This window comes from Myripristis murdjan, chromosome 1 (assembly GCF_902150065.1).
Source record: "Myripristis murdjan chromosome 1, fMyrMur1.1, whole genome shotgun sequence".
In the NCBI taxonomy this organism is placed as follows: Eukaryota; Metazoa; Chordata; class Actinopteri; order Holocentriformes; family Holocentridae; genus Myripristis; species Myripristis murdjan.
Genome location: NC_043980.1, coordinates 30,826,537 through 30,970,715, shown reverse-complemented (window position 1 = coordinate 30,970,715; position 144,179 = coordinate 30,826,537). Strand labels below are relative to the sequence as shown.

General features: G+C 42.0%; 6 protein-coding genes across 6 annotated transcripts; 2 read left to right on the top strand and 4 right to left on the bottom strand.

Moving 5' to 3' along the window:
• Positions 1–15,448: 15,448 nt before the first annotated feature.
• Positions 15,449–35,023, bottom strand: nomo (nodal modulator). The gene is made up of 31 exons (XM_030050838.1): positions 34,694–35,023; positions 34,078–34,167; positions 33,946–33,991; positions 33,666–33,766; positions 33,420–33,526; positions 33,217–33,289; positions 32,530–32,682; positions 31,677–31,814; positions 30,945–31,034; positions 30,716–30,821; positions 30,401–30,551; positions 29,446–29,623; positions 28,715–28,856; positions 28,416–28,547; positions 26,989–27,125; positions 26,763–26,850; positions 26,499–26,562; positions 26,292–26,387; positions 25,539–25,760; positions 24,572–24,654; positions 23,982–24,141; positions 22,500–22,626; positions 21,348–21,461; positions 21,038–21,165; positions 20,394–20,535; positions 20,054–20,137; positions 19,614–19,724; positions 18,166–18,267; positions 17,743–17,862; positions 17,402–17,494; positions 15,449–17,029 (listed from the first exon to the last, which is right to left on the bottom strand). Exons 1-31 carry the CDS (start codon positions 34,847–34,849, stop codon positions 16,898–16,900), a joined length of 3,666 nt encoding a protein of 1,221 aa, XP_029906698.1. The 5' UTR covers positions 34,850–35,023; the 3' UTR covers positions 15,449–16,897.
• A 224-nt stretch (positions 35,024–35,247) lies between these two features.
• tmc7 (transmembrane channel like 7) lies at positions 35,248–44,740 on the bottom strand. Its single transcript, XM_030050852.1, has 16 exons — positions 44,578–44,740; positions 42,627–42,885; positions 41,777–41,925; positions 41,443–41,598; positions 41,036–41,121; positions 40,802–40,947; positions 40,509–40,656; positions 39,921–40,097; positions 39,505–39,650; positions 39,025–39,139; positions 38,410–38,507; positions 37,849–38,032; positions 37,020–37,150; positions 36,711–36,866; positions 36,441–36,519; positions 35,248–36,262 (listed from the first exon to the last, which is right to left on the bottom strand). The coding sequence occupies exons 1-16, from the start codon at positions 44,591–44,593 to the stop codon at positions 36,062–36,064; spliced, it is 2,247 nt and encodes a 748-aa protein (XP_029906712.1). The 5' UTR covers positions 44,594–44,740; the 3' UTR covers positions 35,248–36,061.
• A 3,108-nt stretch (positions 44,741–47,848) lies between these two features.
• tmc5 (transmembrane channel like 5) lies at positions 47,849–59,088 on the top strand. Its single transcript, XM_030055067.1, has 20 exons — positions 47,849–47,921; positions 48,564–48,794; positions 48,936–49,013; positions 49,915–50,031; positions 50,182–50,284; positions 51,374–51,455; positions 51,624–51,884; positions 52,051–52,193; positions 52,446–52,590; positions 53,238–53,398; positions 53,875–54,036; positions 54,294–54,369; positions 54,478–54,575; positions 54,696–54,791; positions 55,067–55,142; positions 56,146–56,279; positions 56,378–56,551; positions 57,475–57,553; positions 58,264–58,356; positions 58,459–59,088. Exons 1-20 carry the CDS (start codon positions 47,849–47,851, stop codon positions 59,086–59,088), a joined length of 3,012 nt encoding a protein of 1,003 aa, XP_029910927.1.
• An 867-nt stretch (positions 59,089–59,955) lies between these two features.
• On the bottom strand, positions 59,956–67,244 carry LOC115361601 (germ cell-specific gene 1-like protein). The gene is made up of 5 exons (XM_030055080.1): positions 66,709–67,244; positions 64,393–64,440; positions 62,401–62,553; positions 61,569–61,680; positions 59,956–60,946 (listed from the first exon to the last, which is right to left on the bottom strand). Exons 1-5 carry the CDS (start codon positions 66,995–66,997, stop codon positions 60,652–60,654), a joined length of 897 nt encoding a protein of 298 aa, XP_029910940.1. The 5' UTR covers positions 66,998–67,244; the 3' UTR covers positions 59,956–60,651.
• A 6,572-nt stretch (positions 67,245–73,816) lies between these two features.
• On the bottom strand, positions 73,817–85,563 carry sec23b (SEC23 homolog B, coat complex II component). The gene is made up of 19 exons (XM_030054312.1): positions 85,407–85,563; positions 84,093–84,320; positions 83,066–83,123; positions 82,788–82,874; positions 81,928–82,164; positions 80,611–80,696; positions 80,312–80,456; positions 78,740–78,898; positions 78,449–78,564; positions 78,184–78,307; positions 77,861–77,941; positions 77,661–77,750; positions 77,259–77,365; positions 76,757–76,910; positions 76,445–76,522; positions 76,068–76,229; positions 75,743–75,829; positions 75,193–75,414; positions 73,817–74,865 (listed from the first exon to the last, which is right to left on the bottom strand). Exons 2-19 carry the CDS (start codon positions 84,311–84,313, stop codon positions 74,776–74,778), a joined length of 2,304 nt encoding a protein of 767 aa, XP_029910172.1. The 5' UTR covers positions 84,314–84,320; positions 85,407–85,563; the 3' UTR covers positions 73,817–74,775.
• A 1,576-nt stretch (positions 85,564–87,139) lies between these two features.
• On the top strand, positions 87,140–112,852 carry ccdc85al (coiled-coil domain containing 85A, like). Its single transcript, XM_030054324.1, has 4 exons — positions 87,140–87,774; positions 88,930–90,037; positions 109,656–109,713; positions 111,718–112,852. Exons 1-4 carry the CDS (start codon positions 87,490–87,492, stop codon positions 111,734–111,736), a joined length of 1,470 nt encoding a protein of 489 aa, XP_029910184.1. The 5' UTR covers positions 87,140–87,489; the 3' UTR covers positions 111,737–112,852.
• The last annotated feature ends 31,327 nt before the right edge of the window (positions 112,853–144,179 follow it).

Here is a 144,179-nt window from a genome sequence, read left to right as displayed (position 1 = left end):
TTGACTTCATTGACAAACTGTAGTTCAGTACAACAGTACAGTAAGTAAGTTATAGAACAATAGTTCAGCTACATCCCATTTAACCCTCCTATTCTGTTCATTTTGGGCTAACACTCATGAGGTTCCCGGTCACATGTGACCGGTAACATTGTATTTGATTATAAATCCACTATGATACATATTATCACCTAATGTTGTGTTAGATCTTTTTATCAACTTCTGCTCTTGTGAAAATTACAAGTTTTGAACTTCTATTTGCTATGTATGTGCTGTAGGCCTAATTTACCTGAGATCATACCATTCGTTTTTTAGGGAAAAAAACATTATATAGATATTATTTTGACTATAACAAATACTCAGATGAAACATATTGTAGTATTTATCACAGAGTACTTCATTTCAATGTTTTCCAAGGACACTGTTTTGAAAACATTTCAATTTTCTAAATAGTGGCAAAAAAATAGCATCTTTTGTGTTCCCGTCAGCATTGACCACTATGAATTAGCTAGTCATCCTCATGACATTTTCACATGGAAGCTGACCGTTCCTCTCAGGTGGGGATGAGGTCCAAGAAAAATTACCATTTTTGGACCAAAAGGTGACCACAACTTCAGCTGGGTCTTCTTCCTGACACCAGACACCTGACAGGTGTCAGGTGTCAGGTGACAGGTGTTGGCAGTTCCCGTGGTAGGTTCCCGTGAGGGTTGCCATGGAAGCCAAAAAGGGGCAAAGTTGTGTGTGTCTGTGTGTGTCTGTGTCCATGTGTGTGTGTGTGTGTGTTTGTGTGTGTGTGTGTGTGTGTGTGTGTGTGCCTGCTCAAAGACACCTACATGTTGGGGTGTGGGAAAGAAGTCTGAGAGATACTTTCCCGTGGGGTTGCCATGGAAGCCAGAAAGGGGTATAAGGTGTGTGTGTGTGTGTGTGTGTGTGCCTGCTCAAAGACACCTACATGTTGGGGTGTGGGAAAGAAGTCTGAGAGATACTTTACCGTGGGGTTGCCATGGAAGCCAGAAAGGGGTATAAGGTGTGTGTGTGTGTGTGTGTGTGTGTGTGTGTGTGTGTGTGTGCCTGCTCAAAGACACCTACATGTTGGGGTGTGGGAAAGAAGTCTGAGAGATACTTTCCCGTGGGGGTTGCCATGGAAGCCAGAAAGGGGTATAAGGTGTGTGTGTGTGTGTGTGTGTGTGTGTGTGTGCCTGCTCAAAGACACCTACATGTTGGGGTGTGGGAAAGAAGTCAGAGAGATACTTTCCCGTGGGGGTTGCCATGGAAGCCAGAAAGGGGTATAAGGTGTGTGTGTGTGTGTGTGTGTGTGTGTGTGTGTGTGTGTGTGTCTGCTCAAAGACACCTGCATGTTGGGGTGTGGGAAAGGAGTGTGGGAATGTGTTTAACTCTGTTTTATACACTAATTGTAGTCTTACCCATTCATTTATAATGACTGGTCATTTCTGACAGGGAACACGATGGGTGTATACAAGTTAAATAAAACATTCAAAAATTAATAAAAATTCTCCAAATTTATTTTATGTGTTCAGATGCCATGTGTGAACAAAGTCATGGAACCTCATGACAAACAGATGAAATTAACTGCATTTTTTGGAGAGAAAACTTGTACACCGGTCAGATTTGACCGCGAACACGACAGGAGGGTTAAGTGAAATGGAATTTAAAAAAATAAAGTTTGAGTACACAAATGCCATCCAATTACAGTAATAAGGCTAAATGTAGTTAGTTACTTCCACCCTTACTAATAATGCTCCATTTTGAATAAAAATCACAAATATCACAACCCCAAGATACACGCTGATGTCTCGACTTTTATCATCATATCATTGTTGTATTGTTGCTTGCAATACAAGCCACACAGCCTCCACTGATTAGAGAGTGTATCAGACAAAACATATTCTACCGCATCAGTGGGTTTCAGTCCAGTCTGTCAATTCTTCTCCCACTTCAACAGAAATATGACACAAGGCTACTTGAAGGGAAGCAAGGAAAACCCTTTCATTACCCCTGGTGCCTGCGGTGTGGAGGAAATCAATAAAGGTGTCCATGTTGGATTCATCTATATTCTACTGTGAGAACCTAATACTCTCGCATGGAGAAAGGAGGCAGAGTGGGTGGTTTGAAGGGAAGGAAGGAGGGAGTTTGAGAGAGACGGAGGGGTCGTGGAGGGAAGAGGAAGTGAGCGAAGGAGAAAGAGAAAGGGAGGTCAAAGAGTTATTTGTGCAGGAAGTTTTTTTGGTGCTCTCACACGAGTTGGAAGAACTTAGCCATGTTGGAGTGACTCGGAGGGAGTTGAGAGAGTTCTCTAGATTTAGACACCGCCGGGATCCAGTGGCTGCCCAGACATCACATTTGAGCTGAGCTGAACTGCAGAGGCAAACAAACCCTTTACTTATCTCCCAAGTCTAAGAGATATAAATGGAGACAGAATCGTCTGTGATTTTGGAGAAACAAATCAAGGAGGAACACAGGGCTGTCGGAGACGCGCCGGAGTGACAGACATTCCGTCTGTGGAAGCCATGCTAACGAGGCACCTGTTCAGCTGCGGTGAAAATTCACACCCACACACACACACATTCACACACACACACACACACATTCACACACACACACTATCCAACGACCACATCACCTGTCACCGGGAGCCTCATTAAGCTGACAGGCGCTGGCCTCTCAGGGCAGGCCAAGATGTCAGAGCCCTCTCCTTTCTGTCATGACATGATGGATCTCTCCACCGCTGGCTGCCAAGCTGCCACTCAAACCCACCATCGTGTGGGCGCACATCAGGAAACACTCACTAAGCATCCTGTTGATCAGCTTATTTGTATATATCCACCATCACCATTCACATCCAAATCCCCGACTGCATTTGGAGGGGATTGCGAGGTTTGGCTGCAGAGGTAAATTCTTCCCCAACTCTCTCTCTCGCTGTCAGCCCGTGGATGGATGGATGTGCCAATGGGTGTTTTAACGTCCTTGTATTATACTGCATGGCATGCATAATCTCAAAAGGCTTTAAACTATTCACGGCAAGTTAAGTGTTGCCAGTTGAGGTCAAAGCACTCGTTAGTACAGCATCCTTGATCACTAAGCTTCTTTTTGAGAAAAGGGGAAAGATACAAATACTTTAATACATTTTTTTTTAAATTAAATATACCTACACTTAACACTTTTCAGTATTTATTCATTTACATTCAGCGTGTAAGAGCTCCTAGGAGTCTGCCAGTCAACATCATGTGACTGTAGCTTTTCTCTGCACTATGATAAGATGTAACACGTCTTTGAGCAAATATTGCCTGTCAATATTTGAGCAAACATTGCCAAAGCATTGAAGTTGCGCATAAATCCTAAGAGGAGAGAAAGAGTTTGATGGGGAGAACACACAACAGCTCATCACTATTGACAGCCTTGACGTTGATTAATTCCCACAAGACTTTTTGATAGCCAAGGTCTTTGAGGAGAACCAATAAACTGTCAGCACCACCGATGATCTGGCCTGATTGGACAGCTGTCAGCAAGCTTGGCAGCAAGAATGCGGTGGAGACACGTTCTATAGTGTAGCTGGGAAGGAAATGTTTTTATAGTCCGACAGAAATACTGCAGAGGACAAAATACCAGAGGTGGCGATGCTTTTCATGAAGAACGCTGATGAGCTCGGCAAAAGCCATTATCTTTTATTGATTTATTGAATTACGCCCATACCAATCACAAAGGAAGAGCTGTTGACAGAGAGGCATGCAACTGAGAAAAAGTTTTTTCAGCGTTAAAGGACGAGTCAACACCAGATTTTAATTTCTGCTGCACTGCCCTCTAGTGGTTGAAAGTTTCATCCACTAGAGGGCAGTGCAGCGAATGCTTTCTGCCTAATGTGATTTAGTGTTGAGTTACCCTTTACGACAGCTGAGTAGCTTTCGGGAAGCTAATTTGAAAGCAGTGGCGGTTCTGCCCATGTTGCCGCCCTGGGCGAAATTGCTGCCTTGCGCTCTTCCGTTCTAGCCGCGCGCGCGCAGCGAGAACTTCCAAGCGATAACGGCCGCTACCGGTGCCCCTCTGGCGGCTAGACGCGCCCCTCCCAGAGCAGGGGTGCCAACACCTGCACAAATACCTTTTTTGGAAAAATACTTTTTATATGGACAAAATCTTGTTTGTATAAAAAAAAAGCCACCGGTCAGCATCAGGCGGGCCGGTCGCGGTACCGGCTTGATGCTTACAGGTGCCGCGCCCACCCGGTCAGGTCTGACTGATCTGACAGGTGAGCGGCGCACACATACTGCCATCCTCTCATTATAAATCAACTTTTGTTCATACGCGGCTGCAGCAGCACAACAGACAGTGACACAGACAACATGGTTGATTATTGACTGTGCAATGCGGCCATTCGCCGGTAATTGCGGCATCAGGCGAGCCTACCTACTGGTTTATATGCAAGCACAATACATGTGTATTTGCTTAGACCCCAATATTAGACGAGGGCGTTTTTTCAGGGCATTTTCAATGGAAAAAAATATTGTCTTATATTCAGATGAATACGGTAATAGAAAACTGCTTTGCAGCGAGGATGATTTTTTTTTTTTTTTTTTTTTGCACTCATGCCGCCCCCCACGTGACATGAAAATATGCCGCCCCGGGCGGCTGCCCGCTTCGCCCGTGCCTAAAACCGCTACTGTTTGAAAGCATAGTTTTGCAAACTGCCAAGCTTCCTTGACGCCAAAAGCCTCAAAGCAACTTTGTAAAAAATGATCAAATATAACAAAATATCCAAAATTAAGTCACTTGCCAGTAAAAAAAAAAAAAAAAAAATGCGCAAAGGAATTTATTGCACAAAAAGGCTCAGTTGCTCACTGAAACTTTCTGCCTGCAGGTCAAAAAAAAAAAAAAAAAAGTCCCAGCAGCAGCTTCGGCCTTGTATGAAATGTCCATCATTCAACCACAGGATTATTCATCTAGGTAAATTAAAAAATTATACGCAACACCTTCTCTGAATATTTGTTTTTAAATAGTAATTAATACCCATGACTTACACCTCATAAATACAAATTTAGTTTTTCAAATTCAGATTTAAAGAACTCAAAAACTAAAGACCTGTCCTAAACCAAGCAATCCTACCTGGGTCTTGGGTTCATCCGGATCCTTTGGTCTAAAACCATGTGCAGTCTCATTAGTCAACGACACCAAAATGACAAGAAAATGGTTTAATTTGACTCATTATGGGAATATGAATTTGGCTGATCTATTACTGTAAAATATAGTTAAACTAGTAGAGAGTTCACATGTACTAAAACTGCTCCCCAACACTGCAAGTGAGATGTGGGTTGTGCAAAAGCAGCTGCAGCTCAATACAGAGACGATATCCATAATAATTTGCATATTCAAGATAGAGGATGTCATTTCATAGACATTGCCACAGTTTGTGAGCACTAAATCAGCTTCTTCCACATTTATACTAAACTGGCCAATGCTTTGCTCTGCCTCGGATTTTCTTGCTCCAACTATAACACCGCAACACCAACTCATTTTTCTCTGAACCTTAAAAAAGTGCATCTCCATTTAGTGACTGGCAAAAACCTATTCAGACTCCATTAAGAGACGCGCCCTACGGACTAAGCCCTCATTGAAATTCAGGAAGAGCTCAAAAAGCTGAAACCACCAAACCCCCAGGTCAGGTGGTGTTATCTTACATCAATAGGCGACCTCAAGACATATGGGACATAACGTATCAATTATTGAATCTTCTTCTTCAAACACCTCTCCTGAAGCGCACATAACTATCTCACAAAGTCCAAACTACAGAGTCAGTGTCGGCTTTGGTGATAACAATCACAGACACCTGACACGTCCTTTCCTAGATCCTCCGTCCAACATTTCTGTTTGTATCATGAAAGACCAGCTGGTGGCAGACGGCGCCCCATCGAGATGTGTGTCCGTCCGGAGGAGCCATCTGACAGCAGACGGCTAGTGCAGCGTACGGAGGCTGGCCAGCTTGTATCAATTTAATGCTGGCTGCTCTCGTATGCTAATCCCGGCGGTGACCCAGTGACCTGGGCGCTACAGAGCGGGGGGCTGTTAATGGCTTGGTAGACATAGGTAATGAGGTTATCAATTAGAGGGAGACTTGGTCTCATTTGTCCCTGTTATAATGTCGTGTTTCCAAAAAGGCTCCCGGGGAAGGGAAGACGCTTAGGTGTGAATGCATAATGGCTGTTTCATAGAGGTATCCTGAGGCTGTTGTTCAATTATGTGTTTTTTTGCTTTGTTTGTTGGTTTTGGGAGCTTTGATGCATTGTTGTCTGCGGATGCTTCACATAAAGGGAGTGTATTAGGATTTGCACAATAAATTACCTAGACAAGTGATGATGGTCTATTATTCTGGGAGAGATAAGACTATATCAAACCAGACAGCCAGCACCACCTCATCCTTGTATGTGCCACTTTGAAGTGAAAATGGAGATTATGGTTCAGGAAGTTTGCATTAGGGTGAGATCAGAATACAGATTGGAGAATGCAAATTTACACAAACAAAGAGCATACATACCAAGCGCATAAAGGCATCCATTTGTGTTGTTTTTGTTTGCGTGCATGGACACAGTATGCATCCATATTTGCAAGGATGGAAAAATACCAGTGTGTCTGGGTGTGTTCCTCTCAGCCGTTGATGCTCCGCATAGTGAGGAATGGCATGAGGAAAGAGATAGAAAAAGAGGGAGAGACAGTGTGTGAGGATGAAGGCAGCACAGGGAAGTGTGTGTGTGTGTGTGTGTGTGTGTGTGTGTGTGTGTGTGTGAAGGTATGTGCAAGAGAAGTAAATGGACGGACAGACAGACATTTGTTACAGGATCAAAAGAGTGGTGGGTAACAATTGGCAGTAGAGACTAAACAGCAAGTAAACCTTTGAATGAAATAGCTTTCTGGTATCTAGCAGAGTCCATAAGACATGCACACAAAAGGCAGCATGTTCTCACACATGAACAAGCCTTGATCTCCATACACAGAAGCCCATGGTGTGTCTGTACCATTTTAACCTCTGAAACACTGCTGCGTGGCTGAGCTTTGTTCAAACCCACAGAGCTACTGCAGAGCCCGAGATTTACAAAGATAGCAAATATGTCCTGCTGACATACAGCAGGACATTATATTAATTATAATTACATCAAGATATTTGCTCTTTCTCTATTTGTAATGGTACCGCCATAAAACAATGGCATATTGGGTTTAAATATTTCTCTCAATATTAGTGTGATGTAACTTTAAGCATTGCTACTAAGAGATAGTGAATATGTGTATTTTCAAATGACTTGTGATACCTTGGTATAATTAGTGTAAACAAAAGCGGAGGTGATGGTATCTCATGCCAGTGGTGGCATTTCTCAGAATGAAGACAGTATTTCCCATACACCCCACAGCCTGCGGTCAGAGAGAGGATGCTGCCACTTGTCCTCTGTTTTTCAAACTCCCTTTGTGCCATAAAGCAATTTAAAATAGTGTAAAGGCCATTGGAGAGTGACAACCTTTTCAGTCTAATTTGTTTATGCTAATTATATTGTCTCAACGTTAATGCACTGAGGATCAGTTGATGGAGAAATTCTACAAGTAGCACGTTTAAATTCTGACGGCGTTCTGTCCACGTGCTTCCCTCTTCATCCAGAGACCGCCCACACTAGCTTACCCATTCCCACTGTGTCATCACTTCATCCTCAGGCTAACCAACAGTGGAGGTCAGTGAGGATTTCACTCACTTGCACACACACACACACACACACACACACTATCCTCTTTTCCCCCTCACTCATTCTAACAGACAATGACTCTTTCACACACCCACATCTCCCGGCCCCTTAATACCGTATGCACAGCACACCTATCAAATTAAATTTGATACAAAACCCTCTTACGCTATCACTTGGCTGAATATTCACCCACTTAATTAATCCAATTAATCAGAAAAAGGTATACCCGTCTAATCAAAACATGTGTGTCCTATCTGGCACTATCATCATTACGCTCCCAACACTGCTCAGCAAAGTGTGAAGGGTGCGATGAGGAGAAGATGACACTTAAATGCCGGTTTCCCTCCTCATTTGACTATCTTCCATCATGATGAAATATGACTTATTTCACAGCCTGATGCTACAGCTGTGGGTACTGGAGCTTGTTTTGATCAGCCAGTACTGAAGGGTGCGTGAATAACTGGCCTTCAGTCCAGAAACGACATCTTGTTTGTTTGTTTAATGTCTGGAGTAGCTGCGCCTTGAAGATAACTTATGAAAACCTCATTAGAATAGGGTTTTCGAACTCACTGGATGTGTAGAACACAGATAAATGAGGCACAGCAGAAATTCTGCGGTACATTTTATGAATCTGTGCAAGATGCACAATGGAATATAATGGATCATTTCTTTCATACATCAAGGAATGTATTTCACATGAAACTGCTCAATTTGCAGCACATTTGGTCCACATCAGCACCAGCTCACTTGTGTTTGCTAATTCAATTTGGCCTATTCCTGGCCTGAAAGATTAGTTGTGCACTAAGTTATGCAGTAGACAGGCTGAATTTTGGTACTGCGAGCTGATGTTTAATATTTAACATTCCAAACTCATCCACTCGCTGAGTACTCAATGTACTCTGCTGAGCAGAGGTCTCAGGGTGTAGACGCCTCTGTGGCCGAGGCTTCCTCCAGGGTCTCAGCAGCAAGGCCCACCTCTACTGTCCTCCTCCACTCACTGACTTTGCTCAAGGACTTCTGCAACTCCAGTCTGATCAACTTCTACCTCCACATACACACAGCAGACGTCTCTCATTCTCGTTTTCTCTCTCTCTCTCTCTCTGTACACCCTCCCTCTGCATCCCTCCTCCTCCCCTTTTGTCAGGCACCGTTGACCATACAGATGACAGTATAGACTACAGCACCAGTGTATCGGAACCAGGAGAAAGATGAGAGAGGAGGGGAGATAGGAGACACAGAGAGAGATGGATAGAGGGACAAACAGACAGAGGTGGAAAGATGGATATACAGATAGAGAGGGGGGTTGTGAGAGAGACAGAGGGAGCTCAACACAGCCACGGATGCAGTCCTTCCTTCCCAATGCATGACAGGCTTTTTATTACCATCATGTCTGTGCTTTTTATCACCGAGCCCGCCAATGAAAATCTCTTAAAGCCAACAGGGCGGCAGCCACAGAGACCTTGTTGAGCGGCAAGCTGGGCTTAAGCTCTCATCTGATCCAGCAGGATGGGCTCTAGGCGCTGAAGCATGAGCAGCTGCTGCACAGTGAGGCCTGAAGAGGACTGGGAAAGGGCAAAGCAGGGAAGAGTTCAACTAAATGGCCCGGGGCAGGGGGGAAGGAGAGGGGAATACTTGGTATCTTGAAAAGAGCTGGTGGCGGCGGTCAGGGTTGCACACATGTTCAAGGAGAGGTAATGGGGAGATCTGGGGATGGGTGGAGAGGGTCGGAAGATAGTTTGTGTGTGTTTGCAGGTGGCTCGCGTTACCCGGTGAGAGCAGAAAATGTGTTCTCATAATTGAAATAATTCAACTTAATTCAGTCAATTCATCACAGAAGCATGGCGTTTTGATTGGCCTACGCCACTAAACAGTAAACAGATGCCAAAATCTTACCAATCAGGAAAAATTTGAAAAAAAAAAAAAAAAAAAAAAAACTCCATTCGGCAGGTCCAGTATTGTGACATTGCTGTTTGTTTAGGGCTTTCGTCTTCATATTCATTCTATAAATACCTTTTAAATCATGCCACATTAAATCCCAAACCAGGGGTCATTCTTATTGATTCATTCATTGCATCAGTGCACTGATTATAAATTCTGCCAATTCAACTGCATCAATCTGCTGAATTAAATAGAGTCAATCACTTGGTCTTCAGGCTTGCTCAATATATGCTTTCAATGAAATCCTTCAAGACATTTATTCCTGAAGAGAAGAGGATTTGCAATGTCTGTGATTTAAAAGATGCATGACATGACAAAAGCATCACACTTAAATGAAATTATCAGTCAATCAATCAATCATATTTAAAAGATTTAATGTGATAATCAGACTACTATGGACTACAACTTCTTTTTCATTCTTTAAAAAAAATAATAATTAAGCAACTGTTAATTTTTTTATTTATATAGAAGAAAAAGTTTAATCTTACATGATGTTAGAATAAGCACTTCGTTTTTATAGACATGCAATTTTGGCTGAAAGCACTGAATCATATTGTTGACTCAAATTGTGGTTCCAAACACAAATTGAATTGTTAACAAAATAAATCGTGGTCAAAACAAAATCACGGACTGGTGAATCATGATTCCAGTTGAATCCGTGTTTTGCTATGTTAAGATTCACACTTGCACTCTTGTGCTGAGTCATAGTACACTTGACAAAAAATGAAAATGGAATAATATTGGACTGTTAACGTGCTTTCTAATAGCAAACTATACACACTCACACACTCGCTCTCAGGAGCAGTAGTGCAGCCATTTCAGCTAAACACTGAATTCAATATTACCACAGCTGCCATGGGTGGGCATTGGGTTTCATAAAAGGGTGACACGACACACCTATTGCACTGATACAGCCTGGCACTTAGACACTGTCTGAGACTTATCTCTACAGACACACACATAGATTCCAGCTACCACAAAAAGCAGCGAGTACAGTAGATAGCGTTACACATCAGCCCCACCATCGGCCATCTTGTCATCATCCCCTATGAATATTTAATTCCTCTCCTTCTCACTGGCCGTCTCATCAAACGTCTGGTATTAATGTGCCACAGACGGTGTGCTGCGCCCCTCTCGTCCCCCTCCCTCCCTCCCTCCCCTGCACTTGCATGACTTGTGTCCCGGCCAATCCATTATGACTGGTTGGGGTGACTCAGGCTGGGCAGCTGGTGATTGGAGTGTGGGGTGACACAACGGGAGGGGGGGTGGGGGTGATGTTAGGCGACACAGTGACGCAGATGCAGCAGAACCAGGGCAGGAGGTTTCGAGCACTTTGCATTCAAGAACCTCGACAAGAGCTAAACTTTACACCACTGATCCATGTTTGATAAAGGCTGTGTCCTGAAGACTGTCTGTGTATACTGTAGCTGTGGAAATCAGAGTGAAGCCTCAGCAGAGGTCTTATGTTATACCTTCTCTGACTGAGCAGACCTGAAGGGATTTAATAAAAGCTGAACTAATCCTCAATTTGCAAGTTGAAATTAGTCTTTGGCATAAAGACATACCTGCATGTTAGCATCTGGTATGAGATTGTGGAGGGCCAGTGGTGCAAAAAACAAACAACAAGCAGCACATTCACTTATTAACTTTTAACATGGTATAAATACTTTTAAAAGGCATAACAGGTGGGATCTTCCTAAAGAACAATGTATAGACTCATACAAAAATAATCCCTATACCAACTAGAAGTGTGTGTTGGTGTGTGTATCTGCAGAGACCCTGCCCTCTACCTGGATTTTCTTGTTTTGCTGAGCCTGGGACTCTTCCGGGCATCAGCATTTGGGCAGTGTGTGGCTCCCAGCTAATAACTGTGTGTGGTGCCAGATCAATAGCACAACATCCAATAGGAAGCTACGAAAATCAGAGGTGCACACCATGGATACAAGGAAATATAGTGAGAAATGCCAAACGGTCAACGAGTGAATCTGGGTTTGGCTTTCACCCGCTGGTAAGCAGTGAAGAGGAGGATGAGGATGAAGAATGATGCAGTGCTGGCCTGTTTTCTGTTGGTCAGGTAGGAGCTGATAGGCCAAATTGTTGAGACTCCTTATGAAAACTAGTTACCAGCAGTTAGTCATGGAGGAGGGACCAACTTTGAATATTGTGTCTACAAACCACAATTGACAAATCCAACTCACTCTGTCTGTAAAATAAGAAAATCTTTATTGTCCACAGATGTGGAAATTTGCCTTCGGCTTCACGGCTTCAAGTAAATCACAATACATACCATAATACAAACACAGCATGCACAGTACAGACCACAACAACCGCCGTGGTTCCAGTGTGAATGGTGTTTACGAGTTTAGCAGAGTTATTGCATTTGGTATGAAAGACTTTTTGTAAATGTTCTTGGTTGCATAAGTGGCTCTTTTGTTTCACCTGCATTATATCTACATCCTAGTTGTCTCTGTTCTTTTCCAATAATATTACTAACCATGTTTATAATTTTGGATAATCTATTTTTGTCTGTACATCCCAGGTGCCCATACAGTCCTGGTCACCATTATTGGCACCCATGAAATTTACGTACATAATGTAAAATATCTCCTGAAAAAAAAAAAAAAAAAAAAAATCTAGTGAAATAGCTTTGGTATATAGACAACTCATGTTTGATACAGAGAAGTAAATGATAAAACCACACAAACAACAACAGGAGGAAAAAAATAGAAAAACTGTAAGATTGCTATGACACTGGTGTTGGCACCTTTTAAATCAGTATAGGGAAAAAACATTTGGAGTCACCTGTGATAAATGAGAAATTAGAATCACCTGTGATGAACTGTCAGTGCCCACATGACATGAATTAGCCAATGAATGATGACTTCAGTGCTATAAGCAAACACAAGAACTCTGAAGGGTATAAGGCCATATCCAAAGACCTTAGTATGCCTGTTTCAACCGAGCGCAACGTTATTAAGAAGGCTGATAAGCATGGAACTGTCAAGAACCTCCCTGGATGTTGGGGAAAGAGGAAAATCGATGAGAAGTCCTTTGAAAAAACACCACGTAAAACCTCCAAAGACCTGAAGGCCGACCTTGAACAATCCGGGGTAATGGTTTCAACATGTACCATATGCCACACACTAATCAGTGCAGGGCTTTATGGACAAAGGCCAAAGAAGACCCCATTGCTGAAGAGAAGACAAAAAAGGAACGACTGATCTTTCGTTGTTTCTGTTGTGGGGCTGTGTTGCTGCATCTGGTACCGGAGGCCTTGATCGCACCACAGGAATCATGAAATCAGAGGATTACCGAGAGATTTTAGAGCAAAATGTGCTAACCAGTGTATGAAGACCAGGTTTGAGTCGAAGATCATCTCCAGCAAGACAAAGACCCAAAGTACACATCCAAAAGCACACAGGAATTGTTGAAAAAGAAAAAAATGGAGTGTTTTAAACTGGCCAATAATGAATTATCAATCCCATTGAAAATCTTTGGTCTGAGCTGAAATGTGCCTGCAAACCTTCAAGAGCGTGAACAAAATAGCAGCTGAGAAGTGCAAGAAGCTTATAGATGGCTACAAGAAACGTCTGAAGGCTGTCATCGCTGTAAAAGGGTGTTCAGCCAAATATTAAGGAGGGCTGCCTTTATGACTGTCCATGTCATTTTTTTCTGTTTCCTCTTTTAAATTACAACATGTAAGCTGAAAAATAATGTTTTTTGTTAAATTACTTTGGACATCCAATTTAAAAAAAAAAAAAAAAAAAAAAAAAAATCTGCTGATAAAAATTTGGTATATTCCCATTGATTTCTGAATATATTGTACAGCCAGGTTACACAAAAAATGAAAAGGTGCCAAAAATAGTGACCAGAACTGTACCATGTACACACATTAAAAGTTAAAACACTTTCAACAAAACATTCTTGCTTATATCATATGAATCCAATTGCCTGATTAATAACATGTGTTGCCTTGCTTTTTTTTTTTTTTTTTTTTTAAATGTATTCAGTGATGGCTGTGAAACTTAAAAGTGTCATCAAAAAAGGTTTGCTAAATATTTAAACTCCTACTGCTTCAACAGGCTGCTCATTAATCAGAACAAGTGGAAAATAATGGCAGGCATTTTGGTGACTCATAATAACCAGCTCCTTAGTCTTACTTTCGTTAATAAAAAGGGTGCTGTCTTCATACTACTTAGTAAGCTCACCAATATGGTGGAAATATGTAGACTGAGTAACTGTGTCCCCTGTCTGCATAAGAGCCACTAACACCATGTCAGCAGAATATTTATACAATTGACAGGCTGGATTCAGACCAGTGTTATCGCATCTTCAAGCACTTCAGTCAGTCATGGTCCATGCATTTGCATTTCATTACCAAAGAGTTGATCATACAATGCATGAGCATCTATGCATATTTTGTGTTAAAACGCTGTTATATTAATGAGCAAGATATGACTTCAGCCTTACGTCATAATCCATCCTGCTTTCATACCATGTGATCATCTCTAAATACTGTGTTAAGTGGTAATAAACCACCGTTGACATGTATTTTGGATGGCTTTTGCCCCATCGGCCTTCCATACAAAATGACTGTGACAGTAAAAGCGTTCTCGTGTCCCACATTGTTTCTCCAGAAATGTAATTAGGCTGACAAAGCTCTAATGGAGCAGCGTGACTCATGACTACAAGTGGTTGCTATGCGTTATAAACGCAAGGTTACCTGATCTCACCACTGACCCCCAGAGTGTTTGTTGACGCTCTCGCTCCCCATGTTGCTCCAGACAGACACTGAGCTGAGTGGCTCACACTAATTGGCTGCATGTCGGCGAGACAAAATGCCAGCAGATCAGCACAGTGCAGTGTCACAGTTACTGTCAAAAAGGCCGCGTGCTATGTAAAGAGTGATCAGACAACAACCGCCGTTTTTCACAGGAGCGGACGGAGAGAGGAGGTGCCCCTTCGAGTGCAGGATCCACATTACCCACAGAGGATAACTTTGTCTCAGATTTGTCTGAGTGGGAAGACGAGGCAGAAGGTAGAAGGTAGCGGTGCTGGGGAGAGAGATAAGGATGGGCAGAAAAGGACCACCAGTGCACTTTTTTAAGTCTCAAACTGGTGGCTGTGATAAGACTTGAATGATGAAAGTGAGAGGGGTAAAAAAAAAAAAAAAAAAAAAAAGACTTGGTTCCAGATGAAGAAGACCTAAAAAGGCAGTGAATTCTTGGCGCTCTCCCTTAGAAGACACCATAGGTTAAGTGATCTTAACACAGATGTTTTAAAAGGCAATTACACTAATTTTCCTCAATCAATAGCCCACTTGTAGTCAATATGATATCAATAGTTAATTACTTAGAATAGCTGTTACTCCAGTAAGCATGAATTTGTCCTACGCCCTATAATGTGTAATGTGTGATTTTATACAAGCATGTCACTACATTGTGAAGTAATTTTGACACCACTCAGTGATTTTATGGGGCTTGTCCACATCTGATAGCACCGGCATGATGTAAAGGATTTTGCACTTAAACTCTTAAAGAATGAGGTAATGCAAAATTCTTGCCATCTTCATGAAAAACTGGACAGAGCTCACTGACGACATCCATGCTTTTCTTTGCATGTCTGTTGCCATATTGCCCCCTACAGGCAAAACCACAAAACAGCAGCGTTTATTTTCATCCAGTCAGTTTTTTTATTCATCATCTCAAAAGTTAACAGATTCTGACCAATGACAGTCACAACCCCCACTCCTCACAACCCCCCCACCACCCACCCCCACCCAATTCCCCTTCATCCCACCCCCGACCAAACCAATCAAATCCCCCCAACCGTAGACTAATTGGAGTATCTTTCAACTCAGTAAATAGGCAGTGGCCTTTTCATCTTTCAATGACAGTCAGTCACAACTGAGAGCAGATGAATTAAATGTAGAAAAATAAATGGGGTCAACACTTTTCACAGCGCATTACCACTGCTCAGCGGTAACACAATGAGCTTATGAAATTACCATTCTGCTTTATTCTTCTAACTTTAATCCAACGTTGTGACATACCCTTTAGAAGATCTTTTCATGGTATGACAGAGTGTCTCTGTGGATAGGAGTCATCTTAAATTTAGTGTGGATAACCTACCATACATTTAAATCTGCCTGAACATCATTTAAAAAAAAAAACAAAAAAAAAAACAAGAACAACCACACTTATAAAACAAATTCGCTAGCACACGAACGCATTTATCATTCACATCAGATTGGACAAATGTTAATAAATTAATCAGCTATCAAAGTTATCCCATACAGCTCCCTACCAGAAATCTGCACTTCTCCTCACACAGAATTCAAACCCAAATTTCCATTATGCTATGCCATTATACCCCCCCGCCCCCCACCCCAAACACCACCTTCCTGAGCAAACAGACAAACTGACATAAAGTCAAATTTGCATCACGCTGTAAAGACCATCAGAAACGGACTGCATTATAGTAACGCATGGGTGATCTACCTTTTACCAACACGGCATGATTGACCGCAAGGTGGTGCATTTACTGACTTGTTGACCTCTTTGGCTGTCCTAATTAAACGTTACAGTGCAGTATGTCCTCTTTCTGATGGCATTACAGGGGTCAGTTCGGTTTGGGGTTGATTAATTTTGATATTCAGTCAATTCATGATAAAAATTGAAACTACAATTCACTTACTTATGGAAGAATGGCCATTTCTTTTTAGTAATTTTATATTTATAACAAAAATCAGTTTTTTTTAAATTCTGAGGAGTATTCCCTGCCTGGATTAACCAAACTGATGGTGAAATGACCCCAATGCTAATAGGCGAGATGCGTGTTTGTTGTCTATTGTGCACAAAGGCCCTGAACAGTTTGGGCAGAAATGAAAGCATCAAAGTTCTTTCAAAACATTTCAACTAACCCAGATAAGTTACAAATGTATAAAAATGTCTCATGTTCTACGAGCACAAACTTGACAATTCTTGTAGACGACGAGTGCTTTAGAGGAGGAAAAAAAGGTTCTACAAGACAGATGGAGCAACGTGTCCTGTAAAATATTGGCCATTAGTATCAGAATCCGATTGGCTGAAGTGGTGGTGGTGGTAAAGTAATGCATGTCGAGTGGTTCATGTTGGGCTCCACCTGGGTCCATGTTCAAAAATCACACCTTGGCAAACTTTGCAGTTCACCAGCACCCATCATTACCCTTGTGACCTGTGGCTGTGTTCTCATGTGCGCCTGGCCTTCTGTCTCTTGGCCTGGCGTTTGGCTTCATCCAGAGTGGCGGCGTCCCCGCTGGCCTGAGCCATGCTCCTCACGCCCTGGATACGGTTCACCAGCTGCAGGAGCAGAGGAATCACCTGGGAGGACACACAAGACGGCTCAGCCTCCACCTCATTTTACACTTCAAATTGAGATGCCCTGGATGAAAGATTATGTCTGCGAGGTGCCAAACAAATGCTTTTTTTTTCGATTATATGATCTGAACATTTCAACTAGCCATGCTAAAAAAAACCAGGGTGATTACAAAGTCTGAACGTTTAGAGTTTGGACTTGCTTCTGCCAGAACTTTCCGTTAACGTAACACTAGATTTCAGTCTTGGCAATGGCGAGGACACGCTCCGGTGGGGCAGACGCCAACTAACAAGATTTGAGAGAGGTTTAGTTGAGCAAGAAAAAGCTATTTGATCAGGATGGCAGATAGTGTGGGCGCTGGTGGTGCTGATTTGTACCTTCTCATGGTTGTATGCTGCTAACAGGAGCAGCAGTGTGAGGGGCAGCGCTATGTAAGAGCCCTGGGCAACATCCTGGTCAGGCACTTTGCGCTGGGGGAAAACAGAAAACACACACACACATAATTGAAGAGAACTCAAGAGAATCAGTCTTATCAGTACAGTTTGGACACAGTTTTCCGAATTTATACACCAAGTCAAGAATCTTCTAGTTGATCCTATCAGTGATAATCAAACGATACAATATTTTCTTATGCACAAGATTGGATGAAATATTAAAAAGTGGGCATGGTGAGATTCTACAGCTTAGAGCTTGGTATAGGCGCGTTTGTGCCTCTTACGTTGGGGTTGAAGGTGAGCGTGACGTGCTTGTGGTAGCCAGTGGAGGTGAAGGAGACCTGGGGCAGAGTGAAGTCATACTGGGATCGGGACAGCGTGGAGTAGAGCATCAGCACATAGCTCTGCAGAGGGAAGGGAACAGCGAGGGAGAGAGAGTTGACAAGAGCCGGATTCAGCCCAAGGCCCCGTATCAGCGGCAAACCTACCCCCTAACTATGATTTTAGAGCAAATTTCATGAGCATGGCAACATGAAAGAGACTTCTAATCATATCATACAAATATAATGTAGACTGTAAAATTTACCCTGCAGTTTGACTACTGCCTCTTTTTCATACAAATGTGTGAGGATAACTAGAAAAAGTACTTCAAGGTTATTTTTAAGTAGTTCGCTAATAATCACTCAGACATCCCATGAGGCCAATACCTCTCCATCTCTGTCCAGAGGGGGGAAGTGGAAGAAGAGGGACTGTCCCAGAGAAACGCTGTTGATGGGATTGTCCAGATTGTCGCTCTTATACAGCTTCACCTGGAGAGAGAAGGAGGGGACAATGTAGTAAAACCTCTGCAACACCCACTCTGCACCACTCTGGTTCTGCATGGCAACAGCACAAGGGAGGTGCAGAAATTCAATATTCAGAAATTTAAAGAACAATAAAATGGGACATGCTGAACGCTGAATCTCCACTGGTGCGGACGTTTGCAGGCGAAGAGAAGCTCCCTGTTAATTTGAGGGAGAGTGGAGGACTGTGGGGAAGTTTGCGATAATTTGCCGACGTAGTGGCAAGGAGGAGCTCATGCCAACCTTATGTGAATTTTACACATCTGGATTAAGCGTTGAGAAATGGAATGTCTGATTGACATCTGTTCCAGTGTTTCCCACAGGTCTGAAATTGGAGCAGGTCTGCATCTGCTAGATTAATATTAGAACTGCTATGATCTGAAATAATATGGCATCTTAAAAAAAAAAAAAAAAAACAACCTCTGTAACACTGAACAATTGCTCTATTTAACATACTGCCATTTCCCTGCACTGTATGCTTTGCAAAGAATAAGCTTTCAAAACTGAGTCAAACTGCATTTCTAAAGGTTGAAAGTGGAAGTTATTCACCCAAACACTGTTTATCCTGCTGCAGAACTATTTCCGTGATTGCAACCTGCGTGCTGTAGTTATGTGAGCAAGTATTTCTGCAATGATGAACAAAGCACTGCTTACTTACACTCAAAAACACATGCTTTTACTGATACCGCTCTTTAGCACTTAAGAGACTTCAGTTGGCACTGGACCAAAATGAACGTGTTCCACACATCACAGCCAAGCTAGAAACAAGGCACGATGTTTTCTTGGAACAAATAAATTAATAGTATTCCTTTATTGGAAGGATAACTATAATGCAAACAATCATTAAAATAGGCTGAAACATAATTGCACGCACCACCCAATTATAGCCTATGTGTGGGAAACACAGTCTGCTCGTAAAACAACCCTGTCCAACCTGTGCCCGCTTCCAAAACAAAAAAGTTATTATGGGAGAAAGTGATCTTCACTGTCTCCAGTTTTGTCGTTCTTTACAATGAATCTCTTTTTTTCAGCAGAGGGGCAAATTTAAACATACAGCAGTATGGAATGAAGTCTTCAAACTTGTGAATGGTGGGTGAAGAATGAACAGAATGTAGTTAATATTACCACAAATCTTGAGACGGCGACCAGTGTGACAAAAACCTAACTAACATCAGATCTGTCTATAACTATTCTGCATCCTTGAGGAGTCCAAAACTTCTGAGGTCACCATTTGCATCGGGAGCACTGTCAGTGCACATTCACCTTAAAAAACCCCAAAGGCTGAGATGAATGATTGCTACAACTGGTCCTACCGATAGTGTTGGTAGGTGTTCAGGTGAGGTGATGACGTTCCCGCTCAAGTCGAACTGATTGATCTGTCTGAAGGCGATGATGTTGATCCCCTCGATGTCACTGCTGCCAACCTGAGCAGCAGAACACAGAGCTTAGTGCGCAGGCCGAGCCTTGGATTCCTACAGTTAATCAAATTCCAATGTGACTTGTGGATAAAAGCTATGAACAAGTCACATGGTGTGATAATAACATAGAATTAAAGTGGCATTAAGTGACTTTGAGCCTTGCAAAAAAAGATTAGGGGCCTACTTTTTCAGACAACAGACAATTATGAACACCCAAGGCCAACAGAGAGAGGTTTAAGCCTGCGACTGAATTATCAGTGCTTTTGTTCCATGTATCGTCGGGCCCACATGACAAGGCTCGTGCTAAGTCATAATAAGTTGTGTTAGCTGCTCACCTCTATTGCCCTGTGCTGCGGCAGGGCTCTCTCTATGTGGTCGTTACCTTCGGCTCGCAGCTGAATCAGGTACTTGCAGCCCGGCTGTGGGGGAAATTAGAGTCAGTTTTTGTGTTAAGTATAAAGACTAAAAGGGGGGAAATGCAGCTTTTGAAAGCTCTACTATGCTTGCTGTGTACAATTATACAAAGTGCTTTATTGACACATAAAATGCTGCCCCCACTCCCTCTTTTTCCTCTCTCTTAACGGTGTTGGCTGGCTGATCGGACCAGCATGACACAGTTCACTGGGTTTCAAAACTCTACAGTCTGATTGTACCGGCTCATAGTGTCCTCCTCACCAGCAGACCCCGGAGTCTGAAGCGGCCCTCCTCATCGGTGACGGTGTCCTCGCTGTAGAGGCTGCAATCTCCCTGTCCCACCGCCTCCACTGCCACGTCCCGCTCTGCATCGCCGCTCAAGGACTGCACCGCTCCGTAGCAGCTGAGGACAAAAACAAAAGACCATGAAATTGGTAAGATGTGTGCGCCATGAACGTTTTTGAATCCTGAGCCAACTCTTGTCTAACAAGAATGCCAATATTAACAGGACAGTATGCACTGCATGGCAAAGGGATATGTTGTGTGGTGCATGTTGAGAGGGGAATTTCTAACCTTGTAGAAAAAAATCGAATATTATATCTTTGCCTGAATACCTCAATATTGATATTGTGAGGATGCTGGTGTTTTCAGAAGATATTTACACACAAGAGATTTTTGATTAACAATCAATGAGTAATGTGGATGTGATGGCAATGTAGATAGAGAAAAACAGATGTAGAATGGAGGTTCTCTCTATTCAGATATTGCATAGCTTTACTGTAATGCAGTCTTTAAAAGCAGAAACAGACAACACTTATGCTGTATTACAATATCTGTTTCATATCAACAGCTCAATATATTGCCCAGTCCTTTGAATTTGTACTATTCTGCTTGACATTCCATACCTGTATGCTGTCTTAATGCCAGTAATATCAATACTGAGGTTCTGGCCCTCTTCCACTGTGATCATCTGAGACGCTGGCTCAAAGCGGAACTCCTTCATCATGGGTTTGAAGTAGTACTGACCAGGACTCTGAGCAGAGAAAGAGATTGAAAGACAAAGACTGGGTTTGTCAAACAGGGCACAGAAAAAAAAATACACACTAGCTAGAGCTTAACAGGACTTGAAGCATTCCTACAATAAGCTCTTTTTCCACTCCAGGCTCAGGGCTTGGAGAGACAAAACCATCAGAGAAAGGGCTGCTGGTTTCTTACCAGGTTGTTGAAGGTAAGGAGGCCAGTGTCCTGGGTCAACAGGTTGGAGCGGAACTGACCGCCACTCAAGGACAAGAGGACACCTGACAGAGGCTGGCCATCTTCCGTCTTTATCTATCGGACAGAGGAGAACAGCATGAGAGGGTGAGATTGATCCCATGACGGCTCCTAACGCTGGAGACACACAACACAACTGAACACACTCAGGAAAGATCGAACATCACACACTGAACTACTGGCATAACGTTGTAGAGGCATGCTTCATCAATGAGTTTGATTGGGGAGCTGAATACACACATCGCCACTGTCACCAGATTCAGGTTTGATGCAGGACGCAGATATTTTGGCCTCAATTTTCAGACGTTTGGCCTGACAGCTTTGGGTTTAGACGGATTACATTGATACCTTGCTCTTGTTGGGATGCTTTTATTGCACTTACAATAATGTAACAAGCTGTAAACAACTCAAGTAAGGTTATCTTCACTTCACCCGCCTCTGCACTGTTCAGCTTTGTGTGTGAGGAGGGGCTGAACCCCGCCCCGGTGGAACACAGTGAACAGAGGAGAGGAGTGATACTGTAAGCAAAATGCACTAGACTCTCACAATGAGCTGCAAATTAAACAAGTGCACATACATTAGGTAATAACATAAATAAAATATGTTGTTTGTATTCAGGGGTGTGTGTGTGTGTGTGTGTGGGAGGGGGTGGGGGGTCCCATTGGGGGTGTGGGCCAATGGCTGGGAAAACACTGCACACTCGGATTAACAAGACAAGGTTACAAAAGAAGAAGCTTTCAAAGCAATTCATCGCACGGTCTGAAAAGGAGATTAAACACTGCTAATTTGTGTCAGGGTGTCATGGCAGACGTAGGTAATTGCAGACCTTTTTAACAAAGGCAACACAAAGATGACTCACTGACGGCTCGCAGCAGAGTGGAAAACAGACTCAAATCTCTGTCGCTGTTTAATGATAATGTTTCGCAAAAACACACAATAACAACCACCATGTATTTAGCACTGGGCTATTCATATTAGCTCTCAACCACTCATTAGCCAGTGTAGTAAGTGTGAGAGAAGAACTATTTTTGGAAATTAATGTGGACAGGGGGCGTCAGCTAAATGCAAATGTGAAAAGTAAAGTGTATGATCTACCTTGAAGGTGACACCAGCCAGGGCGAAAGCCTTGAAGTCTCCCTGGGATCCCTCCACAGGGCTCAGGACGAAGCCCTCCTTGCTGGCACTGATGTCGTACTGCCGGTCACTGTGGAGTGGACCCACGCTACAGGGAACAGACAGGCAAGCATTTCTTTATTACAGCAAGTGTCTGGAGTATATCCATACTCAATACTGTGTTTCCTGTATAGGCAACAATTATTAAAAGGAACACTTCACCCCAAAAAACTCCTGAATGAATAATTTTCTAGAAGTGGTTTATTTAGTCATTTTAGCCTGTAGGAACATCCACTATTCTTGTGGGGGAAAAAAAAAAAAAAAAAAAGCTTTAAGACCCACCCACCCTCCTCTCATGGATTCTCAAGTTGTCCATCTGAATTTGAACAAGAAAGCACAACTTGTTAATCGTCCCAGTAATTTGTGAAAGTCTCTTTGTGATTGAATATTGCCTCTGAGAGCTCCATATTTCACTGGCCATTCGTTTTTTGCCTTCGCTCTTTCCCTTGGGGAAGTAAGGGAGCTTTGTCAAAGCGAGGACACACTGAATATGCGAATGGAGAGTCAAGACTTGGATTGCACTTGACCAAGGGTTTGACAAAACAGATGTATTCATATCGGTTTTGCTGCTGTTTGTCCAAGTTGCTGGTCATTTTAATTCTAAGTTTTTGGAACGTTCGTCTTCTGTGAAACATGCACTTAAAACCTTCAGACCTTTAACACCCACTTGGGCTGCTGGGACTCAGTGTTTGCCTTTAGCCTTTTTAACAAAACTACTGCTTTATCCTTAATAGTCAGGAATACGGTTGAAATGGATTTTTTTTTTAAAAAAGTGAAATATATTTTTAAATCACTTCAGAGTGAAGATAATGTGTTACTATTCACCTACTGTGTGGTGATCGGATGTTGGAGTATATTAACAGCCTGCTCACACTGATATGTTCCTGATAGATCTTCCAACTCCTAATCAGAATCTAAATCTTCGGGGGAGGCTGCCTTTAGGCCCTGTGACCCCCGGCTTGGGAACAGCTTCCGTCGAGATCTCAGCTCACCTGAAGCCCTTCACATCTTTTAATGCCAGCTCAGGTTCTGTCTCTGGATTTCTTTTATGTTCCCTTTCTGTTTCACTGTGCCTCTCAGGTTTTGTTAAACTAATGCTCGCCCTTACGTCCTTTATTGTTGTCTTTAATGTAAAGCTCACTGCGCTGCATTATATTGGGCAAATTGTGCTTTCTAAATGTTGACTGAATTTTACAAAATGTGCTATCTAAAGACTGTTCAAGTGTACCATATAATCTAGTATTAGATATTTTTGAAGAGGCTGTATTAAACTTGTAGGGTCAACAGGGCAATGCAGATATATAATGCAAAGTGTGTGTGGAGAAATTATTTTGTGAATTGTCTCCCTGGAGCCAGCTGGAGAAAAATGTCGTCTCTGGTCCAGAGGGTGCAGGCCTGTGATACCTGTATGCTCCCATCTCATTGGTGGCCACAGTGATGAGCGGTGCAGCAGCTCCTCTCTCAGTGATGGAGATCTCCACACCTTGGAGCTCTGGCGACACCTTGCCCTCCAGGAAGAGACCGGCACGCCCAGTGATGTCCACCAGCCGGCCTGGACAGGACTCTGACAACGGGCAGGAGGAGCTTGTTACACACACAGCAATAACACACACTCATTGTACAAATACACACAAGCACAAAGTGCCCTGTGAAAGGATTTGAATCATTTGGCTGCTATAGCACTGCATGGCGTACCAGTACCACAGCATCTAATTTGTATTATATTTCAAGTCTCATGTACTATTATAGATTTACTACTGTCATTTCTTTAGTTTAAATGCAAACTAGAAAGTTCATGTTTCTTTTTTTTTTTTTTCAAATTATTTACATGATTTTATAAGTTCCTTTTTTCTGTCCCTCTGTATTCATCTCATGATGGAGATCATGATACCTGGGTTGTTTTCAAAGTTGAAAATTTGGGTTCAAATACCTGGACAATAATAGTCTACACTTAAGTCAAAAAAGGAGATTGCACAGTATGTGAGAGGACTTGCCTCCAGTGATGGTGGCCTCGACTTCAGGGGGGTAGAACAGCAGCTCCTTGGACGACGGTGTCACTGTGATCTTCTCTCCAGCCCTGCACAGTTACAAATACAGCAAGTCTCTCAGACCTGTGGCTGTGACGTCACTGTAAACTCTGCAGTTTGTTGGAGACTCAGCACCGACAGACAAAAGTTTGCGCTGGATCCATGCTCCAAAGTGTGTGGATCCTTTGATGTTTATTATGTAGCAAAGAGCAAACCAAGTGAAAAGTGCAGTGCAAATGTTTTAGCCTGCTATCACATTTTCAACAACTCCCACCCCAAAATCAAACCAAATTATGATGTCCAGAAAGGGATGAGAATACTGTAGATTTAAAATTTCAGATACAGTGGTCCCTCATTTATCGCGGGAGTTACGTTCTAAAAATAACCCGCAATAGGCGAAATTCGCGAAGTAGTCAGCTTTATTTTTTAAACAATTATTATAGATGTTTTAAGGCTGTAAAACCCCTCACTACACTCTTTATACACTTTTCTCAGACAGACATTAACATTTTCTCACTTTTCTCTCTTGTTTAAACTCTCAAAGTTCAAACCTTCGTAGAAAAATAAGTCCAGTATTATAGAATGAACGCGTTCTGTACTGTACAGGAGACACGGCACGGAGGAGATTGATTGACAACGGTCTACAGTCCCTCAGCCAATCAGGACACAGAACACAATGCACTGTAAAAAAAAAAAAAAAAAAAAAAGAAAAAAAAAAAAAAAGCATGCAAAATTGCACTAAAAAAATCCACGAAACTGTGAGGCCGCACAAGGTGAACCGTGTTATCGCGAGGGATAACTGTACTTCCACCCAAAAACAGCAGATGAAACTGTGCATATTCACAGTTAATTTTTTTGTAAGTGTGTGTCACTGTAAACTGAGGGTTTACCAAAAAACTGAGGAAGATCCTGTGTGTGCAATTTGCTAACCAACCTGGCCCAGTAGGAAAACTCATAGTGGAAAGGGCCTGTCAGTTCGTCAGCCTTCTCCTGGACAGGGGGGCTATCATCCCTGGCGCCTCCTTCCTCCTCTGCGGCACGGCGCTCCCTTTCCTGGCGCCGCAGCTGAATCTCCTGCAGCTGTTGCTCCTGCCTCTGCTCCTCCTGGCTTCGCAAAGGGCCCAGTACTAGCGCCGGCTCGCTCTCGATGGATGATCTGACAGATGCGGAAAACGGGAGTCGGACACTCAAAGTTGATGCACAGTCACTAATATTAACACACTGAGTCTTAAAGGAACAATTTACCCACAAATGAAAATATTTGTCATTAGTAAGTCACCCCTGCACCAGATTAAACACAAATGGTGTCTTTCACCATGCAGCAAACAGAAGTAGCAAGTGCCTTCTCCAAAAAAACAACTTAAGTCAATAGGAACTGCTTTTTTTTTTTAAAAAAAAAAAAGGTGAAAGGGTTTTTAAAGGTCTTTTCCAGTCAGGATGAGATCATTTGGCTTCACAACATTTGGATCATGATGCACAAGCTGTAGGGAGTAATTTTGTCGCAGCAGTCCTCCACTTGCTGCTGTTGAGCTGCGCTAGCTGCATCCCAGCATGTTTTATGAGCAAAGACGCTTCACCTGTGCTTCAGCTGGCACAGGGGTGAGTAGATAATGGCACATTTTCATGAGTGAACTGATCCTTTAAAGGCTCGTTGAATGCGAGTCTAGTCACGGTGAGTCCTTATTACTTGATGGTGACGGTGACATCGAGGATCTTGTCTGTGGTGATGAGCCCGGTCATGTGATGTCTGACTGCGGTCAGGGTCAGGATACTGGGGGCCGACCTGGTGGATTCAAGTTAACAACCGTCACATCGCTGAACGCACACAGAGGGGAACATTCTTTTAAGGGAAAGACATTAATAGATATACAGCATCTAATTAGTTCATACTTACGTATCATAGGTGTAGAAGTCCTGCTCAAACTGGTGGCAGGAGCGAGGGGTGACTTTGTAAACACCTGCAAAGCCATTTTTAGTTGATTAATTACTCTGCTCCACTTTTATATTTAGATTAAGTCTGACACAGACCTTTTGGCTCCAAACACCGCACTCCAACTATGCACAAGGGGAAACTCTGTTATATGGGTATTACTCTTTTTTGTAATAGGGTAATTCGTGCTATGTTTAGCTAATGAGAGTTCAGGAGAGTGGACCTCACCAGGCTTGGAGAGGCAGAAGCGGTTGACTCCCTTGGAGAGGTTGTACACGCCGACGTTCTCAGGTTTGCTGCCATCTTGGAAGAACTCCTGTCCGGAAACACACATTCAGTTAGAAATGTGCACTAATGCATGTTTTATAATTGCCGACCGACATGCAGTTAACACCATCTGCTGCCATACACACACACACACACGAGCATGATGTCGCTGCTGTTAGTTACTGACCAGCGTGATGGCGTGAGAGAGGGAGCAGCGCAGGATGTAGCCGATCTGTCTGAACTCCACCCCCAAGACGTCCGAGTCCACAACCTCCACTTCCACAGACTTATGCTTCCAGCACCACTCTTCATGGGAGATGCTCGCTGATGGGTGGAGAGATTGGAGGGAGCAAAGAGTGATTTTACAAAGGGGACTTCATCAACAGCTAATACACTGTTTTAGACTTTTACAAACGTGTCATGATAAAAGTAGAGGTGCAATTTCTTAAACCCTGGCATGCATTACATGTATTTCTGTATCCGCCCCCACACTTTTAAACAAACATGCATGTTATGTTTGTTTAAAAGTGTGGGGGCCAATACAGAAATAAAATGTGGTGAAGCAAGGTGTGTGTGTGGGCAAAGCTGCTAACAAAGCCTGCTTTGAAAACGACATTGCCGGTTTCCGAGGGTCATACCGTAAAAGGTAGAGGTCAGACGGCTTGAACCCTGGCGTCAATTGATTCGGCAGAAAACCGTGAATATTTTTGATACATAACATGGATGTTTGTTGGATCAAACACAGAAATAAAGAGCCTTTTCAAGCAAATTTCTGATATTGACATGGCGCAGGTGTCCTTATGAAGCGGGTCATGGCAAAAGTAGAGGTGCAATTGCTTTGACTCTGGTATCACTACATCCAACAGAAGACGATGAAAAAGTTTTTTTTTTTTTTTTCCAACACGGATTTTGAGGAGAGGAAAGAAGCTGGTGATACCATTTTGCACCATTTTTCTTTTTAATATAATCACCAGCTTACAACATTGATTTGCTTAAAAATTTTATGAAAATATTACAATTTAGCCTCAGACAACCTGTATCCTGACCCCACTTAAATACTTTAAAATGATGTACATAGTCATTGGACTATTCAAAAGGCAAGAAGGTGATGTGAATGTTTGATAAATTTGGTGAAAAGGCCCAGAACTATCAGGTCGACCTGGGTGTGTCATCCCTGAGACCGTGACTTTAAAGTCAAAGACAACAAAAGAGGAAAAAAGTCAACTCAAAGGAGATCAATTAAGATTTAGGCTTTCAAATAGAGGGTTCAAGGATCAGAAAGGCTGTAATTACCAATGGGTTTCTCAACAACCATTACTGAATAGGTTTCGTGTGACTTTTTAATGGATTATGGAAGTATGCAGCATAAAATGATGGATTCAATTAGCACTTATTTAATGGCTGCCTGAACCTCCCTCGGTCAAAGCAGCAATGCTCACCCTTATGCCCCACGCAAATGTTTAGACAGTTCCTGTGAGTGTAATTGGCAAAACCGCTGCTCACATCCACCATTACTGATCTGTAATGGCTCTAATAGAGCCTCGCTGACTACTTCTATTAGTGGTATTATGAACACTGTAAAGACAGGAAAGTGCTGATGGTAGCCTTGCTAACCTTTGTATTTCCCAGGCAGAACGTTATCAAAGGAGAAACTGAGGATGTCGCTGCTGCCAGACAGAGCCACCGTCCTCCTCTCCCCCTGCCGGCTCACCGGCTGCAGGGTCACTGACAGGTCATCGCAGGACGCTGGAGGTCAACCACAGGCCACAAGGTCAGGTTAAACAGGAACAAAGTTGATGTGATTGGTGGTTTATGGACCATCTTTGTCATCCTCGTGTTTAATTAAACCTGATTTCATCTAAAAGACAATCGGCATTATATTAGAGATCTAGGCTGTGAGGAGAAACCCTTACCGAGGCAGTAGACTTTGCCAGAGACAGAGGCCATGAACTGGGTGAAGAGCAGGTCAGAGAGGGGTCTGTCCACCAGAGACACCTCCAGGGCCTGAGGCTGCAGGGCCAGGCCCGCCTTCACCTCCGCCTCCGGGAGAGACACCTGAGCACATGCAAGGCAATCTCAAATTAGAAAAGCATATGGCAGTAGCAGTTCCTCAACCTTCAGGCTGCATGCCCCACAAAGAGGCCTGCCGACTATCCATAAAAAATACAAATTGGTGGTCTGCAAAAAAATCATATTCAGAAACAAGGCACGACTTGATCTCAATTATATTGTATTTTTATCACGGCCATTTACAGCTAGCACATTCTAACACATGACTTTGTACACATAAAGCTCTGAGCCATGTGTTTAAATCATGTTACACTTTAGAATGGGTAGTGCTGTACAATTACAAACAATTATAATCTACATCAGTCAAAATGAATCAAAACCTATAATGATTTTAGATTATTTATCTAAAGTGTTTTGCCACTTCCACTTTAATTCTGGAAAGTCCAACCCTGAAAATTTGAGGTTAATTCTAATCAAGTTAAATATCTGGATCACCATGATTTTGTTTAGTTTTGGAAACAGTTGAGGGGAAAGGGTGGTCTTTTCAGAACTGAACGACTGAACAGTTCATGTTCACCGAGACATGCAGACGTATCATAGCTGCTGTAAGACCTAGATGTTGCTGGAGCCTTACCTGGACACTGTAGTCTCCGGGTTTGGCCTGAAAGCAGAAGGCCCCCTGGGGGTCGGAGTCGGTGGTCCGGCTGGAGCTCTTGTCCTGGCCCTGGTGTGTCAGGGTGACCTTATAGCGGCCCTGCTGCTTCATGCCCTCAGGCAGGCGGCTGATAGAGATCTGGCCACACACACTGAACCTGGTGGGGGAGCGACATCAACACTTTATCGTGCTACTTGGCAACTTGGTTATAACAAAGATGAAGGCATCAAAGCTGTAGCACAGAAATTCAGAGTAGCTTGTTTAGAATAAAAATTACAATATTCAAGTCTACGATGGTGCGTTATGTTGTTGTAAGTACACTATGTATTAGTAGGACTAGATGATATGGTCAAAATGTCTTGGACAGAATCAGAATCAGACATACTTTATTGATTCCTGAGGGGAAATTGGGTATACCTGATTAATTAATTTTGTGACGATATTATAGGTATGACTGTTGGTGCTTTTATAAGATATTTACAAATGAGATGTTTTAGATAAACAATCATTACTAATGTGGATATGATGACTGAGCAGGTAGAGGCAAATAGTCTACAGTCTACTAAATTCAGAAAATTGCATCCCCTTAATGTAATGGTGCATTCAAAACCCAGGAAAAGACAAGACTTACATCATGTCCTGATACTACAATTCCCAAAATCCTAAACAATATCCAGCCTCATATCACATATTGATATATTTTCAATATGTAACTCATTCCTATATATTAGGGTGATGGCTCATCAAGTTCCTATAGATAAACAGATTTGAATAACAATGTAAATTTGTCTCCCAAAAAGTGTTATATTTCAGTGTGGCTGCTATGTTGGCACGTAAACAAACACAAAAAACAGTTCAGTTCAAGTTAATAAAAAAAGGCAAAGCAGATGCTAGATTTTATGCCATCCAAGCAGCAAATGGGCAGCAGACCTACCCTGCTGTGATGATGTCAGGGAGCTGGGGTGTGTTGGGGGCTATCTTCACTGTGATTGGCTCAAAAAACATGAGCTCCTTGTGGGTGCGGATGGTGTAGGTTCCAGCTGTCATGTTCTCCAACCGGAACGAACCGTCCTCCTTGGTGAGGACTGTGAGGAGAAAGCGGCGAAGCAAGCCGGCGGGTGAAAACACAGATAACAGATGAGATTAAACCTGAGTCGCTTTCTAAATATCTTTCATTTCAAATGTCAAGATGAGACATCTAGAAGGCTCCATTACGGGATGAGAGGATGGAGCTTGCCGGCGCGGTTACCTTTGATCTGGTTGTTAAGGGACACTGTGGCGTCGGGCACGCCCTCCCCGCCCACACTGTTGAGGACTCGGCCTGTCACAGAGAAGCCCATGACACGGAAGATAGGCTGCAGAAGGGGAAACAAAAACAACACCATCATGTCAGGGTGCGACACAGTGCACAACATTAAACAACCTCGACAATGACAAATGCTAAAAATGAAATGTGAAAAACATGGCTGCCGCTTTACCTCCAGCTTCAAACTGTTGTGTTCCACCTTGAAATTCATTCTAGAGGGAGCCACATCAAAAGTTATTCGCTCTCCCCGGTAGAAAGGCACCTGAAGTGGGATTTCACAGAGCAGAGTTAGAGCAACGAAAACTGCCACAGCTGAATATTAAATATCACAGAGAGAGATTGTAGAAAGTAAAAGCACCTTTTTCTAATTCAATTTCTAATAAGCATCGCAGACAAGTAGAAAATTAAGTATTATATATTTGGTCCAGTCCAGACACAACTTCTATGTAGGAATATGGCTGGTTATTAATTACATAATTATATGACCTGTTATTATAATAGTCTCCCGCAGGTTAGATATAGAGGTGGTAATGTCATTAATCATGGCTTTTTTTTTCCACAGAGCTTGGGACAAATAAGTACAAGAACTTTCTTATATTTCTCTACACAGGTAGATATCACAGTTAAGTAGAAAGTTAGCTGGTTACAACAGACATTTTCCCAGCAGACACGATAAGTGAGGCAGTCATTAGCTCAGCAGTAGGTATGTCTGACATTAGAAATGTTGAAAACTAATCACTTTTCAGGCCTTGAGGACCTTTAAGGACTATAAATTTAGACTACAGTGTTAAAAACATATTGAGACACAAAGGACCTGCAGACACCATGTATTTAATGTGCAGCTGAGAGAAGCAGGGCTCTCCTTGTTGTTTGAACTGACAGATGACTTGTTCAGAAAGCTTACCACGGTGTACTCGCCGCTGGCCAGTGAGGGAAAGGAGAAGGTTCCGTCCTCCCTGGAGAGGGCGCTGCACAGGTACACCAGCGAGTTATCCCCCGAATCTGCCCCGTCCACTGGGGAGGTGTTACAGCCACTGACGGCCTGGAGATCACAGCACACACACACACAAACACATGAAACACACACATGGAGCAATGTAACTTGTTTTTGTGATTAGATTCAGTTTTACAGGTTTAACATCTGTGGATGCCAAGCCAGGTGGAAAGTGTAAAGCACAACTTTCATCATAAATTTTATCTGCTTGAAACAGGGTTCCAACAGCTGATTCCTAACTGGTTCTTGGTGTTATTTTTCAACTCACAAAATTTGTTAAGGGCCCATTACAGTCGGGGACAACACAATGTAGAAACACCTGAAGACCACAATCTAAGTTGTAAATTACGTTTTAAAATTATCCTGTAAAATTACCCATCTACAAAATAAAATTCTGACAGTCCCTGGCTTCCGGTGAAATATTTATCAACTTCAGTGACTTTCCCTTCTTGGAATACATTTCACTAAATTCCATGACGTTCCATATTTTTTTATTTTTTTTTTTGCAACCAACTACTCTGCTCTCAACTTACTTGTTAGGTCACATTTGTTTTTTTTGTTTTTTGTTTTAAAAAAAAAAAAAAAAAAACAAAAAAAAAAAACACGTTCCATAAATTCTATGTCCAGTGAGAGCCCTGTTAAAATGAAAGCTAAATCACAGGACAGGCCCAAGGAATGTAATCAAATCAAAATTCATTCAACCTTTTGAACAAAAGTTTTACGAAGCTTCCTTAGAATTGAGACAGGCCCAGTGTCTGTTTACCTCCTTCTTGACTGTGGCAGAATACAGCAGGAAGGTGACCTCTTTCATGGGCTCCCCATCACTGCGGACTTCCCCAGAGACATCGTAGCCTCCCACTACCAGATGGTCGGCAGCCGGGGCGTTGGCATTGGAAACATGCACTGATGTAGCGCTCTGTGGACAGGCGGCAGAGGACTGATGAGTTACAGTGAGGGACAGACCACAGGCCTCATCACACTTGACATCATCAGCTCCAAAGCTGCCACTCTGAAAAGGAAACTGTAGCTTCCCATATTCTAGTGGTACAGATTGACAAGACTGGCTCTTGACAACTACTGAGTGTGTGTTCGCCAGACTACTGCCAGTGATACTAGCTGGGTGTGAAACTGTGCCAGCGTGGTTATACAAGTCAGGTATAGCCTGATACATGCCATCCACATCCTACTGTCTGTGTTTGGGAGAGAATGTCATGCAAAATCAAGTCTAATCTGACTGCAGCTTGATGGCCTTATTTATAAACCTGTTGAACTGGAAATGAGCCCTGTTTTTTAGCCCATCGTCATGACAGAGTTGCACATTAGAGGAGTCAAAGTAGACGAGAAACTGACCACAACCTCCAGATCTGGCCTAATAACTTGCTCCTGAAATCCGCCTTCGTCCACCCTAAAAACACCATGGCCCATTAAAACATGAAGCACTGGCACCAACCTGTTCCAGTGTCCAGGAGGGATGGGAGGCTGTGATGTCATAATTTCCAGGGAGCACTTTGAAGAAGGTATACCTGTGTGAAGGAAGATAAAAAGAGAGAAGAGCCTTGAAATTGCAGCAAAACAGTTCTAACGACAGTGTTTACTATTGGAACGTCTTTTTTTTTTGTCACGCTACTAAATAGAAAGTTATAAGCCACTTACTTTCCTCCAGGCTGAGTGACAACAGTCTGGAGCTTCTCCTCGGTTCCTGCTCGGCTGAGTTTAACTTCCACGCCTGCTGGGCCGAGGAGATGGCCCTTACTCAGAACCTGGAAATCACAAAATACTTTAGGAAAGCAAAGCATGTACAGAATGTGCATGTGCAATATCATCCCTGAGCCTGGTATTAATGAGGAGAGTACATCAAGAGGTTTATGTAAAATGAACACAAAAAATAAACATCCTCACTGTTCCTGAGACGGAAAAGCCAGTGAAGACAAAATTGATGTCTTCTTCCTTCGTACAGATGTCATTGACCCCGTCCACATGGAGGTCGACACTGGTAGGCTCTGGGGAGAGAAACAAGTACAGTGGTAGAGGAGGAATTCAAACAGCAATGGACAGACACGCCAAGTATGTAGCCCATGAAACTCGCTGCATTCAAGAACACAGATAGGATCTGAACTTGTGAGACTTTTCACGCTGCAGGCGCCATAACTGCTAGTTGTATGGGAGCAGATGCTCTTACCAAAGCTCCAGCCAAGCGGAGGCTCAATCTTCAAGACAAAGTCTCCCTGTGAAAAGAGTCTACAGATTAGCATCACTGTCAATCAATAGCAATTTTAAGTGTAAAGTTACTCCGATTACCCAATTCACATACCTTGTCATATAGAGGGATCATAAAGTAGCCATTTATTGGAGCACAGTCTGTCTGGTATTTGAGGGAACCTTGTTTGGTGTACAGTTTAATCTGTGCATAAAAGAGCAAAGAGGGTGGACATTAAGCAAACAGCAATTATAGTTCTTAAACCAATTTTATGTCGCATGAATAGTTGCCAAATGTGTGCTACACCTTCATCAGCTGTCGTTAAGAAACAGGACAGTCTGGCTGAGTTTTAACCAATTCGACTAATTAGCCAAACAGCTAATCCCACCAAGCTTGTGAATGAATGGGAGATTAGGACTAGTGGCTAGCAGTTACCATTCTCCCCGTTAGCTCTGACTGACACACTGAAAACATCCACACAGGTTAAATCATTGGTTACAGCTACAGATAAAGTCAGACTGATACAGTGAATGTAAGTGGTAGACACGGAGCCAGCCGCAGAGGGCTTCGTTGGCTCAAACAGCATCTTTATCAGATTAGCTAGCCGGGCTAACGTTAGCTTCGGCTAGTTCAAACTGTCAGCCACTTAGACCACCAATCTCCGCCTACCACGACCCACTAGCTAGCCCGTTAGCGGCCGGCTAGCAAGCCGGGACGGTTGCCCTCTCACCTCAATCAGGGAGTAATTGATTTCAACGTCCGACTTCACAAATCCCCCGCATGCCACCACGATGTCATCTGAAGATACCGCCATAAACTGGCAGTAGATGATACAGAGCAAAACCCAGACGGCTCCCATGTCTGCCCGGATTGTAATTCTAAACATTTTGACAGCCGATTTCCGAGCGAGCAAGTGCACGCCGCCTCCACTTCCGTACCAGCTGAGCCCCGTGTGGTGCGACGAGGTAGTTTTTCCTAGGATGGCGAAGGCACAACCTTATTATCTTACATTCACTCGCCACAGCCTGTCCATTATCTTCACCATAACCTATTTATGCCAAGCCCCAACCTAAACCTAATCCTAACCCCGACCATAACTAATTAGACACAGGTGTCGCTTAAAATTTAAATAATGACTTCACTATTCTAGGGGAAAAAAGTAGCGTGGTGCTATCTCACCGACTTATCAGTCACACTGACCTCCATTGGCTGGGAGGTGGCACTACTACAGATTACCTCAGCAACAATCTTGTCAATTTGCAACAGAAAAGATTGAAGAGAATGAACATTACTCAAGACAGGTTTCTGTTTATTTTCCATGAAAATAATCCAATATTAAGGCACACCATCAGAAAATAAAATCCCCAAACCCGTCTATTAATCTTTATATTGCCAGCTACAAAGTCACACCATCCTAATAGTCCTAATATAAAATGCAGAACTGAATGGTAGTAGTGATGGGAAAAAAATTTAAATTGTTACAGCTCTGTAGTAGGAAAGCCAGTTTGTCTCACGTGCAACCTGATGGTAATTAAATGCTTGATTTAAACAGAACACTTACATAAAATAGATGTAAACAAATGAGTTATTAATACAGTTATAAAAAACAAGGCAGTTCTAGTGTTAATACATTTAAAGTGCATAAAAATATGCGCAGTGTGTAACAGAAAAGCTGAGTCCTTTTCAGAAAGGCATTTCAAACAACTCCAGTGGTTATAACAGTCCTTCTTGGAAGGAAAAGATGATAGTCCATGCAGTAGGAAAAATAACACCACAAAATGTTTGACCAACAACAGTTATTATGGTCCCAAACTTTTTCAATATCTTGTCCTCTTATTAGTTATACATTATTTGGATTGTAACAAAAACAAACAAATAATCAACAAAACAACACTGATGAAGCAAATTTTCATGTGGCTTTAACATCCAGTCAGACACTAACGTCACAGGGTCCCTCGAATCTCCAAAAACAAAGAATATCTGGGAACATTTAAAACACCATCGTTTCATTTGTCTCCAGTCCAGAAGAGCAGTAAAGTGTTAGGCAGCCTAAGCATGTTCCACTCTGCTTATTGGATTGTGACACCAGGCCCTCTGGTTAGACATGTGTGGAGGAGTCTGGAGGTGAGTGTGCCAGGAACACCCCTTCAGTGTAATTGTTGGCGAAGCTGGTGTGGTAGCTGGAGCTACCTCTGCTGGCACGTGTCGGGGATTTGGACGCAGAGCCAGGGGATCTGATGGCTGATTGCCTTTGGGCCTGGCACAGTTTCTGGATCAGGAAACGCTTGTCACGTCCCTCCTGAGACACACAGATAAGAACAGATTCCATTCACACATCGCCTTCACTGATGATTCAAATGACGGTCAAAACATGATGAATGCATAAGAAATAGATAAACTAGAAAAGGGTAAGAAAGATGTGACATCAGAAAGATGCCTCAGATGATTACTGAGAACATTTTCTCTTGTCAACTCACCATGGCTAGCTGCTCCCTGAGTTGGTTAATGACTCTCTTGTGAGCTCCAGCCAGTGCGATAACATAAAACATGGCCAAACTGTGGAGGACAACGGACAAAAAGGGTAAAACTAGTACCAGTGACTAAAAATAGCCATCTAAGGCAAGGACCAATTGTTACTAGATGTTAGATTATCAAAATGCTTCATGTCCCAATTTATTCATCATCATCATAGATGCTGAGATACCGAACAGTGATATGAGGCTGACTGTTGAATTAAAAACACATACCACGTAATGACAAAGAAGGAGACAGCAAAGGCCTCTGAGGAGAGGGCAAAGAGGAACCTGCGGACCCCAGTGGGCAGCTGGGATACCGTCCTGGGCAGCACCTCCCAGGACGTGGTGTAGTTAACAAACGGACCACAGGCCTGGGAACACTGTATCCTGAGGAAGGAGGAGGGGTGCATCAGTGTGCATGCCCATGAATATGTGCGCAGTATAAATGTGATGAGTAATAAGGCATGACATTTATCTAAGAGACTGTTAAAACCCGTTGTAGGGTGGTTACATTGCTTTACTTAACAGTGGATTACTCACTGTCCTACACTGACAGCCACAGGCAGACAGGCCAGAGTGAGGCCGATCAGCAGCACACCCAGGAAAAAGAAGTTGGAGCTGGAGGCTCGGAAGGGACGCGTGGCCGGGCGGCAGTTGTTTATCAGAGATACCTAACAAACAAGGACCAGGGAGGAAGCAGGGTTACAGAAAACATGGATTAATGAGGTGGTAACATTTAAAATATTCAAATTTATTCTAGAGTTTTGCAAAATCGCTTTCTTAAAATACTATTACTACTACAACTACTAATAATACTACTAACGTAGTAACAGTAACACTTACACCACCACCACCAATGATAATAATAATAATAATAATAATAATAATAGTTATTAATATCATACATAAGTTTCATACTGGATAAAACTGTCTATTTTATTCAAAATGGCTAAATTGTAAGATTAGCATCTCACCTCTACACATAGTTTAGTGAGGTTTTTATTTTCTTCTTGATGTATTACATTTTATAGCACTATCACAGTATTCAGAAAAGAATCACTGTTTTTTTGTTTGTTCGTTTGTTTGTTTGTTTTGTCAAAATTATACCACCCTATCTTTAATACTAACACATGGAACAATGGGATCATTACTTCCTATAAGTGTTCATGCAATATTGTAAAAATCGTAGGAAAAATATGTCTAAACCCGAAGCAAATGGTACTTGCATCAAAGCTAATGAGCAATTACGGATGACTTCCTGACCAAAACTGAATATCAGTTCATAATACGAAAACATTAAAAACCAAAGCATGGCACAAACATAAGAAAACTGTCCCACTGACGCGGAACAGTGCAAAGAAACACTCACCTTTTTGATGTAGAAGATAAAAAAGTATTTGATGGTGCAGATGGCGGGCAGCAGGGGGCAGTAGAAGGTGCCGATCCAGCAGATAGTCTGACCATAGACGATCTCCAGCACGTTCTGAGGGATGGCAAACTCCTGCTGGCCCCACCACTTGGCAAGCCCACAGTCACAGTGGTTCACAATCAGCCTGTGGAAGACAGAGAGGAACAAACGTAATGAGTTTCAAATAAATGTGTTACCTGAGTCCATGCAAGGAGGACAGAGCAGAATAAAAGGCACTTTTATTACTCAACCAAGGCTGAAAAACTACAGTACAATATGTGTCCATGGTCATGAAAAGTGAGATTACTTTGCAAGTTATCACAGTGTAACACTCAAAATGATCAGTTATGAACAGCAACCCACCGCAAACACCAAAAGCAGACAGCCAGCCAAACGTCAAGGGACCAGATGCCCAGTATGTACCTTTTGTTTTAATCTGAACACACATTGATGGCTGAGCTAGACCACTAAAAATAAGATCTGTCTGTAATGGGAGTTTGTATTGAGAACATGAGGACTTACTTTCTGGGAAACTCCACAAAGATGGTGACTGCAGCGATGATAATGAAGTCAAAGATGGTGAGTTTGTACATCTCCTGGCCCACACGGGTCTCCCAACACTGGGGGAAACAGCAAGGAGGCAGTTTAACAATGGATTTTCTAAACAATGTTAATGGATTTGCTTATTTCTTAGTTTGTACAAGCTGCATGCTTTGTACACAGCTGCATGCTTGTAATACACACACGTTTTAATATTTGAAGTTTCAGCTTCATTTACACATATGCATATTTAAGTAACTATAAGTTGCATTTGTGCCCTGCCTTTAGGTATTTAACTGGAACTGTTCTGTCATGAAAATGTCGCACTCACTGTGCATATTAAAACACTGAAAAACATTGATTCCTGCTGACTGAAAAATAATTTTGCATTTTCCAGGGTATTTTCTTCTTCTTCTTCTTCTGAAATGCTCTAAATATATAGCAATTCTAATAATAAAACCAGTGAAATAGGGCTAAAACAGGTATTGGTGGTAGCACCTGTAACTACAAGAAATCAAAGTAGGTGTCAGATTGATGCAGCCAGCAGGCCGCTAGCTGTGCATCATTATTCTGTCAGATTAGAGGAGTAAAACTTACAGAGTAAAGCACGTGGTTGTAACCACAGACGCAGGGTTCCTCTTTACACTTGGTGATCTGAGACCAGAGAGAAAAGAGCAGAACCCCGATACTGGTCAGCCTCATGAACACACACCTGTTAAGGAAGGTGGGAAAGAGTGGAGAAAATTCAGCTTCTTAAGACAGCAAGGCCATTGATTCTGAGTAGCACTATTTAAGATCAAGTGTTTCCAGTGAATGGGAAACCATGCAGTCTGAAGAAAAAGGAGAATGTTTAACAGAAATATCTCAGTTCAGTATCATGGTTATTACACTTTTTTACATGCTATGTATTAAATTCCTCTTTTACATGACATTTGCATCACAAGGCTCTATTTGAACACAGTCCTTTCTTCCTGATTGTGTGTAAATTCTGCATGTGTCCTCATGTACTGCTTTGCAAGAGCAGACTATCAAAAACAGATAGCAACACGTGTCAGTGACTGATAATCCTGTGTGTACCTCATGAGAGTGAAGCGGATCTCAAAGGCGGGAGAGTAATCCTCATAGTTGATGATAACAGAGAAGAGGAGGGGAGTGATGAAGTTGGCCAAGGTGATAACAATGGAGGGCAGATACTCATAGATGAGATCCACAATGAAATTCTCCTGCAATCCAGAGAAAAAGTTAACACAGAACATTTCCTTGTACAATTACCTTACTGACAACAAACAAAACCACACAAGATGAAACAGGAAAACATTATAAGTAGAATATTTGCCTTAATATTCTCAACTTCATTTTGATAGCATAATAGCTTTTTCATGACTCATGACTCATTTGTATTTGGTTTAAACTGTGAAATCTTGGAGAAAATGTTTTACTGCGAGTTATACTGAGAGAGGATGTTTCTCAGAGATTTAAGAATCTGTTCTTACCTTTTTCATCTGGGCTTTCTGGGAGAAGACTGTGGCTCTGTAAATGCTGTAGAAGCAGGCAGCCAGTGCAGCTATCACAAAAATGTTGAGAATAAGGCGGATGACATAAATCCGACACTTCTCCTTGCGGGTGCGACCTGCTATTTTCCGCTTGATTCTTTCTTCCTCCAGGTCTGTCTGCAGATAGAAAGATATGAAAGGTTTGGAGCGGGTTACTTCTCATACAGAGGAAAGATACAATCTAAATAGTAGGTATGGATCACAGCCATATTGTTGGCTTTTGTTGACAACAAAATGTGCCTAAAAAACAAACAGAGAAATAAAAGTGAACATGGTTAAGATGCTTACATGACACACTAACCATATCAGAGTAAACTGAGCATCATAACAAGGTTTCTTATGATTTCAGGATAAGCTTACCTGCGTTATTCTACAGTAATGACTTTTACAGAAATCCAAGCAAGATTACTTGACTATCTTGGTTAAGAACAGAATTATCTGTGCAAGTACACATTCCCACTGCTGCTTAAATGTTATCTTACTGATCCTGTCAAATATCTTGATGCTTCGACAGAATCAGCGGCTGACCTTGAGCTCATAGAGCAGGCTGCTCCTCTTCAGCCTTGCAGCATTCTCGTTGGTGATGCAGAAGTCCCAGCCAGCAAAGATCTTATTGCAAAAACTCTGAAATCGATCCTCGTCCTGCACCAGGTTACGTTTGAAACCTGTGGCGGACCTTGAGGGAAACAGCGGTCAACAGTTTAGAGGGTTTGGCTGACAAACACTTTGAGAAGCTGATCCTTCAGATAAACCTGAAAAAGAGCCTTGTCTTGGCCACTTTGCGTTCTCATTTCAAAGAAAAACAAAATATTTCCCTGTACCTTTTAACAATCCAGATGAGACTGAGGAAGAGGTATGCTACAGTGACGAGCAGGTAGGCCAGAGGCAGGTTGTACGTGACTTTTGGGAACTGAATGCTGTCCACCTTGTAGTAGCCATAGAAAAGGTAGGTCTGTTCCAGAAAGCCCTGCAGATGGAGTACAAAAGGCAAGTAAGAAATCTAGACGCAAGGCTTTTTCTGCAGCGACAATGAAAGGTAAAGTGCAAAGACTTACTCCGCCGGAGAGCAGGTCCGTAATGTGCTCGTGAAAAATGACCAGACCTCGACGAGCGCTGCTGGGGTACACACTGCACACGCTACCTGTGGACACAGATTTAGGTCATACGAAGGGTCATTCATAAAACTCACTGGGTGGTAAAACTGTCGTGGTAAACGTTATCCTTATTGATCAACAGGGATTACTGTCGGATTTTTACCGCTTGACCTATTTTGGCAGCACTGCTCCTTTCTGATTATTTTCACATCCCATAAGAGATTATTAAAAAAAAAAAAAAAAACACTGCTGCACAAAACATAGCATTTGCTCTGACAAGGTGGTATTCTATATTTCCAATTTAAGATTATCTTTCTTTAAAAAGTCTTATTAGTAAACTAAAGATCTCTAAACAAGGTTCTTCTGACCATCGTCCAGGTTGTAGGTGACATTCCCTGAAGCATACGGGGCGATGATGATGGGCAATATGACGAAGCTGAACATGAGCAGGAAGATGACCAGGTTGAGCATGACCAGGAAGCGCAGGAAAGAGAAATAAGACAAGATCCCAGTACCAAACATGCCTGTTGACCAAAACAGAGCAGGAGAACTTAACTCTGGCTGACAGAACAATACATGTAGCATTTTTTTTTTCATATATCTGTTATGACAAATATATAGTTAAAAATTTCAAGTTAAGCTCTGGCATTCATAAACAAACTTTTTTGTGAAAGCCAGGACATCTCATTCCTCATCCCTCACCCTCTATGAGGTGGATGTCTCCCCTCCAGAGCTGCAGGGAGCTCAACCATTCTTGGGCATCTTCTCTCAGCCTCCTGAGAGTCCGACGGGTGCTTTGCCTCCACTGTCTCCACTGACTGAGCTCTAGATCCTGCTCCAGACGCTGCACCCTGACAAGTCAAACAATCAAATACATTCACGGCTGAGAATTCGGGCAGCAGAATGTGTGTGCAGTCTCAGAGTGTTTCATTAAAAGAAGTCAAACGTGACAAGATTGTACACTGTCAACTGTCACGCTCAAAATGGAATAGACCAAATTATAATCCAAGGCTATCTCAAGAGGCAGGAAGGACACTATACTATAACTATAAAGTCTTTTTTTTCCAATGATTACCATCAAATGAAAACTCCACCTTAAGACAAATTTACACTTTTTATACACAGGGATTAGTGACTTACATTGTGCAATAGTGTGTAATAGAGCGTAATAGTGACTACAAAGTAAATTATTGCGGGGTAGAAGTATGTTCTCCTTCTTCAATGGCAAATCCATGAGTTTAAAAAGAAGCTACTGTTAATTTACCTTTACGGTTGACATTGAAACTTGGCAGCTAATGCGCCTGCTTCATGTTGTTGATTTTTCTTTTTTTCCCCTTATGGCTGTGCTGAGAAAATCACCAGTGGATTTACTTTTGACTCAACAGCCACAGAATAACAAAAATCCAATATCAAACACAATGGCACCAAAAGCACAATGTAAATGGCTAATTCCTACTTTTAAGCAGCGTTAAATGTGTTTTAGGCTGGGACTTTCCTTTAACATTAATTCATCGGCCAAAAATCTGGCCTTTATGACAAGAGTCTTTCCTACTTGTCTTGCCGTTTCTCTGCCATGGTTTTGGGCAGCTCTTTCACAGGTCTCTCCTGCATCTCACTCCTCTGTTTCTCCTCATGCCTGATGACTGTGTTCATGCCCCATTTCCCACTACCAGAGGAGCTAAGCCGCGTTCGAGAGCTGCTCCTTCGCTTGGTGCTGGCCGACTTCCTACGGTACAGCAGAGACTGGTAGCTGGGAAGCTGATCCAGCAGTGGGTTACTGGTAGCGCGTCCACTGCGATCAGTGTAGAACACTGAAAAGATGGAAAAGACAGGATTAGGACCTAAAGAGGTAAACAATATGTCTGAAGAATTGGTACTTTTCAGTGCCATCCTGACTTTCACAATTTTGATATGACTGAATGTGAGACTGTAATTTTTTTTAACAAAAGGATTTCAATGATTGACCAATGAAAGATTGAATCCCTCTAAGAGCATGTTTACTACGCTCTTTTGTGACAGCTGGTCCAAACTAGGCTACAATGTACAGTATGTGTTTGTGCTATATGTTGTTTAATACACTGGAGTCTGATTCTCACAGATGGAACTGTTTTGATGTGACATTCCCAGAGGTCATATTAAGGTGAGTAACAGCAAAAGCTTCAGGGAATGACAGTGAAAAATGGACAAGTGAATAGAATGAGGTCTACTTTGAAGAGAAATGTATAACTCTGAAAAACATGCTCACTTATGTAATATTGTATGTACAAGAGAAACCTGTACATGCATACAGTTATCACAAGTCATAGACAGCTGGCATGAAATTTTGACAATCCATCACTGTAAAAATAAGTTACATGTTATTCTATGGCACATATGTTGCATCACTCTTGTTAATCCATAATATTGAGGCCCAGAGGCAAGTCCAAGTATTCCATTTTCTCAAAAATATTATCCAGTAGCAAGCATATATTCAATTTTTGGCATATCAAATTTTCTCAGTTGTAACTGTGTGTCATTAGGACAAATTGTAAGAGTAGATGTTGTTCTTGTCAGATGAAAGGGTGCCAACGCCACTCCATTTCATGAATACTGAGGATTATAATACCATTTCAGCTACTGATTTTTCGAGAGGCACTTTTGGTGATGCTGAGTGTTATTAAGTATTCTGATAGTTTGACTGTCAGTTACCTCATATTACTGAAGAATGAATAATATTCTTCACAACATCAAATATCACAATAGGTGAGATAAAAGCTGGTCAACAACAACCTGGTACTGTTTAACCATAGGAGCCACAACCAACAATGTTATAGGTCGGCTATCTAACTTTATGCTTAACCGGACTTTTATTGCCTGATAACAAGACTGACCTGTCATCTCGTTACACTGTTTCCAAACTTTCATAGTGAACGTGTGATTCACGGGTCTGGAGGCAGGCTAAGACTTCGGTTCAATGCACAAACTTGTCGATGATACAGTTAGCACAAATAAAATAAAGTTTTCCTTTACTCGCTGGACTTTGCGTACACACCGCAGTCAAAACCCTGGGATTAGGCATGCTTTGAACTGATTTACCCCCCCAAAAATATCTTCACTACACACTACTTAAATGTGTAAATTCAGTGTAGAAGTATTACTGAAAGCAAGCTTCTTGTGTGAACAACAAACAACAAACACAAACAGCTGCTGTCTCCTCCTTCTTTTGGCCCCTACTCCTTAAAATCCTTGGCACTTGACACCAGCCATCCAGAACAAAGACTGGTAAAGGTAAACTGTGTCTGTGCAGGTTAAGGAACATGTTAATATTCACTTCAGGGCGGCTCTCAAATCGTTGACTGACTGAGTTTCAGAGTAAAGTTACAGCAGTGATGTCTGACACCGCCGCTGGCTTACATGTTAACAGTGGCGGCTAGCTAACCCAGCTAGCTAACGTTACCGCTGGATAACTAATCCAGTCAGCCGCGCACAGTACTAAACTTGTACTGTACTAACTTCAACTTTACCTGAGTCCACCTCCATTTTCCTCTCTCCTCATCAAAGAAACGCCGTTCTTCGATAATGGATAAAATTTCGCTGTTAACAATTAGCCAACTCCCTCAGTTCGTGGATGAGTCCCGGTCCGTCTGTCAGGAAGGAAAACTGTGGCCGCAGACAACTTCCTGGATGTGGAGAGCAGGAGAGCTCCTTCCCAAATCACACAGTATGAACTCTAATCACTGTAAACATACACGACATATCTTATATGAAAGAAGGAAAAGTACTCCCGGAGAAAGATAGTTTTGGAACAACCTTAACAGGTATGCAAGACATTCACATCAAAATTTTAAACAATATCTATCCAACAAATCTATATTTCTCAAAAATTTCAGATATTGAAAGCAAATGTAATTTTTGCAGTGATAAACCTGTATTTTGAAGCTTTTATTTTACCATTGTGTATATTAAATTACATTTGGGACTCGTATGAAAGAATATATATTGTGCTAAACTTGTCACAATGTTTATATTGAATGTAATCTATATCTATATCTATATCTCTATATATATCTATATATCTAGATATATATCTATATCTATATATATATATATGTGTGTGTGTGTGTGTGTGTGTGTGTATATATATATATATATATATATATATATATATATATATATATATATATATATATATATATATACTTATTGATAATTAATGTTGATTATAAATCTAATATTGAATTCATGGTAATAACTTCTTATAACTTCTTAAATCTATATGGTAATAAATGCAGAATAAAAAAGCTTGCCCCCCAATTTCACTGTTTTTTATGTGAATTTAAAGAATATATAAAGACAAATGTATAAACACTAAAAAAAAGTAATAAAACTGTCAGTCTGTAATGTGAATTCTTTAAAGAGGAATAACTTATGTGTTGTATTTTTATTCTTGAATAATTGTACGGAGTCTCTTTCCCAATTAGTTTTTTGTTTGTTTTTTAGTTTTAATCATAATCATCTTTGTACACCATTATACTGAACACATGTCTGAAATGTTTGTACATTTGAATGTGTTTTCAATATATATCATAAAAAGGAGAGGAGCTTCCCTAAGTTGCTGTTTAATTTTTCTTTCATTTCATTTCATTTACAGTTGTAATTAGTTTTCAAATGCTGGCCAGCATTGTAATAATCCAAGAATTATTGACCCACCATTTCAACAAACTGAATGCAGTTGGCGCAGTAAAATTAAGCAGAAGAATTCAAGAATTTGTAAAAACAATATGCAGAAAGTTAAGCTGGTAATAAGGAATGTTATAAGAACTCATAAAATGAACAAGATGCATTATAAATATAATAAGTACGTTATGCATGTAATTTTAGCGAGTAGTAAAAATCCAAAATGCATTCATTAACTGAATAAAATCACTCACTTTTGTCCATGTAGTCAAGGCAAAATGTGATTGCTGAGTAACTAAGTGCATAATAATGAAACTCCAGGCTGAGCTCTATAAAAAATTAATTTAGCCTGACTTATTTGGACTTTGTCCCTCATATCTGCCCGGGGCAAGGGGAATTCCCCTCAAACTGCTGGTGATTTTCTACATGGAGGAAGTTTCACAGGAGACCCTCCAGGACAAGTTTGGAACATGCATAGAAAAATGGGATTTACAAAAACCTGAGGCAGCTGAAAAACAGAGCCCCACTAACAAACTAACGTGTGTGTTTTACAGGTTTTTTCCAGGCAGGTCAGACTTTCAGCTGGTTCAGGACCAGCACAGAAAAAACCTCCACACAAAATACCCTGGAGTCTCTCCAACCCAATTCACTACAATCTCCAGTTCCCACAGTGAACTGGAAATTCTAACTTGCCTATAGGAAATTATTGATGAGCATCACAGGCAGTGTTGGCAAACTATATTAAAGATACAACTATATAAACTATAAGAATGCAAATATAGATACACATTAACACCTTTCTACAAATGCATGTCTGTGTACATACACATGTGGGCAGATATCATAGATTCACCAGTTTTCATACAGTAAAAAGTGGCAACATTGGATCTGTAGTGTGTGAGATGTAAAAACTAAATATTGGCATTGATACAATTTCATTTCAGACTACTACATGAGAAATCAGAGCTGACCACATGATTTCAAAGGTGGTGCTACAGTTTTGCAACTCAAGTGTCAAGTTTTCTAGTGGAAGAAAGCTGGCAATTCAGTCTGGAAAAAAAAACAGCTCAAAAGTTGGATGTTTTTCAGCTGTTCAGTTCAGGAGAATGCATGTTTTGGCAATGTATGTGATGCTTATTTAGAACACAGTTTGTTGAGAGCATTTTGAGAGCTGCGTAAGGGCTGTTACAAATAAATTTGGCTTGACATTATGTTAGTCATGCAAAGTGACGTGATGGGATTTGCATGGTCTAGTCAAAGTTAATGGACTTTTACCTTTGTGATTTCAGAGCACACTTCCTGGTAGCCGGACTGCTTATTTTATCTCCCTGCCAGTAGTTCTCAGGCTGTTACACAAGATTACTCTTCAAGTTTGATCTATATGGATGTCTAGAAAGACTCAGCCGCTGATCTACAACTCCACAACATCTTGACAATACTTGCTTTTGTAGATTCTTTCGCCGCGCAATAATCAGGTAAGCAAAGTTTGGGAATAGAGTCATCTATAGACCTGCTTTATCAAAATTCATTGTTTTGCCATGACCTCAGATAGCCCGTTATCAGTGATTTTCACACATACTTACATTCCTATTACTTTTTTTCTTTTTAACTTCTGTAAACTGATTTGGTAGTCACAGTGTCATTTTCTGTATCACATTTATTATTCAGATTTTCTACTCCTCTTCCCATCCTTCACTGGCTCTGAGTGGGAACCATATAACCACTCATTGGGGGTAGAAACCATACCCACTGTGTGAATTAATGATGACCAGATGAGGATGGGACCAGCAGATTGAATTACACAGGCGTCCCCACTGACAATGTAGCTGTCACTCTGTGCAGGGAAAAGCCACTGGACCTTATTAACATGTGATGCTGCCTATTAAAGGTGGCATGGTTTAGTTGGCACCTGAAGCCTGAGTACGACATGTGCTGATGGCAAAGGCTATTTTCTTCCTGTGCTAACTTTGCTCCTGTGGTTGTCATTTAATCTGAGTAAATAAAGCCAACGGAGATCTACAGCAGTTTTTATGGTGTGTGTATAGTGAGACCTGGACTTCACAGACGTCAGTATCCTGAGGAGAGACTGAAGGATCATCGAGAAGAAGGAAAGATCTCATGTCACGTTACAGCAACGGAGGAATTTTTAACCCTGCTTACCATGAAAGTCAAACCCTGGAAATGGATAAGAGGTTTGATACTTTAATGATGATATAATGACATAATGTGAGGTGTGTCCAAAAGCCTAAAATGTACAACAGCGTGATTATTCTCTAAAGATTGTTTACATTTGAGAGAACAAATGAATTACTGTAAACGAATGATCAGGAAGTCCACACGGAACAGCCAGTAATTGAGGGGTTATTTGTGTCGGTCCTGGCTTCATCCCAGGTGTTATATGTGGCTCAATTCAATTTACTTTTATTTGCGAGAGCTTTACCTCAAAGTCCCTTGGATTAAGACTCTGGGATGAGATTTCATCATCCAAATAATATCATAGATAAAAAAAAACAAAAAAAAAAACAAAACAGTGGTGTTTCTGTTTTGCAGTTGCCCAATACCCTGTGAGTTATACCTTCAAATCAAATTTGTCCTCAGTTCCTGGTATGACATCATAACCCTAAGATCATATGTGGAATCGTTAATAGTAGTAATAAGTAAGCTAATAAGATCTCTGGTTTCAATATGGATGATAATAAAAGCATGATAATTGAAAATTAAAATTAGTGAATAGACTAATATCCACAAAGCACTTAAGATTATAATCTTAAGTACCCCAGAGATGAACATGTTATCTTTTGCTGTACACATTAAGTGTTTCATGTGCTGTCATGGTCCTCCAGCAAGTCCCATCACAGCAACCCGTATGCCAGGGAAGACCCAGCCTGGCAGGGACAGAGGGCAGAGACGGGCCGCTCATCGATGGGCCAGACGAGCCAGGACGATGCCCTGGGGAGAGTGCCCTGGGGCGGCTGGCAGGAGGGGAGCTGGAGGGGCAGAGACAGCATCCCCATGGGGCTGCTCTCAACACGACCTGAGAGCCCGGCGTGGCAGCATGAACACAGTGAGTGGACCATCTCTGTGTGATCGCAATATGTCACCTGGCTCTGTGGTTGTTTACGTCCCTCGATGTGTTGCTATGTGACATTACTGTTGGCTCTCAGTCAGCCGAACACATCCTGTCCCCACTCCCTCTTTTGTTTAGGCCACAGTACATTCCAAATAGACCCAGTGGCTCAGTATGATGCATCACCGCCTGTACAACTTCCAACCGCATTTTCAGGTAATGTTCAAACCAAATGTTCCTCCTATTACGTTTTATTGTTTTCCGGAATTTTTCCCACTGGAAGTTACTGAGCAGCCATAAACTGTTTTCTATGACATCATTAAACACACACAAAATTCAAAGCCCTTCACATGGCAAGAACAAATAAAAAACAATGGTGTAAAAATAATTGTTGTGATAACCTCTTGCTATATGGAAGAAAAGATTAAATGATAAAATTCCAGTGGCACACAGACGCTACCTACAAGGAAGTTGTCAAAAAAATAATAAATTACCCTTATTAACCGGAGATTGTTTAGAGGGAAAGCTATTCCTGTTTAAAGGATATAATCTTATCTGGCAGACTGTGTAAGCGCATTTGTAAAAAGCTGACCAAGCTCTGAGTCATCATTGGTGTTCTATTAGCATGAACAAAATCACACACACATCTCAAACTACAGCTGAAACAAGTGGGATATAAGGATCAGATATGCAACATGAGTGTACCTTTAATGTTGCTAGGCATTTGTATTCTGTATTTTTTTTTCCTTTTGTGCCATAGTTACTTCCCTTTACAATCACGTTTACATTAACAGTAACTGTGATGGACATCGTGTTATAAGTCAAATGAATTTAATCTGCTGTTCTGTTAATCTGTGTATTAGTTTCAGAATTATAGGGTAATTATAGCTACAATAAATAAAAACAAATGTAAAGAGAAGAAATTAAGAAATCAAAGCACCAAGACTTGCATACCTGCATTAATAAAAGATATCAAAATTGTGTTAAAATGATATAAAATGCCAAGGAACTGTTTTGATAATGATTGTCACCCTGCCACTTGGTTTTATAATGCACAGGAAAATCTCTGATATGCTCACTGCCAAGCATGACTCTCTCTTTATGTGCGTTCATCAAGGTAACATGACGATGCGAAGGAGAGGAATGACAATGAGGAGGATGAGCATGTTTGTTGGGGCTGATCCGGCCCATCTAGCCCTCACAGAGGATGCCATCAGGAGCGAAATGGAGAATGGTGAGAGGGTGTTGGGGGTAAACCTGAGTCATCCTGTGGATATGTAAGCCTGTTTTAAAAAGAAAGTGTTCAACAGGCTGAAAATACAAGAGCTGTGAATATTCCCGCCCCCCAATGGGCAGTCATGTCTTGTCATCCCTCTTTTGACAGAGGAACAAAACCTGGTCAAAGAACTTGTTGCCCTGTCAACACGCGACCGAATCCGGGCCATTCGAGACCTTCCAATGAGCTTTGAGGAAAAGAAACACATCAGGTTGGTTTGAGCCACAAAAGGTTACAAGGTTTCTTGTCAGAGTCAGTCCGGGGACATGGTTAAACATTACACCATATTAATAGTCATAAAATGAGAGTTATGTCTGCTCAGGGGTAAGTGTGTGTGTTAAGTGGCTGAAGAGGAGTCACACACACAAATACCCACACCTATTCAGTATGTCAGCAGACCAAGGCTGTAAACACCAAATTATACTTACTTTAATAACTGTATTTCAGGGTTTTTTGTGAACTTGGTAGTTTTTCAGTAGTCTTTTTTTTTAAGTCAGTAATTTTATATTTATTTAAAGTATGTTTTTACTGAAGCACATTTTGGGTGGCTTCCATCTCAGACTGCAGATTTTTTAGGCTCTACATATCTATGATAAACTAGACCATTGTGAAAAGGCCAATACACGTTTTTGACATGAACGAGCAGGGTAAACACAGATGTTATCGACGACATTAATAAAGGTTCGCTTCCATTTAGTTGAAACAGAGCCAGGATCCTACTGTGCACACGGATTTGATGTTTGGAAAGGCTCTGCTAAGATTAAATGGAGTGGAACCTTAATTAATGTCATTAATAACACCTGTATTTACCTGCCTTTTTATGTCAGAATGGCTGCTGTGATAAAGGTCTATTGTAGTGCCAGGCATTCTAATTCATTTTATTTAAAGAATAGAGTCCGAACCCTGGCTCAATCTTCTTTTAGAAATACATGGAAAAGATCACATTCCAAAATGCATTCGGAAAAGTTTTTCCAAAATATTTAGAGTACATGTTAAATTAGCTTTTTTTTACATTTACCTTAAGATGATTATGACACAAGTAATTTTACTTCTGCTAAAGAATAATGGCAGCAAGGTGTAAAGCAAGGTGTATAAAATTCTATAGGTACTTCCTCTTGAACAGTTTTATTTGTCTTTCCACCTCTGCACCACATGCAAATGCTCTGTTCTTCTGTCAAGTTACAATGCACAAAACAGCTATTAATTTGAATCACTTTGACGGGTTATTTGTTGGGAGATGCAGGACCCTGAAGTGCTTATGTCCTTATCAATGCAATATGTTTCCTGCTTATCTTCCTAGGAGCCAAGTCCTGGCTTTTAAGTCTTCCAAGCAGTCTCACCAGTTCACATGTTTCACAGACTGCTCCGAGAACGTCTCACTGGTGAGCATCTGAGCACTCTCCCAGTCATTTACATCCCTTCATCAGTCACAGCCTGCTCCATATTTAGCCATCCGGTTCCATATTGCTAAAATAAGACCTGCCTTGAAATGTGATTTATTCCATTACGTGTCACAGCCCCCGCTGTTAACGCTCCACCTGCCCACCCAGTCTCTCCGCAGGTGCGGCTCCGGCATGACATCAGCCAGGCAGACTCTAGAGCTGTGGCAAGGCACCATGAAGGAGATTGGTGGCAAGTTTGGCACCAGTGTGCTCTCCTACTTCCTGTTCCTCAAGTGGCTGCTCATGTTCAATATCTTCTCCTTTCTGGTCAACTTTGGGTTCATCACCATCCCACTGCTTGCATCTGATCAAGCTCCAGACATACCACAAGGCGTGACCTTCAGGGGCCTGGAGATACTGACTGGGGCTGTGAGTGGAAGCTCTTTCCTAAGCATACACCACCATCTTTTTTAAAACCTAAATAATGGGTGATAGATATGATAAATATCTTTGAAAGGATTCTTTTATCATTGCTCTTAATAGCTTATTTATTCTAAACTCTTGTCTGAGTGATTTCCTGCTGTGATTTCCCCAGGGTTATTTCAACTACACTGTCATGTACTATGGTGGCTACAGTAATGAAACAATCAAAGGCCTGCTGGACTACAACATGCAGCTTTCTTATTTCTTCACCATAGCTGCCTACATGGTGCTGTGCGGATTCTCACTTATCTACAGGTGGGTCTCCTATTTAATCAGCTCACTGGCATCAGCTCCTCATGTAAGCTGTAGATAATAGATGTGATGACACAGTGTTAAAGAATTATTTTATCTGGCTATTGCTATAAGATGTATCTCACAAATTAATTTGTACCTGTGTCCAGTGCAGATCTCTCTGAGTTTACCTCTTTTGTTTTCCTTGCAGAAGTTGATAATTAATTGATTCCAAAACATAAATGCATGTTACATATTTTTCCCAATCTCATGCAGCATGGCAAGCTCATTCAAGAGAAACTATGTACTGGCAGACCCAGCTTCAGGCGGTGCATGGCAGCTTCTGTGCAGCTGGGATTTTAGCATAACCAGTGAGAGGGCTGTGAGACAGCGCAAAAACAACCTTCGTATCCAACTTAAGGTCATTGTTACTGTTTTAGAAAACTTCTCCTCACTGTTTTAGAAACCTACTCATCAACACAGCACACTGGCAGAGAGATCGAGGTCTTGTTTACTCTATTCAGTAAAGGCTTTATTTCCATGATTAAGCTTTTATATGCTAACCCCTCTGCAGCAGTGATGACAAGCAACATTTGCTCATCTAGATTCTCAGTTTCCAGATCCTCACAACAGGGCTGCCCCTAGTCCCCACAGTCATTTTCTCTTTCTCTGGAGCCTTTTGCCAGGCAATACAACAGTCAGATGTCTTTGAGCCAATCACCATACACAACACACCACATCACATTTCTTTAAATGGGGATGATATTTAGATTTTTACCAGAAATCACTTTAAATCACCCTCACATCTCTTAAAAATCTTTGAGGCTTTTGGTAATATCTCCAGGTATAAAAGCAGTGAAATCATGGTCAATATCCACTAACTGAACAAATTCTCCCCCCAAGTCACTGCAACAAGAGAAATTCTTAACTTTCGATCTTACCAACCTAGTGTAACATTCATTGGGGTAGTTGTTTGGAGTTAGACTTTGGAAGTCTTAAATGCACGGATTACCTCTCATTTAAAAGTTATTTCTCATTATCCTGTTTGTCCTCTAATCATCTTTGTAGGAGTCTTTATCAGAGAGGGCCCAAGAGGAGCTTCTCACACTCTCAGAGAGGCTGAAGCACTATGGGGTTTACCTGGGTTCCTGGTTCCTGTCCACTGCCCTGGCAGCTGGCTGTGGAGCTACTGTCTACTATCTGTGCCAATATGAGGAGGAGGTACGTAGATTCAAGTCTACACAAAATGGTATCAGAAAATTCACAATTTCTTTTGGTCATGGATTCATAGAGAAGCTGGCATAGAGAAATTATAAATAATATAAGTATAACACACAGGGTATTCAGGTAAAATATAGATTTAAAATTACTGTTAGATATGAAAAATAAGAATTGTGAATGGCCCTGACTTGTCAATGTACCTTTGCCTTACTTATGCGCACAGTGGCAAGTGTCTTTGTATGTCGGTATGCAGAGTTCACATGCATTTCCAAAATGGTATTACTTAATGGTGTGGTAAAGTACTGATAAAGCCCATCTTAAGAGCCTTCACAGATCCTTGAAATACTTGAGCTTATGACTTTCCTGGCAGTATTGCCTCATGTCATTTACCGCCAGCACAGGTTTTAATTGATATCATTGCGCATAGTGTTTGTTTTGCAGCATTATCTTGGTCTGACCTCAATCTGTTATCTTTATAGCGCACAACTGATGCTGCCAACTGGTCTCTGCTTCAAGAGGCAGAGACTCTGCTGGTTCCCTTCATGGTGTCTCTGATAAACCTGGTCATCCCGCTATTCTACTCTCTCTTCAACAAGTTTGAGCACTACTCCAACCAGCGGAGACAAATCTATGCTCTTGTGCTCAGGTTAGGAAGCTGGGTGTCATGATTGATGCAGCAACGTATACCCACCCTTGTCTTCAAATCTAAGAGGAAGAAATCAAGAAATAGGATTTTTAATAACATCAATATGCCTGCTACTTCCTACTTGAAATGCTTGATCCTACTTTAAACTACTTGAGATGCAAAAGTTCTTCAGGGATAGAGAGAGATATTAATGTAGTGCGGTAATGACACTTGAGTCCTAACAGTTGAAATCTCTTTTTCCTCTTTCCTACTCATAGAAATGTCATCCTTAAGGTGTCTGTTCTGGCTATCCTGTGTTACTACTGGATGAACACAGTGGCTAAGAAGTACTCAGTGAGTTTCACAGGAATAAACATTTCCAAATACAGCAGTTTCAGTTTAATCCGTGGACATTCACCCACAAGGTATGTCCATTCAGTCTCTTTTGTGTGTTTCTTCTAGTGTTGGGAGTCCATGGTTGGACAGGCTTTGTACCGCTTGGTCATTGTTGACTTCCTCTTCCTCATTTTGGGATCCTTCTTTGGAGAGTTTCTCAGCAAGTGAGTGGGAAGATTTCAGTTCATGGAATTAATATTATTTTCATCCTTAGGGAATATGTGGAGGGAAGTAAGCCTGATATGTGGAGTCATATCTCTGGCTCTCTCATTTCTCTGTTGCAGTGTGATTGGAACCAGGCTGATACTAAGTCTTGGGGTTCCAGAGTTTGATGTGGCCAGGAATGTCCTCGAGCTCATTTACGCACAGACTCTGGCTTGGTGAGAAGTACAGTACTTTATGAACTTCTGATTTGTGACCGCATCTACCACTGGTTCATATTCTGCAGTAGTAGCCAGAGCTGTAGGCGAAGGCAGCTTTGCAGGGAAATTTCCATAACCTCCCAAATGACACTCGATGACAACAGTCATAAATATTCTGTAATGGTCATGACAGCTGTCAGGTCATGGTTATGGCAGTGTTATGTCATTCTTATGAACACAACCTCAAATGAAGTGGAACCCCAGTTGTTTTACTCAATATTTTCTCTCCACAGGATTGGCATCTACTTCTCTCCTCTGTTGCCTGTCATCCAGATCATCAAATTTTTTATTTTGTTTTACCTGAAGAAGGTAAATAGAGGTTCACAAAGCTTGGGTCCCCAGGTGATACTAAACTGAGCTGCCATGATGATATACTCCCATAGTCAGATACAATGCCATAGCTGCCCAGGCCTCTCCATAGTCTACCAGGGTCATGTTACTCTGTTTGTGCACCTGGGTCAATAATTAATAAAGATCCATTCATGAGCCTAACCATTTGTTTCATTCTAAGTAATGGGAAAATGGTCTGGGTTTGGGAATTTGGGTAACACTTTTGCTTGCATTGTACCACCCAGAATCAATCAATTACAGAAAGGTAAATGAATTCAGTACAAACCGTAATCTGAGCCAGGTTGGATCTGGTGTTGAAGGCGGCTGAATGTTTCATGAACATGTTGAATGACCTATTCAAAGCTCTGACAATATGTCCATGTTTTCCAACACAGAGACCGTAACAGATACAATGTTGGAGGGAGCTGAGGGCTTTGCAAACTGTAACAGTCACAATAATATTCAAAATATATGTATGTAATGAAAAGAATAATGTACAATGACAGCTGGCCTTAGATAGGAAACCCAAATCATTCTATATTTATACTGTAATATGAACAAGACTAGAACAAGTAATATATAGACGTCTTTTTTTTTTTTTTTACCAAATAAAGTACTATTATGCTCTTAAACCTAAACACATTGCCGTTGCACAATATTTCCTTAATTCTTTTTTCAAATTAGCAATTAGTAATGAGTAATAAAAATATAAAAAAAATACAAGATAAAAAACACCCTCTTAGAGTACAATAGTAAGAAAGTCAAATAAAAAATAAAATCTATAATTATTAATAATAATTAATAATGAAAACTTACAATAAAACTAAAATAATTAAATAATTAAAACTACATTTAGAATATGTAAGTATATGCTCTCCAATTTTTGCTGTTGCTGACATATACTTTGAATGATTAATTGCTTGTATATGGTATCTATGATATGTATTTGCATGTGTGTCTGTTTGTGTGTGTGTGCACCCAGGTAAGCCTGATCCAGAACTGCCAGCCTCCTCGGAGATCAGGAAGGGCAGCTCAGATGCAAACTATCTTCATCGCGCTCCTCTTCATCCCTTTCTTTGTGGGCGCTCTGTCCATGGTTGCATACACCTCCTGGAGGTAGGGCGAGAAGGATTTCACTACACAGTTAGTAATGAAGCAACTAAATCACAAACTGAACCCCAAACTGGCTTTGTTCCCCCTGTCCCATTGTGCAGCCTGACCCCCTCAGAGCACTGCGGTCCATTCAGAGGCCTCAACAACACCTTCAGTGTTGTTGTTGTCTGGATGGATCACCTGGAGAACATCTCTGGTTCTGAATGGGCCATCTGGATCTACCAGAAAGTCATCCGGAGCGAAATTTTCTACTTCCTTATTACAATCATTGTCCTGTAAGTACATATTGTCTTAGTGTGTATTTTGTACTCCCTTTCTTTAGTTTATTTTTTATAAAATGGTTGCACAAATATGCTGGATGAGACTCAACTAAATGCCTAAAAAATATTGGACTACAAGATAGGTTTGCCTTGTAGGAATGTGTGTGTGTGTGTGTGTGTGTGTGTGTGTGTGTGTGTGCTTGACTGGCACAAACTTACATCTGTGTGTATATTTAACATACATTTTGGTGCAGCAATGCCAGTTTAGGATCAGTTTGGTTCAAATGAATAAGGTGCCCAGCATCACATATAACATCATAAATAATAATGACAACTCACTATAATTATATTGTTCCACAGAGTAGTGATGCACTTTTTTCGCTTGATTGACCTTGATTGTGATTCCCTTTAAAGAATAACAACAACAGACAGTGCTCATAGCCTGTTTCAACAAAGGCTACACTTTTTTGCTTGGGTGTGTATATGTGGGAACACCCAAATATACTTTTTTTTTTTTTTTAGAACAATTGTAATATTTTTGTAGTTTCTCTCAAATGTTACTATGCTTTGAGAGGGGCTTTGTGACGAAATGAAACTAATTAACTACAGCAGTGACATCAGCAACAATGAGTACATTTGTGTGTTGGAGATATAATATGGCGATAAACCTGTCAAAGCTGTAAACTGCTGGTATCATTGATTTGAAGCCAAATGACATCACTAAACCGCTCTAATGTCGGAGCGATTTTATTGGCATTTCTCTGACTTAACCGAGAAACTGACACTGGAATGCTGTGTCTGTGCATTTGTGTGAGTAGATGTGCATGTGTATGTGTGTGTATCTGTCTGTCTGTCTTTATCTATATTCCCAGTTATGCTATCAATACCAAAGTCTACTTACCTCCTCGTATGTGTACTGTCCTGTTCCTCACTCTCAGGGTCATCATCTACCTCTTCTGGCAAGTCACACAGGGGCGCAAGTTACTTATTGTGCTGCTACGACAGCAGATTGTCAACGTGAGTGTGTTTGCAAGTACTGTCCCTAAATATGTGCTTTTGCCTATGATTGTCTGTCTTTGCTTCCATTTGCGAATAAGCATCCCTATTTCCCCAATTCATTCATTCATTCATTTTTCAGTCATGTTTGAATTGAATTTGTATGTTTGCAGTGCTCAAATGTTTAAACTTGCAATGCTATAATGGAAAAATATAAAATTCAAAGTCTATTCAACATTTTACTTAGTTACAGCATGGATGTTTTAGTAAAATATACTTGAGCATGAAAAGTGAAAGTCATTATAAACAATGCTTCCTTTCAGAGAGTTAAATTATTGATGGATTAAAGTGTGACAGGTGTTTTAGTGTTGTAGGTGCAGCAGCTCTATATACTGTTGACCACACTCTCACAATGTATTATATTTTATACGCTTATTGTACTATATATTTATAATATAAAAGCTTGCTCTGTAACTAGTAACTGCAGTCTTCAGATAAATGTAGTGCAGTAAAAGTATAACATTTCCCCCTGAAATGGAGTGGAATAAATGTATTAAGTCTCACAAAACAAAGATTCTGAAGTAAATTGTACTGAAGAACTATACTTGAGTAAATGTATTTAGATACTTTCCACCTCTGTTGGTTTGGATGACACATTTATCTTGTTGCTCTTTTCTCTGATCCTCTGTGTTTCTTTTTTCCCTTTTCCCTCTTTCTTTTCTGCCCACTAGGAAGGGAAAGACAAGACCTTCTTGCTGGAGAAGCTCCAGAGCCTCCAGAAATCCCAACCTAATAAAAAGCACAAACTGAAGAATCAAAAAAAGGTTTGTCCAGGCCTGGTCAAAGTGCATTCATGTTACTTAAGTGCCTTTGTTCATGAGATTAGTTACTTATTACCCTCATGCCGTGCTTCTCTGTTTCTAAAGCACACCAAACGTCGCTCGGATGACCGTTCCTCAGGTGGTCGGTCCAACTCCAACGTCATGGTCCAGGCTTTGCTGGATCAGCAGCGGCTGGAGGCTGAGGAGGAGAGGAGGAGCTTTAGAGGAGTTCCTGTTCCCTCTGACATTTCCACCACTTACGTCACTCAGGTGCGCGGCATGTCAGTGTATCAGAGGACCGCGGACGAACAGGATGGACATTTCCACAGGATGCCCGTACCTACAGAGCACCTGTCGTCCTCCAGTGCCCTCGAACAGGCCATGCAAGCCAGACAGAGAGCCGAGGTTCAAGAAAGGGACCAGTACAGCCAGGCAGCAGATTTTACAGACAACCCCCTGTCCAGCTCCAGCTCCAGCGCTGTGCTGCAGGTGATGCAAGCCAGACAAAGTGCAGAGGGGTACTACAGGCAAGCAGACAATACAGACAACTTGGCATCCTCAATGTCGAGTGTAATGATGAAGGTTATGCAAGCAAGGCAGAGAGCAGAAGAGGAGGAGAGTGTTTACAGGGTGCCTGCTGCTCCACAGAACCCAGCTCCCCCAGTGTCCAGTGCTCTCATACAGGCCATGCTTGCTCGACAGCAGGCCCAGAATGAGTATGATGATGGCTACTGAACGAGGGAGAAAAACTTTATCATACTGTGAAGAAAGAAATAGAATATGAAAACTCCCAAATGAGCACATCCTCCTCACGTCACAATTTATGCTGTGGTCTGAGACTGATTGTATGGTAATGAAAAGTTCAGAACTGGATTGATCACCCCAGACTTTGTGATTCATTCAATCCTTCTGTACACTGAGAAATTATGTATATACACATATGTAGCTGGGCAAGAAGAGAGTGCAGGCTCACTTCTTCATGCTATTTGTTTACAACTATGCATGTATGTTTTTAAGATAACATGCAAGTCTTTGCACATAAAATACGTGACTACTTATACAAATATACACATAAGCACAGCGTCTTGTGCTACTTCTAATGTAATTTATGTACTATAAACATGATTGTGTTCAAAATTGTAGCCAATAACTAGCTTGTTAATATTGTATAATCTCTGTGAAATGTGGATGAATGCCACAATGGACAATAAAAGGCACACACCAATTCACAGAGCACTAGCATTCCCTAGTATACTACACTTACACAGGGCATTTAAAGCCTTTTTCATTTCTAAAACAGGTTTGTGACTGTAAACCAATAACTGCTGCAATGCAATGTGATCTTTAGCTATTGGACTTTGTCTGTGAAGACACAACACTGCCCTCTGTAGGGATCAAGTGTCCAGTGCCGCAGAAAAGATTTGTTTTCCTCTCACATCACCGCATTGGAAATCATGATGATAAAGTGATTTACTAGTCAGTAGTTTGATCTGTGCTCAGTGAACAGAGACACTTTGGTGGGACTGAGTATTTATTGTCCTCAAAGCAAAGAAAAAGCATCAAATGAAAATTACAAAAGATTTTTTTTTAATTTTGCACCCACTGTTTGTGTTTATATGAGGTTTCATAGCAAAAGCCTTGTATTGCAATTTTCATTGAGGAGTACCTTTATACTGGCCCACAATGGACCTGTGTTTGAGTTGCAAATGCCCATTTAGGGATTGTGTGTATAAAAGCACTGCACACCCACACGCCACAGCTTTTTTTCCAACAATAAATTGTTCAATATAAGTTGATACATGTAGCCTAGGCACAGAATTCACAACACATACTTGCGGTTTATTCTGTAATTCATGAATACCAGCTCTAACTCCGTCACTGTAAATAGACAATGATTTACATTGCATTAAATACATATATTTCATGTTTAATAAGGCTATTAGCATGCAAAAAAGACGTTCATTGTATGTTTTTAGGAGTTCACTTACAACATTTTCAACCTTTACACTGCAGTAACTTACAGAAAGAATAGCTTTTCATTCTTTGTATCTGTCCACTGCTCTACCTCTCAGTGGGTTGGGCTTCCCAGCTGTAACCTGATGGGACTCAAAGCTTCATGACTACCAACAACACACCCATAGCAAGTGGATTTCCTGCTTCAGTTAAGGCAGTGTTGAAATGTATCAGACGGAGCTGCTGATGTGGCCTGAAATCCGTTGAGATATTCATCCCAAACTCAACGCAGATCAGAGATGGGCTTCATCCATCAAGTTCTCACCATCCCCTGCTCTGTCCCGCTCAGCACTGCTCTTCCCCTAAGGATGCTGGGATGTCATTCACGTCCATGGAGGCAGCAGGTATAGGTGTACGCCTGCCGCTTTTGGGCGTCTGGCCCCCGTAAACTTCCACAGACTTGGAGATAGACTGCACAGACCGTTCCCGGAAATATCCAAAAGCCTCGCGTGCCTGCTCCTCCCGGATGTTTTGCTCAAAGGTCTTGCGTTTGTGCCTGAACTCAATGACGGTCTTCGTGTAGGAGTTGAGGGTGGTAACCGATGCGCCCATACAGCAGGTGAAGGACGCCCAGGCCATGCTGATGCAAGAGAAAGCAAAGGAAGGAGAAAATCTCTTGGTAATTCAGTCCACACAACATGTCTTTCCACTGACTGACATGAACAATATAAGCCACGCTCTGCTGTTGTAATGAATAACGGGGAGCACCCGTGTAAGGACACAGTCCAATTACCATTTTGACATTTTTCTGTCAATATTTTGCAGAGTTTGCCGAGCTTTGCTGACTTTTGTGTCAGTCCCGTCACCCCATCCGACTGAGCCGGGTCACGTGAGATTTGTCACTCAATTCATTATCTCATGCATTTTTCACGCTGGTTGGTTAAAGCTCACAAAAGGTTGAGAATTGTTTAGCCTCTAAAATGAATTTTCTGCATGCTGCACATACTGCGAAAGGGTGAAATATTATCCCCTTATGCAATTCCAATCACGCCTGCATTGGGGCTTTATACACCAAAGCCTAATCCTATCGTAACATGAGAGCTTTGGGCTTTTTTCATTAGAGACAGTCATGACGGGGAGAGGTGAGAACATAGGGTTAGAACAGACTGTTTGGGCATGTTACATGAGAAATGGAAGCCCTGTTGGTTCCCACATGTGTGTGTTAGAGTATTGCTGTATTTCTGTGGAGTTGGGAGTCTTACCAGAAGGACCAGCCGTAGTCCCAGTTGTAGGGCCTCCAGTCAGCCGGACCGAGACTGACGGTGACCTGAAAGACCTGTGTGTACATCACATGAGCCACCATGCCCAGTAGACCTGTAATTACATGCATGTGGTTAGTTAGCACCCTGGCAATATCACATAGAGAAGCTCACACACAAAATGTGGGTAAAAATTCATCAGTGTTATCAACGTGAGCCATTGCAGAAAAGAAAATTCATTTCAAATCTCAGGCCCATTCCAAAACACACAGACACATGTACACACAGATCCACTGAACTGATGTGATACCAATCTTTATGGCTTTACAAATCCCCATACCCAAATAGCTTATGCTTGTTCATTCTGAATAGATTCTGAGGTTATTTTGGACAGGATTTACAAATCTAATATCCCCTCTATTGGAACTCCGTGCATTCATCTTGTCAGCCACTAAAAGAATCTAACAACATTTCTTCAACTTATGATTTATCACTGTGAGTCACTCGGTTAATCATTGTGCTCCTACGTCACAGCTTTTAAAATTAGAATTTTCCTGACCGATACACAAAAAAACTGGGAAAGGCTCCATGCTTCGTGCTAGTGTGCAATTGACAGTAAGAGATCAGCTTTTTTTGAACTCCTCATTTTAGCCTCTAACTTTGTTTCAAAACCAAAGGGCTTTAGATTTGTTATCTCTCCCCTTTTCCCAGCAGAAAAGTTATTGGCAGAGGTTTTACTTTAGAGGCACTACTTCAAAAACAGTGTTTAAAGCAAAAAAAAAAAAAAAAAAAATCTCAAGGCATTTCATTAATAATAATAAAAAAATCTGACTACCTGAGAGCACGGTGAAGACGGCGGCAAAGGCATTGAGCTTGAGTCCGTCGATTACATTGCTGGAATGGACCAGCTCTAAACACATGAGGCTGAAGCCCACCACCAGCAGAACAATGTACAGCATCTCAGAAATCAGCGACAGCCACAGGATCCCTGCAACACACACACACACACACACACACACACACACACATTTCAGTTCAAATCTGACACCATCACATGTGGCAACAAATCAGATTCACATTTTCAATGGGATTAACCCTATAAAGCCTGAGCTATGAAAGAATTGGAAGAAAATTCAAATTTTTTGAAATTGAACCCTTTATTTGGTCTTATAACAAAATCTAAATATATATATATATATATATATATATATATATATATATATATATATATATATATGTTATTACACGACCTTTCTGGTGTATGATATATGATATGTACTTGAAGTGCCAATGGTATGGTCCAGGGTGAACAAGGGAAGTGTTCAAAGGTATATAACAGTATTTTGGTCAAGTATTGATTAAACTGAAAACGAAAAACAGAATTGAAAACGTGTATCATATATGATACAAATGGCTTTATAGGGTTAATTCATGATTTAGTATAGATACGGCATATTAAAAATTGCACTAGCATGAGTTCATAGTCAGGCTATGTGCTTGTGTGAAGAGGCCATATGTTATTTTGTCATACAAGATATACATATACAGAAGGCTACCTGGGGCGACAGTTCAACCTAATTCTGAATCATTCTCTGAACGTCAGTCTTGAAATAGGTGCCGACATGTTTTGGACAATAATTCAGATTTAATGTGACATCTCAATGGTACCTGGGTCGGCTCCTACGGGCTGATGACAACACAAACTCTGAGTGACACAACGCTGGAATCCAATTGATGTCGGCACTCTCCAGTGAGAGTCTCCTTCTCCAAATCTTATTGAGCTTGCCGTTGAGACAGGCCAAGTGTTATCTGGCTGCATGACAGGTCAGACACTGCATCTTCTCCAGCTCGCCTCTCATTCTCTCTAGCTATTAATCCACCCTGACACTTCATTGACAGGAAGGGAGCCGTTGTGGTGACCATATTTCCCCAGAGACAATGTCGGCACAGCTGAAAATCCCTAAAACCCAACGCCTAACATGTCTGGCTGCCTCCGTGTCCCTATGGTGTCATATCAGAAAGTTGGGTGTTGCACTGAAGGTTGATTACTTGTTGATCTGAAAACTAGGAAGTTACAGAGGCAGACGAGACAAAGTGGATGTTGTTTAAGTATTGCCATGATGAAAACAGTCCAGCACTGCTCACTATCAGGATGATAGTGCTCCCTGCTAGGACCATTGAAAATGCATTCACCTTTTGGCTAAAGGTATCCAGAGAATGACATGACAGAATCACTATAAAATAAAAGGGCGAATTATTCAGAAAATACATTTTTAAATTCAGTGTAGATTCCTGGTCTCATGTTGCACACACGAGTGTCACTGTGGCTCTGGAGACTGCGCCGCGCTGTATTGTAATCCTGTAACTGCTGATTTTGAAGAAGAAAACCTTTTTTTATTATTTTGAAAGGAAGGAATGTGTCAGTAGACATTACACTTCCAGTGTTTTCACTGAAATTACATCACACTTATACTGAGTGAAATATTCAAATATTCGAACCCAAGATGCCATTGTTTTATGGCTGCACCATTACACCAAAGAGAGAAGGTCTATATGAAATCTTGGATCTCCACTGGAATTTAAAATAAGATTATGTGGGTTTGAACAAGGCAGCGTGTGTTTGTAATGACAAACCCATCAATAGGACCAGCAGGGATGAAAATTGAACTTATTTATAAAAGTCTTAATTATAACCTCTGTCAGACAGCATCAACTCCACTATATAAAGAGAAGAGTACTGTGTATCCCAGACGTCAGGGTGCCTGACTGAGAGCTACTGAGCATGGTAGGGCTTTTCAATGAGCTACTATATGCAGGGGTGCCTCACCTTTTTCAGATGCAGGGGCCAAATCGATGAAGCTTCGGCATCTCTCACCTAGAGCAGTAGAAAAATATAAACTGTCATGACCTGACACAGAAAATTCATTGTTGTGTATTCAGCCCACAATTTATTTTGAAGGCTCCATCCGGCTATTTTGAAATATTAGAGCAATCTGTCTGAGGAAGAGTTTGGAAGGGGACATGCAGGAGGTTCAAAAGGTCAGGTAGAACTAGCTTTGATTTAGCAAGGAAGACGGAAGTCAAGTTCAAAGCACTGGACATAAATACGTGCTCTTGATGCTAAACCGATGTCAAAGATATGGGCTTTCGTCCAAAGCCTAATCTGTGTTCAAATTCCCTTTTGCTGCCCAGGTGTCTCATGAGGTCAAAAGAAAGAGAGTATGACCTTCAGACCAGTGAATTCACAAAATTCACAAATTAACTCAGATTGATTAAAAAAATCTACCAAACAGAGGGCTAAACGTCACATATACATCTGCAGTGGAGCTGTGTGGGGTCTGTTTTAGACTGGAGGCTTGCTGGCATATAGTTCCCATCCCGCTGAATCACATTCATGCTGCAGAGAGCCACAATAATCCTGCTACAGTGGCACTTTTCCTGAGAAAAAAAAAAAAAAAAAAACGATGCAGGGTAAGAGCAGCCGTGCTAGGCAGACTTTAAATGGATTTGACATCTTATGAGACCTTGTGTAAGTTTGGCGAGACAAGATACAAATCAAAAAAAGAGCCCAGCACACCGCACACCAGGTTCATTCACTCTGTCATCTGTCAAGCGGAGTGTGCCGCTGGATTTGTTGTAAGCGGAGTGCTTTAATCAGGTAGAAGGAGGGTGGCAACAGCTGTTTTGAGGAAAAACTCATCAAGGCCCCTGTTACATAATCCTTATTAACTCAAGCTGTCTCAGCCCACCCCAAGCCCGGCACACCCCACCGTACAGCCACTTGATGAGATAGAGATGTCCAAGAGGTTCATTGGTGAATAATCTCTGCCTGTGATTGATTTCTATTCTTGAACATCATAAAAAAACACTTAGCACTTCAATCTAGCACGTTTAGCACAATTACAGGCTGATCTTAGGGCAACATTTGAGCTGCTACTTCCGCAACCACTCAGTGAGTCAATCAGGGTGGGACTAATCTGGCCTAATCACACCTTTTGAACAGATGTCATGACCGTGGTAACCCTTCTGACCCTTCTGACCCTTCTGACGCACACTTCACCACTGCAACTCAGCTTTGCCCTTCATGGAAATCGCAAGCTCCGACGTGAGCAAATTTCCTGCTTCCTCAGAAAAATGAAGCCTGCATGTGCACAGGGACGAGTGTTTTTGTCTTCATTTTGTCACATAAGCTGTAGAGCAATCACATTCCCCCAAGTGCACTGCAGCCACCAAATTACATAATAGGGTCCTGGGCTGAGTCCAATATGAACTCAGAATGTCTTCCCACTTTATCTCCCCCATTCCCACTATCCTCTATTGCTGTGCTGATTACGCATCCTACCTCGCATACATGCCACGCATACCTCGTGGCATGTGTAACATGCCATTTTCCCACATCCCTGCTCTCTCTGACAAGCAGGCTGACATTAACAGAATGGGTGATTATCCTGAAATTGTCAGGAAATGACATGACTCAATAAAAGATCCACATTGGCATTTTGAGTGACTAATCTCCACTTCATCTGACTTTAAGTGTTCCAAGATGACAAAATGAGGGAATTAATGTAACAGTTGGAAGTGGACATTTGTTGTTGTTGTTGTTGTTGTGTGTGTGTGTGTGTGTGTGTGTGTGTGTGTGTGTGTGTTTGTGATATTGTCTATGGAGTCACAGGTTATATGGGCTCTGAGCATACTCTGAGTTAATTCATACACATGAACTGGATCAGGAAATGGAATTATGAGACAAATGAGACAGGATTTAAAAAAAGAGTCATTTTGGAATTAAAAAAGCATTTCTGTTCCAAGTGCAGTTTATTTATTTATTTGTTTGTTTGTTCACTTGCTTATCTATTTGTTTTTCTATGATTTGAATCATTTTCCATGGGCTACTGAGCCATTGTAATTTTCTAACCTTCTGTGGCTACAGTACAAATATGCATTTTCACATATTTTTTTTTAAATCTCTAGAAAGATCAAATTACACAATTCAGCCTCATCCACACAGCTAGACATGAAATGTGACAGCATTTTTGCTTCTCAGTGAAATGCCCCCTAAAGCAACAGAAAACAATCCACTGTGCGTAATTATCAAGTCTTAAAAAAAAAAAAAAACACGCACACCACACACACCTCTTGTTCTTACTTTCATCGTGGATATTTTCCTCACAGGAGAACCAGATGCCGGTGTGGAACTGGCGGAACAGAAACCTGTCGTCCCCGGTCTCCCAGCTGTACACCACTTTGTTTGGGTCGGTCTCGTTCACCCCGTAGTCTATGCACTGGTGCGTCCGCAGCTTGCTGCACTTTGGCTTGGGGACTCTCTGGGTGCCCACACACCAGTAAGTTGTGATAAACGCGGTTATTGAAAAAAAGAGGGCGAAAAAATTCAGGCCGACAGAGAGCAGTGTCCTGCATTTGCGAGTCGTCTTCATTGTCCGCGAGGAGGATAAAACAGGGCAGATGGGACCAAAAAGTTCATGGGTGCAAGATGGAAGATGCGCACTTGCGGAGGCTAATTTTCAAGTAAGGTGAAATTCTCATTTGGCACTCCCAAGTTTCCCCCTAAAATGTCCAGTGATGTGAAGGCGTCAGTCTGAGCTCAGCTGTGTGCCATCGTGCGTCCCGGTCCCTCACTAGACTTTTTCACACGCGGTGCCACAGGAGCGCAGCCTATAGGACTGTCACGTTGCCAAAGGATTTGAGGCTGCATTAAGTGATGCCTTATCATGCTCTCTCTCTCTCTCTCTCTCTCTCTCTCTCTCTCTCTCTCTCTCTCTCTCTCTCACTCTCTCTCTCTCTCTCTCTCTCTCTCTCTCTCTCTACTGATCTCACATGACATGATAAAAATAGATAGATAGCGATTATCAGATGAATACTGAATATTGTCACATAATGTCTCTGTTGTGGTTAAATGATGCCTTCTCTTTGCCTCTGTGGCCCCACCCACCTCACCAGGCAAGTCGTCCTCTCTCTTTTTCTTTTATTTCTTTCATTCCCCCCCCATTATTTTTTACATATGTCATTAGAAAAGAAAGATAGAAAGACTGACAGAAAGAAAGAAAGAGGACACTTGTCAGGCTGGGAATGAGTAGGAAAAAAAGTTACCATTCATTCAAATGTCACATGAGCTTATTTTAGCTGTCTGCACCCACATGTCACTGCAGATCTTGGAGCTTGCAAGTGGTTGTGTAAGGAAATGTAAATTTGAAAAAAAAAAAAAAAAAAAAGCAAACAAATTAATTAATGAATTAATAAACATACAAACAAATAAATAAATACATAACACTTCACTGTGAGTTCAAAGATATGCATCCAGGCACTGAATGGCTTGCTGATCGATTCTGCTCAATCCAGGTATTTCTCTCTCCTATTCTTGTTTTCCTCTTCTGCATTTATAGAAAGAAAAGGGAAAATGTTTCCAGAGAATGGTTCCCAAACAAAGCTGGATTTGTGTCTCTGCTAACTGTAATGCCATGTGGGGCAGTGTGAACTGTTGCTGGTGTGCGTAAAAAGGTGTTATACAGAGCACTGTCTGGTGAGGGATTAGGGGGAAATCCAGCAGGACACCATTTGTACTTGTAGGGTTATGATATAATACATGGTTTAACATTATCATCATGACTTTGAAAAGCTTGGCATGCACAAGCTGCTCTGTTAGCGAGAAATAGGGCAGTGACTGTGTATGCCAAAGTGTAGTTTTCATCAGCCTTAGAAACATGAATGGCCTTTTTACTACCCCGGTTTTGAGTTTGAGTTTTCGCATAAAATGTTCTGATAAGGATAGTTTCACAAACAGGAGGAGCAGGTGAATTAAAAGCCAATTAAATCAACAAAGTTCTCACAAAGTTGCCAAAAGTTCTGTTGTTAACCGGCACGGTGTAGTGTTAACATCTATCAGCCTTCATCTCTGACAGCCAGGCGTCCCTCCCCACCCCGGTTTGGAGGTAGGAGGTAGCAGTTTGGTGCAGGCCATTGATCAGGAGGACTCTGAAAGACATGATCAGCACTGCACTGTCGTCACCGTCTCCAACTTTTCTGATTGATGCACAGCGGAGTAGTGAGTCGGCTCTGGGCTACTGCGGGGAATGTTGTCAGATCTGAACTGTCCTAGAGCATAAACACAACACACCTGCTGGAATTCAAAGACATCATCCTTGAGAATTGTTGGGCTAAGACTTCAAATTGTTCCCCCTATTGCAAAAGCAGTATTTTAGCACCCGAGACAAAATGAGTCCAGATATGCCTGAGATTACTGATCACCAGCCAACACTCTCCATGCACTGAAATGCCCTAAATGCTGTTGGTGATTTAGCATTAAGGTGTAAGCTATGAAGATGATGTGTAAAACGTCACAAAGTAATAACAATATAATTTGATGTATTAGTGACCCGTTTTGTAAGGGGCGATAACGCTTCCAGAGGAAAGACCAGCTCAAATGGGTCGTCACCCGCTACTGTTGCTGACACCCCCGTCTCTGAACTTAAGTAACCTCGAAGCCTCAACAACTGCTCTTTGTCCTTAGCTCACCCAATGAGTCTTCCCAATAGCTGACGAGTCTCTGATTGAATATCAACATAATAAAATCAGCTAAACGCCGCTGATGACATCCCAACAGATGGTGATTGGCATCTCCAGAGCCGCTGGCCAAAAACAAGACGTCACTACAATCAACTGGCAGCAAACAGTTATGCCAAGGGAGAATCCAACATTCAACAAAACAAAAAAGCCTCAAGGCCTTGGAGAATAGTAATAAAAAGGGAATCGTTCTTTTTTTGGCATTTCGACTTTATTTGACAGTTACAGTAGAGAGAGACAGGAGGGGCAGGGGAGGGGGGCGACATGCAACAAAGTAGCTGAGGTTGGATTTGAACCCAGGACACTGCTTTCACAGCAAAGCCTTGGTGCGCTTGGTGCCCCCAAGAAAGGGAATCATTCTTCATATTATTTTTCATCTTGTTCCTCTAGCAAGGACACTCTGCTGCACACACGGCACACACTACATAGAGATCAATTTGGCATGAACTTCAACAATCGTATTTGGGAGAATCTGGGGAGCTATGCTTGGAAGCCATGCCTGTGTGCTGTTGCTCACAGACAAAACCAAAGCCTTGGATTTGTGGTTTCCCAGTTGTAAGGTAAGGACTCATCTAAGTCTAAATGGTAGTAGGCTGACTCTTGAAATTCAAAGACAACATGTTAGCAGTTTTTCTGGGCAGGTGATAAGAGAATGATGCTCTGGACATTAAAACACCATCATTAATTTATGAATATCTACATACTGTAACACATATAAAATTCATAAATAGAAAGTGAGTTTCATTACATTATCAAAGATCACATTGATTTAGGCCCCATTCTCCAACTTTCTGAGAAAAAAGAACAATACCATTTACAGTATGCATTTCATCTGACTACAGTATTGTGCCAGTCAGAGTTATGTAACCATAGTGTGACATATTCTATATAGAATTCTTATGTAAGTTTTCTAGGCCTGCAGCCAGAATGGATTTCCCCAGCTGATGGACCACAACTGATCCGTTAGGATTTCATAGAAGATGATAAGACAACACATTTCCTCACAGCTTTGCGTAAGCCTGGGATTCACATGGACATAAGCATCATGAATGATCTCAGCAGAAAAAAACATTACTTGTTTATGTCAGTTTGACAGGCAGGGTTTTTAATATTCTTTTGTTTGTATGAGTGTCAATCATCGCACAGCAAAGCTGCAGCCTTTGCACTGTTAGACACGTTACAACAGAAAAGATTAATGTGAAGATCACAGGGCGATTATTTTCTCCGTTTAAGATCATTTCATATCAAGGTATCTACCCTCAAAGCACATGTAATAGGCCTAATGTGCCCATGCTACTCATAACTGACAAACAGATGACTCAAAAAGGAGATTTTTGTTTTTTGAAGGAGTGCGCTGAATTCAGGGACTGACCTCCCCATTTGTACTTTTGCCCCGACCATTCCAACAAGTTTATCTGGTTTCTATGTAACATACATAACTATAATTATGAGGATTATAGTCAATATTTGGAGGAAAATCTTTTGCAGTCTATGGCCGCCTGAAGTCTAGAGCCCATGGACAAAATCACCAAATTCTGCATTTCCTCCCTTGAGATGCTCTGCCAAGCCTTTACTGCTGCTGCCCTCAGCTGCTGCTTGTTTGTGGGTCTTTCTGCCTTCAGTTTGCTCTTCAGAAAGTGAAAAGCAGCTCAGCTGGGTTGAGGTCTGGGCACTGACTTGGCCATTGAAGAATATTCCACTTCTTTGCTTTCAGTAACTCTTGGGTTGCTTTCGCAGTTTGTTTTGGATCATTGTCCATCTGCACTGTGGAGCGCAGTCCTATCAGTTTTGTGGCATTTGGCTGAATCTGAGCAGATATTATAGCCATATAAACATCAGAATTCATCCTGCTACTGCCATCAGCAGTCACATCATCAATAAACACCAGTGAGCCAGTTCCACTGGCAGCCAAACATGCCCACGCCATAACACTGCCTCCACCATGCTGGACAGATGATGAGCTCTGCTTTGGGTCCTGAGCTGTTCCTTTCATTCTCCACACTTTGCTCTTCCCATCATTCTGGTTCATCTTTGTTTCATCTGTACAAAGAACCTGGTTCCTGAATTGGCCAGGCTTTTTAGATGTTTTTTTTTTTTTTTTTTTTTTTTTTTCTTTTTTGCAAAGTCTAATCTGGCCTTCCTGTTCTTGAGTGACAGAAGTGGTTTGTACCTTGCTGTATACCCTCTATATTTATTTTCTTGAAAACTTCTCATGATTTGGACAGTGTTTTTGACTTCTCTAGACAATGTTAATGGGTTTTTCTTCACCAGGGAAAGAATTGTTCATTCATCCGCTTTAGATGTCTTCTGTGGTCTTCCAGGCCTTTTGTTGTTGCTGAGCTTAGTAGTGCATTCCTTCCTTTTCAGGATATACCAAACCATTGATCTGGCTATCTGTCTGATATATTTTTTCTGATAGATTGTCTTTTTTTTTTCAGCCTAATGATGGCCTCATTCACCTGCATAGACACCTCTTTGGATCACACATTGAGGGTTCTGATAAACAGCTACCAAATGCAAATGCAAACACTTGGAATGAACTCCAGACCTTTTATTTTCTTATTTTGTCATTGAATAATGAGGGAACAGGCCACTCCTGGCTGTAATTCCTAAAAGGTTAATGCCATGTTTTTGTTCAGCCCCTTAAATTAAAGCTGAAAGTCTGCACTTCAGTCACATGTTGATAATCCACTGTTGGTGGTGTGCAAGGGCAACATTATGAATATTATGTGACTGTCTAAATACTTACGGACCTAACTTTACCAACTGCCAGAGGAGATTTGAGATCTGTGTTACTAATTAATTGTCCAGAAATGATCATTTACAAAATATGTCTTGAGATGACGTGTAATTCATTTTTTTAGTGGTTGATGGATGTTTCTCTTGCCATGTTTGATTGTTTTGATTGTTTTTTCATTTGTGTAGTAGGTGGAAGTAAGGCCTCTCCTCTTTGTGTCCGGTGAACAGTAAATGTAAGTGTACTAATGGTATTTAAGTCTTTTTGGTCTGAGGCTTGCAGGAGGTGACATGTAGCACAATGCTGCTCTGTTCCATTGTAGTGAATGAGGTTAAAGGCAACATTCAACTGGCACATACTGTTCATATATCAAAACATGTGGAATTATGTGTAGATGTATGCAAATTCATTAAATCTGCATAAATTTGCATATTTAATCAGTTATTGCAGATTTAAAGGATTTTTAAAAATATTTTGTCACCTCTCTTCTCCTATATTTTTATGCTACAATCACTTTCCATGTCATTCTATATGTCGTGCAGAAGTTATTAATGTTATTAGAGTTATGATTAATGTTTAATCATTTATATATATTGAAATACATTTACATAGACTTCCATTGTAATTGTAAGTCAGCCAGTGTGTAAATTAGAAACTCCATTCAAATGTCCAAATGCTCAGTATGACATGAAATGTGCACATTCTCATAATGATGACATCTATAGTTAATGAGTTATGAAATACATGGAAGTCAATGAAACACCATCCACTTCCATTATATTTATAAGTCAGCCAGTGTGTACAGTAGAAACACCATTTGAATTTCTAAATGCTTGGTATAGCATGCTGATCAAACATGCACACTCTGATAAACACATAAATGCAAAACCAAACAAATCAGCTTATCAGCTGACAGCATTTTCTTCAGTGAATGCTCCTTTTCTAGTTCTTTTAGAAATGACTCAGTCACTTTTGAGACTGAAAATCATTTTGAAATCCTAAAAGCTGAATTATTGGTTTGCCTGTTCTGTGTCACTAAGGCACTCATCAAATATATCTTTTACAAGGAGTATCCATGTCTAAAGAAATTACATGTCATGCCATTGAAGTTTTTTATTTGGCCTTGAATGCCTTTGTAGCCTCCATTATGTGGCTTCAGAGTGCAGCATTGTAAGGCCTAAGCTCTTGAGAGACAGACCACATTTGTATTTTACTGGCAACTTCCGCTCAAAGCTGCTAAGAGTAGAATCTGTCTCTAAACAGATAGCCCCCAAGGATTAGTCTTCATAATCTGCCGTTCACTGATCCTCGAAATCATACTGTCTGGGTGCTCTGAAATCAGCTTACAGTGACAGTAGATGGTGTGTGAGTGGTTTTATGATTGGGATTGCGTGCAGGCTTTATGTACAGTAGTGTTGAATGAGAAAAAGACAATTGTTTGAGGAATCGTTTGGTTTCCAATCTGTGCAGTGGGTCTCTCACCTTCTAATGTAGAAACATGCCCTGCACTATCACAAGTACACTCACACATGGCAGTGTTAGAGAGCGGACACCGGAAGACCGGAGAGGCTTTTCCACTGCTGTAAAACCAACCAGATGCCTGGTGTGTGAACCTGGTCCCATTTGCAACTGAGCCTCCTTTTCCTACCCTCAACTGTCACCTTCTCCTCTAGTATGGCTACAAACAGGAGACAAAGGTTTGTTTTTGTATTTTTGGAAGATAACACCGTGACCTGTGACCTATGAGCCCAACAGGCTATCTCTCACTGCTTGACCTTTTACTTCAAAAGAATGCACCATAGGCTCAAGATAAATGCAAATCAACTGAATGTACACCTACCAAAAAGTAGCCTGGAAGGCAGGACATACAAGCTGGTTTGAAAAGAGACGGCTCGGACAAAAGTAGTAGTTTGTTTTAGCAATAAAATCCCAGTCAGGATCTAAGTCAAATAACTCCCCCTTTAATACATTAGTACAGTATATTAAAGTTTAATTACAAATAGACTTGGGCAGTCATTGGGTGCAAAATACCACATGACGAGGTGCCGTGAGCATCAGTGGACTAAACTATACAATGCACTATAGAGTCTATGTTAAACAGGGCACGTCACAATTTTGATGTTCGTCATTGAAAACAGTCAGATAATTGACAGCAATCCAGCATAGTACTGAAAAGAACTTCGATTCATCAGAACATTAATCATAATTATTCAGAGGGAATTATCTTGGAAAACACTTCAGGTAACATGGGAATATATCATTTTCAAATATATTGTGATTAAACAAGCCATTAGTGCAATGCTCCATAGCCCTTGTACCCAATCACCCACCCCCCAGCATTACAATCGGCTATCACAATACTTTTCACATCAGTTTATTTATGAGAGAATGCTAGATGTAGCATCTTTATCTACAGACACAGTAATTTATTTTGTTTTGAGCCTCCTATTAAACAGCACCTTTAGCCAAGTCTGTGCAGTAGACACACATTTAAAGAGACAGACAAACAAAGAAAATAAACAAATGAAATTATTAGTTTACTAATCCTGAATGGCAGAGGTAATACAGTGAAAATAGTCTGAGAATTTGAGAGAATGGCTGTGCAGTATTGTCCCCCATTTTGTCATAAATAACTTGAAAAAGAGAGGGAATGTCTGTAGCTTCTTTGTATCTACAGGAATGTGCTTTTTTCCTATCCCTTTCCATCTGTATTGAAGAAATGTTACAGTGACTTAAGACAGAACAGAATAAAATCAAACAAATACATAAACTCTGTGGGCTTGGGTCCATCACTGAAACTGGAAATGTTAATGGGTCCCTTCATTTGTATAGGAATGTCTCTTTATCTTTATCACTCCTCCTCCTGCATCCTTCCATTTTGTCGTAGAGCAGAGACGCTTATGCAGAGCTGGACACAGCCAGTTTCTTCAGGTGGTCCATGAAAACCTGGAGGCTGACATCGTCCGTCAGGATTGGAGCTCCAGTCTCCTATACATACACAAGAAGCAAGGTAGAAAGAAGATAATGGCTGAGTGGTAAGCCATTTAACAATCACATAACATGACTCAGTTACATTATTGTGCCAAATACATTTTCTAATGAGACTGACTTATACAAGGCCTCTGTATACGGCCAGGATGGCATCATGGGGTCTGTATTACAATATGAGAGAGGGATTTGAAGTTTCTTTCTTTCCACTTTTTTACTTTTTACTCTCTCATATTTGAAACCAGCCTTCTTTACAGCGCTGTGATGAGAGAATCTGCAAATCGACTACTATTAACCCTGAAACAGCAACACTGCAGCTCATCTTACCTGTCCCCAGGCGTAGAGGTTGTTGTGGGTCTGTGATGGATTGACCTTGGAGAGAAGGAAGCGGGCCTGAGAGCCTCCGTGCTCTGTATCGATGTAGCGCGGCATGGGGAAGCGAGTCTGCAGAATCTCCTGGGCGTCATCCAGAGGAGCCTGCAGCAGCTGCTTGAAGTTCTCATATTCTGCCATTTCCTGGTAGCCTGCCTTTCGCCATTGGGCTATGGTCTGAAAACAAATATGAGGAAATTCAATGTAAGTAATGATTTCTCACATTATGTAACAGCTCGCTTGAACTTCTGTATAACTTAGCCTCAAGACAAAAATGTTTGAAATTGAGACACTTGTGAGAAAGAAAAGTAAAATCAATTCTTACAAAAGCATAGGATAGTGGTTTTACAGACTTAATCTTTTATAGTAAATAATGAACCAAAGGGCATGTGACCGTTTTACATGGATAAATTCAACTTTACTCAATCCCCATGATAAAGTACTGTTGGACTATACAACATAACTTTAAACGGATCCACTTGAAGTCAGTGGTCAGTTATCTCACCTCTCCATGGTAGATAACCAACTGGAAGAAAGTGTCCATCAAAAGGATTCGATCTGGCAGGATGCTACTGCTGTCCAGGAGAACAGGCTGCAGAAAACAGATACACACAGTAAACACACACGCAGGTTAGCTCTTGCATTCAACTGAAACTGTCAACTGCTTTACAACAATTCAGGCAACAAATTTGGCATCACTAAACATTTGAGGCACTAGGAGAAAGACTCTTCAGAAGGTCAGAGGAGAGGCCCACTCCCATCAGTGTGCCCTGGTGGTACTCCTGCATGTGTCATTACAATGTCAGTGGCAGGGTGGGTGTGAGGCTGACCTCTGGTGGTCCGTAGAAGGAGTAGGAGTACAGGATGGGCTGGATCATGATCAGGGACTGGGTCAGGTCCTGCCGGACAAAGTGGTGCCTGTAGTAGGATGACTCATCAGGGCTGTTGTTAAACACCTGCAGGAAGGGCGACCGCCGCAGGTGGAACATAAACTGCAGCAGGAAAAAGGGGGAAAAACATAAAATTTTTAGTCTTATAATAAAAAATAATTTTTTTTGAAAAAGCATAAGGGAGATGGTTCAATATGGGGACAATATCATAATCATGCTATATTGTGTCAAACATTAATTTATGTGTGTCACTTGTTTTCTAATTTCTTTACAGATACTATGCAATTCCATAAAAGCCCACTAGATGGCAGTTTTACCTGTGGGTAGAGGGACAGTGACTCGGACAGCTTGAAGGAAGTAGGATCGTCCTTATTGAACTGGCCAAACTTCTGACACTGGAACCAAGAAAGACAAAACATCGTTGAGCACTGAACATGTCACAGCACAATCATGATTACATAACCCTGCACATTATGGGATTAAAACCGTCACAGAATGACAATTTGCACTATTCATACTGTGCATTCCAGACAGCTCCAATCATGTATTGTTCTTTTCATTACAAAGAACACCACTGTACTGCACAAAGCAAAGGGAGGGAATTATTTGTGTTTGCGAGTGTCACTCACTAGGCGGATGAGCTGTCTGTCAAGCCAACGCAGGACATCTGGTCCCTCCTCTGACTCCGCTCTGAAGACACCCAGACGAGCCATGAGCACAGCAGCCACCTCCTGGTCAAATGATCCCTCGATGTGCTGAATTTGAGACTGAGCATCTGCCCAGCTTGGTGAGGGGGGAGGAAATTAAAGAAAGAGAGGGATGTGGGGAAACAGAGGAGAAGGAAAAAGGAGTGATGTGCAGATTAATATGGGTGTGGTATGAATGACGCACATGCACACAGATTTCTGAAGTTACTGATGGTACTGATTCTGTTAAACAAAGAAAACAGACTCATACAGCTGCCACCACTAAGTGCATAAAGTAAGTACTCACTTTTTTACTCAGTCATTTAAAGATTTGTTTTGTGGTGATGTTAACGTGGCAAGGTTAAAGTCAAAGGTTTTTAACACAATCGTGTCTGCCATAAATTTCTGTCAACACAATCTCCACCAACAATAAAACCCATCTTACTTCCTGGCGATGGTAGTGACACGTATCCTCTTCTGGGTGTTGGAGTGCTGGTACTGGGTGACAAACTGGATTGCACCTCGGCCGCCCTGGGGGATTGGTGCATTGTGCTGTACCAACACACAGCAACAGAGGTTGTGAGTATGCTGCTAACAATCACCTCCTTTGCATTTATTCTATCTGAATGAGCCTAGTGAATGGGTCTACTGCTACTGCAATACCACTGAAATAGCCCTTATTTGAAGAGTTTTGGTAAACAAGCCCACATTTCCTCTATGAAATCACCTGGAACCCTGTGTTATAACTGTTAATTTGAATAAAGGGAGGAAGAGTTAGCCTTGAAAGAGCTTAATATGACTCAAAATGACTCGAAATCAAAAGGTAAAGTGTGTGTGTGTCATTTACCTGATTCACCACCTCAAAATACATGGCCAAAGTGGTGGAAGGGTTGAGACTGCACACTTTCCACTGGCTGGTACCACCAATGCCCATCTCCTACAGAAAATAGATCAAAAGACAAATCAAAATCAATGTGAGCGAGTCAAACTTGCTCAATACACTTGTTGTATGGAGGAGGAAATCTGAACGTTGCAAATTTGACTTACATTCTCTGAGACGCAGGGACTCTTGGAGTTGAGCGAGACGCACGGCCCGATGGCCCCACAAACCTTCAGCTCTCTTGATGTCTGAACACACGCACACACACACAGGACACCAAGAACTTAAACTTCACAAAAATAGTTTATTTGAGATTGTATGGTATAAACCAAACCGTGTGATCTGTAATTAATGCACTATTACAAGACAGACATTGAAAATTGATAAATGATCCTTGATCAGCTCCTCTAGCTGATGACAGCATAGCTAGCCAGCCATAGCCGTAACAGTGACTTTTTTTTATGCCCCAGTGAATAAATCAGTTCTTTACCTTGATCTCCAGTGTGCCTCCAAAGGCCATACGAAAGTCTCCATTATAGTCTTTAGTGAAGACCCTCTGGAAGGTCTGCTTGAACAGGGAAGTGTTGAAGGAGTCTCCCATCACGATGTGACCCCTGATGACACAGAGCAATAACTCATTTAAATTCAACATCATGCTTATAGACAAGTTATTATTTGGAAGTGAAACAGACATTTCCAATACAATTATAAATGACATCCCACAGAGTAAGGGCCACTCTGTGATATGTACTGACCCAGTGAGATTAGCTAAGCACTTCATTTCCAGCAGTCCAGTCTGATCTAGAGCACAGGCGTAGATATCAATACTGTGGCCATTCACTGCTGATCGGTTTGCCAGGGCTTCATAGTGCTGCATGATGCACAAAAACAAAAACAATTGTAAATGAAAGTGAAGTACTGCAGGACAAACCCACGCTCATGCCAAGAAAAGGCCAGAAAATGAAGCACAAAAAAAAACATAAGCGCTGCGAAAAAACAACATGAAAAAAGTTTTGAAGAGACAACAAAAGTGCAGCGTTTCCCACCTTGGTGGCTTTCTTCAGGTAGCGAGCGTTGTCCTTCTGGATGTCATGCCAGGAGCGGATGGGAGTCTTCAGCTCGTCTCCCACCACCATTCCTGGACCCTGGGTGGGGGGGCCTCCAGTAAACAGCATCACACGAGCTCCTGTGTTGGGGAACGTACCCTAAAGATGAGAAGAGAAGGAAGTGTACAACAGTGAGCGACTGTTCGGTACCAATTTACTGCACTTCTACTTCATTTATCATTAAGCCATATAAGCAAATTACTGGTCCTGACGACAAATGGTTACAACTGATTTCCACAATGTGAAATAAGTGCTGCTTTTTGTATCCGTATTCATTCCTGTGTGGCACATCTGTACTCTTGTGAACTGATGCTGTGACAGGTACAAATAATCCTGCATCACTTTTTCAGATAAATCCAGATGTTTAGACATAGGCACAGGCCTGGACATAGGTAATGACCACTAATGGACTGGTGGCCTAGTTCTTTTACTTTTCATTTCAAGAGAACAGGAGGTTACTGCCCCATTACAAGAAAATAAGTAGGATCAGCGATGAAAATGCAGCCTCAGTAAGTAAGTCTATATATGGGGCATATTAAAAAAAACTACAGCAAATAAGCTGATATGATTTGGAAGATACAGTAAATATACACGATAAACTCCAGCTGTGCCACATGATAAAAGCTTTTACGACTAACCAATACGGAAAGATTTGAGTTGTATGGCATTTGACTTATTGTTCCATCCAACAATGTCATTTTAATGTTCAACAGCGGGCAATCCTCTTACAACAGAACACAGAAAAACATTGCAACTGATATTAGTGCATAAAAAGTTCAACAAATCTAATATCAGAGTCAACATCAGTTATGATTTGACTTGATTCATTTGATGGGGACAAAACCTGCTCATGTAAAAGGACAGTTACATCAGACACACAAATAGGCAAACCAAAACTAGCCAGCAGTTGCTCTACAGTTTTCATTCATATTCAGAAGACCCATTCATCAGGGAAAAGTTCTTATGATGAGATTCTAATAAGGCCTTATCTATTGTCTGCTAAAGGAAAGTACAGCGAGGGAATGATCTGTTGCACTTCAGTTATGTAACCGCACAGATCAGCAGAAAGAAAAGAGGTGTATGGAAGGGGAAGAGGGGATGGTGGCAGAGAAAAGACAGACGCCAACCAACCAGTCAACCTTTGAACTGACAAAACACATGTACTATTACTGCACGTATTACTCAGAAGGTACTTATCAAATGGTGTGTGTTTCTAAAGTTACATGTGGCACAATCACCTGAAGACCGGCTAAAGTTCAGCTTCGTGTGAAACACTTCACTTCATGACTGAGGTCATTTTTATCTCTGGTACCATGTCAGTGAATGTGTCTGAGCCTGTGTGAATGCATATTGTCTAGGCATGGATCTTAGTATATATTATGTGCTTGTGTATGGTTACACATGCTTATGCATAACCTAACATTATGTGTTTGCATTTTTTTTTTTTTTTACACACTATATATGTATATGTATGTGTGTGTATGTGTGTGTGTGTGTGTGTGTGCACGGTACCTCCAGCAGACCAACAGCAACAGATAGTGCGACGCCAGTGGAGCGGAGTGGCCGTTTACCCTGAGGCACAGGCCAGGGGTCTCTCTGAAGCTCTCCTAGCAAATCAGTCAGATTCATATCGACACGGTGGACAGGCTGCAGGAACCTGGACACACACATACACACAAACACACACATTAGATAAGAAAAGCAGCCGATAACAGATTATGTAAAGACTGGCTAACTGTGTTTTTTTTCATTTTTTACTAGTTATCATCCGTTATCAAGAGAGGCATCAAAGCGTTCTTGTTCCTCTATACCTGCAGGAGGCTGCAACAGCGTCCTGAGGGGCCAGTGGACGACCTTGCTGCCCTGACGCTGTCGGCTTCATTAAACCCAGCATCTCCTGGAACACATAAAAAAAACAAGTTCACTTGCTTACCTTTCATGCTACGTGCTACAAATTTCCTAGGATAAAATGTGACACTGACTGCAAACATAATTTCTGTTGTCATGGTAAGGGTCATTCAAAGCCATCGAAACAAAGCAGCATCAGTGCTGTGTGTAAGGAGTAACCTGAATCGCTGTCTTTGAGCTAATTATTTTAATCCAGCATTAATGAGTTATTTGCCCTTAATATGATTCCTGCTGTATACGGTCTTCTCTTTGTGCCACCCAAAGTGGTATAAATACAGAACCATTCTATTGTATGTATATGCTCATGTTACATGCAAGCAACCTTGATAGAGAAATTTGACAGCTTTGATATAGATGGCATGTTGCTGCACCCCATGACATCTCTTTGCCATGACCCATGTTTTCTTGTCTGTCTGATTACTTCTAGCTCACTCATCTGTTGTTTGAGTTTTGAAATTCCATTTTTCTTTCCATACTGTCCTAGAATTGTTTACTCTGGATCAGCAGCAAGTAAGAGATACCTGTATGGTTTTAAAATAAAAAATTTGTTCTAGCTGCACATTCTAAATCGCGAAATCAAGCACGTAGCATCTAAATACACAAGCAGAAACATAAAAACATCACCAACAGCCTTGTTTGTACATTTTTCCCATCAAGTGCTGATATATTATCAACCTTAAAGTTGATAATTTATCAGAATGACCTAGTTAAACTCTGAAGACAAGGTCTGAAAGCTTACAGTATCATTCCATGCACTGACAGAGTGTGAAACAAAACAGTGCCCAATATGCAACAAATCCACAATGCTCTCACATAGAGTTGTGTAGCCTACAATTCATAAGTGAATAACCCCTTTTAATTAAAACTTAAATAAGATAAAATATACAATAAGAATCTCCACTCATTGGGCCCACTTTGATTAGTCTTTTTTTTTCAGAACAGTAAAAACATAAGATGTGTGAGTGGGAAGGGGAAAAAAAACAGACTTTAACCATAAAAGAAAGGCATGTCTGTATGGAGCCACTGTAGACAGTTCTGCTGAATTTCTCGTCCAAGAGATGGATAACTACATTAAAAAAACACATATCTGAATTGCTTGTAGTGCAAATTGGCTGTTACGGATTATCATAGATGGCATACTCTGAAAGGCGTACATTTCTAAAGGCGCCAGCGTATCAATGCCATTATCATCATGTTAACCATCTCTTCCCCCCGCCCACCTGGATCTGTTTGGAGGACAGCTCCTTGGTGCCCCGGAACACGTAGCTCTTGGCGATGCCCTCACAGCTGAGCTCATGAACCTGGACCATGCGCCCAAATGTGATGAGGCCCACCAGGGCGTTGGGTGGAAGCAGGCTGAGGGACATCTGGAGAGACTCCCTGAGGGCCTGTAGGTCCTCCTCCTCCAGACATGTGTCTACCACATACAGGAAGATCAGAGGGGCTGGGGGTCCACGCTGCAAACAGGTGGGGGAGGCAAATTATTGTGGTGAAATTATGAGCCTTCTTTCCAAACCCATCATCATCCACTGAGGTATTAGTTTCATGTGCTTTAAGACTTCCACTTGTCTATAACAAGAAAAATTCTTGTATCAGGAAGAAGATGAGGCTGCCTTCATGTTTAATTACTGTTTTTTGTATGCTGAATAAGTGTATTTAGAAAACCTGCACAATAAGACACCGTTTAATGTGACTTAAGCACCTGGCATTGCAATAATAATCATCTACATTATCTATGAAAGAAAACACTTGTCATCCACAGTAACAGCCACTGCCTCAAGAGTTGCAAAGTCAGGGATATCACAATTTCAGTTGATAGCTAATGTTTCAGATAATGAAGACCAAACATAATGCATCCAGTTACAAAAGCTACCCCAAAATTTACAGTCCCTTCTTTCTTCAGCATTGAGTACTGGGCCTGTTTCCATTCTGTCTCTACATAGTAAGAATACAACAATGTTATACAAAAGTAAGTCAGTGAAGAACTCTTCCATTATCTGAGACAGATTCACCTATGCACAGCAAACACTGTCTGTGTACACAGCAGAGGTCAGAGAGCACTCATGTAGGTAGTATTTACCTGCACTATGTACTCAATGGTGGAAAACTGTGGCATGAGCTCGGCCGGCTGATTCACATCTGATATACCTGCGTAAGAGGGTGGGAACTGTAGAGTGACAGAGAGACAAAGAAACTGATCAGCCAAACCTTATAAAGGAATGTAGCAAGACCACATGAAGTTATGCAGGCAATATTTCATATTATGACGACCACAAATACCACATGAAAGCTGCATGTCTAACAAGGGACTAAAGCTTGCTTTGCCGGAATGATATTTTTGCATTATCTAGTACTTACTGGGTTTCTTTGAAAGCAGAAGTTGCATGCCCATATTTTTGCTCTGAAGTCAACTTGACTGTAAAAGACAGCAAAGTCATTTAAGGACCACAGGTGGTTTAAATTTAGCATTTTAATTAGTGATTCTTTTATTTGTGCAAACCATGACACGAAAGCAGCAACTTGCCAGCAGCATAACTGAGTGATGTTGTGTTCAGGACAACTGGGAGAGGTCCCACTTGGAATTGTATACTTCCCACTTGAAAGCATTCAAGCGGTTGAAGTGGGAACAATGTGGATGTGCAAAACAAAGTGGTGTTTGTTTGGCTGCTTTCTGAGCAGACATTACATGGATAGATGACAATACAAACACAATACCAGGGAGAAAGGACCTCTGTGCAGTTTTTACAATACAACTACAAAAATTGACGTTCCAATTTCATCAAGCTATATTAGCTGATTTTGAAGTATTCCATGCACAGAGATTTTACGTTTGTTTAAAAAGCTTCAAACACATTTTTATTTCTTGTTTGTACCATTCAGTATAAATGCTGTCCTACGGATTTAATTCTACATGACCTCACAGATCAGAGTATCTGTCTAGGAATTACAAGTTTAAGGGTTGCTCAAATGGATCTTTACAATGTAGTATGTCGGACATTTCCCAGTAGTCTTGAATGCAACATAAAAGTACACTGCAAATATAATCTGTGGGTGTGTTAGCAGTGTTGTACCACACCTAATGTTGGCTACACTTTTCAGCATTTCAATCACAGTCACAATTCTTTGGGTAGGTGACCAAATTAATATAACAACAGCCATTTCCCATCTCTACATCTTACATATTGGTATTTTCTACCACTCAAAATATATTAAATCCAAGAACTATTTGTCACTAGGTGATTAAATTCTATTCCCATGTCAAAATGAAGTTACATCGATAGTGAGGATGAGGGATGAGCACAGAAATACTTCTTGCCTGGTAGTATGTGTTTTAAAAGTATTGGAAAATCTGTAAGAGTGGGAAGTGTTTCTCTATTCATCTCACCATAGAGGGTTGAGCACAGCCTTGCAGTTGGCTCGGCTGCACAAGACTGGTTCATACTGGACCGGTGGCAGGTCAGGCCTCTCCTTGAGCGGGGTGAAGAGGCAGGAGACCGGGACCACAAGCCTGGTGGCTTCCAGGCGGCTGGAGGGCCAGAGGTTCCAGCTGAACCTCACCCCATCTCTGTCCTCGTTCTGTTGGATGAACTCCTGGTAGGTGGTCATTGCTGAGCTACAGTAGAGAAAGAGTCCAATGGACAAGAGCAAGGAAGTTAGTCCAACGCAGCCGAAGAAACCTTTTTCAGGCTTAACTAGATATAGTCCAAGGTGAAACTTGCAGTCTGTTTTCACGTGAGGCTCAACTCTGATTCCATTAGCACTAGTTTTTCTCCTCCTCTCCTCTCAGTCCAACTATGCTTTTCTTCACACCGGCTGCAGTGCATATAAAGGCATTCCTGTCCCACCTGTGTATACCTAAAATAAACCAGATTCATGAATGGATGACGCACAAAGGTGTCATCAGAAACCTGAGCAGTGTGTTATGATGCAAAGAGAGTACAGAGGAATCCCAGATATTTTTAGGCTCCACCTTTGTCGCTGTGACATGAGGTAACACTCACATCCTGATAAATGTTTGCTTGTGCAAAGTAAGCAGAGGGCAAACAACAAGATTTTAGATACTTGACTCCCTCCCCACTCCACCCCCGCTGTTACGTGAGTGTGTGACAGAGCTCACAGATAACACTATAGTGAACACAAAAATAGCCAATCTGTCTGTGTAGACTGTATCTCAGACAAACCTAAATGTCTTACAGTCTTAACGAAGCAGGTGGAAACGCAGCCATCTATCAATTTATACAGCCATTAACTATTTATACGGTTTATTATTCATATTCAAAATATTATTCAAATATTCAAAATGGAATATTTAATGGAATAAGACCAGGAATGAGACAGGACTGGGTGTCCAAACACCGATAATGCCAGGTAGGCACTTTAAGCGTTGGCACTTTCAAGACTGGTAACATTAGCGGCAGCCCCGGATGTAAGCAGCCAGGATCCGCTATCTGTTGGGCAGTGGGCACTAGTGGGAAACAACCTGAATATAGCTACGGTATGTCGGTAAGCATCATCAGCTAAAGGCCACAGCGAGCTACAGCAGCTAACGATAAACTGTGTCGAACCGGACTGATGTTATAACGATAATCCACTTGTGAGAGCAAATCGTCTTTCCACCTCCCAAGCGAAAAGAAAGACGCGAAAATGCGGGCGGCCTACTTTGGAAAATTATTTCGGCGGATAAGAGTCGACTTCTTACCTTTTATATCAGGCTGTCCTCGGGCCTAGTCGAAGGCTGTAATTAATATACGCTTTAGAACCACTCACAACATTTAGAGGTGAAAGAAAAAAAAACGGTAGCCGTACAGGACAGAGACGGGACAGCGGCGACCAGCCTCGCTCCACCGGTTCCTGTACTTTACTAGAATGACGTGTTACTCCAAGTTAAATTGTTTCCTATTGGCTCGTCTTTCCGTGACGTACACGTACGCTCAGCGCACGCACATGGGCAGGGTGCCTCTGGGAAATTGAGTTTACAACTGTAAGCACGGCGAACTGAGCTGTATTACCCAGATACAGGAGTGTCGTTTCCCAAACTGAAATCATGGGACCTCTAGTGGTCATAGGAGCGACTTGCAATATACAATAGTCAACCACTCTTTTATACTGATTTTACAACTCCAAACTGGGCGAATGTGGCTATTATATGGTTAATATGTGAGTTAATGTTCCCACGCTTACGGTTTTTGTCATAAAATGCAAATTCTTTACTAATCCATGTTCAAGCGCTAAATGAAGGAATGAATGAATGAATGAGTTTCTAGGTTTGGGATGAATTCAGAACCTACATACGCTACAGTGCTATAGAATATAAAACAGATATGCGACCTTATTCTGTTCGGCCCACTTATATTTCGTGTTTTACTGTGCTTTTGCTCTGCTTTTCACAACCATCCGTTGTGTCATCATCCTCAAAGTCCACATTTCTATCTGGCAGAAAGAAGAGTCTCTCAGTGGATGCATCCCCGCGTCTTTGCCACCTTTCCCACCTCTTATCAGAGGAAGACTCTAGGTTAATCAGCGCTTGGCCTGCCCTGACCATGCACACGGAGGCGAACAGGTGAGGCATGCAGTAGAAAACTGGTCTAGTGAACGAGACTACTGAACTAGTGTAATGAATCACAGTGAATCACAGTTTTCTGAAAAACGAACCAGCACTGGTCAGACGACATGCTGTATAAAGGGGCTTTACGCCGCTCATCATTTGCCACTGTCCGTGGTGCTGGAGTGTAAAACTGTGGCCAGCCGCTGCCTACGGTGTGTGCTATGTTCAAGTCACCTAGGAAAAAAAGTGGTAGACTACAATGGTACACGTCGTGGCCATAGTTAAAGCGTTCAAACATCAAACATCATTTTAATTTGCTAATTTAAATCAATCAGAAAGGAAACGCGGGAGGTGTATCGCTCGCTTTTATAACACAGAGTTTACCGGATTTTTGTGAATACTGCCTACTTTTGATTTTGGGATGCCGGCATCGGTGGATTCGCTGCCATGTTTGCTACTTTAATTAACACAATTCGTGACGGAGAGTGGGAGGTATGGGTGTCTTACTTATACCTAAGAGTCCACTAGGAAACTGGCGTTAACGTTTTCTTTCCTTCAACATTACGTGCTTTCAAATAATCTGATATGATTTGAACGCAGCATTTTCAGCCAACAACTCAAACAAGTTCAGGCTTACCTGTCGTTAGATGGCGCTGCACGCAAAGCAATCCTTTGGTCAGGCAAAAGCCCCTGGGGTGAGACAGAAAGAGAGGGAGGGGGTATACAGTAGCCTAGGATATCTGCAGTCTCTCTCTCTCTCTCTCTCTCTCTCTCTCTCTCTCTCTCTCTCTCTCTCTCTCTCTCTCTCTCTCTCTCTCTCTCTGCTGGCTGGCGATGCGCCCGCACGGCGGATCCTCCCCTCTGCCTCGGAGTGTGCCGGACCTACAGGCGGGAGGTGTGAGCACCAACTGCCGCTGCCCGCCGAAGCTGCTCCTACTTTGCCTGCACTGAGGACTGAATTTGGATACTAAAGCGAGACGATAACTCACACAAACTAGACTGCATAGAGTCCACCCCGGTGTGCAATGATGTTGCAGTGATAGATAACCGCCTTTCCAGCGCTATCTCGCACCCTACCGGCATCGTCAGCTGTTGCTTTAGGGGACAGGGAAGTGTCGGGGGCAGCAGAAAAAAGGCCAAACTATGCGCTTGATTCTCAAACGGTAACCATTTTCGACCCTAACTCGACTGGGGAGCGGATGCGAACAGAGGTTGTCAACGAGCCTCTGAGTGTTTTATGCCCGTTATCGGTGCCGGAGGAGCTGTACCAATGGAGAAAGCGACTCCACCGCCCCAGCCCCAGCCCCAGCTCCAGTTGTCGATAACAAAGACTGAAAGTCCAGCGGAGGACATCTCCAGTCTGACAGACGAGGAGCTGCTGAAGTGGACCAAGGAGGATCTGGTGCGGCGGCTGAGGCGGTCTGAGGCCGACAAGATGAGTGTGATTCTGGACCACGGGAATCTCATCCGAGAGGTCAATCGCAGCCTCCAGCTGCACTTGAACGAGATCAGGGGGCTGAAGGTGAGGGGCGCGCATTGGTAAAGGATGAGATCATAGGTTTTGAGCGCACCTGAGAGCGCGCACATTAGAAGGGGGGTGCTTTGCTGTTTGGAGAGCGCCTGTCAGCATGATGTAGAAATAAATGTTTCATTATTGATTTGTAATGTACTATGATGTATACAAGGGTGCATATGCATGTGAATATTTATAAATATAAATATTTAGGCTATGTGCTCATGCATTTGTCCATATGCCACTCACACATACACGCACACACAAGCCTTGCATTCCTGGAAATTCCCTGCACATAAATCTGAACAATTTACCCTTAGAATGGCATGGCATTGTCTTTGAAAATATGCAAACTCTCTGCTTTGCAGTAGCCTGGAGCCATGCTCTGCTGAGAGGGGGCATATGGCAAGATGCTTAGAAATGCTCAGTTTACAGTTAAAGCCTAGAACAAGATTGAGGTGGCCTCAGATAAAACACACTGGGTTCACTGGCTATTGTTGGAGACCTCGCCACCTCTCCACCCATCCATACTGCCTAATTAGACGGGAAAGAGCCAGAGGGTGAGAAAGAGACTGTGGGATGGAGAGGGAGGCTGAGGAAGAGTTGAATAATTACAGAACATAGTGCAATTTTTTGGGTGGTGAAGAAGGGATGTCAGAGTGAAGTTGCTTCGTAGAAAATGGAAGCAAGTTCAGGGCGTGTGATTTTGCTGCCCTTTTTAACCACTGTTATTTCTGCGTGTGGCCTCTTGATCTCCTACAGACAATTCTAATCTACATTATGTACAGCACATTGAATGGTACGACTCAATGCTTTTATGGAAAAGACTGAGGATTAGGATTTCATTTCATTATGACTGCATACAGCATTTGATATCTAAAAGAGCAGGGACATGGATTGAAATCAGACAGTGGTTGCAACAAAAAAATCCTGAAATTAAAATGAACAGAAGACAAAATATTGAGTGTGATGCTCTGTATGAAACTAAAAGCCCTTTTTCTTCTCCCTGCACTGATCCGCATAGTCAACATTTATTACTGCTCTTAATGCTTTGGTCTGATGCTCATTAGTAACCCTCTTACTTCCGCTTTCATTCTCCCTTTTCTCCACTCTCTCTTTCTGTGTCTCACCCTCACCCTCTCCCTCCCGCTTCTTCATCCTCAGGACATTAACCAGAAGCTGCAGGAGGACAACCGTGAGCTGCGGGACCTGTGCTGCTTTCTAGACGATGACCGTCAGAAGGGTAAGCGTGTGTCCAGAGAGTGGCAGAGGCTTGGCCGTTACAGTGCCAGCATCATGCGCAAAGAGGTGACCCTCTACCTCCAGAAGCTCAAGGAACTGGAGATGCGGCAGGAAGAGGTGGTCCGGGAGAACCTGGAGCTTAAGGAGCTCTGCCTGCTCCTGGATGAGGAGAAGGGGGTTGTAGGAGGAGGTGGTGTGGGAGGAGGTGGAGTCGGAGGTGGCGTAGGGGTGGGAGGTTGCCGTAACTCCATAGACAGCCAGAATAGTTTGCTGCTGGTGCCTGGCACAGGGCTCCTGATGAGGGACATGGGGGATGGGAGCAGCACCTCCAGTGCAGGGAGCGCCGACAGCTCCGATCATCCTCACCATAAGCAGCCTCATCTGGCTGGGGGAGTGGGTGGAGTTGGTAGTGTTGTCAGTATTGGTGGCGAAAAGGGGAGCCCTGAGCTCCTCCACAAACCCAGGTGTAGCAGCATCAGTGGAATAGGAGGAGGAGGCCCAGGAGAGCGGGAAGTGTCCAGCCCTGAGCACCCGGCTGGGCGTCACCGCAGCACTAGCTTGGAGTACCCGTACGCCCTGCCCCAGCCCTGCCGGCCCCGCTGTGGCTCCATCTCTGTGCCTGACCACAGTCGCGTCATGCGGGGCCTGAGTCCAGAAAAATACGGGAAGAACGTGGGCCGACGGAGTCCGGAGCAACACCCGAAGCACCACAGCTCCGACCTCCTGCTGGGTCAGAAGCAGCACTTCCTAGGGCAGGGAGGCAGCGGGGAGCTCTACCAGAGACACCACCGGAGCAGCATCAGCAGTCTCGGCGGCGGGAGCCCAGAGCCCCGACAGGCACATTTAGGGAGCATTGACCACCATGAGAAAGGATGTGTGATCCAGGGGGGCAGCCCGGAGACTCACAGGCACCAGTACAGCATGAGCCCGGACCAACTGAAGTTTGGCAGCCCTGTGAGAGACGGGCAGAGGAGGCCGACTGGAGAGGAGCTTTCCCCACATCATCGAAGCATCTACAATGGGATGAATGGTAGGTTTGTGTGTCGTTGTGGGTGTGTGTGTTTGCTGTTACCGTCCCGTTTTGACCCTCCAATTAACCTCAGAGAATCCCACCACAGATAATGAGATCATCTAGCTTCTCACCCATGCAGCTAACCTCTCATACACAGTAGATGACCCTATGAAGCACCTTTTGCACACAACACACACACAAAGACAAAGACAAACCTGAACTAAATTTTCTATCTCATTTTCTCTCTCACGAAAAGACATGATGAGATGAGATGAAGATGGATGGAAAAGCTCAAGAGACTTAGACTTTACTAAGATTTTAATGCTGACTATGTAGAATCAACCATGAAACAATTACACTGAATATGTTGTAATTTAGTGGCGAGCCTGCATGGTTCTCATTTCATGAACCAGCAAATTACGCCCTTATATGACATATTGCCTAATTGGTGCATGATTGGAATCTAGTTATTTGATTAAGGAAATGGGGAAAAAATGTTATGAAGATTATGAAAGTTGCACAGCAGTATTGATTTTTTTTTTAATACTCCTGTGTCAAGAGAGATATGGGAGGCTTGATGGAGAGGGAGAGAAAAGGGAGCTCAGAAAGATTCATTTTACGTGCCCTCTAGGCTGAATAGGTTCGGCTCAAATCAACCATGCTTAAAAATGCACGTAGTAGTGTAACGCTGTCGCTGTCTACACAAAAGCTCAAGCTTGCAAGTGCATGCACGCACATACACACACACACACACACACATACACACAACCACACTGCAATTCCTGAATACAGAATTGCCCCCAAATCTTTGCTCCGGTCACACCCATCTGAGTGAGATCAGTGGGGGTTAAGGGTGTGAGAGAGAAGGTGGAATATCAAAGTAGTAACTTGGCTGCTGCTTAAATACCCCACAGTGGCTGATAATGATTTCTGGAGCCCAGGTAAAAAGTGCTGAGTGGCACAGAGCTGGCAGAAGCTAAAGGACATATTCCTCAAGGTGAAATATCTGCCTGACTTTGCAATATGGAGCTTAAAATACAGCAGAAACACAAACAATCCACACTGAATGAGGTTGCGCCAACACTTCACAGAAAGGATTCCATGAAGCAATGCCGACTGTGATGTGAAAATATATGTTACTGTGTCATTAAATGACGAGTCATTTATTGATAATTGGGTCAATGGGTTCTGGTGAGAATATGTCATTACAAAGCCGTGACATAAATTATTGGGTTACAAGAGAGGATACTGTGATTGTTGACATTGTTTGGTATTACGAATGACCTTAGTATTTCTGTAGCCCCAGACAGAACAATCTAGTAGTACTGAACATGCTCTCTTTAGCCCTTTTTAAATCTCTATGGATTGAACCGGATTATCGTAAAAGCACAACTTTGATTTGGATCATCATTTTGTTTCTTTTTATAGCTCATTGTACTCTGTAGCTCTACAAGAGATTTTCTTGAAGTAACCTGAAACCCATATAATGTCTGCAAAAGGCCGTGCCACATTAGTGTCTCTCAAACTGTTAATTGGAAAACACTGTGAGTGCATAGTGCACTCGCTGGCCCGTGAGCCTGGTGGTTTTCCTACTCTGGCATAACTGTGAGGATAGATAGTTAGGGAAGCAGCCTTTAACCACATCCATAAAGACTTCAGTAAGCATCTGTGTGAGAGCGATTTGAGTGTGCATGGCCACAGGGACCAGGGAGGAGTCTTTTTGTTGGCATTGGAATATCATGGCTAGCTGTATGTCAGAGTGGCCGTTTATCACTATCAAGAGTACGTCCCCATGGGGCCACCGTGTCTCCACTGACCTGACAAGGACACTCACTTTGTGTCACAGCACTGTATTTACAGTATGGACCCACACCTGTGATAATACTTAAGCTCTGGACTGTGGGTATTGGAGATTTCTTTTTGTAATCACTGCAGGTAGCGAATTAACTGTCTCGGCTTTTCAAACATTTGGCATGGAGCAACGGTTGGAGCAAGTGAGCGTTTAATTCAGACTCTCATGCCGCTGCACATTTTAATATAACAAAAGGCTGTCTGTCTGTGGCCTGTCTTGAAATGCTAGAATAGCAACAGTCTCACCAAAAGGCCACTTTAACTCCCCACAGTCTTATGGGATAAGGAAAAGATAGAGAGTGGGTGCAGAGGAAGGCCTGTGTGAGACAGAGGAGGAGAAGATAGCAGGTTTGTGGCACTGGTATGCTGAGACTGCGTGTGTCAGCCACCATCCGATCCCTGCTGCCACAAAAACCCAGGAACAAGCCCTGTCCCTTTTTTGGACTAGGAGGGAATTTAATTCCTGTGACGATGTAGTACACTCCAGTCTGTTGGATTATCCTATAAGCCCTTTGCACAGTTTTATTTCATTTTTTTTTTGGACGTGTGTGCGTGTGTGTGTCTGAATGTGTGTGTGTGAGTGTGTGTGTTTGTGTGGTTATGTCCCATCCGGGGTCATTGTAGCACTGTAGGTTTTCGTAAACACAATTCAGATAAAGTCTCAGGTTACACCTGCCACTCAACAGCACGGAAACTCAATCCATTTAAATTCCAGGCGAAATCCAAAGTGAAAACAAACAGGGCTCTGACCTCTTCACTCTTTTAATGCGTTCATCTGTTGCTTCTTTTAGGAAGGTCAGATCACAGCCACTGTTATTTTGACGCTCAAGAGAAAAGAATACCTCAAGACTAACAAGAGCACCCCCGATTTCCCCTCGTAAACATGCGACTGATGTTGAGTTGCAGAAGAAAAGGCACCCACTTGTGAAACGTTTCCTCTTGCTCTCTCATCCAGAAAATTTACTTGCCTCAAAAAATCAGTAAGAGCTACTAAAAGGTGTTGAAAGAAAGTGCATAGAATATGGAAAAAAGTGCCCCATGAAGTGGAATTAGAACAACTGCATGCCACTGCTGGTACTGTTTGAGCTATTTTATGGCCTTTACAAGCAATGGCACCTTGATTTTCAGTGGTGGCCCTGAGCCAGCACATCTGACTTGATCATGTGATAGATTACTCATTTGTGACAGATAATCAGCCATGCAGCACAGTAGTCTCCTGACCCAGACTGCACGGGTGAGTGTTTACTAAGCCTATAAGGTTGCTGCACTGCAGAGGGTCTTTTTCAGAAAGAGGAGAGCCTTAATCATGTTTTCTGCTTTAGCAATCACATGTTCTGCATATTAGCTTAAGCTGCTCAGATGATCAAGTGAAGAAAAAAAAAAAAAAAGGCCACAGTGGAAAAAGACACAGTTACATGAGAGCCTCTGCCCTTGTGGTGCCAGTGAATGCCACACAAACAAACACACACACATATGAATGCACATACATACACACAAACCTCGAACCACATGCCGCAATATCTTGATATATACACAGAGAGACACACACACACACAGACACTGGCTCTCTAGCAGTTCTTAAACTCACATTGCTCTCAAAGTGGGAATTCAAGTGTCCCGAGAATACGAGAAGTTAAAATGTGCACGTTTTATATTTTGACACTTTCAATTTGTCCTCTCACTTTTTCTGCAGAAAATTCCCTCTCATCTTTTGTCTTTCTCTCTGTTTTTCATCATTATTCTCACTTCCTCAGTCTTTTATGTTTTGTCCGATTGTCTTGTATTCTTATTCCAGTCTTTATCTGGTAACGTACGTGTGTGACCTTGGGAAATAGTCCCCTTTGACCCTGTTTGCTTCTAAATTTACCAACAACACCAGTAGACTCAGGTCTTTCCCATGATACTCATGCTAGAAACACACACACACACATGCACACACACATGCATGTGGACTGTCACACACACTCAGACACAAACACACACATTGTAAATCTCTCTGAAATATAACAAGTCCGTTGCTGTTTTCCGCCCTCACTCGACTTTTGTTGAGTGGTGAAATTCATTCACGTCTGTTTTCATTTCCTGCGATTAGTTTTGATTCCTTAATGAGAACTGACAGCATCATTGAACCTGGAAGTTTCTCTTGTGCATAATGATACCAGATGTCTATGTCCATCATCCTGTAACCTGTCATTGATTCTGTTGGTGTATGTGTGTGTGTGTGTGTGTGTGTGTGTGTGTGTGTGTGTGATTGCAGCCTCAACAGAGACAGTCCAACTCCTCTGGCCGCTGTTGTTTAGAAGTGCTGCTGCAGTGACAGTGCAACAGGAAATGATCACTGTAGGTTTAGCCGCAGATTATGCTTTCCCTTTCCGCTGCCAGTTAGAAATGCCAGGCTCTCTCTCTCTCTCTCTCTCTTTGCTCTCTTTTTCCTAATTGGCTGCCAGTGTGAACAACCAGCTGTCGGACAGAGAGAAAACTGATTACAAAGCCTTGTTTCTGGAGGAGACGGGATGTACTGTTTGCCAGACTGAGTTGAGGAAAGCGGGGTGAGGAAGTCTTTGAGTGGATTACTGGGCAAATTTCTCTCTCTCTCTCTCTCTCTCTCTCTCTCTGTCTCTCTCACATACACATACGCACATGCTTCTCTTCCTCTCTCTTCACTCTGTCCTCCTCTTCCTCACTCATCTGCCAAGGCGATGGATGGCAAGCCTCCCCAGCTCCAGACAAAATGTCAAGTCTTACAGCCTAAGCTGCATGAAGAAACTCAAATGTTTGTCACAGCTGCTTGGCATGAAAGGATTTGGGGGAGCATTAGGCCGCTGTTACTCCTGTGGATTAGTATTATTACCAGACGGATTCAGCTGTGCCACTGGTATCCTAGCTTTACCTTACATTACTTCGTCAACTTGTTCAAACTGCATTATGTTTCATAATTTTGAATAGTTGATCGACTGACGTAGATTGACTTATTCATGCCCATAATCCTGTGTTGCTGCCGTCTAAGTCTGCCAACACAGTTTTCCAAAAGTGAGGATGGTATATAAAACATATTGAAGTTTTTGTTTGTAATTTGTCATGACAGTTGCTAGTGTTTCCTTGCTTTAAAAACAACAACAACAACAACAACAACAAAAGAAAAGTAAAATTGATATGAGGACTCCAGGGGCATGTGTGATACTGGAGGCAGAGGTTTTTATCATGACCCTGTCTCTAAGAAACTGTGATACCACTTTTACATGCTATGATGGCATTTGATTTTGTAATCACACCTGAGACCAATTAAGCATCCCAAACCCCCCTGCCCATAGGCCGCCAGAGCAGCCATTAACCAGGGAGGGCATGATTAGACCTTTTTTATCTACCTCTGGTGCATATCATTGTGATTTTTTTTTTTTTTTTTTTTTTTTTTTACCATGGCACTTTCAGCTTCATTTCTTTAATGCTTGCTCCTCTTGGAGCTTGCAGTCAGCCACATATGCTGCCTATTTTTTGGTTGCACTGGTAATTACATCTGTTAAAGGCAAACTCACAACAGCAGCATTCTCGATAGGAAATGGAGTGTGAAGTGTCTCTAACAAGAGAACAAAATTGTTTTTGGCAAGCCAAATTATAAATCAGGGAGAGGCAAGACGAATAATTACATACTGCAGATACTCTGTAGCTAAGATGAATGATATTTTTAGGCTGTGTTTGGAGCAGTTGGGCACTTTGATATGTGAATGCTGTCAAATGAACAAAGGCAACTACTGTTTTAATTGGAAAAGTCCTTCAGCATTGGTGATGTTGACCAACTACTGTAGGAGGTTGCTATGGTTCCCAAACAGTTTCTTTCACCAGCAGCTCCTAAGTAGATGAGTTATGAAGGAGACTTCTTGGCTCGGACTAGCATAGCTCCAACCCAAACCTCATGTGACAAATGTTCCAGAGTAGCCCCAGTCATCCGGTAGACATGCAAACCCAGAGGAATGGAGAACAGTCTTTGTCCTCTTACGGTGTGCCAACGGGGACCGGCCCACTGAGCTGAGAGGAAATTAGCTTGCTAGGCCAGGTAATTAACTGGAAGTTGAGTGGCTGCCATGTAAGAGGGCAGGATTGGGCCTGAGGGGACTTCTGCCTGTCCCAAAGTCACCACCAGCAGCCACATTTAGATATGTTACGTTTGCTCCAGCTGTAGAGTGCTGGCAGTGTGAGACTGCTGCTACCAGGCAGGGACGACAGAGGAGTGAGGGGTGAACCTGCACAGATGTACCTATGTGTACGTGTGCAGGCCTGCACAGATATTATTGTGGATGTTTTGCAGTTTTGGGCTGCCTTACTTTGTGACTAACAAGAATTGATGCTCATATTCTCACTCATACTGATTAATTGTCAAGTCCTGGATAAACTTCCTGATTTATTTCTAAATTAATCTTCTCTTCTATGGGTATTTCCAGTGAATATTCCTATAGTATGAAGAAACAACTTTGATATATGGAGCATTGTGATAGTTCAGGCAGGTGCAGAGTTTGTTTAGTCATATGTTCATAAACTCTTCAATCAGATATGACCACAACCCTTATTGGCTGACTAGGTGGTCATTTAAACAGATTTGGCACCCAATCTTCCCTAGCATTGCATGTCTGCGTTATTCACTGGCGTGGCTTGCTGTCTTATTATTTTCATTCAATAGCATGTATGTCCTAGGCTCTGCCGGGGGTTGTAAGCTCAATTAAGCTGTGATCTTGCTTGCAAAGATTCATTCTGAAGCTTGTTATGACCCTTATTCACTGTTGAAGGCTACACAGGGAGTAACATAACAAAGTTAACCAAACCTTTGCAAAATGGAACTGAAAACAGCAAGAAAGGGCTACTGAAACATTCAAGAGCCAGGCAGTCAACAATGACATGACCAGAAACAATACCTTCTGGCTTTGGGCTTGGAGGGGCCCCTTTAGGTTGCTGGGACTATGAGTCAGCATTTTTCTGGGAATTCTCACAGGTAGATGTTTCACGTTTATCCAAGATACTCTTGTGTGTCAAGGCAAACTCCTCTGCCAGGACTGCAGCTTCCTGTAGGGTAGTTCCTTTTTGTTCATTCAGGTACACCATAGTCTGCTGTGGAACACAGTTCTTAAATTCTTCCAGCATCATCAGTTCCCATAGTGAGCTGAAGTCAGTAGTTTTGCTGGCTAGACACCATCTATCAAAGAGTATCCCCTTTTCTCCAGCAAACTCAACACATATTTGGGAAGGAGACTTTGTCATGCTGTGAAAGTGCTGTCTGTATGCTTCGGGTACCAGGTCATATGTCCTAACTATGGCACTGTCCTCAATGGAGAGGACTGCACAAGGCTTTTGTGCCTTACCTACTAACTTGCAGAAGTAGAGGACAGACATCCTTTAGCCAATTCAAGGCAGCAGCAGTCAAGTGCGCCACATTTCCACTTCAGTTTCCTGGAATGGAGGAAACAGTGCTTTGTCGTTACTTACATCAAATGCTGCAGCAGTTGAATTGGAACCTCTTTACGTGCTTTTTCTTTTGCTTCAAGTTCAAGACGGTCTTAGTGCACCTTTAAATCGGGCATTGGCATTGGACAAGGGAAAAGAATTAACAGGGAATGTCTTAAAATGTTGCAGCAGGAGAGGTGATTTTGCGTCAACTGGGAAAACTCAAGACATTCTCAAGGACCTCAGGGTGACTTACAACCAAAGCCACCCCTGCAGCAGTAGCTTCAGGATCATCTCCTGGGGCCTGCTGCTCAGGCCCTGGTAGGAGAAGCACATCTTTATCTACCAACCCATTCAGAATGATGGACTTTAACTTTGGCAGAGACTTAGTTACAGGGATATCATAATGTGCAGCAATTACACACAGGCCATTTTCCCCCTACAACTATCAAACTATTCCAAAGTAGGATTATTCACAAAACTTTCCAAGCTTAACATAGCCATATCCCGGATGAGCCCCCATTTATGTCACAACCCTTATTCAATGTCTAGGGGTACACATTGAGTAACATAACAAAGTTAACCAAACCTTTGCAAAATGGAACTGAAAACAGCAAGAAGAGGCTGCTGAAAAACTTGTAAAGTGTAACAATGAATAACATTTATTTACAGAAAAAGGTCAACACAAAAATAAACCGACTAAAATTACATAAGAGGAAGCAGTAAGTCACCAGGGTCTCCAAGGCCAAAAAAAAAAAAAAAAAAAAAAAAAAACATAACAGCCTTCACTAACAAGAAAATAAAGCTGTACTGAACTACAGAGACAAACAAAAAAACAGTTCTAAGCTCAACACAAACAGGAGAAAAAAGGGGAGCAAAATAAAATGCAGAGAACCCATATAAAGCTTCCTTAAATGATACTAAGATTATCTTAAGGAAGGCATTTCTACAACTAGTCAGCAAAGGCAAAGGGTAAACACAAAACAGAGTTGTGGTAGATGCTATCAAATACACAGAACAATAGCAGCACCAGCCCAGCAGACAGCAAATGACAAGGAGCACTGGTTTCACATGGGACTGATATCCTGCTCCACTGATGATCAGTGAGTTTCAGGTCAGGCTGATCCAAGCAAGGGGTGCAGCAGACCAGAGAAGTCACTGGACGTAACAAACTTCACTGCAAAAAAAAATCTACATCTTCACAAGTCATTTAGTCTCAGGAGGAGACTGTTTTTCTTGTTGTTTTTCACTTGTTTCCAATTCTGACCAATTTGTTTCTCAAATGTTCATGAATTCAAGTATCATTTTTATCATGCTAGTGGGCTGATCTGCCTCATTCTGTCAACACTCTGCCAACTGTCAACATATTTGTTCTTGTCCCCAGAGAAATTCCTGAAACAAGTGAAACTGCACTGGAAGCAAGTGGTATTAACTCATCCCACTGGTAGATTTTTTCCACTTGTTTTAAGAAAAAAAGATTGAAAAGGCTGAACATGACAGTAAATGTCTTCTTAAGATGTTGAATTTTTTGCAGTCAAGCTTCAGTAAATGATTATATCTTGACGAGCGTCCTGGCTGAACGTCAGTTTACTGCACCGAAACTGTTGTGGTGCTGAATGCAAAGCTACACTGATGATCCACTCACTCCAGTTTCATCACTTTCATGACACTGATGAGCTGCTGCCTTGCTTTGATCACTGTGAGATGGTTTTACCAAGAGAAACAGTCCACTATCTGTTAAAGACAGGGGTGGGACATGAGATAACACATCAGGAAGATAACATAGCGTGTCAAAACCATTGCAAACCAGCAGCATTATTCTCTCTCTCTCCTTCAAAACGCCCATGAGAGATGTAGTTATTCATTTCCTGGGGCACACATTTACCTCCTGCCTGCATTACGCACTTCTGATGTAAGGCTTTTTCTGATGAAAATGACAGCAAGGCATGTGTGCAGCTCTCATTACTGGAGATTTATTGACACTGCCTGCAAGAAATGATTGGCACCAGTGTCATTATACTGATGTCATTGTCTCCAACTAGTTCTCTCTATTTTGGTGTCTTGTCTTCTGGGCTTCAAAATCTTCTTTCCTCTGATTAAAAACATTATAGAACAGCTTGGAGACACTGAAACTAATTTCATTGCACACACACACACACACACACACACACACACACACACACACACACACACCACTTCTTTAGACTGAGTTGCTCACTTTCTTTAGGAACATTTAATTACCTTTAATTGCTTTTTTTTTTTTTTTTTTTTGGTCTGACTTTGTTAGAGCTTTAGGTATAGGTGAACCATGATTTCAGCTGAAATAGACAGGCAATCATTTTCTCTTCTGGTAGGTTACCTTTTGAGGATTTTTTCTGTAAATGTATGTTGGTGAATTTTTGGGTTCTCTTGGCATGATTTTGAACAGAATTCCATTTTTATCGTGCCATTTCTTAACATTCTGCTCATGACTTCTTTAAATCATTTGATGCGCTCCTCTTGTCTCATGTAGCAGTGGGCATGTTACAGGAATGTTTTGGGAAATATACCCTTTTCCGACTTACCCACACTGAGAGAAAATGTTGGATATCATTTTTACTTCTGCACACTCTTTTCTATGGGTAGTATTTTGTGTAAGCTTAGCATAAAGGCTTGAAGTCTATGGGAGTCATTAGCCTAGCTCTGTCAAGTGAAAAAACAAACCTCACAGCAACTCCGAGGCTGTCTTATTTACACAATGTATGTGTATTTGAAATACACTTCTTGAAAAAAAAAAAAACAAAAAAAAAAAAAACAAAACGTTTAAGTTAATTTGTGCTGGATCTTCCTATACCTTCAGCAGTGCTCAGATCACTGATAGACAGAAGGATAAGTGTGTTCACTGCTTCTTGACAGCTTCCCCTGAGACCAATATCATTTATTTATTTTTATCTGTTTTCATTTTTTCATTTTTTTTTTTTTTTTTTTAAATCCCAAGATGTGTATTTCAAATACACATGACAGCTAGATAAGACAGCTTAGGAGTTACTAGCCTGGCTCTGTCACTTTGACAGAGCCAGGCTAATGACTCCCATAGACTTCAAGTTTTTATGCTAAGCTAACATGAAATGCTACCCATATGAACCGACCTACAGAGAAAAAAAAGGGGGGAAAAAAGGGTATTTCACCCAAAACATTGGAGTATTCCTTTAAAATATTGTTTTCACTGCTTGGTCTGAGAAGTGTTCTTGTTGACAAATGACATATGTGAGACATACATTTGAAAACAGAGGAATGCAAATTCTAGTATGGATGTAGATGTAAGCATAACGCACATATGTCAGTGTTAATGCTTTGATATCACCACATCTGTCAGGCTTAATCTGAGGAACTGTTACCCAAATTAAGTTTTTCATTGCAGTGTAGTGAAGCAGATTGCCTCAACTGCTTTTCATATCTGATGCAAGACACTGCTCCCTGCTCTTTTACATCCTCTGTTATTTCTATGTAAAGACAAAAGTTTTTTTTTTTTTTTTTAATACAATACAGCTACAAAGGGATTGCGCTCAATTTTGTGAGGGAGGGGAGAGACAAAATACTGCAAGAAATAGTAAACAAGTTGTAGCCTTAGGACTCAGGTCAGCAAAGTCCAAATGTGTGGGACGCATCAAGCAGCAACCGTTAGATACAAACTCCTGGTGCTGGGCAGGGCCACAAATAATCCAAGAATGCTTTGAGGTCCCATCACTTGTAGTTGGTGAAGTTACCGATATTGTGTCTCATCCCCCACTTAACCACACCCACACACACTCACTCACACACCACCTCACCATCCTCCACACGCTACGTCCCACTTTTTATATTATTTATTAGCACTGAGGATTGATGGGTGGTGACATGTTTGCCTCCGAAATAGGACAACAGCAGTTTATCTTGCAAATGTGTGCTTCAATATTTAATTTACCATAGAGAGTCATAGCAGAATGCATGCTACCTCAGTACAACTGCGCACAGATGGGCTCTTGTCGAACGTGGGGGATGATGTAGGCCTTGAAAACTGGAGACAAAGACAAAGCAACATAAAATAAAGAGTTAGCGCTGATGTTGTGACAGCACTTGCTTTCCTGAATTCTGTCTCTTTTTTTTTGTTTGTTTTTTTTAGAGTTTATCTCTTTGTAAATTAAATTAGTTCTCAGCACTGTAATAGAAAGATTTCATATATCTATGTCCATCCATGTCAAATATTTCAATAAAAAAAGAAGAAGAAATTTGCAAATTTGATGGTTAAATACTGTGTGTGGATGCGTGCCTTTTGATGTCTGTATGTCTGTCTGTCTGTCTGTGTCACTCCGTTAGAGGCAATGCTAAAGTCGAACTGAGATCACAAGGCCAAACGAATTGCAGAGGCAGGGACATAAAGGCTCCCCCTACACACTTATACAAACATTTGCACACACACACACACACACACACACACACGCACGCACACACACACACTCAGTCCCTAAGGCATGATCAGCCTACAGGGCACCAATTAGCCAGCTCTACTCCAGTGCGCTCTACACGCTTCTCTCCCGACAGTCTACTTTAACCCTCACAGTCAGCCAAGCTGCTGACACCAGAGTTTCAAGTTATTTGCTGTTCTCACCTGCTATCATCAAGCACTTCCATACCATACTTACACATTTGTTGCTGACATTAATTATGGCAGCATGAAGGGGCTTGCTCTCATTTTATTTTCCTACTCTTAGCAATCTAATGTGAAAACAAAAGAGGACTCAAATAAACTGTTGGTACATGATGCTTTAAAGCTGTGTAAGATAGTATTGTTTTGTTAAAATATACCTGGATCATCATCCTGAATCACAAGAGTTCCACGCCAACTAATTCAGACACTGCAGATTTCCCATATTTGCCCAAACTAAGTTCTGATGTCAGGTATGGTCATTAGTGGGCAAACTTCTCCATCCTCTCGGGTAGAAGAAGAATTATTTCTACTTCTTCGGTTTGATCCTTTTTCAGTATATATTTTGAGACCTGAAATCTGACTGGCTCAAGAAAAGCCTATCTGGTGCATCTCAGAAGATTATGCTGTCAAATTCATTCATTGTTGTCATTCGCCGATGAAATGAAGGTCCTGCTGATGTTAAATTGATGGCGTTAAGGCTTTGTAGCCCGCTCCCCCTCCCACATACACATACACACACTCCCTCCAAAAAATGCCACTTCTCCATAACATATAAAATAGTAAATACTTAAGAATGGTTGATATTCTGTTAAAGATGAAATGAGGATGGTTTAGCTCAGTAGACCAAAACAAATGTGGCGTAAGCATGTGACGTACCACTCAATTGAACCATGTAGACTCAAGCATCTGATTATATGTATATCCCATGTATTTTGTCAGTGAAGTCTAAACTGTCCTTGTTTCAATCGAAACTCAGCAATTTTGCATTGTGCGCCTATATAGCCTGAGGCACTTGGTTGCAAATTGCCACGGTGACTTTGACTTTGATAACACCTGCAGTAGACTTCCCCCTAGTGGTGAAACATGTCATGACCGTAGTTGAGGACGGATATACGACCAGTTTAAGATGGTGCCACCGTGACAACCCCACCACCAACAATTAGTGGTAAATGGAATCTGAACAGCAATGAATGAGCACTATGTTCAGAGATAGCTGCACTCACTAACATTACATCTTTAGCCTGTCATGCTCATTTCCTAAAGCAGATTTCATTCTTTAATGGGGCTCTATTGGCCTAGCCACTCATCTAGTTGCATCAGTGCACTGCGTTCGGCCAACCAGCATGAGCTGATTCAACCCTGTGAGGCTCATCTATAAGTCAGGAGCCACTTCTGATTGACTTCTCTTTTGGGATATACTAATACTACCAGTACAAACAGACTTACTTGTAGCTATTCCCTGCCCCCTTATACTTTTTTTTTTTTTTTTTTTTTTTTTAAAGTATGGGATGTCTAGCCAAACTGATTGTCATGGCCTGGTCCAGAGTGTGGGCCATACAGCGCAGAGCAGCTCACCCTGTGGTACCACCGGGGCTGCTACACGTGGGACATCTGCAGAGGTGGTTTGACGGCCATAGTTGGACCCAGATTGGCACAAATGGCATCTGGTGAGCACCCCTGGTAGCCAAGAGAAATCTGGACCCTGCTGGTGAGCAGGAGACAGGAGAGGCTGCTTTTCACGGCACCATGGTACATAGAGATGACTCAGCTCTTGGCAGTGCTGCCCTGGATGGTCCCCCAGCACTGGGGAGCGCAGTCTCAGACAAAGGAAGTGATAGGCACAATTCCCAGTCTGCAACAATCCCTCAAGGTTTGGCTCCTTGGAGTGCCAGACTGATTCATTCAGAACTGTCTGCAGACACCGTCCAGACTGTCTAGGGTGCATGGATGCACTCCACTATTTCATGCTACACAGCTAAATAGCTGCATTTCCAAAGGTGGTGTGCAGAGAAAGAGATAGTGATCCATTGATTTGCTTTATTGGATTCGTTCTCTCTTTCCTTCAGCATCTGCCGTGGAGTGGAGTGCATTCTACTACCACAATGTCAGTGCTCTCCTCTTGACATAAGAAGTCTGGAGAGAGGTTGGTTTTGATGATACACTCCATCACCTCTTGGTGGAGGTAGCCTTTGGTCCTCAAGGCTCTTTTGAAAAAGCCTTTTGAGCACATAAGGCAGGCTGGCAATAGCCTTGTTCAGTGGGACATATGTTGTACAAACACAGGCTTTCCGAGGGCATACACACACACACACACACACACACACACACACACACACCTGCATACACAAACACACCATATGGGGTCATGTGAGACAAGGACATACCAAGTCTGGCTGGCTTGTTGCATGGTGTTTCAAAGACAATAAGGCTTTGCGATATGGGATGTTGTCAACATGTCACTGCTACAGCTTTGGGAGACGTAATCAGACAATATAGTGCTGTTAGAGAACAAAGCCTATGTAAAGTAGACTGACAGTTATGCGTGATGACTCTATGATCACAGGCAGCACCCTCTAACAAGTCACCCTGCTGCTCTGTGAGTTTCTGAGGACTTAGTGGATGAGGAGTGATGTTGCTCTGTGCTACGAAACACAGGAGCAACACCACTTTAGAACTGGAGTCATCATGTGTAACTGGTAATTTCATGCTACTGAAATTCAAAGTTTTAAAAACAGTTGCCTCTCACTGGCATTTGTCGCCTGCAGTATGCAAAGTTGCTTAGCATGGCATTAACTTTGATGACAGATTGCATGGCCTTATCCAGTAATATGGCTTTAAGCATAACGTATTTTTTATAATGACTTGCCTTACAGTGTACATGATGAATGCGCGACAGAACTCTATTTGTCATTTATATTTTAGCACTCCAGAAATTTCAAGTGCATTGCTTAAATAACTTGAATTTGTGCATAGCCCTGCTGCAGGTGAAGAAAGAGAACTGTAAATAGATTAGTGTGACATTTAAAAATGCTGAATATTTGAAAAAAGGAATTAAAAGGTAAGTAGTCCATAAATTGGCAAAGGGAGGGGTCCTATCCCAGAAGGAGAGCCAAGGAGACTCCCTGCTATCTTCAAATGTTCTCACATTTTTTATCAAATGTGAGTAAAATGACCCAAGCAATTGAAACCTCCAAAAAATTATTATAATAAAAATTGTTTCCCAATTTTTTTATGTAAGGTACTTCATGTTTTTGTTGACTATCTAAATAACCTAAATATCCCTTTAACTAAAACTAAAACCACCACCGCCCATGTGGCATGTTATAGTGACCTCAATATCATCCAAAACAACCCAAACAAGTGTGTGTAAAATGTTGATCTCCTTATATGTTTTACTCAGGTAAACCAGTGTGGGGTCAAATAGACCCTAATGAAACACCTATGGGTGACAAATATTATATTACATTATATCTGACAATACACATCATCATGTTAATTTTATGTTTACCCAGTTTTCCCCATTAAATTAGGAAAAGTCATTTAAATATGAAGCCAGAAAATGATGTTAATCATGTATTTAGAGACATTAAACACTGAATGTAGTCAAATTGACTCCACAGATAAGAGGAGGGTTAGTGCCTATGACCAACTTAGAGTCTCCATGCAGCCTGACTTGCATGTCTTTGGAATGTGTGAGAAAAAAAAGAAACACATGAGCACAGAGAGAATGTGCAAAGTCCACACAAAAATGCCTGTACAACTGCATGACCTACTGAAACCCCCTGCCACCCGGAGCCCAGGCAGGGAGGGAAAAATCCAATATCTTTTACCCAGTTGCAGCACTGGCCTGCTCCCATAATGGTGTCCTTATTATTTCCAGTCTCTATACAGTAGCTACAAATTACCTCTGTGTTATGCATTCTGAACGTGTTCTCATGTTCCGCATTACACACAACAGCATTGACTGTACAGAAACTGCCTGAGGTACATTCGGCTAAGCCAGGCAGCCTCGCTGACTGACTGACCGCTAGCTAAACGGAAGGTCACTGATCTACCATGCATCTCCACAGGCTTTCCTGCCTCGCCAGCCTGAATAATTTATGTGGCAGATTTTTAGGAGATCTGAGGGACTGGCCATGTGAAATTACCTTGCATTGATCCTGTAAGCTGAGAGAAAGAGAAAGATAGAGAGAGAGAGAGAGAGAGAGAGAGAGAGAGAGAGAGAGAGGGAGAGAGAGAGAGAGAGAGAGAAACTGATAGATCAAAGAGGATCGAAAGTTGAGGGGCTCAGAGGCGGGCAGGTTGATGTGTTTACTGGCTTGATTCACACATCAATAACAAGTTGATTACTCATTTTGTCAAAGTATATAGAAACACCAATCTTTGAGGGGAAAAAAAATTCAGGGCCATTGTTGACGAGCAGAATCATTTTCATCACCTGGAGCCAGGACCTTGAATCATTTTTTCGAGCTTAGTTTTACAATTTTCTCGTCAAAAAAAAGAGATCAGGTTTTCTACGGTTTCATTATTACTGTTTGTTTAATAAGGTTACAATGCTCTTTTGGTGGAGTTTTAGATTATTCCTTATATAAAGTTAATAGTTGGTCTCGGGTTGCAGAGGGAGAAGGGTTCCTGATCCAGAGCTGTGATTTATTTAGTGTGGGAGCAGCCTTGCTCCCAAGCCAATCTCAGAGATCTCTTTGTGGGGAAATTACGCTTGAGCTCTGGTGTGCAGAGGTGGAATTTTAGGGAAGTTAAGCCCCACATTATTCCTCGCTAATCACATTATCTATATACTCTTTCTCTGACCCCCACCCAGCTCCTTCCCTCTGCACATCTCTCACATCCCTTTAAATCCAATTTTGGTTTTAACACCCAGCCCATAACTAAATCACCAAACATCCTCCAAGTGTTCCACGTGTTCTCTCACCTCACAGCTCTCCTTGAAGAGCTGGTTAGAAACGTGAAACAAGCAGGTTTCATCAGTCATTAATAATGTTCAGCCACAGTAGATAAGATGCTCTGGATGTTGACACCATGGCTGCTGTGTGCTCATCAGACTGTCCTATCACAAGGCGGCCGTTTGCGTCCCTGTGACCCGCGTGCATGATCGCTGACCTTGAGACAGCAAATCCATTTATGTGAACGGTCCCCTCTCCCCTGCGCATGATCTGCTACACTATCACACCATCAGAGCATGTTTACAGAGTCTTCTCCTCTCAAATGCCATAAATACCATCCAGACAGCTCTCAGCTACGCCTAAAGAGATGGTACACCCAGTTAAACACAGGGATTTTCTTATTTAGTATCATTCTTGAGTATTATCTTCATCATCCAGCAAGATTTGGGAGTTCCTAAAAGTCAATAACAGTAATAAAATGGAGGTTTAGGGGCTGCATTTTCTACAGTAATACATTCCATCAGAGCTGGGCGGGTGTTACCATACAAGGGGAAATTGTGGCCACAGCAAAGGTACAGCAAAGGGGAAAATGTATTGCTTGTTGGAACTGAAATAGTTACAGGTCTTAGTAGCGCTGCAATATATAAGGAAATTATTCATTGCTAACACTGCTTAAAAACATACAATCTGGAGGCTTGTAGGAGTGGAGATGATGTGAGAAAATCCAAGGTGTGGCCTGCAATTTTGTTCAGTGCTGGACTATTGTGAAAGGGCCATTAATAACAGTTTCTGAGTGTGTATGTGTATGTGTGAATTGAGATCCTCCAGCCGAGGTGTACAGTATGTGATCATGTATTTACCCCCGTCTACCCACCAGTCGATGAGCCCTCTCTAGCCGTGAAATCAATTCCATTCCATAAACCCCGGCGCCCAAATGAAAATGAGCAGTTTTCATATCTCTCCGTGCAGTCTTCCCTCAGTCGACCCCCCACCAAACCACAATAAGATAAACAGAGTGAGGGAAAAGGGTGGGGAACGTAGTGAAGATGGCTACTGGAATCTTACGCAGAACTCAGCGGTCACAAGAGCATTATGAATCTTTAATGTGGGATGGTAGCGAGCCAAGGAGAGGAAATGTGCTGAAAACGTGATTATGGACTCATGGGGAGGAAACAGTTGGAGGAGGGAGAGAGAGAGAGATGAAGCAGGGAGCTGAGGGGAGGATAAAATAATTGTTTTAAAGGACAAAGGAAGTAAAGGGATAATGTTTTTTTCTTTTTTCTCTTTTTGCATTGGAATGCTCAAGGCAAAGGCATTTTCCCACTTCTTAAGCAAACCAAGTTCTGCCAGAGAACATACTGGCCTGCACACCCATTCACTATGGAATAGTGCAACACGAACAAGATGTACTACACTGACTGGTGGGGCACGGAGCCGCCCACAGTGGACGACACTGTTTTATCTGTCACTCTGTAAGCTTTTTTTTTTTTTTTTTTTTTTTTTTTATCTCACTGGATCCTTGTCTGTCTCCCTCTCTCTCTTCTGCCTCTGCTCCCCTTCATCTTCTTATTATGTCTGCATTTTGATACACTATAAGCTGGAAGTCTGGATAAACCCGTCAGCTTTGTGTGTGTGTGTGTGTGTATGCACCTTGCCAGCTTCACATTTCCAACATTTCAGCTTGTTGTAGCTCTGCTAGCTGTCACCTGCACCGGGGAGGGGGGTGTTGAACAACGGTAAATGCTGCTCTGTACAACCAAACACAATCCTTATCGGCTGGCATGGACCTAACGTTCCGACTTAATGTTTCATCTGTCTTTCAAAGTGCTCTCGAAATACCCACCTGACCGCCCATGGATTATAATGTCACGCTGAATCGTAGCCAGTGCGACATTATAATCCATGGTCAGATGCTCTAACTAGGACTATGTGAAAGGAAATGTTACATTTATGTTTTATATGGGCCAGCCTCTCAGTAGATACCTGGTGGATATTCTGTATCAAACCTATTCCCAGCCTCTGCCTTAAATATTTCCTCTACTTGGGAGCCTTCTCAGAATAACAAAAAGGGATTTTCCTGAGCAGAGTTTAAATGGTGCTGTGGGTGCCATGTCACCCACAGCTGACAGCTTGGACCCTCCCCTCCCTTGGGATTAGGTAACATCAATAAAATTTCCAGATAAGACAATTTAGTAATGACCGTTGCTAATTCACTGTCATATAATTTCATACATCTCTATTATTCCCATTTCCACCCCTCAGCTGGAATGATTCGTTGCCATGGAATCACATAATACATTCTCCTCTGCCAATCAAAGTATGGCTAAATCCGGCAGTTCTGATGTTCAACATTTACAAAACCTTACATTTGGGATGATAAACTGTCCACTGGACAATTTTGACTTTCTTATTCGACACACCTTTCCCTTGTTTGTTTTCCTTTTCACTGAGAATGAAATAACCGAGAGAAGTGACCCGAATGTCACTGATGAATTTGTAAAGATTAAATTAAGAATTTTTAAGTTGTTTGGTTGCTGTGACTTTGATGCACGTTCGTGACCAAATGTAAATTGGTGCCTGTGCCTTTGTTTCTTACATGTCGCTGAGAATTAGCACTGCATTTTCTATAACCTCATAGTTGTAAATTTAAATAAACAGCGTCCTCAGTGTGTTTATTAATTACTGCTATTTTGTAACTGGAAGATGGGTAGACAGAGGTCTCACTGTATGAAAGGCAAGCTACACCCTTGGTGGCAGTACTATCCAGCACTATGTTTTATTTATGAGTCATTTGTATGCGTTTAGACAGCCTAAACAGAACAGTCTAAACAGCTCTAAATCATCAAATTAATGAGGCAGTCCTCATTCTTCAAAACAAAAAGTTTGAGACTCATCTCTTCCTCTCTCTCCCTCTCTCTCTCTGTCTTTCTCTCTCTCTCTCTCTCTCTCTCTCTCTCTCTCTCCCTCTCTCTCTCTGTCTCTCTCTATCTCTCTGTCTCTGTCTCAGCTTTGATATCAGCTGGCTGCTGCACCAACAACTGTAGAAATGTCAAGCTATGGGACAGGTAAGAATACCTCTCCACCTTCTCTCCCTTTATAAACCTCTTCTGTGTTAATTAGACTCTGAAAGAATGAGAATAACCTATGGAGGGTCACTATCTTTTCTTTAACAATGGCTCCTAATCCTCTAATTAGCTCCCATTATTGCATCTTACCATACTGTGTGCCACTTTAAGCTAGAGCCACATCCACTGCAGCTACAAAAACCTTTTTTCTGTGTAACAATGGTAACTAAGCATTGTATGGTGTATTGGCATAGGGTATTTGTTTTTGTTCCGTTTATTTAGCAGGGACAATGCATATTAATAAACTTGATGACATTTCATCTCCCTGACCAGCTGTTACATGACACTAAGCGAAGCTATTAATTTACAGCCAAACTCTGAAATTGAAACTGAATTTTTGATGTACACAAAACTCAATGATAACCAGCTCAAATTATCTTAATGGTACTTTTGTTTAACAATTCTGCAAGTAGCTCATGCATTTAAATACGTGGTAAGCCATTCTCAGTGAGCTTTTAAGCCTATAATTGTGAATGTAGGAATATATTTGGGGAGTATAATCACTTGTGCAGTGTCTGAAATGCCTCCTCATATTTATTTTCTCATAGCACCATCAACACACAGGCTTTGTTTTTTTACATTTTGGTGACTGGTTTAGTTGGAAGGTTAGCTGCCTGGGAATGCATTTTCACAGGATATAATAATAAATACTGCTTTCTAATCTGGCCTACAAGCTACCAGTTGTCTAGTCCTGGTTGTGATTTATACTGAATGGCAGTCAGCATTAACTGAATTATAGGACCTAATATATTAAAATGTTTTTCCTTTGCTCTCGATCATTTTGTGGTCAATAGGCGCTCTGTTGTGCTGTGATGCCTGCGGGGGTAAAGGCATCACTGCTGAACTCCAAGGACTTTATAATGTGCATTTTGAGTTTCCCCCCAGTCGAGTCTTGTGTCATTGGTGGGTCAGCATGTGAGTCGATCCAGTGATCCAGATGAGTAATGTGTTTGCATGCTTGGTCTGGCCCAGGTGTAATCACAGTGGGTTTACAGGGGGACTACAGAGTTAGAGGTGACCCTTTCCTGTCTCTGCCTGCCATCTTCCATCCTCAGCCAGGCCTCAGTGGGAGGGGGGAGATGGCTCTGTTAATATTTAATGACTGCAAGACAAGACATAGCTTCCCCTAGAGGATAGTCCAGTCCCCCCAGCCTCTCCTGTCACAGAACATGCACACACAAACACAAACACCGGATCCTCCCTTCTCATGGTGTTCTGCCATATGTAGATAGTGCGACTTTTCCTACCTGTGGAAGTGTTTTCTTCCATTCCCCTCCCAGTATTTCTGTCACCCAGCTCTTCCTGGGCGACATTACTCACAAGAGCTCATACAAAAACATCAATGACTCAAACACGGGGGAAAAAAGGAAGTGCTTTATGTCAGTAGATGATTTGTGAGCTCCAAAAAAGCAACAGCTATGTGACAGCAGCGATGCAGGCTGAAGTGAGGCCCCCGCGGCCGTCCCTGGGCTGAGACACAGGCAGGCAGGCCGGGACACGAGGATCAGCCGCTGATAAGCAGCACAATAGCCTGCAGTGATGAACATCTTACTCCCTGAAGCTTGCAGCATCTTTCATTTCCTTCTCCGTCCAGGCCTTTGCATCTAGCTCTTACTTTGTTTTTGTGTGTATGTATTTACCTACCTACTGCACCGTTTAAGGGTTTTATTCTCAGTTTTAAGCTTGTAACAGCTGGATTATTAACATATATACACATCTTAAAGTGCAAGTACAAGTGCATACCATATTTAAATACACCCCAAGCCAAAATATTATGTATAATATCATACACTATATATCTGGTATCTATTGGCTCAGTTGGGATCTTTGATGTCTGTCGTCTCTTTTGTCAATTTTGGGGCAAAAATTCTCCCAAATTACAGTTAAAATGTGTGCTCTTCTTCTTCTTCTTCTTCTTCTCCTGCTTTTTTTTTTTCTCTACAGCTTTGATGCCTCCTCTTGACCCCAACTTGGCCAGCCAGGCTCCACAAACGGAGGGGAGGCGCTCGCGTGGTACGGCCCTCTCACATCACTGGCCCTGACAGGCCGGGGGCCCCTGGATGCCACCCTCCGCAGCTCCAGATGGTCCTTCCGTGCCCTCACCCATCTCCACAGCAGCCCTAAAACAGCCTGCCTCCATGTTTTCATTTCTACATATCAAGAGATTGTGTGTTTGTGAGTGTGAGTATGAGTGTGGGTGCGTGCGGGGTGTGAGAGTGGGGGGTGTTTGGGGGAATGCTATTAGTACGGTTGGTAAAACTCCTGAAGACTGCCGCAGCTAAACGGATGAGAGTGGATATCTCTCCCTGCCAACTGTGACATGGCCTACCTCCCGGAGAGCAAAGAGGGAAAGGGAGGGAAGCTGGACGAGGGGGAGCGAGATGAGATGAAGAGGACTCTGCTACCCTCTGTTTACAAATGTAGTTTATCAGTGGAGAAGCACATTTATTGGACTTTCTATAACTTGCTGTTCTTACCCATAATTATTTTCCCACACCCTCTCCTCTCCTCTCCTCTCCCTCTCTCTGTCCTGTTTCTCTCACCCCTCCTCTTTGAGGTCTCCTCTCTCTTGCTCTCTCTCCGTCTGTCTCCCTCCCCCTCCTTCCCCTCCTCTCCAGATATTCATCATCTTCAAAGTGTGTAATGAGACTGCTGTAATCTAATGTTCTGTCTCTTGGTCTCCAAACGCAAATCCAGCTGATCACATTATTGCCATCCTCTCCTCTCCCCTCCCTTGTGATTCAAAACTCTGTCAGTCATTTTCAACAGAGCATAGAAAACAGAAAACACACACACACACACACACACACACACGCACACACACGCACACAAAACAATGTTTATTTGTTCAAGATGTTCTAGCAAAGAAGAAAACCTCTTCCTGTGTCTTAAACCAAGATGGCCAACATTAGCTGCTGACAGATGTTCTAGTTCTACAAGATGCAATGTTCAGGTGTCATTTTGTTTTTTGTATTATCTTCTTTGCTCCCTGAAAGCGCCTATATTGAAGCTGGGGGTAAGATTATACGTTTCTCCATGTTGTTTTTTACAAGGAAGTAAAGTCCAAGTAAATAGTAGATTATTGGATTAGTTTTCTATATATGGGTAATTCTTCAATTTGGGTAACTTTTCAGTCCCTGGCCTAAAATTTCATGAAAAAAATTAAAATCATATTAGGTTTTGTCACATTTGGTAAGTAGCAATAAAATTAACCCTGAACTTTTTTTATTGTCTCTTTGTCATGTATTTTTATACTTTTTTAAATGTGTTTTATGCCAAATTTTCAGTGCTTTGGCCATGTCCCCAGCCCAGAGTGTGGTACTTCAACTATGTTATAAAGTGAAAAAAAGTTTAAAAATAACTAAATTTTTACATTATACTTCTTCAAAACAAGTTGAATAAATAAATTTCACATAGATATTTCATTTTAATGTGCCATATGTGGGTTTTCTCAAACAAAATATGGCTGTCCCTAAGTACTGTGGTCATTACCATCACTTTGAACAAATCACAGAATAATAAAGTTTTTCCAAAATCAGTTCACTTCACTCATCTGCATATGTGAAGAGGCAGATGAGCACATGGCTGTCAAGAGGAAAGTTTGACATTTTGATCATCAGAAATGTAAGTAAATTCAAGATTTATATAGGGTGACAGTAGAGTATGTTTATTACACGTCATTACCAAATAAGCTTCAATGTTGTTATTTTAGTGTAGTTTTATGAAAATTTGCTCTGTTTGTGTGTAACTAGAGTGCATTTTATGCTAGCTGTTGGGTTAGCCTTGCCAAGTCATACAATGAGCTATTTTTTACCAGGAAAGTAAGAAATGTCATTACCATCACACGTCATTACCACCACACAATAAGCTGTGATGGTAAAGACAAACTGTGGTGGTAATGACATTTCTTTTTTTTTCTTGCCTCATACTCAATGATTTTTCCTTATTTAATGGAGATAACTGAGTAAAGATAAAATTCACAGATATACAGTACAGGCCAAAAGTTTGGACACACCTCATTCAATGCGTTTTCTTTATTTTCATGACTATTTACATTGTAGATTCTCACTGAAGGAATCAAAACTATGAATGAACACGTGGAGTTATGTACTTAACAAAAAAAGGTGAAATAACTGAAAACATGTTTTATATTCTAGTTTCTTCAAAATAGCCACCCTTTGCTCTGATTACTGTTTTGCACACTCTTGGCATTCTCTCGATGAGCTTCAAGAGGTAGTCACCTGAAATGGTTCAATTTTTAATAAATCCCCAACAGTGTCACCAGCAAAACAGCCCCCACACCATCACACCTCCTCCTCCATGCTTCACAGTGGGAACCAGGCATGTGGAATCCATCCGTTCACCTTTTCTGCGTCTCAAAAAGACATAGCGGTTGGAACCAAAGATCTCAAATTTGGACTCATCAGACCAAAGCACAGATTTCCACTGGTCTAATGTCCATTCCTTGTGTTTCTTGGCCCAAACAAATCTCTTCTGCTTGTTGCCTCTCCTTAGCAGTGGTTTCCTAGCAGCTATTTGACCATGAAGGCCTGATTGGTGCAGTCTCCTCTTAACAGTTGTTCTAGAGATGGGTCTGCTGCAAGAACTCTGTGTGGCATTTATCTGGTCTCGGATCTGAGCTGCTGTTAACTTGTGATTTCTGAGGCTGGTGACTCGGATGAAGTTGTCCTCAGAAGCAGAGGTGACTCTTGGTCTTCCTTTCCTGGGTCGGTCCTCATGTGTGCCAGTTTCGTTGTAGCGCTTGATGGTTTTTGCCACTCCACTTGAGGACACATTTAAAGTTTTTGCAATTTTCCGGACTGACTGACCTTCATTTCTTAAAGTAATGATGGCCACTCGTTTTTCTTTAGTTAGCTGATTGGTTCTTGCCATAATATGAATTTTAACAGTTGTCCAATAGGGCTGTCAGCTGTGTAGTAGCCTGACTTCTGCACAACACAACTGATGGTCCCAACCCCATTGATAAAGCAAGAAATTCCACTAATTAACCCTGATAAGGCACACCTGTGAAGTGAAAACCATTTCAGGTGACTACCTCTTGAAGCTCATGGAGAGAATGCCAAGAGTGTGCAAAGCAGTAATCAGAGCAAAGGGTGGCTATTTTGAAGAAACTAGAATATAATACATGTTTTCAGTTATTTCACCTTTTTTTGTTAAGTACATAACTCCACATGTGTTCATTCATAGTTTTGATTCCTTCAGTGAGAATCTACAATGTAAATAGTCATGAAAATAAAGAAAACGCATTGAATGAGAAGGTGTGTCCAAACTTTTGGCCTGTACTGTATTATCAATGTCTAGTACACATTTTGACTATTTTGACACTGGGGTTTTAGATGCGGTCAATTTGGGCCCTGGCTTCTATAAAACATATGTGTCTGTCTTTGTCTGTGTGTGTGTGTGTGTGTGTGTGTGTGTGTGTGTGTGTGTGTGTGTGTGTGATTTTCTGGAGGTTTAACCCCAAGGATAATATGTGTTAAAATTTTAAAATAACAGCTGTGTTAAATAACATTATTGAATAACATTTTTCTGCACCAATTCATAAATATTATGTCTGAATATTTTATAAAGGCCTCACGTGTCATTTAAAATAAATTCATACATTTTCTCTTAATAGGCTACAGTTAATTCAACATGGCACCAAAAACAACTGCGCAAAGGTCAAAAACATTAACGTTAACTGTTTTGTAACAAGGTAATAAACATTTTCTATTTCAAAAGGTGGATTTGATTCATTTTTACATTAGCTGTTTGTATCAAATGTCATTACCAAAACATTTTGTCATTACCGCAACACACAGTCATTACCACCACAGCACATATTTTTTGAGAAAAACAAATTTATTAAATAATTTCTATATATCTATTTTGTATTTGTGAGAATTTAACATTTTTTCTTAACATTTTATCCAAAAAATATATAAATTATTAATGTACTGAAAGCATAAATTTAATTGTCAGAGTAGCATCTAACATAATATTGAAATATCAGAACAAACAACTCCTATAAATATGTTTAAAATGAAATAAAAATCATTCTCAGCACAGCTTAGTCAAAATTAATGTTTGAAATTACATGCAATGTTTTAAAAACACCATATTTTCATGTTGTTTTGAAAAATAATTAATTATTTGATGATGTGATGGTAATGACGTTTTGTCCTGACATCTTGGAAAAACCTATAAATATATTAATATATCTGAAATAAATGGTCACAACCATCCACAAGAATGAATTCCTGAGAAAATAAAAGCAATATTCAGATGGATAAAAATATGTTTCTACAAGTTGTATTTTCTTACAATTTAAGAAGTCAAAAGTTCCCTCAATTGAAGAATTACCCATATATATATATATCTATATATCTATAAAATATAATATGATTATTATTTTTGACTTACTGGTATTAGAACAATTATATGAAGATGCATATGATATATATCAAATAATAAACAGAATTCTTTATGTAAACATGCATAATTTGTTATGTTTTTTGTTTGTTGTTTAAACTCATCACCAGTGTGAGCTGGCAATTGACGGAGCAGTCAAAATGCCACTATCACAATTATTTACCCTGATTTACAACTGCTGTGATGCAGATTTTAGGGTTAAGAAAGTACTTAATCATACCAGAGCTGGGGAATATTTAAATCATGTCCCATAATGCAGCAGTGTGCCGGGGCAGGCGGTTTATAGTGCGAGTGACAATAAGAACCATGATGTTTCACAGCTGCTGAGATCACTTGGTGCTAAAAATAAACCCATTTTATCAAAAGTGGAAGGAAACAGAAGTGTTGACAATCAAAGCTAATCCAATCCCGGCCAAACCACAACTTGACCTCTGCATGGCTTAAAAGCAACGTGTCGGGACAAACAGGACGCCCATGCAGAAGTGTCACCACCTCTCATCCTGTCAGATGGGGGGGGGGGGGGGGGGGGGGGGGGGGGGGGGGGAGTAGAAGTTAATTGGACAGAAATGCCTGTTACATCACTGCGATGGTACCAGCCAACTCCCTGCTCTCTGCCCTGATCACCTTCCCCCACATCCTGACCACTAGGCTCAATCTGATTGGGCCTTGACATCTGCCACTCTTCATTTTGGACGTGTGTATGTGTGTGTGTGTGTGTGTGTGTGTGTGTGTGTGTGTGTGGGCATGATTACATTCTGGGTCACTCTTGGGTTTGCTTTAGTATGACTATGGTGCATTGCAAAAGCGAATTAAGGCTGATCTAGTTTGATCTGATTGCTTGGAGTGATTAGGGTTTACTTATTTGGCCAAGCAAATCGTTTTAATGAGACTCAGTGCCAGGCTGGTATTTAAAGAGGATGTCTTGGCAGTGCTATTGTACATTGGTGTCCTATGGGATGCCCTGCTGAGCTTCTAGGGGATCTTGTGGCTGATGGAATTGAGGGATCCCCTTATCAGTGAGGCAGTACGTGTTGTTGTAATGCAGAACGAAATAAAACCCATGGAGCGTGCTCTATTTATGGATGCGCACGATTAGCCGGAAGTTGCACAGATCCAGAGCGAGAAGAAGCTGATTATTCATGGTGGTGGGGTTTAAGTTGTATGTAGCAAGAAAAAAATAATAATAATAAAATAAAATCAGGAAAATGTTGGATTCAGTGTGTTATTTTTAAGTGCAAACACTTATAATTTGTCAAGAAAGTTAGTTAACTCACTTATTGGGATAAATTATTAATGATTATGTTTTAGCCATCAGTTTAGTTTTGCAGGATATAGGCTATGCCATGTATAACCCTCATACTGAAGGTTCATCCTAAGTACAAAAAAGATGTTTTTCCACAAACCCCTGGTGCAAACTGTTTCTGTCCACCTCTAATTCACACTCCCCAAAGGCAGATCGATTCACCGGTGTTCAGGAAATAATTCCCAACAAGACTCTTCACCCTTGAGGGTTATGAGTAATTCTGTTTTTTTTTTTTGTTTTTTTGTTTGTTTTTGTTTTGTCTTTGTTTTTGTTTTTTTGGAAAGGGCTGTCGCTGCTGAACCCATCCAGCTCCATCTTATCGGGGTTAAAGTGATTTGGATTTTTACCCATAGGATATAGTGGTATTTACTACTCTATACGAGTGTAATGCATCCAGCAGGTTTGTTCCATTAACTCCCTCCTTCCTCGTCCTCCTTCCTCTCATGAGAAAATGAGCTTCACCGGGAATGTTCTGCCTCAAAATGAATGAGGTAGACCAGAAATCAGCACGATTTTGAGCGGCGGTACAAAGTTGGAGAACTGTTTTGAAGGATGCACAGCACACATTTGTTTTACTTTCACTTTTATCACTCTCTTCATGCAGCTGGTCTCCATAATGGTGGAACTATTTGCTGCCGTAGTACTACCACTGTACCGCCCTGTAGGTTGAATATGGGACTGCGGTGCCGCTGCGCTGTTGTACGGTGGCAGTGCTGTGGCAGAAAATAGGTCAGTCATTTTGGAAGCCAGGGGACTGAAAATGAAATTGAAACAAACGTGTTGTTGTGGATCCTTGAAAACTATTTCACAGCTTTGTGTTGCCGTTCACATTGATGTTGTTTTTGTTGGTCTCCCTCATTCATGTGAAAATCTCACGACAGGGAAGGATTTAATGGAACTAACTTGGTGGGTGTATTACACCTGAATGGAGCAGCAAATACTATTATATGGTTAAGAATCCAAATGAGACAGGAAAGATAGTGGAGACTACACGAAAACACAGAAATTATCTGGGTGGATAAATTGCAACAGGGGTTTGTGGGAAAATACTGTTGTGCAGCCTGGGTGAACCGTTCCTCCGGTGGAGCAGGTAGAGCGGGGAAACAGATGGGTGAGCGAAAGCAGCAAGACTCTGATGACAGCAGAGGAGAGCAGCTGGAGCGGCGGCGTGCACGGCGAGTGAGTGTGTGTGTGTCATCTAAAACAGCTTTAAGGACATTAAGGTGTGTGCATGCTGATTGGCTCACTTTTAAATGTGTGCTGCTGTACTCGTCCCATCAGCTGACACCCGGTAGCATTTCCTGACTGTACTTTGCATTGCTCTTCAGAAGTGCCCACACAGTCAAACAATATTAAATGAAAAGCAAACTCCTCTATATGCATCTTTTCAGTGCTGAATTTAGTGGGAAGGCTCACACTTTCATATTGTCAAGAGGTGCGATGACCGAGTTTCTGACTTATCCATGGGACGGTCCCTCAGTCCTCTTTAGTGTGTGAGCATGCATGTGTATGGACACACACAGAGTGTCTGTGTGAGAGCATGTGTATGTGTGCGTGCTGCTAAATATGCAGAGTCATGTGGGTTGATGTGTGCATTTCATCCAGCCAAACAGCAGCAGGTTGATTAAGACACACCCCTGCCTGCTGATCCCAGGAAGGAGAGAGAAAGACAAAGAGAGGGAGTGTGTGTGTGTGTGTGTGTGTGTGTGTGAGAGAGAGAGAGAGTGAGCGTGTGTGTGTACGTGTTTGTGCTTAGTAATATTAATGTAAGTGTGTGTGTATGTGTGTGTGTGTGTGCATGCCTGTGAGAGTACGGGTGAGTGCAGCACCACTGATCCGCTCTGCTGCATTGCAGCACGTCCTGCCCATGCCGAGGTCGCCGTCGTCCTCCACCAGGGCACTCTTCCAAGGTCACAGCAGGTCAATCCTCCCCATCTGCATCCCCAGCCGCTGTTAGGCTAAATCTATAAACACCACACCAAATCTGTCGGCTGGTGGAGAAACCAGACACCGGTGAGAACCACAGACGAGAGATAACCACACATAGCCAGTCACAATAACCCATCAAAACACAGATCAGACAAACTGGATGTGATCTACCAACCGGGGAAATCCACCAACTACTGCAGCATGCCCAAATGGTCCACACATCTTCCACACACACCCAGAAACAGGTGTATTCAGGTCAGCTGGTGGACTGGTAGGTTTTACTGGCCATCTGTGATGATCCCGCCTCCCTTGGGCTGTTTGTCTTTGTGTTTTTGTTGCAGGTGCCCAGTAGACGGAGTTGGGTTATGGGATAATGGGAGCACCTGGGCTCAGTGTTCCCAGTGTTAAAGTAGCCCCAGTCCTCCCATTCAGGGAGAGAGAGGAGTCATCTGCTCCATGCCCTCCACACTCCACACTCGTATCTGTATTTCTATCTACCATACAACACTCCAACATTACTCTCTCCACTCATGCATCCACACTGCCACCACAGAATTACAGACTACCACACCTCATAACGTTTTGGCACTCTTTAGTTAACGTTGGTTACTTTTAAATAGATCCATTATGTTGTAACATCATTTTGACTTTTTGTTTTCAATTTCAGTTTAGTTTTTAAAGCAGGTTTGCTAGTGGAGAGTCACAGCCAATTCCCATCCCTAATATTTAGCCAGTGTTTAGTGCACTAACCTAAATTTAACATGCACTTACTCACAGCCATGCATTTATGTGTATATTGATTGCAATATAGGGCAAATTCCAGTTCACGAGTGCAATCCAACAAAACTGACACTGTTTCATCTGCTGCCAGAGAAACATTATATAAGCATCTTGTAAAGCAGAATGAAAACCCAAATGAGAATGACTTCTCTTGGACTATAAACACAGTTGTGAGAGACTTGCTCACCTGCACTGATCTGACAGGAGAGAAGAGACAGGTAGAGAATTACGGTGCAGGCCTATCTGTTTTGATAATGTCAGTATACCAACCACTCTCAATGTGAAACTGTCCCAGAGAGATGCACTGCATTGCACTGAAGAATTGTGGAAGTTACTGAGCATTCACACCTGAAAATCACTGGATCTGAATGTCTTATTTTGTTGGAACCAAGGTAACAGAGCAGACTTCGCCCAGTGCAATCAAGAAGCCTGACACCGAGTTCTTACAGCCGGGCTCATCGTCCTAGAAGTCAGTTTAATGCCTTGTGAATGCGATTAATCCCTGCACAAACAAATACCCCTGAAAGATCCATCAGCGCCTATGAAATCTCAATGCTGTCACAAGCAGATGCATTTGTCACGTCGGTTTCTGCTGTCACCGAACAAGATGGAGTTTGACAGGACAGGGGCCCCGTGTGCGCCTGTTGGAGACAGTGCTCCTCCTGTACACAAGCTCAGAGAATTTGGGCCTCAGTCTAACAGAGGACTCAAGTAGCACCCTGGGAAATGCAGTTTGTGACAACTGACTGACTTGCCTACTGAGCGTGTTGCTTGCCCAATGTGGCCTCAGGGAGCTCTGACAAGGAGCGGCTTGCTGTACAGATACTCCACATCGGCTCATCAGAGGAGGTTTTCAGTGTTTTATTCCGTTTTTGCAGTGGTGGGCTGTCTTGACTACAAACCATGCACTCCAGCTGCTAACAATGATTTATTATAACTGAAACAAATAAATAGAGCTGCCTTATGATTCAATGCAGCAAGGTCATCAACATTTCTCCACTCTAAAATCTCCCATTTTCTTACATGGCAGTGCCTTTCCATAGGCTTCATTTTTGTGAATGTAAACCACCTCAGACAGGCCAGAGCTGGATCAGTGGGAGGAAAACAATGTTTAATACCTACCACTTAAATTATTCACCACTTTTTTTCTTGCAGGTGACTGTCGGCTCTCTGGCAGCAGAGCAATTGATAAAAAGAGATTACATCAATGATTCAGAGCCATCCTCAATCTCTGCAGATTTTCCAAGGACTAATTTCTTGGCCTGCACGCAGATTTGTAAAATGACTTACGACCTTGAAATTTTTCCTCTGTGTGTAAAGGGCTAAGCATCTCAAAAGAAAGAAGTGTTTTACTAGGTGATGACATAATTCCTGCGCAATCACGTGCGCAAACGCTTCACCATTACGAAAAAAAAGTGCTTTAACCCAGTCTCTTTCACAATGGAGCGTGTTCACCTTCTCAAGCCCATGTAGGTCAGCATTGTCAGAAGATAAAACACTTTGATGCTACATGCTTCTTAAGCTTGTTTGCTAACGACCTGTCTCTCCTACAATAGGAGTTAATTACGTTCTCTAATGACTTTGCACACTAAGGCTAATGGCCGACACAGATAACAGATCTCTCATTACTAGACTTCCTCTATCTCGGCTGGAGAGACGGACTTATTAAACAAACGGCTCACACTTCATCGTGGGAACGCTTGCCACGTTTATAGGAGTGCTCGATTGTGGCTGTGGCGTTTAGATATTCAGCAATAATGCAGCTAAAGAGCTATCATGTCATTTTATAAAACCTGTTGGATCGGTTTATGTGTTGTAGATACTGTCACATATGTAGACATGTTTATTGTCATGCCTCGGTTTAATTCTGGCACTACTTTCTTATAGGCTAAAAAAGCCCATGCTGGGTGGTTTGATTGGGTTATTATAATTTTTATAGTTTTGATGGAAGGAGTAGTTTTTTTTTTTTTTTTTTGAAAGGTACAAATTCATTTTTAACCCTGCACATAAACAAATATATGAGAAAAAAATCATACGCATATCTTTTGTTGCATTTATTTATTTATTTTTTTTAGTGAGTTTTATATGCAGACAAGTTAGCTATTACTTTTTCTGCTATAACCTAATTAAGTCATCTTATCTTATCTTATTTTAACATATTCAATATTTATCTGCCGATTTATCACCAACCACTGTTGTAATTTCTGGTATTTTTCTTGTGTTCTTACTATGTTTTTTTCCCTCCTTTCTTTCTTTTTTCGTCTGTCGTTCAGTCTCATGAGTGGGCGAGCGGACTGGAGTCAGAAAGGAATGGTGAAGTGAGATGTTGGCATTAGCACAACATTGATATGCGCTGACAGCAGTGGAGGCTGGCAAAAGCAGCCGAGCTGGGAGACAGACCCACCACTCACTCACCGAGACAAGGGTTAGACTGAGAGGGAGAGAGGGAGGGAGGGAGGGGCCCTCGCAACAAGCTTTCACCAGAAACTGCCTCGACTTTTTGTCCACAATAACATCCCCTGCACGTATCTGTTTGCACTTCATTTCTGACTGAACCATGCATTAGTGTGTTACTTTTGCTTTTATTAAAAAGCTGCTGCATGTCTAATTGTATTTCTGCCAGCACGTTCATTCATGTTCCACTTAGATCCTGCAGTCCACTTGACTTGCATGTCCTCACATGCAGGAACAAGAGGAGGACGGGCAAACTCCACACGGACAGGACAGGACTGGGAAGGGATCTCTACGTTGTGATGTGACGGCACGAACAGCCGAGACAATGGGAACAATTCGATTTTGTGCGAGAAATACATCCCAGTGACTATTTGAATGACACTGGTTGGTAGAAAAAAGCATTTCCAGAGGGAGGAAGGTCAGAAGAGGCGGAGAGAACCTCCACTGGATTTGAGGTCAGTGAGGGAAATTTACAGGGGCGATCATAAACAGGCATGCTCTGATGAGCTGTGTTCCTGCTGAGATCTTGTAGCTTTACATGTTTTTTTTCAAAAGGCATATTATCATTAAATTAGGATTTAATAAGGTCCAGCAACATGGCTTTAAATCTATCCCTGTCAAAGATCAAATTAATAAAAGAGGGCCTTTAACAGAGCAGTGACGCCATCAATAAGCCATCCAACCCAGCCATCTGTTGAGCAGGCCACCATGCATCTGGATTATATATACTTTGGAAACAGGGTCCCGGCTTTTTGTGTGCTCTGTGTCCAGGCGCCCCCACCCCCCCACCCCCACAATATAATTATCATATGACCCAAGCACTGGCTGGCCAAGCTGCATCTGGAAGCATCAAGCCTTTCACGGACTTCAAAGAGGTGACAGATGCTTTGCTTAGCTTTGTGATGATGGTAACTGCCTTTCTTTCCCTCTCTCTCTCTCTCTCTCTCTCTCTCAATCACTCATATACACACACGCACACACACACACACATATAAAACACCCAACTAATAGTTGGTGTAAATTATACAGGTTGACAAGGATATTAATAATTTAACAGAAGAACTCCATGGCTAAGCAATGAAACACGATGGTAATGCATGACTTGACACGATAAATTGCTTTTTTTTCCCGTTTCCATTTTGTATCATTGTGTGAGGCAAGCAAGTTTACCCTCAGAGAGAATTTTTAGGCAAAATGATAGCGCCAGTGGGGTGCCATATTACCTCCGCCTCTCACAATGATTAGGCACAAGGGTGTACTCATAAACACAACCCAAACACACACATACACACACAAACACACACGCGCACGCAGACAATAATGGTGAGGAATAAAGGGCCATCTTAGGTCGTTTCACTATATTACTTTAGCTACGGGGCTTGAAATAAAGGGCGAGATGACTCCTTGGGGATATTTTTGATGACTTTGTCCCCTCCTGTTCTTTACCTCACTGATGTGCCATTCCAACTCCTCATTTTCTGTGGTTTTATTAGCCCTTTAAAAATAGCCAAGCCACGATGAATACATTGGGCCCATCTGCAGGGGCATGCGGCTGCCATGTTGGCAAAGTGGAAATGCCACGTCTGACAAAGGCATGCACTTGCAAGCGGGACAGCAGTGAGACCAGGGGGGTGGGGCGGGGATTGCGCATCAATGCGTTGGATGATACTTAAGTAATAATCCCTGCAAATATGACGTTATCACAGGGCTGTAATGAATTTTGATCCAGCTGCTTCAAGGCTGAATCAATTGATGGTGAAATATAATCTGTTAATCTGCATGTTCTTCAATATGCCATTAGAGGGAATAGGTGTCGTCGCTGTGAGACTGTCAGCAAGGCAAAGGCTTTAGGCACGCCTGTTTGCTCCTTCTGTTGCTAGAGAGAGGCTGACTCAGAGAGAGAAAGTGGTTGTTGAGAGTTGATTTAGGAGAGTGAGTGATAGTGGCATGTGTGTGTGTGTGTGTGTGTGTTTGGGGGCAGGGGTGGAAAGAGCTGGACATAATGCCCTGCAGCCGATGCATAAAAAAGAGTTTTTTAAGATTTTTTTTTTTGCCCTTGTATCCAAGTTCTACTCTGGGTGGAGTTTTAGAGCCAAACATCCCTGACTGGTTAAGCGTTTGATGCAAACGGTGCGATAGTATCTGCAAACACAAATTATTAGAAGATTGTCCAAAGAGATAGCTTGGCTACAAACTGAAAGACTATTACACTGCTCGACTCGGTTTGTGACTGCACACCATGTCACAGCTGATCTTCATTACTTTGTTATATAACAAAACAGTTTCCTCTTTTCAGTTCTTGCTTTTCTGGCATGTCCAGTCTCTCTTTTGTCCTTCACGTGTCTCTTCTCCAAAACACCACAGCAGCATAGGAGTAAATAGGAATATTATGACAGCCTCAACATCTTCCATGTTTCCTGTTTTGTTGTTGTAGGTCACATGACTAGACACGTCTTCCTTATTTGCATTACGTTTGCCGTTCTTGGGGTGCAAGAACAGCAATGGAAACATGGAAACATACACAGACAAGATCTTAGGGCACTCTCTTTGTTCCCAGGCACCTTTATCTGGAAAAAGAATCAGGATTTCTCATCTTCTCAATGTTATGAACAGTTTGGAAATTGGGCCAGATGGTCCAGCACACTTAGTTTTGTCAGTGGCCCTTTCCAAAAACCTGCATACTCTTTAGTTACCCTGTAATTAATGTAGCACATGGGGAACTACCACTGCATATGTCTAACTTAATAGGAAACTACAGAGAACAATATGAGAATAGTTTGTTTCAATTTTACTTGCCTCAAACCATGGAAAAACAAACTAAATTAACTGCACAGTTTACTGTCAGAGGAGTATATTAGCCATATGATTGTTGAGTTATAGCTTGCTGTATTTGTATTTATTTCCTGGGATGAAAGGAGGCTGTGCACAGAGCTGAAAAAACAATAAGCCCGTACCTTGAGGAGCTGTAATGCCGGTAGAACACAAACACCAGAGAGAAGCTCTCAGCGTTTTAGTGTCTTCAATATTGCCAACATGCGGTCACACCGAAACACCAGTGAGTGTCATCCAAGGTTGATGAATTATGTCTGCTGATGGCAGGCAGAGCCACAAGGCCAGAAACAAGTGTCCAGTAATGAAGTTTGCTGGTGAGATGAACGACGGCTAAGACAGTCTTCAGAGGCCAACAGTATCCATGACAACACACTACCCCTTAGACCGTTCTTCCAAAGTGAACACACAGATGTACCCCATATTTATTTTAAGCACCCCAAAGTTGTAAAGAAACAATGAAGTTGGCCTATTTGTTGATAATAAGATCACAAAGACCACATCAATTAATAAGCACTTAATTAATGAATTAAATGCTGCAGAAATCATTGCTCCATCCTCCCTCAAATATCCAGATTTTTGCTCAGTTTTATGGTTAATGTACCCTGTAACAATAGAATGGATACCTGGTGGTTAAAAATAACTATAGTATAAGCTTTTTGTAAGATCCCATAGTATTACCCACTTATTCTATAACTTCTCTTGCTTACCAGTACCTACATGTATGTATCAGCACATATGGTACTTGTACCCCATTAGTACAAAAGATTACACTGTAACTTCAGCGTAATTACAGTGTTGCAGTGTAATCTAAAGCACTTTCCGTGAGACCTTGCAAATCAGTTCACTACAGCTACCGTAATAGCAATAAATCTTCTATCTTTTTTTTCTTCTGTCCTTGTCCAGTCTATTCTAGCCTAGTCCTTTAATGGGAACTTACAGTGGAGAGCCAATGCTGGGAGCGAGCTTTGCAGAGTGTGAACAGTGTGGCTGGTGTGAAACAGTGGATGACGCGTTAGGAGCTTTGGGACAAGAATCAGAGAGACAGAGACAGCCCAGCACAGCCGTACTGCTGCCCAGCAGGCCTCGGCCTCATTAGATTCAGCAGTTTGGTTCTGAGTGCGTGTGTGCGCGTGTATGTGTGTGTTTGCTCACATTAGCTGGGAGGCCCAGTGGGCAGCAGCAGATGCTCTATCCTCACACTCAAACTCCCCCAACAGAGCCTGTTATCTCTCTGTCTACTGGTTTGCGCTGGACTCCCTTCCTGCGCTTCCTGTCTTTGATTCATCACATATCAAGCGTGCTCGTCTGCATAGCGCAGCCTCCACTTTAACTCAAGGCCCAATAGATGCCCATGCATTATAAATGTGTGCATGCAAACACACTCACGTAGAGGAGTTAGAAGAGCTATCGGGGCACAAACAGCACACACACGCGTGCACACACACACACACACGCACACACACACGGCTAGTTGCTGCTTTTGTCTGTGAGACTACCTCATCTAATAGACCTTTTGATTCACTCCCTACAGTATCATACCTTCCCTCCTTGCCTGAAACAGCTGTGTGTGTGATGCAGAGAAGTAGTGAGATTTTTTTTTTTTTTTTTTTTTTTTGTCATTGTACTAACTCTAATAATTGCAGTGGTCACATTTTCAAAACTCTTCACACCACTGGCATAACAGTAGTTCGCATGGGCTAGACGGTAAATCACGTTTCATTGCTTTGATACAAAATGCATTCAGTCACTACATGTTCCAAAATTCATGAATTCTCTTTTCATTCAAATTTCACTGTCAAAAAAACGCTGCATTTTTACAGCACATTTTGCAGATGGTACCACACTGTTTTAACAACTTTTAAACTTTAATTCAAAACACATAACACAGTGAAATTATAGAGCGATTTGCTGCATTTATACAAAACTGTTAGACCATCTTAAATGCTGGAAAATAACAAACAACAAACAATGGAACGTTATTCTTGTATAGAAATGTATAGAAATTATATGTTTGGTAGTGACAACTCTAAAAACCACACTCATTGGGAGATTTTGGATCATATTTATCTGAGAATATTTGGACATAGCTATCATGGGGCCATAATGGACATGCAGACTCACTGCCTGGTCTAAAATGCAGGGGTGCGACTGAAATCATGAACCTGTAGACTAAAACTCTTTGTTTTTCAGTGGTGACACCTCCAAAAATGCAAACTTTATGTTGTCAAACCTAGAGTTTGCCCAAAAATCAAAGTCCTATCTGACCAGAAATCACACCGGTCCAGCACAACACTGGCCCAAGCCCAACTTAATCCCCGGAGCGGTCCAATTTGTCAATTTTCCCTTCAAAAAATATACTGTTCAAGCACAACTGAATAACTACTGAGCTGTAAGTGCATCAGCAGTTATTTAGTGAATAAAAGACACAGGCTTCCCGCTTGTTTGCTTGACCAAAGTCTCCTGAGTGTAGCTTTTGTTTGGGCTCGTCAGCCTCCATTTCACTTGTTAAACTGACACGAGGCCCAAACTCTGGGAGCGCATGACAGTGAATGCATAGTTGTGTGAGATGCCTGCCTGCCTGCAACTCAGAATAAGTCTCCACAGAGCAACACCCAACCCTATAAAATGTAGGGATGTAGGGATGTGACAATCAAGTGTGTAAGGCGATGTGTTGTAAAGTGATTCTGTTTCACACACACACACACACACACACACCACACCCAAATGATTTCTGGTATGCCCCTGTCTGTATGCTGTGTAAGTAAAAAGGCATTGCATGGCATTATTGAATAACAAAACAGAGAAGCTTTGACAAAACCAAACTAACTCCATAATGAAAAAAAGAGAGGGACAATTGAGATAATGGTTACAAATGTAAAAATACATACATAAATAAATAATGAAGAAAACAAATACATAATAATAAATACAGCATTGTCCTCTCAGGTGAAACTTATCCAGCAAGAAGGATTTTGCTCTCTTGTTACACCAGACATAATCACATCTATGCTACAGTTGTAAGTTTAATTGGTTGGTGAATAATTTGAATTCAAACAGCTAGAGTCTGTCTTGCTCTCTAATAAAGCCAACCAATATCCAAAAAATGGGCTCATGCTTGATTTAAAAATCACTGTGTGGATTTTTTTTTAAGGTTCTCAGGCATTTAATATTTGATTGATTATGCAGTATCCTTTTTCTGGTGCCTCCTTCTTGGTGTGTATCTGTACCTTTTTCATTCTTTTTTTCTTTTTTTTTTTTTTTTTTTTAAAGAACATCAACTAGTGACTGGTTTTGAAGTAAACGTGTATTACCATGAGGGAAAGAGGATTCAATTTCAATGAAAGTCATGTTTGATACAAGCAAAGTTCAAACTAAAGTCATACTTATTTGATCACCTCCATTGCAATGGATGCCCAGAGCGACGCCTACCTTACCTGCTTGTTAGGAAGCAGGAGAACCTAATAGCTGGGGAGACATTCAGCAGGAGAGAGCATTCAGCGAAGTGTCCTCAAGTAACATTACAACACTCAAAGAGCCTCCATTTATTGGTTGATGTGCCTGGTTAACCTAGGGAAGTGGTTAAATATTAAAAACCTGCCTTGATCATTAATTTATGTCTTCAATCAGTCTTTGTAGAGTGATAGATACATTATGTAAGTCTGGCATATGCACATGTATGCACATGTATGCACCTGAGCACACACACACACCTTCATGCAAACATGTGGGCATGTACGGAAACACAAATACAGATAGTCCCTGCCCCAGATTCCCCATCCTGTCTTGTGTCTGGCGCTGCATGTCCTTGTCTCTGCTCGCCTTCCTGCTTTCTCTTATCTCCGACAGGAAGCTTTATCATTTGTCTGAACAGCCATGTCAACAACCCGGGCTAAATGGCCTTTTCCAGGGCCCATTTGGCTCCACATCGATTAAAGACCCCGCCACCCTGATGGGCGATAGCGGCAGAGGGAGAAGGGGGATATGTCAGCAGGGAAGCCCAGAGACGGAGTGACTCAGCTGGGCGGAAATCTAAACTCGGGTGTGGCAAATGGAGATGGTAGTGAGAGGACCGCTGCTGAACCTCGACACCAGTAAATATCGGAAGGAGTCTGTTTACTGACCTGTCAGAGAGGAGCATCGATTTTCCCCTTGTGTCCAGGCTGAGGAGGTAAACAAGAGAGCAGCAAACCATCCAGTGCCATTCCTACAGGTCCATCATGTGAATCAATGTGTGCAGCAAGGCACATTGTTCTTCCAGCCAGAGATAAATGACCGAGCTGTAATTCATATGGATGACACTGCTGTGTTTGACTACAACTGTTTCACTGGGACATCTGCGCAATGGTTTATTGAGCTGTCCTTGGTAGGTCCCTCTTGAGCATGTCCTAAATGGGGATGCAATCAAATTTGACAGGAAACAGCAACTCAGCAATTTTAACAAATCGCAACAGTAGAACATGATGTGACCTTCACATCAGAGGTCAGGGGTCAGGGGACAAGGCTGATAAATGTGCCACCAACAGAATATATTGGCATATTTTAGGCCACAAGAAATTAGAACATTAATCTAATAGTCTAATCTAAAATATCCAACATAATTGTCCAATCTAGAGAAAAAGAAAGCAATTGAAAGTGATCTGTCAAAAGACGTTTACTTCATCTTGACTTCCATTTGTGTCGAATTTGTCACTTGAATTCAAAATTGTGTCCAAAGTTTTCTCCAAATGTATCATTGTACCTGTGATAACAACTGTCAGCACAGCATTCTGTGGTCTCTGTGAGGAGTTATGCATCAGTATATTTCACTGGTTGCTGCTTTTTGTCACACGACTTTCCTGTCTATTGTCCAGTGGGTTGATTTTTCAAAGAGAACTGAGCTTTAGTATATAATGATGCAAATCACTGAGAATATCATCCACTGTTGGCAATAGTCAAATTTTCCAGCAGTCATCATAATGTGTCATTATAAGCAATTATACAGTCATATCTGAATGTGGAAAACATACTAGTTTTAGCAAGGTAATTCTATAGCTTACACACAGCCTTGAATGCAACATGAGCTCTTATAATGTTTGAAAGTACAGTCCAGATTTAGGACACTGGAGAAATTGCACAGAAGCTGTGTCCCTTTTGTGAGTAAGTATCCTGTCACCTTGGCACTTTAGCTGCATTACTGATTAGGAACCTTGTCCAAAATTTTATATAAATTTGTACAACCTGGAAATATTACCTGACTGGCATAGAATTTCATACAGCACGGTGTCGGCAGTTTCTGTGGTAATAAAGCCACTTGTAATGTAATGCAATGCAACACAACACATCAGGTCAAACTTACATTGCGTTACGCAAAACAGTGTAAGGTAACATAATATAACATTGGCTACATACCTTACTACTGTCTGGAGTAAGATATAGTTATTACATAATAACATGTTTCCCATAAAAGGTATTAAAATGTCAGAAGTGAGTTATGTTTCACACATCAGGGAGGGAGTCCATGGGTCAAACTTTGAGGATTTATTACACTCAAATGAAGGAGCAAGGCCCACTGTATGGGTAAGAGGCCAAACTACCACTTTAAGTTTGAACAAGGACTTCCCCCTGCCAATCATTTAAATGCTGGAGGAATTTCTAGAAATGCCATCTAAATAGGAAGCTTCTTTGGGTTTGAGTCTGAGTCAGAGTATAGGGCTTCTCTCCTAGTGGGTGGTGCCTTTTTCCCCACAGAGAGCAAAATCTGAAGGGCCCACAAAACAGGCCAAGCTGCTCTTAAAATGGCCACTGGGGTTTTAGATTTATCACACCACCTGCACACTAGTAAAAAGAGATCATTTGCTCCCCTTCCTCCATGCATAAACTGCTGTCTCATTCCGGGGGGCATAACATTCATCATGGCACACTTTCTGCCACTTCAGCCCACCCCTATCTAGACATGGTGCTGTGGAGTTACGAGGAAATTTATTAGTCGGTTTTATGCATCGATACAGATGTCTTGCCAGACAGGAGTCAGGGCGATGGCTAATCGTATAACGTCAGTTACAGTTAGCATCAGATTTGCATAAACGCACACGGGTCAGGTATGTGCTGACCTGGAGGCGAAAGCACAGTGAATCTGAAAGAGGAGAAAGCCTTTAGAGGCTCCAAAACACCAAACGGATCAAGCAAGTCTTTCATGTCTGAACCAAATAGCAGCAGACAGGGTGTCCTAAAAGAACACACAGCATATCACAATACCAATCCTGCAGGTTCAGAAAACCAGACTAAGCTGTCTGTTTTGATTTGTCCATATGTCCCCTACAGTGTCTGTGACATGAGACTTTTGTAAACGAGGCCCTCGCCGTGGTGCTTTGGAGCTTTGCTGATATTCAGCAAAGCTTTGGTTGAAGCATGTCATTGTTAGTTTAACTCACATGGTATCCTTGAGGACTTGGCTCAAGGATGCAACAATTGCTGTTTGGCTGGGGCAGACAAGACAAGAGAGCTCTCCAGCTGCAGACACACCAGCAGCTGATAGTCCTTTAAATAGAAGTACTTGTGGGGTTGTTTCAGATAAAAGTGGGCCTTGTCATAGTGTTGAGTCTGAGGATACACATACGCACACACACATGAACGCACTTCCCCTCCATTTTCAAACACACCCTCAAATCAATAGCCTGATTGGATTTGGTTTCCCCCTGCTTGCTCCCCGGGGTCCTGCTGATTGGGCTTGGTAAACACAGGGTACGCACTTGTATGTGTGTGTGTGTGTGTGTGTGTGTGTGTGTGTGTGCATGTGCATGCGTGTGTGTTTGAGAGCATGAATGTATGGGTGTGTGTGTTTCTGCCTTTGTGTCATCACACACACACACACACACACACCAAAGTGCTGTCTCTGATCTGCATTCTGAGAGGCTCTCCACACCCTGGAGTGGAATCAAGGCAAACGTTGTCTGTCCATCCTGATGAATCCCGTTCCCTGCGGTCCGAATGTGCTGCCCGGCTGCATCACGCTTCTGGAAGTCAGTGACAGTGAGCAGAGGAAGTGGCCTACAGCTGATGTATCCAATTATTCTGTTAACTCTCTTCTGATCAGAATAGCTGTGAATCAATGACTCATCGTTACCATCAGCTATGACCTCCCCAAGACTCTGACGCTGTGGAGTGAAATTTTCTGGCAGCGTTTGGAAATCATCAGCTGCAGCACCAACACACTGACGAATATGAAGTCATATAGTGTGGTACTCCGCCTTAATTTTTTTTTTCAATGCAATGGGTAGTATACAATATTTGAAGAGCTTGTTTATATACACTTTTTCAGGTAATATCAATAAAATATGAATACAAATTTTGGAGATGGGCGCCCTGGTTTGTCACCTCATAAGCATGAACCACTTGTTCGGGTCATGACCGCCACATCCTGGGTTCGAATCCGACCTCAGACAGTTTGCTGCATACCATCCCCTCATGTCAAATAAAGCAGAAATGCCAAGAAAAAAAAAAAAATTGGGAGATGATTTTGGGATTTTTTTCCATAATGTTGTCAGACACTTCTAGTCACAATCAACCTGTCAATGGCGCAAACAAGCACTGGATGTAATTTGACAGGCGAACATGCCCAGTGTGATTACATAGCAGTCTGTTTCGTGGCTGCCGGCTGAAGTGTTCATGCTCAATACTGGTCCAATTCCAAAATTTTGTCTCATCAGTCGTTTGGACCCCAAAAGGGCGAAAAAAAAAAAGAAAAAAAAGTTCCAGGTTGAAAAATACCAGAATTATCCAATAAGCAATGCAGGGATGTATGGTGTGCATATCTAATGCCTCCATGATGACCATTTTACACTGACAAGCTTTAAAACATGTTCAGCTTATAGTGAAAGTATACATTTTGATGAAGTCACATTAAAAAGTCATGCCTAAAATAGGCTACATGTACAGTAATCAGTTTAACTGAGCAGAAAATGGCATAGAAACTTGTGCCAGTCCCTTTTCTGGGGTAATATAGCAGCTTCAATACAACTTCAATAAACTGAGAGAAAGATAAAATGACAAAACTGAGAAAAGGCAAGGAATGTGGCAGGCAACTCCGTCTCTCCCTCTATGACTTTGCACTTTTCTCCTTATTAGTGGAGGCGGACCTGCCAGCATCCTGTTGGGGACAGCAGCAGCAGCAGAAGCCCCACAGTGTGGCCAGAATCTCTAATGAGTGAGATAATTGATAGCAATTTTAAATTTGGTAGACGTTACACTGGCCAGGAACAAAGTAGAATGAGAATTAAAGATTCAAAACCAATGCATTTTATAACAATCAGGCAAACAACCCATGGGCAGAGAAAGATGGGAGGGGAAGTTGAGGAGAGAAAAGAGGGAAAGGGACAACAGAGACGGGTCAGTGCTGGCTCTGAAGCTGGCCGGGGGGATAGGGAAAACAAGATCAACCACAGCTGATGTGTTTGTGGATATGTGGTGTGTCTTTTTAATGTTTCTGCTAATTACTGTAATCTTTACTTTCATGTCAATGTTATTTATTTTTGGATGAATTTGCACAATCTCCCAGACAGTCGTAATGAGAACTGTGTCTTCTAAGCACAGCTATAAATGTATTTTCCGATTTGGTTCTTCAGTCGCTGAATATCCAGACTGACAAACACTTTGTATCCTACTTGCTGATTCTTGTACAGCTGTGTACCATCAAAATATCTTTCACTTCATGTTAATCTTCAAAAAAATAATACTACATATTAGAATATCACAAAATATCTGTTTTGCATGTTTGGGATAGATTAATTGCAATCACATGTATAGGTGTACTCCCTGTTTCGGTATAGCCTTCATGTAGGAAAGAAGGAATCAACGTACTGCTGACAGTCTTCAGGCACACCGGGAGCATCGACCCAACGTGTCCCGATGGGGAGTCAAAAATGGGGGAGGAGGTGGCAGAGGAGAGAGAGAGAGGGAGGATGCCACGACAAGCAGTGTCCTGCAGAAGGAGGCGTGCAGCCGTGCTCAGTGGGGGAGTGGTGGTGACATCAGAGAAGCAGCAGGAGCAGCCCACTGACTCCCACTGTGCAGGCACAGGGTGGCTACACACAAAGGGACAGGAGGCAGGGCTGGTCACATGTGTAGCAAGACTCTCTCTCTCTCTCTCTCTCTCTCTCTCTCTCACACACACACACACACACACACAAATACGCATGCATGCACAAAAGTAAATGTACACACAAAAGCCCTGACATCTCACATAAGCCTCCGCATGAATGCAAATGCAGGGCCATTAACGCAGGCACGAACATGAGGAACCAGCACAAGTCAGAGAAGCACAGGTCGCTCTCTCTCTCTGTTCACTGAAATACCTTTAAACACTGTTTTATGATTGGAGGTAAAGTAAAAGAAATTGAGGCACGCAGAGATTTGCATTAGCGTCATTAACTTGTTTGATCAAGCTCAAGCTTGGGCTTTATTCAAGACCTAATTAGTCTCTAAACTGGAACAGGATTCAATTTACAGCTCAGGGCTTCATTCTGAAATGCTTCTATGAAAAAAAAAAAAAAAACACTTTACAGCTTTGTAAATAAAGAGCTAATAAGCCAGCCATTACTCTTCAACTAATGAAACAAAACTTTTTCATAAATCTTTAACCAACAAACCCCAACTAACAGATGTGGGCCACATTGCCAGAACTGGTATCGAGTAATTAAATGGTTTATGTCTCCTTTGGAAGTTGCAATTTATGAACAGTTTTGATCCAAAATATGGATTTTACTGGTTGAAAAAATGTGTCTCTCAAACATCAGGTCATTTTTTTCCACAATGGACACTTGTATACAGCAGGCCTACAATGTAATGTCTTAGGATTGAACTCTGTTAGTGTAAAAGATGTCTAATGCAACTTTATTGATCTAGATGATCTCCAAAGACTTGGTGCAGTAGGGATCATTACATTTCAACATCTGCTTCTGTGACTTCCTATGCGGCCTGAATTTGGATTTGGATAAGCTCGGTTCTCCCATACCTAAGTGCCACATTTTTACAAGCGAGTTCCCATGCCAAAAGAAGCCTGAATTGCTCTTGTGACCTGCCTGCATGGGCCCATTTTGACAGATAATTCCCTTTACGTAATCATCTTAACGTGATTAATAGACTGTGAGAGGCTTCTAAGAGGTGACTTTTGTTAACCTTTTATGAGTATTTCCCTCTAGAGTGGCTATAAGAGGCTTGGCTATTGTCTGTTTCCCCTCTGGGGCCAACACACACGTCTGCCGGAGTTGATATATTTCTGTGACGTCTTACCTTCTTCGAACAGGGGGGAGAATCAAGTCCATAAAGTAAAAGAGATTTCCCAGTAAGCACATGAAAAGAACATTTACACCAGATCATCATTGAGTGCAGGAGGCTGCTCGGAGTAGGAGGCTGTATGCATGTGCAGTGGAAACTGGGACTGTAACACAAATGCACAAAAATGCACGTCAAACATGATACGGACCAATATTTATGCACATGATCCGGATTCTTATTAGCGTATATCAATACATAAGCACATACACACACATACACAAACGCACACATATCCCTGTATGCACGCATGCTTACAGTCACACACTGAGGGGGCTGTGGCAGCAGCAGGTATCCAGTAACAATGCAGGGCTAGATAGTAACTACTGCAGTGGCCATTTGACACCTCTGTGGAGAATCAGACGCAGTGCTCTGGCAGCATACTGAAACACAAGCTCAGGCTGCCTGGACTTCATGCTTTATACAACATTTGTAGCTGGCTAAAGCTACTCCTTTCCTCCCACCCCTCCTTCTTTTCTATTTTCTCTTCTTTTCTTTCCTCCTCTCTTTCTTTCTTTCTTGTTTATCTCCCCTCTTTTTTTCTCTCCAAAACACCAGGACACAGCTGACAAAAAAATGTCCTGCTGTTTCCATCAAGGTCCTTGTTGTTCCCTCAGCCTCGGCAAGGTGATGACAGGTGTCAACAACATACAAGTCAAACCCTGATTTCAGTCAAACACTGTGTCCTTCCTAAACGCACAATTTGCAAACCCTCATAGCAACAGGAATATCCTTGAGCAGGGGGGGGGACAGCTGGGTCTTTTCCTTATATTAAAGATGTCATGGCTGTGCAGCACATTCTACACTTAATGATCTGGGTATCTAATGGCAAGCAGCATTTTGCTCCACAGCATAGCTCCAGGATGGGAAGTGCAGCTTGAGTTAATGAATGCTCGTCTGATTTTTCATCAAAGATGCGATTTGAAAGATGGAACACAACGCTACTATGCCACTGTTTCTTTTCCGCAGTCCTTATCTGGTTGACTTGTAACAAACTTGCATCACAGCCATTAAAACGTGTCAGATGGAGGATGCTGATGACTGTTGCTTGAAGAAAGTGAGTGACTGTGAGCGAGTGGTCGAACAGACGTGGGTTAAGTGGAGGGATGGCTGCTTGAGCCGTGACAATGGCGGTTACACTTGATTGACTTGGACAAAGAGTTTGCTTACTTAGCAGCCTCTTGCACTAAGCCGGTCTGGTGAAACGTAGTGAAGGAGATTGGTGTACTGGCTACACACACTCAATATATCAGTGAAGCGGAGAATATGGATGGAAGCGCTAAGCCCATCGCCAATATCAGCTTGTGCGTGTGTGGATGTGTGATTGGAGATTAAGATTGTGAAATATTAGAGGCCCATTGCAAGGCAAACAAACTGAAAAAAATTGTTCCAATGGCGATCTGTTGGCTGTCATGAACTCTTGTCTTCTCACATGCATGCACGCAAACACACACAAACACAAAGACGATTTGAGACCTCTAAGTCGGTCAACATGTTGGTCATTGCATATTGATATCCCTCCACTGACCAACACCAACCAACACAATCCCAGCATACTGACACACTCCTGCCACCCACATATCCACACCCTCACACACACTCACACACACACACATGCACACCAGAGTAAAACAACATGATGTGGCCCTGCTAATCCGTGTAGTCATCTTGTGGGGTCAGGGCTGACACACATCCCCAGCATTCTGACAGTGATTTCCCCCGTGTGCTGTTATGCAGCTGCTGCCTCAAAGTAACCCCCCTGACCCTGTGTGGACAACACACACACACACACACACGTAAACACACACAGACAGGTCACCAGACAGCCTGACATTACCCAGCAATGAGAGGCTTTCTTCCACACCTGCCTCCACATTTCTTGCCCCCTGCCTGTCTTCCTGTTTTGGCTTCCTTGATTGTTTGGATAGCTGGCTTGCAAACGATCCCAGCCCAGTTGCCAGGAAAAAATGTTGGCAAAAATGTCACGATTTTTTTGGGATGTAGTGTAAAACAAACTAAAAATGGATGGAACAATCGGATGGAACAATCAACAGGACTTTGCAGACTGAGGTTCAAGCCCCGTGTCAAGCAAGAGGCATGTTTGTTGTTAGGTAGAAAATATTAGTCAATATTTCGTAACGCTGACCATGACCTTTTCCTAACCATAACCAAGGAGTTTTGGAGGCTAACAAAGCCAGTCAAAGTAGCTAAAATAGTTAACAATTTAATGTTAGCCAGCATTCACATATGCACATACATTAACAGTCATGTGACATTGATGCAGGCTTCACCACATTGGCTGTAAGTCTAAATATTGATATGCAACATATTTTTGCTTCAGGGACTTTGATATTTTAATATATTTGTTGGTTTGCAGAAAAGTAAAATGGCAACATTTTATTCTGCTGACTGAGTTGACCATTCAGTCCTTAATTGCCTGGCCAGCTTAAATCTCTGGCTTGCTGGTCTGTGCACTAAACTCCCACACCGGTGTCTGACTGTGTAATAGCCTTGATGGCTGGCTGGTTGGCTGGTTGGCTGACAGCTCTGCAACCACAACTTGCTGACTGTCTAACCCCCTACCTGCCTAACCAACTCCCTACCTAGCTCAAAAGATAAGCATCTGGCTGTGCACCTGCTAAGCCTTCGCCCTGCACAGGGACCTGGGGAATGCACAACACAGAGCCCTTTAATGAGAATATTCAGACAGGCACCTGCGGAGGCAGCTACTGAGAGCCACCACTGGGCCTTTGGGATCAGCAGATTACTGATGGTGATGGGAGACACACACAAAGCCACTGACATAGAGACTCTCTGTCTCTCTTATCACACCCGCGTACACACATCATTCCCAAATCATGTTAAAAGGAAATGTATATGGAGAGCTTGGACTCATTACAACAAAACAATTCTGTGTACAAACAACATTTTAAAGCAAAACTTAGAATAAGATTTATTCAGTGTATAATTCATGTTTATCATATATTCTCCATATTCAAAGAGAAATGCAGGCACAGTTTTAGATTTCTTACAAATGAATTCACGCTCGGAACCAGGGTCAAACAAACATCCTGCCAAGTACCGCAAATTGTAAATTGCTTATTTCAAACAGCAACAGTTTAGGGCTAACTTTACACCCTCGCTCAGCAATAACAGCAGCCCTCCGGTAGTTAATCACAATCCAGGATGAGAAATCAATAGCAGACTGCAGTCCAGTTTCATTCAGCTGAGTGGAGAACATTCAGGAACACTTTGATAAACGTTGTTGTTTTCTATTGAGGACTGGGCACTGACACAGCTGAGTGGCTTGTTAATGTGAGTCTAATTAGAACATGATTAGAATAGGAAGTTATGGCTTCTCTGTCTCCGCCAACGTTTGCATTTTAGGACCTACAGTATAGCTTAGTAGAGGGAGAAACCTGGCATGGACAGGAAGATTTGCAGTTTTGTGTCTATTTATTTGAGTATATGTGTGTGTGTGTATGTGTGTGTTTGTGTGTGCACGCGCGTGCATTTTTTCTGCTGCTGAGCAGAATGTCATTTTCGTGCATTACGTCACTATGACGCCCCCACCTGACCTGAGTCACCGTTGCGCCTTCACTTCCCTTTGCTCCTCCACTCATCACTCTATTTACACCCACAGGGCAATGAATATGGCCAGTGGGCAGTGACACACTCACACACACACACACACACACACACACACACACACACACACACACACACACACACACACACACATGCAAACAGCAGACACACACAAAAGGTGAACAAATATTTTCATCACCAGGGGGAATTCTATTTAGCTTTATGAAAGGGGAATGAAAACACACAGGTGATGAGCCAATATTGTCGTGACTGGGGGGAGCTGTGTTTAATAACTGACTGAGGGAAAGTGTTTCCATAGGTGGGTGGAAGCAACTTTCTCAGAGCAAACCGTGGGTGGAGAGATCTGTGTCCTTCAGGTCCCGTACAGATGGAGGGAACAAGACAGAGACAGAAAGAAAAAGAGAAATTGGGCTGTGCACAGTACATGATCAAACACACACAAGCAGTTGCACATACACACACATACAGTGTACACACACCTATGAACACAAGCATATTCACAAATTGCAAGCACCACATGCAAGTGATAAAAGCTTTGTTTTTAAATGTGATTTTGCCACAGCTAGTAGCCACACTGTATGGAAAGTAGACCTCAGTGCAGCTCGCTCTCTCTCCTCTGCTCTAACTAGTCCTCAAAAGCCTCGCATTAAATAGCCGGTGGAGACACGTCAGTGTGTCCGTCTAGTCCTCATCTTCTGGATCATTTCGACAGTGTCATGACACGCGACCCACAGTGTCCCACTGGATCAAAGTGAGGATGCAGAATATGACAAGTGACACAGAGGAGGCTCCAAAAGTCCCTCTCGCCATGACTCATCGCTAACTGCCCCTGAGGTTAACATGGCTGTCAATCAAACTATTTTCCAATCAATGCAGCTTCAGCCAACATAGTTGATTATCACTTTAATGAGAGAACCCTTGATTGATTTCCATTCGTTTATCACAGGCAAGGATGCCTCAGGGACTGGGTTTAATTTTCTTGGTATCCGTTTACCTCTAAAGCTGGGCTACAATAGGCCAAACCTATTGGTGAATCATCGTTAGGGTCAATGAATTGGATTGACATGATTACCATCCGGTAATGTTTCTGTTGCTAGGTGATGAGGGATATAATATCAAATCATGACACATTAGTCGTAAATGGAGGAGGAAATCTTCTCACTCGTCTTCCACTCCAACACGTCACCCTGTCTGGAGCACGCACGCACACACACACACACACACACACACACTTGAAACGCTATATTTGTGAAGGCCTTTCACTAACCTTAAATGTAACCTTTAACACAAGATACACTTAACCCTAACCGGAACCATAACCATAGAACTTGAATTGAAGTGGAAGAGACTTTCCCTTTGAAATCAACATGTCAACTTTCTCAGAGCAAATTGCAACACTCAAGGATAATTCTGGTTATTTTAAACCTCAGAAAACATAAACGTCAACTTGGTACCCATGGTAATTTAGAAGTAGGATATGTGGGATATGTTGTGGGCAACTCAAACACAGCACCACACAGCACAAGCAGCAGTCATCATAGGGGACCCACTTGTCAGAACTCACACAATCAGCCATTATTGCAAACAGTAAATATCTGCTGTGAACCATTTATGGCTGATTTTACATTTATAAAATGATTTTAAATATTGGTATTCCAAAACAAGTAGGCGACACTTTCAAGCTGAAGCAATGAAATCCCAACATGCCCTGAACACAGCAGAAAACAGGCAGCCAGCAAAGCAAACAAGGAAACGTGTTAAAATGTGTGTAATGTGTTCAAAACAATTCCCTCCCAGGATTCTGGGAATGATACCCCCACTTGAGTACGGTTAGCCTTATGGTTTGATAATGACTCACTTCAACATTTATTTTAGCTAATGGGCACCAGGCCAACAACTTTTCTGACCAGTTACAGCGCTTGTGGGATTCATAATAAGTCATTGGACTATTATAACTAGTCAAGCACAGATATTTAACAGCAGAATGAGTGTAATTGTGTTGAAACGATGAGAACTAATTGCTTTTTGGTTTCAGCTCTTGGAGATTATTGGGCTTTTGGGTGTGTATTGAAGAGCAGTGTTCTTTGTGAACTACACTTAAATAAAGCTCTACAGCGAATAATAGATACAATTTTGAACATAATCCTCGCAATGGCAAAGACTGGAAAAATAAGCCCCAGGTTCAACACACACACACACACACACACACACACAAAAACAGATTCCTTTCATCCTATAAGTCTCCCAAGTACAAACCCTAACCAAACTTTAAGATGAACCCTTTGTTTATCGTAAATCTAATCCTAATTCTAACCCTGTAACTTAATATTACCTGAGGCTGGTTCTCACAAGGATGGAAATACAAGTACACATACACACACACACGCACTACCACCACTACCTCCACCACCTTAGTCAGCCTCCTGCCCCCACCCACCTCTGCTGACTGTTACAGCAGTGAGGAATGGCCCACAGATCATCTCCTCTTGTCGTCCCAACAGCTTCAATCAAGCCCCCACCTCTGAGCTCACTAACTTTGTGTGTGTGTGTGTGTGTGTGTGTGTGTGTGTGTGTGTGTGTGTGCTTGTTGTGCACCTAACTATGCATTCATGTACATTATGCATGTACTCCATAAATATGCACGTGTGCACGTGCATGCCTGTGTGTAAATATGCATTGTGTTTGCCCTCGTCCATATTCCTGTCGTGTGTGTCTGCCTCCCTGCGTCGTCACCGACAGACAGCCACTGAGTTAGAGGCCTCGCAGACAAGCCTCTGACTTCTCTCTGCTTCCTCTTGTCTATCCATCAGAGCCATGGCTGTGGATTTGTCCTCTTCACTCAGATTTATCCCGATGATATGCAGTCACTGTCTGCTCTTGTCATGAATTTTAGACTGAATTTTAAAGCATTTTAAAATTAGAGCACTTCGGAGGTTGGGAGCACAGCGGCTGGGAAATTATTGGTGAAATGTCTCACTGTCCAAAGTTTGAGCGGCTTTAGTATACACCTTCTGAACTGCAAAAAAAAAAAAAAAAAAAAAAAAAAAAAAACTATGAAAAATCATTATCAATGTGAGTTGCAACTGTATTTTAACCGAATTGTTGTCTCAGGAGAAAGGATAAGAGAATTAGGAAAATAAATAAATAAAAATACAGTAAAGCCAGAGCAGCACATAACAGAAAAATGTCTCTGTCACATCCAAAACCCACTGGACTCACCTCGCTCTCACGAGAATGATACTTGACCTTATAATGGAGTCATTTACATTTAATATGGGGTGATTCATGATAGTTGAGCTGACTGGATGATGGCCGGCTCTGGAGTGAGGAGCCTGGTTGGAAACATTTTAGTGAGAGTGACAATTATTCATCCTTTATTTAACCGGATAAATATGTAAAGAACAAATTTGTATTAACAAATAACAGCCTGACAAATGACAGAAGGTCTTTGTCTACGGATCATTGTACTTTATGCTTATGCTTATGAATAATTACACTTCATGTTTGCCTTACTTCTTTTTGTTTGACGTTTTATTTCATTATTAATTACTGAGACTCATATAAGCCCTTTGAGGCTTCTTATCTCACCTGGACAGTCTGTTTATAACGTACACCCCTTGTGCAAATAATCTCTAACTAACTCTATTACAGGCTCTAATGCTATTTAGATTCAGATGTTAAAATGGGATAGGATTTTCAATTAACACACACATGTACACACACACACACACACGCACACATACTCCTTAATTATATAGATTCTAAAATCTGTTTAAAAAGTCCTATAGCAATAGTACATAAGAATTCACCGATGGAGTCAGCAATAATAATAACAATGACTGTTACCTTACAATCAACATGTAAATGTTATGATATGAAGAGGGATCTACTTCCCTCCATTCCTTCTTGCATCCAAGGATTTGTTGATTTGAACCTGCTGCACTGACCCTCTTACCTCCTTTTTCTTTACCCGTCCTCTTTACCCATGTTTGTCTCCCTCTTCCCTTCACACAAAGCTTGTTCTCCAAACAGCATTCATTTTGATTTCTCTTTTCCTTCTGCTTTTATCTCCCTCTCTCTGGTTCTCCCTCTCACTGCCTTCTCTAGGGATGTGTCTAGTTACTGAGGAGGGTGCCGTCCTCTCGCTGACAGCTAGAGGAGGCCGGCCCCGTCCCCGGCAGCCATCCCAGCCACTCAGGGATCAGTGTCAGGGTCCTGACACTTGACTCAGGCAACCTTGTCTCCCCCATACTGCAGCACCTGCTGAAACCAATCCCCTGTCATCCTGTTACCTGCAGGAAGAAAGCGACTGGGTGGGTGTCATCCGGCAACAAAAACTGACCCAATCCCCATCCTTCCACGTGGGAATGCTGGAATGTTTCTAATGCAAAGAAGGGCAGGAGTAAAGGAGGTTAGGTGCGCTGAGCAGTCATGCTGGGTATCCTCAGGTGCCCTGTGTCATAGTGAGGGTGACGAGGCGTCTCATGAGGAGAATGACAAGTGTTTGCTAATGACAGCCATTTTGGTTCATAATGATAGGACGGGAGTGGAAGTGTGTTGATGGATTAGGTGTGCAGTGAATTCAGAATGAGGAGTGGCTTAATTAGGATAACAGATCCATCGTTTAGGCATCTCAGTGCAGAATTTTAATGGCGCTAACACTTAACACACACCACACGGCTCCTGATGCTTCTACACCAGCCAGAGAAAACTCTCCTATGGCCGTGCAGGTCACAGCAGCACACACTCTGCAAAACTG

Bases quoted from the DNA above. Each gene is read 5' to 3' on its own strand.
- nomo (XM_030050838.1), bottom strand. From the start codon at position 34,849: ATGTTTAGAATTACAATCCGGGCAGACATGGGAGCCGTCTGGGTTTTG. The intron at 28,548-28,714 runs GTAAGGGTTTCT...GTTGACCTCCAG, and splicing joins TGGCAAAGTCTACTGCCTCG to CGTCCTGCGATGACCTGTCA. The intron at 26,563-26,762 runs GTGAGGTCCACT...ATGGCTTTGCAG, and splicing joins CTTCTGCCTCTCCAAGCCTG to GTGTTTACAAAGTCACCCCT.
- tmc7 (XM_030050852.1), bottom strand. The intron at 40,948-41,035 runs GTAAGTCTTTGC...CTCCATCTGCAG, and splicing joins CGGACCTGCTCTCCGGCGGA to GGCTTTCTGGAACAGACCTA. The intron at 40,657-40,801 runs GTACAGGGAAAT...GTTTCCCTCAAG, and splicing joins CTCATCTGGATTGTTAAAAG to GTCCGCCACAGGTTTCAAAC.
- tmc5 (XM_030055067.1), top strand. From the start codon at position 47,849: ATGTCACGTTACAGCAACGGAGGAATTTTTAACCCTGCTTACCATGAA. The intron at 47,922-48,563 runs GGTTTGATACTT...ATGTGCTGTCAT, and splicing joins AACCCTGGAAATGGATAAGA to GGTCCTCCAGCAAGTCCCAT. The intron at 54,037-54,293 runs GTTAGGAAGCTG...TCCTACTCATAG, and splicing joins ATCTATGCTCTTGTGCTCAG to AAATGTCATCCTTAAGGTGT.
- LOC115361601 (XM_030055080.1), bottom strand. From the start codon at position 66,997: ATGAAGACGACTCGCAAATGCAGGACACTGCTCTCTGTCGGCCTGAAT. The intron at 62,554-64,392 runs GTGAGGCACCCC...TGTGTGTTGCAG, and splicing joins GGCCCCTGCATCTGAAAAAG to GGATCCTGTGGCTGTCGCTG. The intron at 61,681-62,400 runs GTAGTCAGATTT...ATGTAATTACAG, and splicing joins CGTCTTCACCGTGCTCTCAG to GTCTACTGGGCATGGTGGCT.
- sec23b (XM_030054312.1), bottom strand. From the start codon at position 84,313: ATGACCACCTACCAGGAGTTCATCCAACAGAACGAGGACAGAGATGGG. The intron at 77,942-78,183 runs GTAAAGAACTGA...GCGTGTGTTCAG, and splicing joins GAGGCACACTGGAGATCAAG to ACATCAAGAGAGCTGAAGGT. The intron at 75,830-76,067 runs GTCAGCCTCACA...TGTTTTCTGCAG, and splicing joins CCTTCTACGGACCACCAGAG to CCTGTTCTCCTGGACAGCAG.
- ccdc85al (XM_030054324.1), top strand. From the start codon at position 87,490: ATGCCCGTTATCGGTGCCGGAGGAGCTGTACCAATGGAGAAAGCGACT. The intron at 87,775-88,929 runs GTGAGGGGCGCG...CTTCATCCTCAG, and splicing joins ACGAGATCAGGGGGCTGAAG to GACATTAACCAGAAGCTGCA. The intron at 90,038-109,655 runs GTAGGTTTGTGT...TCTCTGTCTCAG, and splicing joins CATCTACAATGGGATGAATG to CTTTGATATCAGCTGGCTGC.